A 144,179-nucleotide genomic window follows, 5' to 3' on the forward strand; every position below is an offset into this window, starting at 1 on the left:
GCTGCTCTAGGAGGCCTTGTGACTAGTTTTTAGCGTGTTTTTTGTTTGTTTTTTTTTGCTAGATTTTTTAGAGCGTGTCGTGGAATGGGCCGTATGATAGCTCGAAACGAGCGTATCGGTCAGAGGGTCGTGCCGTGCTTTACAGCCCTCCGTTTGGTCACTCTATGCCCTCGGAATCCCTAAAACTGTCAATTTCCAGTAGGGAACTAGGCCCAAACTAGAAAGTCTAAGGGTGCAAGTGGGAAGAGAAAGGAGGAGAGTGGAGGACTTGTCCCACATGCTCTCATTCTCTCTTGAGGGAGTAGGGTATATATATAAGAGTGAGTCTAGTATATATTATAAGACTGAGGACTGAGGCCTGGGCTTGGGCTTGGGCTTGGGCTTGGGCTTGGGCTTGGGAAAACGATCCCGATCTATCTTTTATACAAACCAACCCGTACGTTTTAAGAGTCGTGTTTTTTATTTTCGTTTTTTTTTTTCGTCGCCCACTCGCTCGCGTTTTTAATTTCCTTTTTTTTTTTTTATAGAATTTTCAGAAAACTTTTTTTTTTTTTTTTTTTTTTATTGATGCAGAAAATACAGGAATTGAAAAACGCAGAAATGCAGAAATTGCAGAAAATTACAGAAATGCAGAAACTTGTAGAAATTGCAGGAAAAAACGCAGAAATTGCAGAAAATTACAGAAATTGCAGGAAAAAAACGCAGAAATTGCGGAAAAATGCAGAAATTGCAGGAAAATTACAGAAATTGAAAACGCCGAACTTGAAATTGCAGAAATTGAAAAACGCAGACAATAGCAGAAATTGAAACTTGACAGCAAATGCAGAAAACGCAAAAAACAAAAACCTTCCACACACTCCTTCCCTGCCTTTCCTATGATAGAAATTGCACCACAAGGAAGCGTAAAGTGCTAACCGAGCTTAGTGTGGGGCATATCCCCGGCAACGGCGCCAAAAATGTGCGCTCCTTGCCGCACTGTCGAAGCAAGGGACTTGCCAATACACCGTATGCGAGCCACAAACGGCTCCAAGCACACAACAAGCCTAAACTAGCAAGCTCAAGAAAACAAAGGGTGTGTCACTCACCGCTCTACGCTCGCCTTCGTGGTGGATTCCTCGCCGCGATGAAGAAGAAGCTGCAGTCGTGCCGCGCTCAACCGCTTCGCCGCCGTCGTGCCTTCGTAATGCTCGATCGCACACACACTCTCCCTCTCTCTCTCTCTCTCACACACACACACAAGGAGGTGAAGAAGAAGAAGAAGATGGAGATGGAGCAAGAGCACTCTTCAATTGCACAAATGAGAGAATGAGTAAAAATTAGGTTTAGTTGGCTTTTATAGGAGCTCACCCCATTCACACTTGGGCGCCCATGCTTAACCAACTAATCCCTTGAATGTCCAAGTTAAAGTGCGCCTCTCATCGACGATCACTCTACCTTTCCCTATTGGTCCGACAAGCCCGGTACCTGACTCTATCGAATACATAATACACGTTCATCGTAGGTGATGGGTGTCCGTGTGCCGTGAGGGTTAACACCCTCTCTCTCTCTCTCTCTCACACACACACACATTGTGTTTTTGAGAGAGAGAGAGAGAGAGAGAGAGAGAGAGAGAGAGAGAGCACAAGCATAAACAAAAAACGCACACACACATGCATAAACAAAGAATGCACACACACACTGAGAGAGGAAAAGAGAGAGAGAGAGAGAGAGAGAGAGAGAGAGAGCATGCATAAACCAAAAACGCGCACACACATGCATAAACAAAGAATGCACACACACATTGAGAGAGGAAAAGAGAGAGAGAGACAGAGAGAAAGAGAAAGATATAAAACAAAGAGAGAGAGAGAGAGAGAGAGAGAGAGAGAGAGAGAGAGAAGAAGAAGAAGAAGAAGAATAAGAGAGTCTTAACATAGTAGGAAACTATCCCAAGAGACCTTAAAGATCTAGTCGACAGGAGTTGAACTCAAGACTTGTTATTCATGAGGGAAATGGCATAACCAATCTATCACACTTTGGTGATAAAAAAGTTATACCATTTTTCTCCTTTTTTTATTGGCGTACACACACACCCACACACACACACACCCGAGAAGAAGAGAGTTTAATTTAATGTCATAGGAAACTAATTAAAAAGACCTAAAGATCCAGCCAACGAGGAGTTGAACTCAAAACCTGTTATTCAAGAGGGAAATGGCATAACTAATCTACCACACTTGGGTGATAGAAAGGTTATACCATTTTTCTCTTTGTATTGGCACACACACACCCACACACCCACACACACACACACACACACAAAAGAAGAAGAGAGTTTTAACATCGTAGGAAACTATCCCAAAAGACGTTAAAGATTATGTTAGATGTAGACTTACGTTAAATTAAATTTAGGTTTATTTAAGTTAAATTAGATTAAATTTAGGTTTATTTTTAGTTAGATTTACGTTTGATTAAATTTATGTTTATTTACGTTAGATTTAGATTTACGTTATATTAGATTATATTTAGGTTTATTTACGTTATTTACCTGTTATTGAAGAGGGAAATGGCATAGCCAATCTACCACACTTGGGTGATAGAAAGGTTATACCATCTTCCTCTTTTTATCGTTTAAGATAAGGTTAGATTTAGATTTACGTTAGATTAGATTTAGGTTTATCTAAGTTAGATTAGATTAGATTTATGTTTATTTTGAGTACACCGAAGGATTATACTGCCCTTTGAAATGATGTACACAGTGCACACAATCTTTTTTCTCTCTCTCTCTCTCTCAATTGTGTGTGGGGGAAGATGAAATCATTCAAAATACATGCTCTTCTTTTCACATCTACACAGCTAGTAGCCCCATTGGTATGTCTTTTACCCTTCAATGGAGCGAATCACAACATGTTCAATTAGGTTAGATTTAAGATAAGATTTTGGATTGATTTTTATATTAGTGTCGAACTTCAAGATTACGGTAAAAAAATTAGAGTTAGACGAATGGTGAAAATATCTACTGTGAAAAGATGTTAAGATACTGTGAAATGCTACAGCTAGAGAAGAGGCAAAGGGGTTTCGTCCACTACATGCACTATCATGTAGACGTGGGTGTGTAGATTTCTTGTACCCACAAATATAGGCATTGACCAATAAAGACGAGATTATAACCGAGTGGTTCTGATCTCGGTGCACTTCTAGACCGAGGTGGGCAGGGATTGGACATGACTAGAGAATGTGAGGTAGTTTACAGTGTGAACACAGAGAGAGAGAGAGAGAGAGAGAGAGAGAGAGAGAGAGAGAGAGAGAGAGAGAGAGAGAGACGAAGAATGCCAATAGAAGATTAAATTTGTTGTCCAGGTTATAAGATTTTTGCCCTCATTATGAGTAGTGACGAGGATGTGGGGCCATCAACGAGGATCTTATGTCCTTGTAATAAATGCAAGCATGATGTGTGACGGACAAGATGCGTTTCTTTGCAGCACGTTCACGAATTTGGCGAGTTCGATTCATCTATTATAGATCGAGTTGTTGTCAATTATAACTCATCGGACTCTGACATTGGCCAACAGACAGCAATCTTGCAACCCAATAGACGTGTTCGCAGGCGCTTTGGTCAAGCAGCATATGTGAGGCCACAAGCCTCTGAAAGCTCGGGGGATGATCATGCAGACCACATTCCCAACGAGGCAATGTTTGAGCCCGAGATTGATGAAATGATCGAGACTATCATGGATTCAGAAAGGCTTATCTATGATGATATGAAAAGTGAAGCCGATATGCCATTGTATAATGGAGCACGTGTTGAAAGTGCTCTTGGTTCTTCTCAACATGCAGGCAAAGTTTGGATGGAGTGACACTAGCGTCACAACGCTTTTCAGGTAATCTATTACAATTAGTTTACTTTAATAAATTCTAAATGTATAATGATCTGATAGATTTTTACACAATTGTACCGTATTTTTATGTTGTGTAAATTGCTCAAAGATCACATACTACCAGCTCATAATGTGATGCCAGATTCCCAAGAGGAAGCAAGAAAGATTTTGTGAAAATTGGGGATGGATTACAATTCGATCCACGCTTGTCCTAATGACTGCATTCTTTTCAGAGGGGAATACATAGACATGGAGAAGTGTCCGAAATGTGATTCCGAGAGATATCGAGTAGATCTCCATGGAACCAAAATTCCGCAAAAGGTTTTGCAACATTTTCCTCTACTTCCTCGCATCAAGCATTTCTTCGAATGTAAGTCCATGGCCGCCCTAGCATCATGGCACGAGGAGAATAAATCTTCGGATGGTGTGCTGCGGATTCCTGCAGATTGTGCACCCTGGAAACATATAGATGGAACATGGTCGGATTTTGTCAGGGAAGCTCAAAATTTGTGCTTAGGCCTGGCTATGGATGGCGTAAATCCATTTGGTCAAAGATCAACATCTTACAGTGTATGGACCGTTGTCATCGTCAACTACAACATTCCCTCGTGGTTGACTACGAAGAAGGGGCACCTATGGCTAATCTTGATTGTGCCGGGGTGATATAAAGTGAAGAATATGGATGTGTATCTTTATCCACTATTGGAAGATCTACAACAATTGTGGATTGGCATAGAAGTGGTGGACATGAGCCGACACACAGGTCGACGAAATGCTTTGATCAGAGGCATTCTAATGTGGACCATGCATGACTATCCCGGACTAACAGAATGCTCAGGTGATCTATTTACACTCCTCACTCAGACACTGTAAATCTTGGTTTTTCTCGAGCTGATCTATTATCATGTGTATACATGCAGGGCTTCAAACAAGCGGATACAGAGCATGTGTCACATGTGGACCTAGACTGAATGCACGTAGGGCGCCCTCATTGAAGAAGCAAATCTATGAAGGTCATCAAGCGTACCTTCTAGAGAATCATGTGTTACACGACGGCTTTTTGGGAAGAGAGACACCGAGGATGTCCGCACAAGCATGGTTAGAGCAGAAGGAGATGTGTGATGACAGATTTCCCCCAGGGATGAAGAGACTATCTCTATGGTACAAGTTACCATACTGGCCCCGACTCATGATCAATCACTTGCTCGATCCAATGCACATATTCAAGAATGTGGGTAATCTACTATGGGACCATCTGACTGGCAAGAAAGATACTTTGGGAGCCAGATTTACCTTAGAAATGTGGATCGTATGGAGCAATATTGGCCGCAAACAGCGTCTGATGGATCGATAAAACTCTCTAAAGCACCATGGATTTTCACAGGAGCCCAAGAATGCAAAGTACAAGAGACCATTCGATCTTTGCGGACCCCCATTGGCGTAATGCACTCACTCCGAACGTGTTTTACTAAAGAAGGAAAGCTTACCGGTTTGAAGTCACACGACTGGCATAAAATGTGTCAGGTATGTTCATAGTGGAATATATCATAGTGGGAATTGTGTAAAAAATTTGTGTGTGGACTTTAATATCATTGTTGCACATGTTTTGCAGTTTATTTTACCGGTTGTAGTTGAGGGATGTTTGTCTCTTGACATCTGTAACACAATCTAAAAACTTGCGAAGTTGGTGCAATGGATCTCACAAAAGGAGATCAATGTAGACTCCATACCATTCGCCAAATTAAATGCTGCGGGGGTTCTGTGCATGTTTGAGAAACATTTTTCTACTACCATGCTAACCATTCAGGTGCATCTTCTTGTTCACATAGTTGATGAGGTGGAAATAGCTGGCACAGTACATTCCAGATGGATATTCTTTTTAGAACGTTTCATGAAAACGCTCAAGGGATATGTGCGTCAGAAGGCACGTCCGGAGGGTAGCATGGAAGAAGGTTGGCTGGTATCAGAGTCCCTAGTGTACATTGGAGAGTGGCTAGATGGATTTGATAAATCCCAGGACACGCTATGGCGAACCATAGATGATGAGCGCATATCTGGGATTGTCATGTGCAATCTCGGTGTTGAGAAGAAGATGATGGAAGATCTAGAGGCTAAAATCAACTGATTTTGCATGCTTCACAATCCAGTCATGCAAAAGTGGATTTCACAATATGAGGATGCAAAGCAACAGCGACAAAGGGCACGAATCGAGTAGAGACGGGGAAGACGACCACCGATGCACTATCCGACGGGTCTGGAGAGCCTACCAACATTCATGAGCTTAAGATGGTTGCACAACCAATTGAAAAGCGCACAACAGTGCGGTGAAGAAGTGACTGAGGAAGAGTGGGAGTACTCTCAGGGTTGCGCGACCAAGGTAAGTTTGCAATGTACGACTAGCTACTTTCTAGATGTTTGAACGGCCACTCATAATCTTTGTTGGTTGTAGTATAAGTCATACATAGCAGCATGGTGTAAAGGTCGATATTTTAGGGTGGAACGGATCGACAAAAAGCATTTTACTCAAGATTGTGGAATCATGGCAAAATTTGAACAGTCTAGTCGATGACGGTTCTCTGATGCAGATCCTGTGGTGGTGGAACTCACTTACTTTGTCACGCCTACAAGAGATTTTGAGGATCGATTATAGAGGATTTTTTATCTACTTGTTTGACGTGCAATGGTTCAAGATAATCATGGAGGGTCGCAACGCTACTGTGCATAGAGGAGAGTCTGGTTTTCTTGAGGTGGATTCAACTAAGAAATGGACTAACCTAAGAGACACTTTCGTACTACCCGAGGATTGTGAACAAGTAAGTATGTAATAGTTAACATCCCATTCTGGAATTTATGTAGCTTGGAAGCTCTCATGTAAGTTATGCGGCTCTAGCAGGTGATATTTCATCCTACAAAGTTTGCATCAAACTGGTGGTACGTCATAGAGGTAGCCCCTCGTAGTGCACGGACGTATGAAGGCTACCATGTGCCAATCACAATGGCATCAATGGAGGAGATCGAAGAATATGCTTAGTCAGAAGCCGTTGAGGTGGTGCCAGACGAACATCAAGCTGCTACTCTCTATGGGGTGCATGCAGAGGATCTACAATATGAAACGGAGGACATCTGTTTAAACGGAGAGCTCCATATAGATATAGGAAGTTATGCTGAGCTATGCGAGGATGAGAGAGAGATCTCGTAAAGCCATAAATATTGTATTTGAAAAATTTTGCTCTGCTTTGTAAAAACTCTCGCTCTCTAAGTACCTTCCATGTTGTATAACGCTCTTTTGATTTTGCGCTCACATCTTGGGGAATCCATGGCCACATGCAGCTCCACCACCTAGTTTTCCGACTGCAAGATTTGATTGTGTGCGCTCTCTCTCTCTCTCTCTCTCTCTCTCTCTCTCTCTCTCTCTCTCTCTCTCTCTCTCTCTCTCTTTCGATTGAAAATTCTGAGTTATCGACATGCCTCTTCCATCACTCAAGTTGAATAGAAGAAGAATGCGTTCTGTTGACTGCTAGCCTTTGAACATTCCAAAGCTACAAGCACCTTCAAGTTCTACGTCAAAAACGAAAGAGATAGTTCGGATTCTTGTACGATTCTCCATTTTGAGAAATTTTGCTCTGTTTTGTAAAAACTCTGACTCTCTAAGTACCTTCCATGTTGTATAACACTCTTTTGATTTTGCACTCACATCCTGGGCAATCCATGGCCACATACAGCTCCACCACCTGGTTTTTTGACTGCAAGATTTGATTGTGTGCGCTCTCTCTCTCTCTCTCTCTCTCTCTCTCTCTCTCTCTCTCTCTCTCTCTCTCTCTCTCTCTCTCTTTCGATTGAAAATTCTGAGTTATCGACTTGCCTCTTCCATCACTCAAGTTAGAAGAATGCGTCATTGCGTCATTGTATTTATATGCGTCATTGCGTCATTGTATTTAATGGGCTTTGCGTCCACTCCAGGTACGTATGCTCTAGGTATGTTCTCACAGGCAGGGACGACGAGCACCTCCTCCTCCTCCTCCTCCTCTCTCTCTCTCTCTCTCTCTCTCTCTCTATCTATCTATCTATCTACTTGTCCATGTTTTCTACTTCATTCATTCAATATTAAGTTTAAATGTTCGTTTGTTTAATGCAAGTATGGATGATGAGGAGTTTTCTTTCTTCTTTGTCACCATAGCAGAGACAGTGGTACGTGGAGCTTCATCGCTCTAGCGCACCATCGTGCGTTCCTACTCCATGGTTCTACTACAGGGTTAAATATGGCAGGGAGGTGGATTTCGGCACAGCACAGGGTAGGGCATTTTGACGCCATCTACAAACATATAAGAACTATTTTATAAAGTTTAGAGACCAACTGTCCGATCATGCACGGTACATTGAAGACGCTCTAATAGCTAGATTTCCAAATGCCCCCGATCAACATTTTTCACAGTAATGGTTGGAGGGCTACATAAAGACATTTCTAAAAAACAAGCAATCCAATGTGCGGCACGCAGTAGCCAACCAGGTCAAAGATCCAGACAAGAGTTATCGCAGTGGCAACATGGCAGACGCGAAGTGGGAGTGGGCAATTCAAGAGAAGAGCGATCAAGCTACAACGGGCTCATCATACAGAGAACAACGCAAGGCTCGCGCAAGACAAACTCCCACGCACTATGGCTCAAGAGACAAGGGAGCTTGGAAGGATAAATATGTAACTTTAATTGAATTATAATGTCATTCGGTGATTTTCACTAGAAGAGTTTGTGTGCTCTTGTGACGCTTTTAGCAAAGGAAATACACTGGGTTTTTATAACCCCCGGCGTCACTAAGAGTGTTGCTACCAGCGTCGATACGAGGACATCGCTATAAGAATTGCTATGCCAGTAGCTATATGCGTCGCTATAAACGTTGCTATATAGCGATGCCTATAACGACGATTATAGCGACGCTACAGAGCCATCTATAGCAATATAGCGACGCTGCAGAGCCTTATATAGCGACGTTCATAGCGACGCCCAATAGGAAATTTTTTGGTGGCACGGCATTGAATGCCCTGCCACCCATCAACCATATTGAATGTTTCATACATATTCTTCACCTTTGAAAAAAAGTGCAAAGGTAGATATAGACCCAAAATAGTCACCCACAAGACAATATAACCATTAACTCCATCATCCACATTATGTATTGTTTGACAAATAAAAGTACAAAGTGACAAGCATGAATTGATGAAAGTAAATCAATGACAATTGTACACATAGGCAAAATTACTTGATTGTTAAACTTTGCAAATGTAACAGTTACAAACCATTGTCATTATTTAAAAAATATACATGGTTTTCAAAAAGACGTATAAAAGTCGTCTCATGATACATAAGCTATGACAAAAAGAAACTAATGCTATCTAGTTATGGCTAAATTGATGTCGTCTAATCAGACGTTTCATCGCGGTCAAGTGGTGTATATGTCAGATTCTGCAAAAAAACCAATAAGACAGCTTTTTGTAAGTATAAACATATAGCGACGTTTATAAAGCAATACAACAAATAGAAAAGAATAAACCCTAATACTAACCATGCCGCTGCGAGAACTCAGAATTTCTATAAGGGCGTTTAAGCCCTTCTTGTCTGCGTACTCACGCTCGTACGGTGTGGGATCACGTCCTGTAAACGACCACTGTCAAAACATACAAAGAATCCATTATGTTAGAATTTAAAAACCCATAAACCCTAAACTATCAAACATAGAGAGCAATGCGAAAACACTTACAAAATCGGCCTCAAATGATGCCCACCCGCCGCTCCCTAAGTGGTACGAGCTACCTGCCTCTACTCATGCTCTGGCTACCTCCTTTTGTTGCTTCCACTTGTCGGGATTCTTGCGCACTGCTTTCTTCGCATTCTTCCAATCTTCTTTGGCCAGCCAATCTGGTCTGTTCCACCCATGCTTGATTGATTTTTGCACTTCGGAATGCTTGTGCTTGCAGTATTTGCGCATTCGAACCTTCATCACGTCTTCATTGAAGCAGTCCGTCCGTGTTGGAACGGGAAACTCGGCATGAAGCATGCTGATGACTCTGTCTTTTAAATCATTCAGTATTTCACTCCAGGTGTTTAGTATGTAGTGTCTAAACACCTGAGAGCAAAGACCGCGTATGCGCGAAATCACCTTCTTGCCTTCATCATCCAAGGTGATGCCGCCACTGAAGTCGACGAAGTAAGGCAAGCCCTCTCGCCGCTGACGCGTGAACCTGGGTGTCCCGGTAGGGGTCTCTTGCGGCGTGTCAATGGGGGTACGGACGTCAGGTGTCTCCACAGGAGTCTGAGCCCCGAAGCAAGGAGTGTCCCCTGGAGTGACTCCTGGTGGAGTAGCTAGTGGTGTGTAGCTCCTAGGAATGGTAGCCAGCCGCGCAAAACCTGGTGTCGATGGCGATGCCGTGGCTTGTGTCGGGACGGGCAAAGAAGGGGAGGGTAAAGAGCCTCATCGAACACGAGGCGGTGTCGAAGCATCGGTGGTGGCACGCACCCCCACAACAACCGCCACCACTAGAGCACCGAAGACTAGACGAGTGTGAAGATCATCTCTTCAACACCAAAGCTTCGGAGCGCGCTGAGGAATCCGGAACAGAGGGAGATGTACAGGTGCTACAATCCTACTACACAAGAATTACGAGTGAGCAGAGATGTAGTCTTTGATGAGATGAGCACCTGGTACAGTAATGCACATGGCACTATTGGGGCTGATGTAAAAGATGATGTGGTTGTACAAAATGTGAGGCCACAGTCACAGGTTTTGAGTGGACCACAAGAGTCATCTTCTCGTGGCTCTGTTGAGAAGCCATGGAATGGTAGACTACGTACGCAGGTTACTCCACCAGCAGGTACAGGGAATGTATCACGAAAAGGAAAGGAAAAGGTAGATGAACCTCCCTTTATTGCTGATGCATCATCAGGGTTTTCACATGTAGACATGGGTTCAGATGGTTCTGAACAAAGTCTTGATGAGGAATTTGGAATTCCGACTGTCAGGACACCTGGTGTAAGGAAAGTACAAGAAGATGCTAGAGGGCAAAGGAGTGACCCAGGACCGCGCAGATCTAACAGAGTCAGAAATCCAGTTCAGAAATTGACTTATGATGGGTATCTAGCGCATCACCAAGCCTATATGGCTAAGGTGATACAGGATGTGGAGCCCACATGTTTTGAGGATGCAGTTGGAAATGTGCATTGGGATGATGAAATGAATGAAGAGATGGCTGCATTGGAAGAAAACGACACATGGGAGTTGGTGCCATTGCCAAGTGGCAAGAAAGCTATTGGCTGTAAATGGGTGTATAAAACTAAGCATAAGGCTGATGGTAACATTGAGAGTCACAAGGCAAGGCTGGTCGCAAAGGGCTATGCACAGACGTATGTCATAGACTATGAGGAGACCTTTGCTCCAGTGGCAAAGATGACGACTGTGAGAGCTGTCATAGCAGTGGCTGCATCTAGAGGATAGATTATGCATCAAATGGATGTAAAGAATGCCTTTTTGAATGGTGAGTTGCAAGAGGAAGTGTATATGGATCAGCCACCTGGTTATGTCGATCCAGGTTACCCAGATTATGTATGCAGACTTGTCAAAGCTTTGTATGGTTTGAAGCAGGGCTCTAGCGCATGGTATGACAGGATTGCCACGTATCTTGTCAGTATTGGTTTTAGGAGAGCTCATGCTGATCATTCACTCTATGTACGTGAGAGTGATGTGGGGATTGTGGTCATTACCATATATGTAGATGACCTTATTATTGTGGGTGACAATGCTATGGAGATTAACCATGTGAAGGGTCTTCTCAAACAGGAGTTTGAAATGAAAGATTTGGGCGAGTTGCGCTACTTTCTTGGCATTGAGGTGATCAGCACTCCAGAGGGTGTATGGCTGTCACAGAGACAGTATGCTTTGGACATGTTGTCAAAGTATGGTATGGCTGATTGTAAGCCAATTTCTATTCCCTTGGATGTGAATGCAAAGCTGAGTGCAGAGAAGGGTGATGTTGTTGAGGATGTCAATATGTACAGGAAGATTGTGGGTAGTCTAATCTACTTGACTATCACGAGGCCAGACTTGAGCTACACAGTAGGCTTGGAGAGTCAGTTCATGCAGCTTCCGAGGAAGCCACATTTGCATGGAGTACGACGCACACTTCGGTATGTGCAAGGGACCCTTGACTACGCATTGTTCTATACAGCAGATGCACCATTAGCATTGTATGGGTATACAGATGCAGATTGGGCAGGTAGCATTGTTGATAGGAGATCTACGAGTGGCTTCATGTTATCTTTTGGGAGTGCTGCTGTTACTTGGAGCAGAAAAAAGCAGCCTACGGTTGCTTTATCGAGCACAGAGGCCGAGTACAGAGGTGCAGCAGTCGCGGCGTGCGAGGTAGCTTGGCTACGCACATTACTTGAGGACTTGGGAGTGCAGGTGGACCAACAGATTGTCATCCATTGTGACAACCTCAGCAGCATGTAGCTAGCTAGGAACCCAGTTTTCCATGCCAGGACCAAGCACATAGAGGTCCATTACCACTACGTTTGAGAGCGAGTGTTGGTGGGCGACATCGACTTGGTCTACGTCAGCACAGAGGAGCAGATAGCGGATATCTTTACCAAGGCTCTCGAAGCTGAGAAGCTTTGAGATTTCTAGACTATGCTTGGACTCTGCGACATGCAGAGATCGAGGGGGAGTGTTGAGATGTCGAGCTCTACATCTTGAGTTGGCATCCACTACGGGTCTTGGCCTCTTACGGCATTTACTCACTAGCGCGTTAGGTGACCGACACGGAGGATCTCTGCTAGTGATTCTACAACTGGACTACACTTATAGTACCAGCCTAGTACGCTTCTAGCGAGTTCACACTTAGTGACCGCATGTACATATGTGCTACTTTTTCAGTTTTAGCACTTAGTCATTTTGTACTCTCTTTTCGGTGAGAAGAAGAAGAAGCTTTCCATCTCTGTGTGCTTTGTGCTTGTCTTGTGTAGCTCTCTTGCATCCTCATTCTTTACACTTTCTCCAAGTCAAGACACAAACACCCTACATGCTCTTACTTCTTGAGTCCGGATCGCTTCCCATTGAGGTCTTGGGCATGCAAAGGGTTGTGGAGTACATGCTTAAGACACAACGTAGCCCTTTGCATCGACTTCCTAGAATCGCATATGAAGCAAGTCAAAAGGTCCAAAAGACATGCAATAGCAAAATACTAAGTTCAGGGTGGATGCTTGACATCAAGAAATGGTTTGGAAGATGGGATTCATGTCACTTGGTCAAGGATGCATCGATCGACTCTCAAGTTAATGAGGCCTTATTACAACACCAAAGTATCACGGCTTGGGAAAAATCCGGAGGTTCTCGCTTCAGCCATTACACCACACACGTTGCCCCAAACTACAAATCTCTCTTCTTCTCCAAACAAGGTAACCGAACCCATCCCTACATACTTGAGCCCATCCCGTTGACTGAGATCCACACCATTGCCTCCATTCATCTTAGCTCCCATTGTCTATGCTGCGAGACAGGACGTTGGGGCACAGGCGAGGAGTCTCATCAACTTTGCACCTTATGCCCTCGTCAAGTGTGAGAGAGTGAGTACCACACACTACTTGAGTGCTCAGCTTTTGACCACATTAGGTCCTCTTTTCCCCATATATTCAGCCATGAGCTCTCCCTACATACTTTCCTCTCCCAATCACGATGTGGACTCTCTATTGCGATGCTCATTTTAGCCATTTTGAGCATCGAGAGTCACTTATGACCTCCACTCACACCACGTGACATGTTCATTTGGTCCCATAGGTCATATTTGACCTCCGAGGACGATAATAGAACTATCTCTCTCTCTCTCTCTCTCTCTCTCTCTCTCTCTCTCTCTCTCTCTATTCCTATCTCTCTCTATTTCTCTCTATTCCTATCCCTCTCTCTTTCTCTTTCTCTCTCTCTCTCTCACTGTCTCTCCCTCTTTCTCTCTCTCTATCCTATTTTAGAGGATAGAATCTATTATAGCCATCCTCTCTAGATCTGAAGAATATTACCCAAGTGAACCCAAAAATTTGTTTAGAGCCAAACTATCCTCCATTGGAAATTAGACTTCGATGTTGTGACCAAATGATCAAATACTTTGACCAAAGTCGGTGTAGATATAGATGAGAGGCTAAAATCTATGATGCCTTGGGTCCTGAAACCACAGAATCTCATATCATAGGAGACCCATGGGATAGACAATATCAAGGCAAAGATAATGGTATCTATAGCTTGACTTGGGGAATAATTTTTCATGTTTCACAGAGATACATAGGAAACTATGCAAAAGGTTTAAAAATTCCAAACATCCACAGTGCTACCCAAAGTTTGCCTTCACAATCCCATACGGTGAGACTAAACCAGAGCCAAATAGTTTTGAACTCTCATAATGGAGCAGGCTATAGTGATCGCCCTAGAAAGGGGGGAGCTGCAAATCCAGCAAGCTCAGCTCTAGTACCAAGAAATGCTACACCAGCTCGAAGCCCAAGAACTTCTAGACAGCAGACCCCTTTAAAGAAAAAACCATTGAAAGATCATATGGTTGTTGGAAGTTCCCAATTGACACAGATTCCAATCAAAATCTGTAGACAAATTCTTCTATGAAGATCATCAAGGACAAAAGTTTCAGTTGATCTCCAAAGTCAAAGCCAAAAGCTGACAGATCTAATAGTGTTTAAGAAATTTCATGTAACCAACCTCACATATGCATATCGAGATACAAACAATAATGATACCAATAGGTTCATGACTTTGTAAAAGACCCTACGGATATTAAAATTGGAGTCAAAGACTATCTGAAGATGATGTAAAGCCTCAAGTTACCATAACAAGTGAAGGATAGGTCAAATTCAATGGAAGCTAAAGTCCAGAAATCTACACAAAGGTCACCACCAAAATCTCCTCTGAAGAGACGAATTCTGTCAGAAAGTAGAGTAGATCTTCTAAGATCAAAAGTTACTCAAATGCAGGTAGAAAATTCTCAACAGTTGCAAAAAGGTGCAGTATTACAACAGAACGAGCCAACATCAATGGAAGCAAGTAGAAAAAGTTCAACCCCCGGACACCTCCACCACAAAATCACTCGATATAGAAAAAGATCCTGAGACGATCAAGTGTAACATTGTTGGTGAGAATGAAGAAAAAATCTCAAGAGAAGTTAGGTTAGATTTTTAGCTAGACAAGAATCTCATGTCTCTTTGCACTTGGAAAAAATATGGCCAACCACAGCTAGCCAATGCTCCTAAATTCATGAGCATATCTAGAAATAAACAAGCAAAATGCTGGGGAATCTTCTCCACCGCCATTCAAATAGGTTCACACATCATCACAGTCCAATTCCATGTGATCACAACAAAAGATCTTACAGATAACATCATAGTGGGACTGCCAATGGCCCTAAAGATGTTAGAGATACGGAGTTCAAACATGACGGGGTCATCACAGACAACAAAAAATGAAGACAATGATTGGTCACTCGTGGATGACATCACAAAGTCCTCAAGCACAATTAAAATGGAGACAGATACCAAAGCAAGCTTATTGAAGATGATTCATCTCCATTGGACTTAACCTCAAAAGAGCTTAAAGCAGATCAAGAATTAAGAAGTGCAGATTAAACAGAGCAAAGCGCAACCACGAAAGCTATTGAGCAGAGAATGCCACCAAGACAAGAAGTAAAGAAGATCAAAATTGCAGACACCCAGGAAGCAATAGTAAGTCCAAAGATCCAGACATTGCTAGCTAAATTAGTTAATGAAAGACAGATTGGAAAGCAGAGTCTCAGGCCACCCTCCATAGAGACACATTTAGATCAAGATGAGACCGTGACAAAAGCAGGACATAAATCTTCAATAGAACCTCCAATTGAGAATAATTGTTGTTCTCAGCAGTACAAAAGGAGCAAGTGTCAGATGCAATGCCTTATTGGATAAAAAAGTAGAGTGAAATCTGATTGCATAGAACATCCAACGGTCCAGCTCACTCCATGCAAACATGATAGCAAAACAATGCTAGATATGCATACATGTCAAAAAGACATGGTTGCTATTCTTCGTATGCAAAACCATGAAGAGTAGGTAAAGTTCTAAATAAATCCTTCAAAAGAAATGCTTGTAGATTTCATCCTTGTACATCAGTGGTTAGACCAATACAAGGCCTATAGAGAAGATACAATGTTGATACTCTCTTTCCCAAGTGTCAGTATAAGAAACAAATACAGATACCATTAATGCTAGATTCAGAGTTGCAAAAGTCATAGGAATCAAAGAATAATCTTGCATACAAAGGTAAAGCTAGAATGGACCTTCCACCAATTAACACAAAAGGTGTGACAACATATGCCTCTACATCAAAGAACCCTCATGGATTATCTTCTTCAAGCAAGTCAGGCTTTCAAAACTTCAAGTCAATTGTTGACCCAACTGAAATCTCTAGAAAGACACCCAGAAAAACAAAGACATTTCAACCAAAGTACTCAAGAAAGCAAAAGATAATCAAGCAAGTGTTTGTTCTGAATATTTTAGTCAAAGTCAATGATCCGGTTTGGATTAAAGACATAAATAAACACATAAAGACAAACACATGGGATGGATAACATCACAATGGAGTTTAAAAGAACAATAGTATTATAGAGGTAATAGACATATATGGATACCAAAATTGCAGGTAAGGGTATATGAAGTAACATCAAGTCCCTCCCAAGAAAGAAGGACCACAAGGTATCAACCTTGACAATATCCTAGGATATGTAAGAAGCAGGTATACAGTAGAACAACATTGAAAGATACTAAAGTCTACCACAACTCTCAAGAGGATACAGAACAAAGACGGATCTCAAAGAATCAAGGATTCTACACAGGTTATACAAAGATTTGGCTATCAGCCAAATCAGTCAACCATAAGCCAACTGCAACTACACCAGACTTGCATGAAGATCTCAAGAACTCAACAAGACCTAGAGCAAAGCAAAGTCAACAAAGGAGATACAAAGGTCATCAAGAGATTTGGATTCCTAAGTCTTCTAATGCTCTTAGTCAATATCCAAATGCCAACAATGAACAAAGGCCTACAACAACATCAAAGACTTCTATCAACATGCCTAATTGGAGAATCAAACAAATAATGGAGTCTTCACAGTCAAAGAAGGACAACCCAACCAACACGAATGCAGATTCGAAGAAGATAAAACAGGTATGGCAAAAGAAACCTTCAATGCCAACTTGGTCCTTCACTAATCCTCTTTTTAAGGATTCAAGCTTACTTTTACCTGAAGAAATGTTTGTAGTAAGCAGAAGAATGTAATAATTCAACTCACTAGTGTGCAAAAAACACTCTTGGGCATAGTTAGAGTCGGCAGGTTGCTGAGCCATAAAATGAGCAAAGCATTAGTCCCAAAGCTTCAAGTCGTAATAAACTCTGTGCTAAGAGTTGTAGTTATTGGGCTTACGCTCAAGTTGGAAGAGTTCAGCATATCTAAGTCATGTCGCTCATGCTAGATGAGATGAGCATAAGAGTCGAAGTCTATTAACTTACAATTGGTAGAGTGTCGTAGAGTCCAACACTCACACACAGTGCATAGTAAGATGAGAGCACATATCCTCAACAACAAAAACTATTCTTAAAGGGGTGCTAGCTTGCAGATCCATGTCATATGCTTTTATAGCTACACCATCTCTTTGAAGAACCCCTCAAAATATTTCTTACACAGCATATCATTTTTCATGCATTTATGTGTATGCATATATAGGAAGACCCACCATTAGACAATATGCATTAGACACTCTTTTTTTCTTCCACCTATGCACCTGGAGTGGATTACAACATGCAAATCAATGTTCCATCATGCTACCCTCTCATATTTGCTACCTTTTTAATTCCATATCTATCAGCAAATAATCCCTTGAGTACTTTATTAATATTTCCCATGGTAATAAGTACTCCAATAATGTGCGTATCCTAAAGACACTTTTTTTCCACTCGGTTTTTTCCCTTTGGTCATCTAGATATTAGACCCTAATTTAGAACCCCATCATTCTACTTCCCTTTTACATACTCTTCATAAATAGCAGCCTCATCATTATGCTATTACAATGGACAAATGCAATATCATCTCTCACATCAAACAACTTTAGACCAATGAAGATGCTGTAGCAAATTGAACCTCTTCAATAAATTCAACGACAAATGAATACAATCAACCCCTCAACAACCAATCAAAAACCTTCCATTGCCTCCACGGACACTTCTCAACAGTGCCCGAGGACAGGCACTAAAATTGGAACGGGGGAATGTTAACTGAGCTGACATCAGCTAACAGGAGCTGCTAAAGATCAAAACCTTATGAATGCAAATCAAAGATGAATATGAAGAAGCAGTGAAGATTGGAGTTACACACTTTTCACATTTTTCCAAAATGGCCATGTATTGTAATTTCCCAATTTATTTAGCCATTTTGATAATTGTAACGTGTTACGGACTCAATAAGAGTTCCAAGATGTAAAGAATAGGTCAGTTAGTGTACCTAAGTTGCAGATACAATAATTTGTGGAGCCTCAAAGGTCTTGGGCACCTGGACATTACATATTTCAAACCTTGGCTAAGGTATAAAAGCCAACTTTGTAAAGATTTTATTAAGTTTTTCGATAAGAAATACATAGTGTGAGCTTATGGTGCTCACTTCTCTCCTTCTCATGCTTCACATCTCCCTTGTCGGTTGTCACATTGCAGTGTCGTTTGTTGCATTGCAACCACAGGTAAGAGCTCTACGTATTAATGTAAACATATCATGGTAAATCATAGCTTTTGACGTCGCCAACCCGCATCCTAATTTCATCAAAAGTAAGAATTTAAGCTAGTAAATCACAAAATAAGCATAGTTGTGTATATGGGCATCATTACTAAGCATTTAGATGCATTCAGGGTCAACAACGACTAGGTCAAAATCTCAATCTGCTATTAATAATTGCATTTTTTGCACTTCATCGAAAGTGAGAATTGAGACCATAAGAAAGTGTGCTTAGGTCTTATATAGTTATCCTAGAAGTTCCATAGCATTCGGATGTTGTTTGATGTTGTAACGATCATGGTTTGCTTGCCGATTAGCGACTAGCTTTTGATGACTAAGGTCATTTGAGTGTAGCTTGTGTAAGATGCGAGTTGCCTATTTTTTTCCAAGAGATTGACACCCTCTTGTAGCCTCCATGCACTAGTCGAGTCGGCTTCGTCCCATAGATTGACAATTATGTTCGTGGTTCTCGCTATGTCTGCAATAAGATAAGAGTGAGGTTAGGAAACATATCCATATTTATTTTTTGAAGTTGGCATGTTCATGGTCATTCATAGAGCCACTACTCTCCTTAATGGATCGTACATTGATTATTTTCTGTGGGTACATATGCATATTGGTGTTGAACTTGTATGAACTTCCTCTTCATGAATCTTAAATAAACTTGCATTTATTTTGTGTGTGACAAGCCCTTTTATAACCCCATTTGATTGAGATCTTAAGCACTTCATTCCAAGTCCATTCCCTCTCTTGATTAGAAAATCATAAATGTCCAATTTATGAGTATTTTATGCTTGATTTTGCCTAGTTTTGCATCAATAATTACTCTCTCATAGAAGAATTTCCCATTGCATTAATAGTGTGTGTGTATTTTTCTCTTCATGGGGATTTTGCAAAAAAATTTGGATTCGGATTTGGAGGTGATTAACACAATTAGTCACTCTCTAATCACATTATCTTATTAAGTGTGTGTATGTGTGTGCATGCTTGAATGTGTTAGTTTATTACTTGGGAGCCATTTATAAATCAAGTAAAAAACAATGGCCAAGTCCCATCTCACCTACCTGCTTGTAGCTCTCAACCACCCCACGTGCTCACCCACAACCACCAATATCTGGCCTCATCACTATTTTGCCACAAATGCATTGAGTAGCCCTTACAACCATTTTTTGTTGAGTTGTATTAGCGGCATTCAAACCTACACATGAACATACTTGAATGTTGTTGTTTTTCTCCCTTTTTCCTTAAGCCCCTTTGCTCATGCGAAGTAGGTTTTCCTTTTGGACAATTCAAGTGGGCTTATTTTGGATAACCTCGCAAATGCTACCTCCAATCTCATCATCAAAAGTGCCAGTGCCTCAATTACTCATGCTACACCATCAGACCCCGTTGCAAACGTATAGTTCATGTGATCATATATAGCTCATTCTCTGCATTTCCCATAGCTATTTATGTTGATAGCACTTGCCTCCTCCCACATGCTCAATTTTGTGTGAATAAACCTACCCCAAAAAGAAGCTAGTTGCTCCCTAGCCCATTGTTTATTGATGTCAGCATGTGCTATGGTAGCTACACGTACAGGTACTCTTAAAATGGGAGCAATAAAGGTCTCCATCACAAAGTTGTGGAGTTTTTGTGCTATCACTCGTGTCTTTACACGTATTACTCTCACTTTTCTATTCATCTCCTAAATCTGATTCTCCTCTTTGTGGCTACAATCAAAGCCACTAATTTGACTTCCAACAACACCACCTGATCATAGCTTTGCATTGATGTAGTCACCACGCTACCAAATTGGGTGGCCCCTTGATATCGCTGCACCTAGGCCTACAACCTTGCATCATCACATAATCATCACACCCATGGACAACTAGAATGCATTTTGTCGTGCCTCTTAACATGCCATCAACATTGGCCTTGCTACCAAGAGCTTACTCTTACATCCAACTCTCCATAAGACTAGAACCCACAAAGCCAAGGCTGCTCCCTTCCCGCGCTTCTAGTTTAAGCCTCAATGGATTAAGCCAAAAAACCCAAAATTATTAGTTTGATTACAAGCTTGTCTCACAAAACCAACTACACAACTGGCACGGCTATTTGGAAGTCTTCAATGGTGGCTATGACCCGACAAGTTCACCGATTATTTTTTTTGTTATTATAGACACCACCAAACATAACAAAATCAATAGAATGTATGCACGCACAAAATGAAGAGATAAGTCTCCATATGCACCACTTCGGCATTACAGATATGTATGCCTATGCCTACCATTGTAAGACAATTAGACATTGTCGCTTTGGCGGCAAGAACTTCCTCATGGGCTAAAAAATGCACCCATGATATGTATGACATGCATATCATCAAGGCTTCAATCTCGCATGCTTTACAACCATCAACCATATGGTCAACAATAAAAACAACCAACAACATGGGGACAACAATTACAACAACAAATTTGCACATCTTTGTGGGAGGTTATTCCTCCAAATCACCAAAATTAACGCCCTATGAATTTCACTTTAAGCACTCTTTGTGAGCCTATCCCTTTGTGTTGTAGGGGAGGATTGTGGATCTTACCTGTGTGTTAAGGAAGATCACTGTGTTCCTTCACCTAATTATGTTCCAAGCGAGTCTTGTGTGTGCCTACCACCTAATGCATGTTAGGGGAGGAATTTGTGTGTCCCACCTTGTGTTTTGGGATTTTGTGTAGTCTTTCCCGATCTATGTTCAAGGGAGGACCATGTTCTATGTATCTACCCCTAGTGTGTTTTGAGGAGAGGTAGTGTGAGTGTTTTTGTGTACACAAAAACCACATGTGTTTTTTGCAGCACCTAATGTGTGTAAGCCCTCTTAAATGTGGATGCATAGTCAACTTATGACATGAAATAAACCATGTGATAAATCCTAATGTGCAACCTACTTGGCGATCCGTGTGACATCATCATTTGTGTATACAAATATGCCTTGATCAAGGCTATAAAGTGAGCTTGTGTATACACTCAATTAACCAACCTAATATAATCAAGTATATTTGTGTCAAGATTATGCTACATTGTATTGAGTAACTAGTGCATAATTAGTTTCTCTAATTACTTTACTTATGTGCTTACCATCAATGCTTCACTAGTCTATCCACCCTAACCTTTCACCTCAAAGAAGACTATGTTTTAGGTTTGTGGCTTCCTTGAGAGATGAGGGTCGTATCGATGTTTTATTGAGTCATTGTGTGCATGTTTTCCTTGGTTGATGGAAACTTCAAAATGACGCTACTGTTGTAACTATTGGGAAACTCTAACATGTTCAAATTAGAGCAATGTCGGATATGATCTTCATTAAGGTGTTCTTCTTTGACATGGATCTCAAAATATCCAGAAGGCTTTTTCTATTTGTTACAAATGGTGAAGCATGCAAACAATCTTGTGTTGACACATGATTCCCATTGGGGGTCCTTAAATCAGTGAATTTTGTAGTGCTTGGTTCAAAAACTGATGGGATGCTAGCAAAAAAGCACTAAGGAGATGATGGCTCTATGATGCTAACTATATAAACACTTAACAAACATTCCTCCAAAAAGTATTCACCTTCTCCAAGATGATTGATTGTATGTTCCAGAGGTACATATATATTTGCTTTGTACCAATATCAATAACAATATTTAGAGAAATAAACTTTGAAGGAGTGATTTGATCAATAAAGAGACTTTCAAATATAATGACTTTTCTATTAGAAAAAGGAAATGATTGATTGAAAGGAGAGAAATTGAGAGTACACGTCGTAAGAGAGATAGTATATAAAAAGAAGTAGCTTAGTATAGATAGAGGGTACTATCTTAAAGTTAAAAGAGATTAAGCTTATATAACAAGTAAAAGTAAGTAGCCGTTCGGATTAACTAAATAGTAGTTTTTTTTTAATAGAAAAAAATGTTGAGTTTTGATTTTTTTAAATATTATTTTTAAAACCTACTCTTTCTCTAATCCACATGCTTCTCTCTCTGCATCCTATCATTCTTCTTCTCCCATGGATGGGTAGCACCTCTGTGACAATCCACTCCCCTCTCTCCCACTACATCCCCTCTCTCTTCAAAAATACCTCTCTTCCTCTTTCTACTCTCTCTCTCTCTCTCTCTCTCCAACTTCCTCTTTAATCCACTCTCTACATTGCCCACCCTCTCTTCCTCTCTCTCTCTCTCTCTCTCTCTCTCTCTCTCTCTCTCTCTCTCACACACACACACACACACACACACACACACACACACACACACACACATACCGATGTCCATTTGAGATGGACGTCGGGGGCAATCCACTTGGATTTCCACATTGACTATCGCATGGTTGGGTAGCACCTGCGTGACACACCACTAGGGTGGCAATCACCGGAAAGGCTCAACATGTCGATACGTGAGTGCCCACATGTCATGCCACACATGAAAAAGCCATTCTTGTGGCATGTCATGTGAGAGAAACTCAATCATGTGGTATTGCACGTGGATTGCCTCGTGGCTTGCAATCCACACAGGTAGTCCTTGTGGACTACGAGCAACCCGTAGTCCATGGGGATAGTCCACGTGGACTTCCCCTAAGGGTCAAACGATCTAATGGGACCATTTGTGAGGGCCACCCCCTATAAAATGAGGTGGAACCCCTCCGTCCACTTTTTGCACTCTTCCTCTCACGCGCTCTCCCTCCCCTCTCTCTCACTTGGCCACCCTCTCCCTCTCTCTCACGCTCTTCCCTCCCTCTCCTCTCTCTCACTCTCTCTCTCTCTACCTCTCTCTCGTGTGCTCTCTCTCCTTCACCCCGGCCCCCTCCCCCTCTCTCCCCTCCCATCCTTTCTCACTCACATATTAGCTACTCATCTAACAAAAGGACATCCTTCTTATTTTTTACCCTCATTGTTTGTATGAAAACTTATTGTATTAATGAGAAATCCCATAAAAGTCCAAAGCCATCGTATTATTATTGACTATTAAAGAGTGTAAAGGGGTTGAGGGATTCCAAATTTGTAACTAAATTGAGTTCCTAAGCCTTGTTATTAAGCCCAAATAGCTAGGACTGCATTCTTTAAAGCTTGGCTAAGGTATAAAAGCCAGTTTTTATAATTTTGAACCGAAGTTTTTGGATAATGAAAGTGAGTGTATGCTGCAGCTAAGTATTCTAAAGTTTTGTGTTACTTTCAATTTCTTGTGTGTCCCTCGTGCGTGTTGTATTGTGAATCTGAGCATACCAATGTGCTCGCATGTGAAAGCTCTCTTGTTCTACGTAAGTTCCTCGCGATGAAGTTGTTTTTTTAGGCGTTTCTTTATATGATCTATTTTCACTCCCTGTGCACAATATAAGCATCTAAAATGATTTTTTATCATAGGGATAGATCACGTCCTAAGGAAGCCATAGAGTGCTTCGGAGGTCGAAATCGACCTGCCCAAAATAGACTGTTTATTTTTTGCATGATTTTTTCCAAGTGGCAGAAATGACATTTGAGCATATGGGGATGCTGGGATACTCTGCACATTCTAGGTAGTAAGTTTCATTTCATTTGGAGCATCGTAGCTATACAAGACCATTGGGTAAAGCTTGCAGTAAGGAGAGTTGATTTTGATTTTTGACACACATCTAAGGCTGGTTTAGGCAGAGCACATATGACTTGGGTTTTTTTTTAGAGATTAGCTATCTCTTGTAGCCTCTACCGGTCATCTATGTCCCACGGATTGAAATTTTAGGTCTGTGGCTCTCGGTTTGCTAGCATCGATTTGTTGAAGCTTGGCAACCGGCCGATAGTTTGGCACCGTTTCCGGAGACGAGGCAACCTAGACTAGGGAAAAACCCAAAGCATTCACTTGAAATTCCATCACTTCCTCTAGCATTGGCTAGAGTAAAACATTTTTTTACTTTATCACGGCTGAAAGGTACTTGAGAGTATGGACACTTGGTAAGGACCTCATGAGATTTAGTTAGTAGGATGGATGGATCCTTGAGACTGGCTAGTGGTCGGCAAGGGTGTCACCTAAGTAGAAAGTAGATATTTGAAAATGAAAGTTGAAATTTCCACTTTCTATACTCTTTTTCAGGTTTAGTAGGACTAGGGTAAGTAAAAAACCATTAGGATTGCATCTGATCCAAGGTGCATTGAAGAAAACCAATTCTTTTGCCAAGTCTATCTTATGATAGATAGGGGTTTTTGGGACTGATACTGATAAATTGAACTGGCAAGGTGGTAGACTAACTTGATTAGACTACTCCCTTTGATTTTGGAAACATTTGGATCACTAAAAGGCATGGTCAAGCCCAAACACACAAAAAAACTACTTATTTCAAAGAAAATTAACAAGGAAAAGTCAATTTTGACAAAAACTTGAGACCGGTGTGGATAAATTCTAAAAGTTGTGGGAAAAATCAATTTATGAAATAAAAATCGAAAAATGTCAAATCTAGTAGAGTTTTATCTTAAGCGTGTTGAATATAGAAGTCCATCCAGAGAGGGTATTTTGCCAAATTTTCAACTCATAGAGTTTCATTAGACCATAATACAGCTCTTGAGCAAGTTTGACCAAATTGGGAGTTGTGTTAGGGTAAAAACACCAAGAAAACTGGAAACCTTGGTCATGAGACCAAAAGGGGTGACAAAACACTGGTAGATTATCCAAACTTTGTGCAACTCATTATACAAGCTTGAAATCACATGTAGAGACCAACGCAAGTTACTTTGGCAAAAAATATACTAAAATAGAGAAGATTTATCGTAGGCATCCCGAAGATAAATTTCTCACCAGGATGGTCATTTTGTGCAATTGAGACCAAGGTTATCTCTGTTAAACTGTGGGGGCCCCATCTATGTGAGAAAAGTTGAATTGTACCTTGTTGGGTAGTTACGCCGCTAGCGGTGGCTATGATAGCGAGAACTCAACCGACAAACAACAATGTCAGACGAGGACGGAGCTTAACCCGCAGGCGCATGGAAACCAATAAGTGAGTGTCAAATCACCTACTCGACCTTCTAATGACAATCACTACCAAGGAAATCAAACCTAAGTTCTCAAATACGCAAATGACTGAAATCCGTACTACAAACAAATGCTATTCGAAACATGATCTAAAGTCATTGAATCAGCCTCAAACTCAAAGGGGGGTCTCTACACTAGGTAAGGACAATACCCTATGAATCTACAATATAATCTCAACCTGAAACCACTCCGTACGGTAAACGCGTATGAAGACAGGCCAAAAAAAAAAATTCAGGTGACCGAATTCCGACTCCGATGGTACTAATGTGTAGCTCTACTCGCTACGGTTCTATCGATATATGGCACGCTCAATTCCGACACACAGGTAGGGAGAAAACTCACATAGAAGCTCGTGGGAGCTCACCTCGCGTAGAAGCTGAATGCGCACAGGCTTGGTATCGGTGCGTAGCTCTCGCCGTTACTAACACAATGGCGGTGTCGCTTCTCCAATGGCGGCTCCATAGCTCGCGTAGCAAGAGGATAATACTCTCTCTCTCTCTCACTCTCTCTCAGACACAGTCACGGCGCTTTAAAACTTATCTTGATTAATGATTCAAAAAACCTCCTCTTAGGTTTACAATAATTGTCTCTTATACTTCATCCTTGGAGGTGTGAACACATCTCTAATCTAATTACATAAGCAGGTGAAACTACTTGGGGAATACAAGCTGGAAACTCAATTGAGTCCCGCTAATTACAATGAATCGGCTCCATCAAAAATGAAATGTCAGAAAGACATTTATTACAATAAGTGTGAGCAAAAATATGAGTGTGAGCAAAAATGTATAGGTGTAATCCTCCGCTCAACACTCCCCCCCTCCGCGTTCATGTCGTCCCTGACATGACATCCTTGCTTTGTCCTTAGTGGAGTCCCGTTGATTTCAGCATCTGAAGATCTGACTCGTATCTCAGGTTTCCAATAGTCAGTGTAGGGTCGAATATCTTACTTTCATGAGTAAAGAAACCAGTATAGAATGCCTCCTCAAAGGCCTGCATATGGAAACTCAGCATAAACATGATTCTCTGATAAAGAGGTGTAATACTTTTGGAGATGGTTGCAAGGCTAAATCATACATCATATCTGTGACTGTGTCGACCATTGACAACATTGTTGAGCTGGTAGCTTTATCCGGCGCCAACACTTCAATGCAAGCCAATAATGTTTTGCAAATCTTTTTGAGCATTTGACACGAAAGGTCAGGAGAGCGAGTAAAGAGCTTAATGGTGCCCGTTAGGATTTTCACCATGTAGGCCTTACTTATTCTCTCTCCCACCTTCGATCCTGGCATCCTGGGGTAATTAAGCCAATTCGGCTTATTTGCTGTGATTCTGTCATGTTCTTGCCAACTCCTGACTCGTGGCACTAGACAGAATGTTGCATCTTCTCTAACTTCCTTGGGTGCCTCCACCAAGTAGATTAGGTAGGTTGTATACTTTGTCAACCACCCTTTCCTCCATCTCGGCTGGGAGTCTACTATCTTCTTTGATTCCTCCTCTTTTGTGATGTCGCCTTCGTATAGCGCGAGATACTGCTCTTCTTCTATCCTTTTCTTTATTTTCAACACTTCAAACTTTAGTAGAGGAAGGGGCAATGTAGGTTGCATCCACTGTTCTTGCAGCACCTTAGTATCCACCACTTGAAGTCCAATGGAGAACAGGAGTCTTCTTTCCCACTCCATGGCCGCCTTTGCACTCTCCTCTGTTGCCTTCTCTATCTGCTCGTGCAATCTTTTTTCCTCATCCTCGGTAAGTCTTGATGTTGCGGTCTCGTCTTGTGAAGGGGCTGGATCTTCACTTGTTGTGGCTTCCCCAGTCTCTGGAAGCTCCACGGCTGCCCCGCCTGTTTCTTCTTGCTGATCCTCTGTATCTTTTATCACTTTGTCTTGCAGATCTTGGATCTGCTTTCGGAGGGCCTCATTCTCCGCTCTCAGTGCTTGGGTCTTTGATGTCAGTCGTTCTTCACCAGCCAATGAGCCCTCCGCAATATGCAATCTCTGCACTTGCTCTAGCCGCAATTCTCTTTGCAAACTCCGGATTTGATCTTCCAGACCGGGGATTATTGCTCTCTCTGGCTCTACTCCTGCTCTGCTAGCTCTTGGTGTGGATCTAAGCCTTAGTATTGTTCTATCCTGCAGCTCCATTCTTTCTTGTAGCTCAATGAGCTCATCCTTTGCAGCTTCCAATTCCTCATTAATTCTTTCTTTGGCTTCTTGTGCACTGGCCACCTCTCTTGAAGCATCAGCAAGTTGGAGGATTAGTCCATCTCTTTCATTTTCTGCTTCCAGGAGAGATGCCTTGAGGTACTCTGATTCTTCTAGTGCACTCTCATATTTTGTTTCCATCTCCTCTTCTGTTTTTTCCACTTCTTCTTTGCTGTCCCTCATTGTCTTTGATCGGGCTTTGATTTGCCGCAACAATTGATGCACTTTCTGGATATCTCTTTCATCCTCATCTTCGAGCTCATCCTCCTCTTCAAGCTCATCCTCTGCCTTCTCAGGTACCAACCTCCGCTCTCTGTCGAATTGATTCTTGGTCCTCGTCTCCTTTCCTCTCTGTTCTTCTTGTGTTAAGGTAATGCCATACACAACTTTGAGGGCCTCTTCTTGAGTATATCATGTGTCTATTAGAACATCATATTGCTCTTTCTTCATTTGAATTGGATCCGTTGTCTTCTCCTCTTGCTATATTTCGGGCTTTTCTGGCATATCCACCTGCACTTCAGTATTCGTTTCTTCCACTATCTTTTCGTCTTATTCATGACTAGACTCTTCTACCTTGCTCTTGCCCTTGTCACCTCCTTTTAATTCAGCTTTAATTTGCTGAACTTCTGCTTCTGTGTATGGCTCTCCTGGCTGCTGCTCCAATATAGGTTTTGATTCTTCATAAGCCTTGATATATTGATCGTACTGATCAATATGGGGTCTGGTTGAGCTGGCTCCGACTTTAGTTGGGTCTGGTACCCACTTTTCCTCAAAATCTCCTTTTAAAGCTCGATCGGCTCTAAACTATTCAATCAGTCTCTCCATTTTGGCGGCTTTTTGGCTCTTAGTTTGCTTGGGAGCGGGTTTCTTCTTGGTCTTCTTCTTCAGGGGCTTGTCTGCTTCTTCTTCTGTCTTGAAAACAATCTCTAGCTTCCGCCTTGCCCTTGTTGACACTCTCTTGGTGACCTCTGGCTGGTCTTCATCTTCATCTATCTCTTTTATCCAGTGGTTTTGTGATGGGATCTTTGGCCATTGGTCCCTTGCTCCAATAGCTTCATAAGCTATCTTAGTCAGCACTTTGGCTCCCCCAATGTACTTTGGATTCTCGTTCTGCATAGCAATTACTTTCTCATGAATGTGCTGAGCATAATTGACTTCCTTCAGGATGTTGCTCTTTATTGCCCAAGTGATGGTTGTGGCAATGGCATGTGGTGGTGTGGTATACTTTTGTGGCCTTTTGCTGCATATGTGTAAGAATTGGTTGTAGAGCCCGCAAAGCTTTGCCGCTCTCGGATCTTCCATGTCTTCATAGGCCCATACACTTCTATATCTTCTCGTCTTTCTCTGACTGAGCTTCCTCTGTTGTGCAGCTTCAGAGCATCTGCAATGAGCTGTGGAGTGATAATCACTTCAACTTTTTCCCCATCCCAGGCTGTGAGTGTAGCCATTCCATCTTTTTGTATGGTGGTTACCAACTCATACACTCTTTGAGCATCTACTCCTGATGGTATGGAAGTAAAAAAACTGTGGAGATTTGCCCTTTCCAGGTATCTGCTTATCTCCTCCGTTCTACTGTAGTCCACCAGTTCTTGGGGGATCATTGGGATATCCACTATTTGTCCCCGTGGGTCTCTAAACATACCTTGGTATATCTTTATCCCCTATTCTTCTAACACCGCTTCTTCTATCCAAGTCTTTGTGGGCTTGAGAGTCTCTAGGGGAATAGAAAATGGCTCGGCTTCTGCTATTGCTTCCTTGAGTGTCGTTCTCTTTCTCTTTGATGACGACTTTCCCGAATCCATGGATCGTGTAACTCCAATTTCAGAAGTTGGCGTCTTTTTCAGTGCTGAAAGCCGAAATTAATCTTCTAACTATCCAAATGACTTAAAAATTGAAACATAAGCTATTCAGGGCCTAAGGATGCAATGCATATGGAAAAATATGACATTTGGATGCAAAATCATGCTGGAGACATCATACGCGTATGATGTCTTTTGTGTCAAAAATGGCTTGATATTGGTTGTGCTTGTAGCTGATAGTGCATACATCCATTCTATATGCTTGGATTTGAATTTGGGTCCCATTTGGTCAAATTATGATCATTTTAGTCATGGTCAGGCTCTTTGCAAGATATTGAGAGGGAATTCGATTCTGTGATCCAAATTGGATGAAACTTGGTGGTCGGCTCTCAAATGGCATGTAGATCACTTCTGTGTGGTGTTTGCAACTTGAAATGCAAAAAAGTAGGGAGACATCATACGCGTATGATGTCTTTTTGGGTAAAATTGAACCATTTTGAATTGTAAGCTTGGATTTGGCTTTATATAGGCTTAGACAATGATTTTATGAAATTTGGGTATAGTTTGGACCAAAATTGGCCTTGGAGACATCATACGCGTATGATGTCTTTTGTGTCATTTTTGCATGAGATTGGTTTTGTGGGCTCCTCATATGATAGTAAAGGACTGTGTGTACTCAAATCTGAACTTGAAGTTGAGTATGATGAATTTTGGCAAGATCAAGCTTTAAACAGAGGATTTTCCGCTAATTGGGCTAATAGAGTGATCCCCTTGACCAAATGGTACCAAACTCCATATGTGGCATGTATTTGATATATATAATGGATATATGATGAAAAATGATCAATTTTGGCTCTATATGTGCAAAGTGACCTCATACGCTTATGATGTCTTTTTGGCCAAAATGATACTTTTTGGTTCCAGATAGCTTGTGCATGTGTTGAACAACGTCCCTACAAGTTTCATTGAGTTTGGAGCTATTTTGGCAAATTTAGGGCCATAAGTCGGTTTTTTGCCCTACTTTGCGTCTTTTTAGTTTCCAATTGATTTTTCAACTCCAAATCTCATGATACTTTGTACATTTTATGTTGTTAGCATGTAGAAAGAGGCTATGCATTCATGTGTTCAAGATGATGTGAAAATCATGCTGTGAGACATCATACGCGTATGATGTCTATTCTTGATAAAAAGTGTTTTTTGTGAAAAACATGGTTTGTGCTAGTGCCCTAAGCCCTGCTAACTAGTTTTCAACCTTAAAAATCATCAGTTTAGTTAAAAGCCCCCTTTGTAGGCATTTCAGTCTCCGAAGTCGTCTTTTGGTGTTGGAGTTGATTTTCCTCGATCTTTCTCCTCGAGAGTTGCATCCCGAGCTCATTTGAGGTGTTGGGAAGTCGTCTATGTAGTTGGACTCGACTTTGGTTCCTTCTTTTCCACCTTTAGCCATTTGATTTCCCGAAAGCGTTTTTTTCACCATTGGTAAGTGAAACGGCTTTCTTTTGGGTTTTGCTTGTACACATGTGTCATTGATGACTATTTGAAGTTGCTTGTGAAGATTCATGACAGTCGGTCGTCAATTTTGGCCGTTATGCCAAAATGACGCTTTGTGTGTCTGCCGCCGAATCGGTTGTTTTGACCCACTTTTGGTGGTCCAAACCTGGAGATACTCCATGGTTGCATTGTCCTCGATGTTGTCAAGCTTCTTGTGAAGTTTGGTGTCGTTTCGACAACTTTTTCCTGTTTGCCACTTGCAGGCTCTCTTGACCTAGGGTTTTTCCAGTTGGTCTTTCTCGTACTTTGAGAGTTAGGAACTCATCTTCTACACTAGAGTAAGCCACCTATTGGTTCTTGCATGGTTTGGTTAGGCGGTTGTGCCTCTACCTAGCATTCTGCCCCTTTCCCGTCTGCTCTTGTTTCTTTGTTTTGGTTAGTTTTCGTGACAAAAGTTAGTGATAAGCATCAAAAGCTTATGGCAACGAGTCTACCTCTCATATCTGGAGTCCTCTGAGCTCTCGTAGTGGTCGTAGAAGGCTGTAGAAGGTCGGATGCTCCTGTGTGCTCTTTGCTCTCTCCAAGTGGGCAATAGTGCAAATGAGCTTGTAAGTGAAGTCAAAAATACTTAACTCTGGACTTCCCGGCTCACTTGTTACCAAATTTGACATGTGCTCCTCGTGAAATGCACTTTAGGATTTGAAATTTCTTAATTTGGACTCCGTTTGACCTGTTTATGAGAAATTTGTCCACTTTGCCAAAATTCTGTCATTTTGGGCTTTCCGCAACTTTTCCCGAATTGTGCCCAATTTTTACCATGGGTTGCTCTTGTCATTAGGATTATCACCGTCTATTCTTTTCTTTTTTCTGATCTCGTTTCACCTGTTTTTTTAATTTTCTTTTACTTTTATTAAGAAAATCCTAAAAAATAAAGGAAAATAGAAAATTGAAACCAAAAAATTCAAAAAATACACCATAATTAGCTGGTAACCCTGTGTATATGTATATACACTTATTTGTGGTTTCTCGGCTTGGATTATTACTTTTTGGCTCCAAAAACACGCATATTTAGTCGTATTTACAAACTTAGAGACTCAAATTCATCATTTGATCTCTTATTATTGCAAAACAAAGTATATATAAGGGCATAAATATTATCAATATCCTCAATCAAACATAAAAAATTCGAAATCATGTAAGACATTGCCCTCGTAATATCATTTTCTTTGTCCTTATTGCTTGTGGTTCCATTTTCTTTGTCCTTATTGCTTGTAGTTCCTGTATACCTGTATACCTCCCCCCCTCCTAGTCTGAGTCCTCCCGGACGACTATGAAGTGTTTGAGGGTGAAGCATTGGAGTGGTTGTGGTCATGCCTGGTGAATTCAATTGTAGAGCGAGAAATAGCAATATTTGCAATAATGCCGCTCTTTGTTTGATTGTCAAGATTTTGGACAATATTTGGGTTGTCTGTAGCACTGGTGTTGTAGAATCAGTACCTGGGTTCTTGTTAACATTTGTGTCCTTTTTTATAATCCAAATCTGCTTCCGATTTTCCTGTGCTTGCCACAAACTCTTTGCTACCCAAATCTGCTTGACTTGAGGTTGTGATGTCTCTGTCCTTGAATACTGAGGATTCTCTGTTGATTGTACTGAAGGGAGTTCCTGTTTACAAATATTTGGAATCCAAATTTCTTTGCTATGGATTTGTGTTGTCATCAACTTCTTTGGAATCCAGATCCATTTCACTCAATTTGGCTGTCTGAAATCACTCTGTTGTCTGGTGTTGAAGACTTTGTTTTCCATTTTTGTTCTCTCTGGCACAACCTTCTTTGGCTTCCATACCAACTTTGAGTCTGTCTTTATCCAAGGTTGAGCTGTGCGTGTATTTTCTATCTTCTCTACCCATATTTGAGATTTTTTCTTTGAGGAGCGTTCCGGTTGTGTAGACGTGGCTTTTGGGTGCCATCGCTCCTTCTTCACCTCTTTAGGTCGTTTACCCTTGTCATTGGATTCTTCAACTTGCACCTGTACGGTTGCTTGAGATAACGGAATGGATTGACTTTCCTCCACATATTTGATGTTAACTGAATTTGAGCTCCAATTAATCATCGCATTGTACTGCTTTTGCCATGGTTGCCCTAGTAACAATGGATGTTGCGTAGCTTTGTCTTCAACCACATAAAACATATGTGGATACACATATTGATTTATCTGTACGTGCAGTATTGTGCATCCGATTGCCTTAATTGAGTGTACCGAATAACTCTTCAACTCTCGTTTGGCAGTTTGCAACTTAGTGTCATGTTTCAATTGTTTGTACAAACTGACTAAAAGCAGGTTAGCTTGTGCTCCTGAATCCAATAGTGCTTTGGCATTAATCTGGTTTGGCCCCACTTTGACCTCGATGATGGACTCTACTTTGTCTTCACTCATCTCTGATACACTGACTGCGTTTATTCATAAGGCTCCTTCATTGCATTGTCGCTGACGCAGTAGTCTTCTTTTCTCCATTCTTTCTTTTGCTTCCGCTTGCGCTTCCTCAATAATCTTTTTCTTTTTCTGAAGTCGCAATTTATCTTGATGTATTTTGAGAAGCATGTCCTGGGTTAGTGGCAAATGATACTTCTTCAATCTGCATCCACTAATCCAATTTGGCATTTCTTCTCCGTCTAATGTAGCAAGCTTGACGGCCCCGCTTGGTGATAGATCTTCAATCACAAATGGTCCCATCCCTTGCTTTTTAAGTTTTTTTGCATGCTGTTTTAGAGTGTATACTAGGACAAAGTCCTAGTATACACTAGGACTGTGTCCCCAATTTTAGAGTGTATACTAGGACAAAGTCCCCAATTTTAAACTCTTTAGTTCGTACATGCTTATCAAAGAACTCTTTTTGTCGCCTTTTCTGAGCGTGGATTGAAGCCACGGCTTTTAAGCGAAGCTCATCTAGCTTTTCAAGGTCGTCTATTCTATCTGAAAGCTCATGTCCTGTCCAGTCTAATTCCTTAGCCACTCTCAGTGTTGGAATTAAAAATTCTATTGGTAAAATAGCATTCAAACCAAAAACCATGTTGTATGGGGTCGTTCCTATCGATGTTTTATATGCTACCCTATACGCCCATAATGTCGAATGCGATCTCTGGTCCCAATCAGTTCTCAACTCAAATACAATCTTTGTAAGAACCGTGCATATGGTTTTGTTCGTCGCCTCAGCTTGTCCATTGGCTTGTGGATGATATGGAGCTGATTTACGATGTATTACAATGAATTCATCTAGAAGGATTTCTATCACTTCATTTATGAAGTGTGTGCCTCGATCACCCACAATTTCTATTGGTAATCCATATCGTACAAAGACATATTCATACAGAAATTGTGCCGTGGTCTTGGCATTGGCTTTTTGAGTTGCTTTTGCCTCAACCCACTTTGTGATAGTCCGTCGCCACAATGATGTATTGTACATGAGTTCTATATGCTGGAGGTGAGATAGGTCCAACATAATCAATCCCCCATTTTGCAAAGGCTCTTTCTCCCATCATTGATCTAAGCGGCATATCATCTCTTTTCAGTGGTACTTTTGTCCCCGCTGACAATCATCACATCGTTTTACGTATTCCTCAGCATCCATGTGTAATGTTGGCCACCATATTCCTGCCGCTAAGACAATTTTTGATGTCTTATCACCTGAGAAATGGCCTCCACCTACTCCTCCATGAGCTTGCTCTAGGATTATCACATACTCTGACTCTGATGCGCATATCCTAAGTTGGTTGTCCTTTCCTCTCTTATAGAGTTGATTTCCTATTAAAGCGTAATCTCGAGCTTCTGTCTGTACCACTCTTTGACGCGCTTTTGAGGTTCCCTCTGGAAAAGTTATGTTTGTGAGATATTCAACAATATAATGACTCCATTCAGGCGCGATCATTATTTGATACAAGGTTGAATACTCAGTTGGCGGTTTTGACAAACATGTAATACATACCGTGACATATTCATGTACACTCTCTTTCATTCTTGGCCAATAGACTCCCAGTTGTAGCAGATTCATGTACGTGTTTCTTCTTTAACAATGAAATGCACATTCGTGAACATGTGCTTCTCACAGATATATGTTATATTCTTCAGGATTGATGCATAACCTTAGAATGTTATCGGTTCCTAAGTGATACAACCTTCTTGCAATCAACTGAAGATTTTTGGATTGCTGAATAATAACTTTTTTCTGGTTGTATCCTTTTCGATCAAACTCTCCTCTATAAGTTAATAGACTAACAACATCCTGAGACCACCTTGGTATCATTTCTATGTTGAATAAGTACGCATTCGGAAGGTCGTCATCTACACCTATAGGGTCTTCTCCATTCATCAACCTGGAAAGGTGATCAGCTCTGAGATGTGTCTTTCCTTTCTTTACTACTACCATGAAGTCGAATTCTAAGAAGATGATGAACCATCTTACTATCCGTCCCATATTGCATGGTTTATTCACTAGGTAGAGAAAGGCTTGATGATCTGTGAAAAACACAAACTTATTGGCTAGAAGATAATGCCGAAATTTCTTCACAGCATAAATCATTCCTAATCCCTCTCCCTCCGTTGTTGTGTAATTCCTCTCAGCATTGTTGAGTTGTCGACTAGCATAGCAGATTGGGAAATCCATGTTTCCTTCTTCTGGCTGAGCTAGAATGCATCCTATTGCATATGCCGAAGCATCTATATGCACATGGAATATCTTCTCCCAATCTTGTGATTTCAACACTGGAGCAGTGATGAGTGTCTCTTTCAGTTTCTTGAAGGATTCCTCACACTCCTCTGTCCATTCGTAATTCACTATTAGCCTGTAAAGTGGTTGGCCTATTATAGCGTACATGTAAATGAATCGTCTATAATATCCACAATGTCCCATAAAGCCTTGCACTTGTTTCGTGTTGGCTGATCTAGGCATATCCACTATTAATTTTATCTTTTCCATATCCGTGGATATTCCATTATGTGAGACAATATATCCCAGAATTCTGCCTTGTCGGACCATAAACACACACTTCTCAGGATTGAGACAAATGCGATATGTCCTACATTTCTTGAATACCTTTCTTAGGTGTTCTAAATGCTCATCTCTCAGAAGAGAGTGTACACACAAATCATCCATGTATATTTCTAGAAACAACTTCAAGTACTCTCTGAAAGCATGAGTTATCAGCCTTTGGAATGTTGCGGGAGCATTAGTTAAACCAAACAGCATAACTCGATACGCATAAATTTCCCACTCCGTTGCAAAAGCTGTTTTGTGTTGATACTCTGGCGCAATGGCAAGCTGATTATATCTTGAAAATCCATCTAGAAAGGAATATGCTCTTTTCCCCGATACATGTTCTAGAACATGATCAGTAATTGGCAAGGGATAATTGTCTCGGATTGTCGCAACATTTACTTTCTTTAGATTGACACACACTCGGAGTTTCCCGTTTTTCTTAAGCACTACCACAATCGGAGATACCCACTCCGTGTGTTCAATCTCATATATGAATTCAGCTTCCATTAGCTTGTCTATTTCCTCTTTGATTCGCTTAGCAAACGTGTCATTATACGTGTACGGTCTCTATCTGCTAGACTTAGCGTCTTGTTTCAAGGGAATTGTATGTTGGCATATTGATGGATCGACTCCTTTCAAGTCCTTGTACGACCATGCAAACACATCCCTGAATTCTCTGAGAAGACTCAAAAGTCTCTCTTCTTCTTTCGGAGACAAATCTGTAGCTATGTATACCAGTTTCGGTTCCTCTCCTGGAGATGCTAAATCAACCTTTTTAGCGTCCTCCGGTCCATCATAGGATTCGTTCTCCTTTCCTTCTCTGATAGGCTGGGTTAATATCACCTTCCTATCCTCTATCGTAAACTTCCTATAGTGAGTGGGAACATCCATGTTTCCCTTGACATTAGCATTTTCGTCCTCACCACTCTCGATTTCAGTCGTGCAAACTTCTTTCAGAGTTTTCTTTAACTCTCTATACTTGTTTCGGCGTTCTAATTTGGACTCTTTGTTTTCCTTGTTTCTAATGTTCTTTTCCGCTTTATCTGTTTCGATTTTCGTTCCACTGGGTTGAACTCGATTTCTTGAGCTTCGTTTGTCTTTCCGTGAGCTCGTTTCCACATTTCCTCTCATTCTTCCGGAAATCTTGTCCTTGACACAATCGTCCGCCTTCACTAGCATTAGGAATTGATTTTTCCCTCTTACCCTAGGCATCAGAGTGTTTCTAACTCCTTTCGTTTTTCTCTTTTCTCCGTAGCGTTTCTAGTGTTTTTCAGTCTGATTTGGGAAGTCGTAGAATCTGACATCCTTTATGGTTTCCTCGTTCTCGCTTGAGTTGTCTGTGGACTCGTTGTCAGCTTCATTTTCCCATTCTGGATGATCGAGAATGTCGTGAAACATCTCCTCTTCATCTCTGTTGTCTTGTGTATCAATCTCCAGCCCCGCTGTCAAGTATTGCCATTGTGTTAACTCCCTGGGATTCAACTAGTAAGGTTGTATTCCCCTCTTCGCCTTCACAATACTCTCCGACCTTGTTCAAAGGTACAGGCTTAGCATTTTTTTGTGGTGTGCTTAGCTCTCGTATGCCCTCTTGCAGTTTTGCAGTTTATCCCGAATTTCTCCAAGCATTTTCCTACATTTTTCCACATGTTTGGTCGTAGTCTCAAAAGCTCAGCTAGGGTGATAGTGCATGTCACTGGTGCTGACAAAATCTCTATCAATCCTTGTGAGTCTATAACTTTTTCTGAAGAGATTCCTCGTGAGGGAAGCGCTCTAATCTCAGATTTTGCTTCATATTCTTCTAAGTATGAAGGTAAGGTTTTCAGCGAATGAGTTTTACTCTCTACTGTTCTAACAGAGCCTCCATCTCCCCAGTAAGAATGCAGATCTAAGTCCACTTGAGATCTTGCCTCAAATTCCTCTATGGGAGGATTCCTGACGTCCTTTTCCCCATTAGTCTGATTAGCTTGACAACTCAGCTCGTTTGCAAAGTTTGCCTCTCTCACTTGTTTCCAAAACTCATTGTAATCCTCATCTCTTCCGTAAGACCTCTGTATCACAGGATGAAGACTCTCTATTTCTTGATCTGTGGTGTTCATAACTATACGTGCATCCCCACGCTTTTTTTCAGGCTTTTGTGCACTGTTAGGCTTTTCAACTACCCGTGAGGGGATAGTCTCTTGATAAATTGGGTTTTCCGCTCCACAATTCATTGGTTCCCTAGGTGGTTCTAACAAGGCTTGTGCAGTCTCGATCATTTTCTGACACATTTCGAGTCTCTGCTTTTCCAATTCCGCGTTTGGATAAGTCAACCACCATTGTTCTTGTGTTTGGTTGCTCTCATCAGTGCATCCAATGGTTCGTGTACTTTGTCGACTAACACTGATCCCCCTGAGCTCACACTCGTTGTCTCTTTGACGCTCTTCAGTTTCGACTTTTCAGAGTCCATTTTCCGTATTCCGTTTTGACTCTCAAGTTTCTCTAATCTGTCTTTTGTTTTTTTTAATTCCTCATCTAGAATCGCCTCATGATGTTCTTTTTTCAGCTTCATGCGTGCTTTCCTAGCTTTCCATGTGTTTCTATGGCTTCGTCGTCCTTGGCTTGCCAATTCCGTCTCTGACTTTCCATTCTCTGGTTCTCTAGTGGTTTTATTTGCTTGAGCTCTTGTCACAACTTGTGTTGATAAACGACCATCAACAATAGTAAGGGGGATAACAAGCTCATGAATCATACACTCCACTCAAGGACTCTTTTTGCAATCTCAAGATCCACTCTCCTCATTGAAGGTAGAACCCCACTAGAAGACCATGAAGTGCCAAGATCTTTGCAGTATCTCCTCAAAAGTGAGCGACCACTTGGGCATGTGCAAAGGTTTTGTGGAAGAGACATGGTCAACTCCACAGTATTGAGGGTGGATAAAAAATCATAGGAAATAATAGTTGGAAACAACTTACTTGTAGGAATGCTACAATGTTCAACACTCTCCATAGGTTGATGTCAAAAGAAATTCATCTTCTCAAAGAATAAATGAGGGTTGGGCGGCTTACGAAACTTGGCCAAGAATTTTTGTTGGAGATTATCAAAGCTAGTCACAAATTGGGCAACGAGTCCATTGAACCATGTAGCTGCTTCTCTCTTCTAGGTGGTGCCCAAATAATTCATGAGATGTCCTGCTTCAAGGATATGTGAGGTATGGCTTGCCATCTTAAAGTTTTTGATATGGTTATTAGGATTTTATGAAGGAAAACCATGAGACTCTAGTAATGGAATCAATGGGGCTTTAGGGCAAGCCAAATTAACAGGTATTAGAAGAGGTGACTGTGGAACAAGAGTTTGAGCCATGATAGGATTGGGTAAAGATAGAAGTAGTACAGACGGTGGGGTAATTAGTCAAAAAGGTGGTTAAAGTCTCTTAGAATTGTTCTTATGATGTTAAAACTCTCCTTTCTATCCCTCTAGAGTGCAATGAGGAAAACTAAATCTCTCTCAATTATCCTCTTTGTTGCTGGCAACCAACATAGAAAATATTTCTCTCTATACCTCTTTTCTTTTACTCTCTCTCTCTCTCTAAAATTATAGGTTCTCTCTCTTTCTACTTTTAGCAACCATGACTCTCTCCCTATTTGAATTGCAATGCAAAGTCTCTCTCTCTCTCTCTCTCTCTCTCTCTCTCTCTCTCTCTCTCACACACACACACACACACACATGCAATCTCTCTCTCTCTCTCTCTCTCTCTCTCTCTCTCTCTCTCTCACACACACACACACACATAATAGTTTCCTACATGTTAAAATTCTCTTCTTCCTGTGTGTGTGTGTGTGTGTGGGTATGAGTGTGTGCTAATAAAAATAGAGAAATGGTATAACCTTTCTATCATTCAAGTGTAGTAGTATGGTTATGCCATTTACCTCTTGAATAATAGGTCTTGAGTTCAACTCTCCTTGTCAGATAAATCTTCAAAGTCTTGGGATAGTTTCCTATGATGTTAAAATTCTCTTCTTCTTGGATGTGTGTGTGTGTGTGTGTGTGTGTGAGCGCGTGCTAATATAAAGAGGAAAATGGTGTATAATGTTTCTATCACCCAAGTATGGTAGATTGGTTATGTCATTTCCTTTTTGAATAACAAGTCTTGAGTTCAACTCTCCTCGTTGGATAGATCTTCAAGTTCTTGGGATAGTTTCCTACGACGTTAAAATTCTCTTCTTCTTGGGTGTGTGTGTGTGTGTGTGTGCCCGCACTAATAAAACGAGGAAAATGGTATAACTTTTCTATCACCCAAGTATGGTAGATTGGCTATGCCATTTCCCATTTGAATAACAGGTCTTGAGTTCAAGTCTCCTCATCGGATAGATCTTCAAGGTCTCTTAGGATAGTTTCCTACGAAGTTAAAATTCTCTTCTTCTTCTTCTTCTTCTTCTCTCTCTCTCTCTCTCTAGAATCATTGGTTTTCTCTCTTTCTACTCTCGACAACCAAGACTCTCTCCCTATTTGAATTGCGGCAGAGAGTCTCTCTCTCTCACACACACAAAAAACACAGTCATTTTTTGACCTAGTAGACAACAATTTACTCTTTTGATCATAACTTCTTGATTTGAACTCACTAACATCCATTTCCAAATCGAATGGTTTTAGAGGATCTACAATAGCTTGTATTGGAGTTGTAGTTAATGCATCCTTGAGCGTATCAAAACTATGTTGTTGAGTGGGTCCCCACTGAAAAGCTTTGCCTTTTCCTTTCAGTTGGTCCGTCATGGGAACAACAATACTAGCATAATTTTTAACGAACCTTTGATTAAAACCTGCAAATCCTTAAAAAATCTGTAAATCTTCCAGATTTCTAGGAGAAGGCCACTGCCGAATGGTATCCACTTTGGATTGATCCATATGTAGCCCAATAGCTAAAATAACATGCCCAAGATATTGAATTTCCTCATTTCAAATATCACACTTAGATTCCTTGGCATATAATTGATTTGTTCGTAACAATTCGAACACCTGCCTTAGATGTTGTAAGTGTTCTTCTTCAGAGGCACTATATACTAGAATGTCATCGAGAAAAACAATGAAAAATTTGCCCAAGTACGGCCTCAAGACACTATCCATAAGTGTCATGAATGTTGCGGGCGCATTGGTTAACCCAAAAGGCATAACCAAAAACTCGTAGCATCCAAACCTTGTTCGAAATGCAGTTTTGGGTATATCAGCAAGGCAAATACGTACTTGGTGATAACCTGACCGCGAGTCTATTTTTGTAAAAATAAGAGCATGAGTGAGCTTGTCAAACAACTCATCCACGCGTGGCAATGGGTACTTGTTCTTAACAGTAACCACATTTAAGCCACGGTAGTCTACGCACATGCGCATACTACCATCTTTTTTCTTCACTAACAGGATAGGAGAAGCCCAAGGTGAAGAACTGGTTTGGATAAACCCTCTGCTAAGATAGTCAGCAAGCTCACGTTCCACCTCAGCAGCTTCAAATTAACTCATGCGGTAGGGTGGTTTACTGATAGGTTTACTGCCTGCAACCACATCGATGCTATGTTGCACCGATCGTGTCGGTGGTAATCCTGATGGAAAATCATTAGGAAAAACATCGTGAAATTCCTGTAATAAATTTTTTAAATCACTAGCAACCTTTGCTTGTTGAGAAGTAGCCATTGGTGGAAGAGATGAGAGAGAAGCATGCGGCGTAGAAGAATGTTCAACAGATTCAATGTTAGAGAGAAAATGAGACAATGAGTAACACAATAAAACTTGATCTATTTCATTATCAGAAACGAGCTGCATAAGCTCAGCTGTACATATCAGTGGTGGTGAAGAAGGTACATCCTTCTCTCCTAACAACAACAATGTGCACCATGGGATTCAAACATCAAGTTTTTGTGCTCATAGCTACGCTTCAGTGATGGTCCTAAGCTATGCAACCATTCCCTACCAAGGACCACGTCTGCCTGCTCCATGTTCATAACCTGAAAACCTAAGGATGTGGAGTAGCCTTTTACTTCCAACGATACAGCTCGGACTTGAGTATCCCAGATTTTGGTGTCATATCCATTCATCATTGCTACCTTGTAGTGGTGGATACTCGGAGTTTGAGGCAATTTGAGTTTTTTCACCAATCCATAATTAATGAAATTGTGAGTAGCACCGTCATCTACCAAGTTGCGCACCTTATGCCCTTATAGAGATCCGTGTATACGTACTAACTCATGTGGTCCGAAGGTTTATTGCCACATGGAAGCTGTGAGACAACATTCATGCACCACCTCGGTGTGTGTTACTTCCACTGTAGAGAATCGTGAGGAAGACTCAAGAGGCAACAGTTGCAACATGTGCACTACTTTCTCCTTGCCATGAGCAGCAGATTTCCCCTTGGGACAATCCTTTTTGCCATGACCGCTTCCCAAGCATTGAAAACATAATTTCTCTTTTTTAGCCTTATCAAAATCCTCAGGAGAGAGAGGACCTCTGGACCCCTTGGGTTTTTTAGCTTCTTCAGAATTGGCTACTATAAATTTTCTTTTATTGTGCCCATACTGTGTGCGTGTATTACCATGTGTATTAGTAGGCACGTGATTATTATGTGATTTCTTTTCATCTGGATCATCATGAATGTGTGCTTTCACTATGGATTCCTCAAGTGTTTTAGGGTCTTGAGTCTTGACGTGCTTCTTAAGCTCTGGCGTCAGACCGCGGATATACCCACGTACTTTCTAAAAGGTGTCTAGTCCTTCCAAATTGAGGATAGCATCCTGATAGTGAGAGATATATTCAAGTAATGATGGGTGTTGGCACATGGAACACATGTCCCAAGCTGTCCAATTCCGATCTGCCTCATTTGTAGGCAAGAATTCTTTGTGAAACATAGCCTCAAAGGTTGCCTAACTCTGTGGTATGATATTCTTCTCCTTGAGCGACATCCACCACTTGTAGGCCTTGCCTTTCAGAGTCAAGCTTGTTTACAGTTCTCTGACTGCGTCCAGAGTACGCCGTAAGGCATGAATTCCATCCCACTTGTTGAGAAAGATATTCACTGCATCCTTATTGCGATCTCGGTCTTCTCCCTTAAAAGTCGGTGGTTTGGTGTTTTTCAACAACTCATCCACCTCCTTTGCAGTGAGAGTGTGCAAAGAATTTGGAGATGGACCCTATCCATGATCAAAAGGGCCTTGCCCCTGAGTAGCAGTTTGCTCATGCATGTGTGTGTCAACAGGGCCCTTGGCCTGTTGCTGCGTAAGTTGTATCACTAATATAGATAATTTAGTGACATTTTCATTTAAAGATGCAAAATTTCCTTCCATGACTAATATGCGTGTCTGAAGTGCACAAAATTCTTGAATATCAAGCAATTCATAAGCGTCGTCACCCATCGTAGCGTCGCAGGCACTCTCTTTGAGAGCATCCGGCCGCGAGCCATCACGGGCAGGATCAAGCATATGATGCTTGAAATCAAAAGTCATATTGATATTTGAACCCATAGCGACACAGTGCAGTGGAAGGAATAGCAAAAAAAAAAACATGAGTCGAGGAAAAAGAATCCCGTAGTCGTAATTGGCACCGCAAATGGTAATTACCCATGCTAATTATGTTGGTTGTCCAAGTTGTAATCAATCCGTAAATCCACCCGTGCAGGTACCCTGCTTGGACACGTCGTAGTCGAATCGGTTGAAATTGTTATTGCTTTAGTGTAATTGGCTCTATGAACACGGTTGCCAATGAATCCCTTAGAAAAATTTACCGACTACACAGGGGATTGTCGACTTGTTGATTGCTGCACGCAGGGTAGTATCGATTCTAATTGCCAGCCCCTTTGCCGATGGTAGCCGAGTATGTGGTCACAATTTGCGACTAACTTGGGCTCTAAGCTGCTGCAATCCCTGTGGATATCTACCCTTAGATGACATTAAGTCCTAAGGCCAAGGGCCTTAGGCGTTTAGATGTGAACTCACAGCTCACAGAAGCTATGGCTATCAAGCCGGCAGCGCGCAAGGCAAGAGAGGGTGAGGCCGAGCGAGGTGATGAAAACGGGGCTCCGCTCTAGTGTCCAGAAATGCTCAGCGCGGTGTAGCGCTCTTGTTGAGCCCTTCCGCGGCCAATTTGTTGCACCTTCACCCGGCGGCTTCTCCTTCCCAAGCCCTCCTACACACGCTCGTCCACTCCGCCTTTCTCCCTTTGCAAGAGAGACTCTCCACGGCATGCAACATGAAAGAGCCTTTTTTGGCTTAGAATCACCAGGCCTTCTTTTCCCAAAAAAACAACTTATCTCTTGATACCAGTGTAAAGCCTAGGGGTGACTAGAGCCTGGAATCCACCTCTCAACCTCCCACTATATAGGGAATGCTCCTATCCCTTTGCCCTAGCTGGATTCCCTTTCCACATTGCCTAGTCCGGCCCTTGGCCCAGTCCATGACTCCCTGACCTTGCCCTTGTCTTGACATTCAAGTTACAAAGTTTGAAGGCAGAGAGCAAGAAACATTAAATTACTAAAGTGTTAGTCAAACAAGACCAATATGAAAGGACTTTCAAGAGAGGCAATGCTCAAAAGAAGTTCCTTGCTTGTACACAACCATTTGGACAAAGGTATTCTAGCATGTATGCGACGACACTCTTTTGTAGGTACAAGGAGCTTAAAAGCCCCTTGAAGCAAATTCATCATAATATGGTATGAAGACACTAGAAACAAAAGCTCCACATTTGAGGATATGTAGAGAGAGAGAGAGAGAGCACATTGTCTTGCATAGGTTACCCCTTATTACATTGAGGATATTAGAGGTAAGGATGGTGTCCTTGTGCGCTATTGCCGTGTAACGGAGGAATGTCCACAATGGGGTAAAGCATGGGATAAACGTGTCAATATTATTCTACATATCCAAGAGAATCATGGCTTTACAATCGACATTCCTCGTAGAGCCATAGGAAGACCCAAGGATAGCCAACGCATCCCATTGGCAACCGAATCATGGTCACATAGACAAGAAAAAACTTGATTGCAAAGCATCAAATCGTGTGTGAAGCTCGCAAGACAAAAGTATCGTAAAGATTTAGAAGATGGGGCAGATAAGAGATGGTTTTTTAGTTCTTTTAGTGGAAAAATACCTTACAAGGATGGAGAGTGCAATATTTGGAAGAAGAAATGGCGGACTGGGAGAAAGGCATGCCGAAGCAGATTGCCAAAATGCAAGAAAGAATTGTGAAAGGATACGATGAAATGGTTTAACACTATTTTGTTTTTTTTTAGTTATTTTTCATCGCATGTCTTGTACTATGTACCTCTAGAACGATGATTTTACTAACTTGGTTGGTCCACAATACCGAAAATAGTCAAGAAAGTACAAAGGTGTTAAACAAGAGCAAGAAGATTATGAAGAGGGGGCTCTAGTGACCAAGAAAAAATCAACGATGGCTCCATGGATTTGGCAGGAGAAAAGGGAGAAATCAATTCGGGCAATGTCATTACTCCGGTATGATGCACATTGTTTTAACAAATGCATCAAATCACGGTGTTTTCTATCAATGATATTGAGATCATTGCATTGTTTTGTTATAGCTGCTATGTATGAGCAACATTTGCTCACCAACAAAGGCTTCACAAAAACTCATGGGTGGTTGTGAGAAGCCACGGAGAGGATGGAAAAGGTAATGCTTGAGCTTGTAATTAACTTTGAAAGCATGCCTTTTTAAAAAAAACTTTAGCGTTCTCAATGGAGGTCAATCTATAGTTAAAAGTTTGAAAGATGGGTGAGAGTAAGATACATATCGATGTTTCTTCTCCGTCGACATCCATGGGAGCTTTCACCCGCAAAAAATACAAGGTATGAAACTAGAATTAATATCAAAATTGATTTGCTATCTTTTTTGGATACGGCTATTAGGAGCATGATACTTGCATATGTCATCTACGAAAAAGATTGTCCATTTACATTGGTCGAGTTGATCTTTTTTACACGAGTGTTTACATTCTTTCATGTTGTTGATAAGTAACTCGTTCTTGAGCAATTCTCCAAGCTTATTTTCGTTCTGGTATTGAGCTTTCTATGCAATGTTATAAAATTCTTATTGCTTCTAGGGATCATTGGACATTACTTTTGTTCTTCAATTGCCACTTGTGCCTGATTAGACATCTACCAAAGGACAAGAGCGCAATTTTCTTCTTTGATTTTCTCTCATTGCGCTCACTCAATCAATACATCTCGTCTGTCAAGAGGTATGATGTGGATGACTTTGTTTTATGCTATTGAGATCATCTTATGTTTATGCAGAGCTTCTCTTAGGTTTTTTTTTTTGCGAGATATAAGAAGACACACAAGGCACAAAAATATGGTGTCAAAAACCCCCAAATCGACCATAGATCGCTTACCCAAATTACCAATTTTTTCAAATTTACAAAAACGTCCGAATTTATTGACGCTGTATCCATCAACAAATTGACACATGACATGTAGTCTTTAAAAGCTCTAAGTCTTTAAGTAGTGATAAATGTGGATATATTATTCTCTTATGTTTTGAAGCTACTTTTACATATTTTTGTCCTACTCCAATTTTCACAGCCGATTTTATTCCGTAAACATTGATGAGCACCGTCATCACCCGAATTTACCAAATTTTTTGAATTTACAAATTGCCGCCGAGCCTTAATCGACGGCCTTGGATAAAAGATCGGACCTAAAACCTCTTCTAGCCATTGATCCCATTTGAAGAGACTCGTGCCAAATAGTGAAGGGGGGGGGGGGGTCATTGCGGTGACACGGGTGGAGGAGCCATTTGTTTGATAAGGGGCACGATGGGCCTGGTTGATGTGGCAACCACTTTTTGAACGAACGTTCTGCTGAATGTCTACATGTGGGCAGCACAAGAGAGGGGTTCTACCTCTTTTAAGGTCATAATCAACGGCTCTTTGAGCACGAACTGTTGAAACAGTATGTGCTAACGATTTTGAAAAAAATCTTTTAGCAAGAATCTAAGAGATACTATGGATAATTTTAGCGGTTGCCTTCACAAACGCATCTTTGCATGCATGCAACAATTCCGTAGTTGGTGGAATCTCTCTCTCTCTCTCTCTCTCTCTCTCTCTCTCTCTCTCTCTCTCTCTCTTTCTCGTTTTCTCTTATTCTCTCTCAATCTGCCTTGGCTCTGTGACAAAGGTGAACCACTTTAGTTGAAGCTAAAGATGGCGTCCTTGCCATGTATGCTGCTAGCCTATAAGGCGGCTTGGTGTTGCAATGCGCTCTGTATGGGGCCAAGAGAAGAAGGGGGGACGTGGAGGGCATGCACATCTTGCTCTTTGCTTTGCTCTCTCTCTCTCTCTCTCTCTCTCTCTCTCACACACACACACACACACACACACACACACAACATACGAGGGCGTGCATGGTGACTCCGTCCTGCCGTCTTGCCTACCATGGGTCCATAACAATGAGAGATGTTGCTTGTTGAGTACTATTGTAGAGTGGAACGACGAGAGCATGTGCCTAGGGGCAGGGCTAGAAAAAAACATTTTTCCTAACCGAAGAAAATAAGGGGAAACCTGAAATTCTCCCGGTTTTTTAGGTCAAAATTTGAAGCTTTTGCCGGTAACCACACTAAAACTTGTGAAAATTTCCCGGTTTTCTTCAAGACAAGCTCAAAACCTAACCGGGATTTTAGGATTTCAACTGGTTAAAATACACAAGACCCCGGTTTTTTTCTAACACTGCCAAGGGGGGAAAGCAACAACGATGGCAACCAACGAGGGTGTCCGCAGGTGGTAGGCCATAGGCTAGGGACTTTGGGGGGGGGGGGGGGGGGGGGGGGGGGGGGGGGGGGGGGGGGGGCTAGGCTGAGGTAGGGATCTTGTTGATAATATGACTTTTTTTTAAAGTAGAGCGAGTAGATAACAGTACACCACATTATGTTAGAAAATGCAAGAGCAAATTATCTCCGTATGAGTATCAGGCATGTCATAGGAAGAAAAAACCAGCATGACAAGGATCAAACGTTACTACCTACATCACAAACGCGAAACCAGCATGTCATAGGAAGAAAAAACCAGCATGACAAGGATCAAACGTTACTACCTGATAGGTGAATATGATACGTCAGAAACGCGCCATGTCCATCTCCAGGGCAGGTTTTGTTCGCAGGGCAGGAGCAGATGGTGCCCTGCTTACCCCTATCAAAGAAGTCTGAAGAGCCTCTTCGTTTCCTGTCAGTCGAGCCATGATCATAACCTTTAATCTCTGAGCTAGTCCCACGCTCGCTACAGCAAAGGCCGCACAGAAGCCAACCCCTGCAAGAGCTAAACAGGTGGCTCCTATGGCCAGTTTCCAATGCTTGCTACTACCCTTGCTATTGACATAGGCAGGTGCATTGAAACCACCATCGATGAATGGCGACTCCTGCTGCTGCTGCTGCTGTTGCTGCGGTTGAGGAAGATCTTGGGTGGGGAGAACCAAGGCTATATCGACGCCCAAAGTGTCGGAGATGCATACATTGGGAGAGGAAACGGGGTCTGCGAAGAAAACAGAGCCATTGGGGGCAAAGAATGCACAGGAGATGGAAGTGGAGGGTGCATCAGAGATGAACAGGGGCAAAGTTGCGGTGACGGAGGGCGAGGAGAAGGAGATGGGCAGTTGAGGCAGGGAAGGGTCGTCGGTGGTGAAGTTGGGCGGGGCATAGGCGATGATGCCCACCACTGGCCCTGCAAAGGAGAAGGAGCTGGAGGAGGGAAGGGAGTAGACGGTGAAGTTGACGATCTTGCGGTAAATGAGCAGAAGAGGAGACGAGGGCGATCCTGAAGAGGAGAAGAGGGCGCCCTGGGGTATGGAGATCTCGTTGAAAGTCAGGCCCTGCTGCTGCAGAGTGATGCCCGACGGCAGGCGCATTGCCTGGGATTCGATTCCTGCTTGCAACAGAGGCGTTAAAGTGACGTTGTACGCCTTTGCGACTTCCTGCTCATGCGGCACTGCTAACAAGGCATACTTCCTCAACGAGCTGTCCACGCCCTCTCGCCTCACAGAGTTTATGGTAGCGAAGTCGGATCCAGCAGCAACCACTTTCCAACGCAGTAGGAACATGAGCAGCAATGCCTGTACTAGTAATGGCCATGCAGCCACACCACCACTTACGCTGCCGCAACTCCAGCCACCCCCCCGAGCTAGCGCTGCTGCTTCTTCCTTCCCACAGAAGGCAACCCCCATTCGCCCCAATGTAGCCGTCGCCCACATTTTCACTTCATGACTCTTTCTTTAATAAACCTTTCACTCTTCTGCATGACTGCTGCGACGCTGAGGAGGAGCGCTCTCTCTCCCTATAAATTGAGTGTGATGAGGGGAAGGCGGTGGCGTGTTGAAGCACCAAGCAGTGAGCGCCCCACCTTGAACAAGAAAAGAATCGTTTGCGTTTTATCAATAAGCACTCCAAAGGGGAAAAGACAGTCGCGACTCCCTACTCATTAGGCTAGGTGACCTCATTGCCCGCATAGCACTAAGCACCAGCTGACCTGCAATTCTGCAAATCTCCTGTTCAGCTATAGAAAATTCCCTTTCATGGCCAGCCCCCTTTTGTTTGGCTTGGAAAAGGGCTAACGACCAAGGTTGAATGCACATCAAAACCCACTCTGTCCAACCCATTTTTGTTGGCACCTTGTCTAGTGTATTCACTTTTTCTATATCTATCTATCTATATCTAAAAGCGGGTCGGAATTCCGGCCCCTTCCCTCAGCCACATGTCAGCAATTACTGAGTCCGACGAGTGTCCCCTGCAGCCTGCGATCACACAAGAACGACAAGAAGAGAGAGAGACATCCAGTACACGCAATGAGCAGTGAGAGAGATGTTAACAAATGCACCATTGGGCAACTTTCGATAGAGAGAGAGAGAGAGAGAGAGAGAGAGAGAGAGAGAGAGAGAGAGATATGTTAGCAAATGCACCATCCAGTGACTTTTGATACGAAAATTTGTTTGCAGAGCCATTTGCTTCTCTTTCTCACTTGCAGGGATGCAATTCTTTTATGATGTAGGGTGTCATAAACAATTTCCACTCCTACCCACATGAACACTATCTTGACCCTAGCCATATGGTTGCACACGGTCCCCAATCCCTATGTGACACCACTACATTGCCACACTACTCGCATTGCTCATAATGGAGGAATAGGTGTTGCAAACATGCTCATTTCACCATTGTAGAGAGAAAGGCAATGGGAAAATAGTGATCTAGCATGCAACAACAATCTGCTTGCATTGACTTGGGGTTCTACTCAAAGAGATGCAAACCTGGAGTAGATGGAGCTTCACCTACAGACGACAAGGGGGATAACAGGGAAGCACCCCATACAATTCTAGGCAATGGAATGCGATTTTTGATAGGCCGCTACTTATTGTTTCTAAAAGCACTGGCTAAGGTTAAGGCTAGTGTGTGGTAGTACTCTTCCGGCCAAACTTCCATCCTCCCAAAACACAAGTCTACCACTATCAAAGAGGTTTGTAACCAAATTTGCGTCACCAATTTAGCCGACTACCCTAATAATTCCACAAGTCCGAGACTCTGTGTGTGTGTGTGTGTGTGTGTGTGTGTGTGTGTGTGTGTGTGTGTGTGTGTGTGTGTGTGTGTGTGTGTGTGTGTGAGAGAGAGAGAGAGAGAGAGAGAGAGAGAGAGAGAGAGAGAGATGGTGAGATGGTAAGGGAAGGCATGACAACCAAGTCCAGCTTCTGTAGTACTAGCATAGTACGGCCTGGAAAACCTCTAGAGCATTAAACAAAGAAACTGCCAACAAGCCACGCCCATGATTAACGAAAACTTAGCAAGTAACAAATTATATCCATCTCTTCTCTTTCATTGCTCTCATGCGTAGCGTTTTTATCCCATTAACTACTACATGTAGTCTGAACAAGCAGATTGATCACAGTTTCAAACCCTTGACAGTTGTAAGCTTACTAGGATAGTGCATCTTTCTCTCTTTCTCTTTGTTTATTTCCCTGCTTACAAGATCAAACTTTTGCTGCTAAGCTCAAGTGCCTTGCTACTGACTTTGAAATAAAGAGCCTTACTTACTCTGCCATTGAGGTCATGGAAAGGATGGGATAGAAGAAGTGCTCATACGCTATAACACAGCAAATTTGACATGCTAACAAACACGAGGGGAGAGGATGCTAGTGCAAATTGATTCATGGCATGGTAATTATCTACATGCTTAAGCTTGGCAATGATAATGTATGTCCTCCCATTAGAAAACAACCCCTCATAGCCTAGTAACTTCTTTTTTTTCAAATTTATGCCATTCATTGCGTTCCAATATTTTCTTCCAAATCCATTGCTCACTTTTGTTCCTTTCTATTTGAAATGATGCAATGGAGAATTTCCTTCTCAAGCTATGCTCATTAAGTGAAATCATAGATGCAAATTGTGCCCTTGTAGTATATTGTTTCATGCTTCCAAAATGTATGTGTGTGTGTGTGAGATAAAATACAATATCTAACTTTATCAAATGATTTTCTCATATTAAATTGATCATTTAATATGGAAAGATCAAAGGGGAACAAGAGTTAGGATATAGATATGTGCTTCTAGATTATCTCAAGAAGGGACCAAAAGGAAAAATGGTTGCATCTCAATAGGGGTCCAAAAGGAGACGGTCTACCAAAGAGCAATGTGCAATAAGTGTTTCTAGAGTTACCTCAGTAAGGGACCAGGAGGAGAGATGGTTACATCTCAATAGGGGTCCAAAAGGAGGTAGTCTATCAAAGAGCAATGTGTATCCAATGGAGCTTAAAATACCTTAAGGTTAGCTTCATTAAAGACCTCCAAAAGTTAGTGTTAAAAAGTCCTTTGACCTTAGGCAAGCTAAAGCTGACCTTGAGGTGGGAATCCTACCCAAGCATGAGGTTGTCGGCTTGCTAACTAGAGTGCTTAGAGTGTTTGTGGGAACCTTGCCCAAAGTTTGAGGTGATTTTTATGCTTATATAACTAAGGTTCTTGAAGTGTTCAATTCAAAGATAAAGTCTCAAGAGGCATAAACTGTTTCCATACTTAAAAGACTAGGTACTTGAAGTGTTCAATTCAAATAAAATGACTTAAGAAGCATAAAAGACACATGTTAAGATTTCCCCCATTTGAGCCCTCATGATGTGCTTGAATCCTATTGGATCGGCTTTAAAGGGGTACAATGAGAATTTAGATGCATAAAAATAAATAACTGAGTTCTTTCTCTTAAAGAGAAAAAAGAGGACACATGTCCAAATGATATGATTAAGTAATACACAAGAGAGAGAGAGAGGTGGAGCAAGCAAGAGAGGGGGTATACTCTCCCACAACCACACACACACACTCTCTCATTGTTTGGAGTGCGAAGTGCAAGAACTCTATCTCCTTCTCCAAGCTTGTTAAGAAGTTGAGAGCCTACACCAACAATCTTGGCTATGGAATGCAAATCCAACCAAGAGCCATGCTTCAATGCTTAAGCTTGTCATCTTCTTCATCTTCATTACTATGCTATTATGCTATGCTAAGCAAGAAGAGTGATGATAAGTGAGGAACTATTTCTTTCTCCTATGAATGATTCTTCTTCCTCTTCCCTACCCTCATTCCCCGCTACCTCTCTCCACCTTCGAAGGCGTTTGAGGCCTTGGGACTGAACCTTGGGATAGTTAATGCTTTTTGCAAAGTTTATGTTATGCTCGTGATGCATGAAGCTTTCCATATTCATAGCATCACCAAGGTCACAAGGAACACACAGATTGTATTTACCAAGTCTCTCTTGATGATGAGAGAATCTATAATACAAATGCCTTTTGGAGGGGGGAACGGCTCCAAGTAAATGCGGTCCTCAACTATGGTCATGTTCTCTAATACTCTTTCTCTTGCAAAGTATTATTCATGCCAAGTTAGTTAAGTACTATGTTCATGTTGTTACCATTAATTAAGTTCACCCTCAATGTTCTCAAAGTAACCTCACAAAAATGGTCACTCTAATTCTCTTAATTCCGTTATTCTCAAAGTTCATAGGCCATTTCCATTACATTGGTATCAGAGCCAGTCAATAAGATGGCTTATTAGTTAAAGTTGCCCAACCATTGGCTCATTCACAATGCTAACCATGAGAGCCTACTCAAGCCTTACAAAGAAGAGACACAAAAAGAACTAATAATGGAGGACCCACCAGAGATCGAAGATTAAGAAGCGATGTTGCAACGCGAATCAATTCTTTGATACGAAGACAAGGTACTAAGAAATGGTAACGTTATCCAATGATATCTTGTTATGTTTAAGAATTATCCTTTTAAAGACGCTAGATGGATGCAAGGAGCCTAACTTATGGATAATATGAACCTTGTCAATGCTTATGATGCTACACTAGAGTAAGCAAATGAAAGTGCATTTTAAATGGACAATGTTTTTGTCTTATAAGAATCATTCTCTTTCTTTTATTGTGCACAAAATTTAAGAAGTATGCATGCTTAGGATCATGTTTGTGGTGACGACGTCTCCCAAACACCAAGTAGAACTTGCCACTCTACTTTAGAAGTATGATATGGACTTAAGAGCAGACATGCTTGCGGCAGCTAAGTCTCCCGAGCACCAAATGGATTAGTCATCCATTCTAGAATGATGTCGTAGGGTAAAAAGGGATCCTCTACCCGCTAATAAACATGGACTAATGACTAGGCTTTATCTTCTCTACCTCATAGTCGAGGACGACTATGATTTCAAAAGAGAGGTAATGTCATAAAATATAACATCTATCTTTACCAAATGATTTTCTCATATTAAACTGATCATTTAATATAGGAAGATGAAAGGGCGGTGGTAATGCGTGTGCTAGTCTCCACCCAACTGTGCTATCTTATAGCCTCCCCCTAGGATACACATTGTTCGACCGTGCCGGTGGCCTTGCCCATAGGACCCTTGTTCTTACATTACCCCCCCTTGGAGAATTGTTTTTGTCCTCGAAAATGAACGTAGGAAAACGTTTCTTAAGTACAGAGACATTCTCCCATGTAGAACCTTCTTCGGGTCTATCTAGCCATTTTGCCAAGACCCGTCGTCTGACATGATGTCTCATGCAAAGCTCATGAGAATCCAAAATCTTTTTGGGCTCATGAGGAATGCTTGGCGGTTCTATAAGGTCAACTAACACACCTGTGTCAATGACATTATCATTCTGTCCTAGGTGTTTTTGTAAACGACCAACATGAAAAACAGGATGAACTCGTGAGTGCTCTGGTAGAGCTAACTTATAGGCCACTTGACCTATACGTTTGAGAATGGTAAACGGTCCACTCTAGCGTGGTGAAAGTTTAGCAACTTTTCCTATCTTCAGACTTTCTGAATACTCCGAAACTTTAAGGAAAACCTTGTTTCCTTCTTCGAAAGTAGCAAGACAACGATGCTCATTTGCGTACTTCTTAGATCGATCTTGATCTTGCTTAACATTCTCTCGAGCAACTCGAAGCATGTCAAAATGATCTTGGAGAAAATCCTTTGCTTGTTGTATCTTCTCCTTAGCCAACCCCACCGTAACGGGTGATCTAAGTTGAAATCCATACAAAAGCATAAATGGACTAAACCCTATAGTCACATGCTTTGAACTATTGTAAGAAAATTCTATTATAGGTAAGTAGTCTTCCCAATTGGTTTGCTTCTTGCTAACGTATGCTCATAGCATATCCTCTAGCACTTGATAAACTATTTCTATTGACCATCCATTTTTGGATGATAAACCATACTTAGGTTAAGTTTAGTTTCCAACTTTTGGAACACAGCTGTCCAGAAGTGAGTATCGAACTTTCAATCTCTGTCACTAATGATACTAGCTGGAAGACCGTAGAGTTTATATATATGCTCTACAAATAGCCGTGTTAATTTCAATGTTTTAACCGTAGTCTTAGTGGGAATGAATCGACCCATCTTTGTGAGATGGTCTACAATTACCCACATGGCATCATGGCCATGATGTGTAGTAGGTAGTCCTACTACAAAATCCATAGAGCTACTCTCCCACTTACCTTGTGGAATCTCTAAAGGATATAAAAGGCCACCTACCTTGAGGCGCTCTGCCTTATTAACTTGGCACTGTTAGCAGTTTAGTACGTACTCTTGAACATCGTCATGTAAGCTCAGCCAATAAAATTACCGTTGAACTAAGGCATACATCTTATGAATACCTGGATGACCAGCACTTGGACTATCGTGACACTCAAATAAGATTTGGTGCCTAGTGTCTGAGTCCTTTGGCACACATACTCTACCCTTGTGAAGTAAGTAGCCATCATCAATGGAAAAATTGTTCCATTGCTTAAGCTCTTCCTGAGTAGGGGTGGAGCTCTGTGAAAGGACATGGGTCCTATGGGCAAGGCCACCGGCACGGCCAGACAGTGTGTACGCTAGGGGGAGTCTATAAGATAGCACGGTTGGGTGGAGACTAGCACACACATTACCATCGCCCTTTCATTGATTTTTGTGTTACTTCTTGTCTCTAAGTCTTGTGAATTCTCAAGAGAAAAGTGCGGTGAATTCTAGTAATGGTATGCAAAGTGCAATGAATTCTAGTAATGGTATGCAAATTGCAATGAATTCTATTGATAAACAAAGTGTTAATAAATCTAACGAGCAAAGTGCTCTCAATTTTAATTCTATAGAGCAACGTGCAACTGTTGTAAAACAAACATTACAGGAATTACAAGATTCTCCATCCCAGCATAACTCTAGTTTACTTTCTCCTTTTGCACGGAAAAATCTGACTCACTTACTCACGGAGTATAGTGATGTGTTCCCAAGTGATTTACCACCGGGTTTACCCCCTACACGTGATGTGAAACCTTTGTGCAGCATGGCATAGATGTCTTGCCAGGCACTAAACCGGTGAGTAAACCACCTTATCGTATGAGTGCTAAAGAAGCCAAGGAGGTTGAGAGTCAGTTGACTGACCGCCTCGCTCGTGGTTTCATTAGACCTAGCACTTCGCCTTAGGCATCACCAAGTCTATTGGTAAAAAAGAAAGATGGTACTATGCGCATGCGCGTAGATTATCACGGATTAAATGCGATAACCATCAAGAACAAGTATCCTCTACCTCGAGTGGATGAGTTATTTGATCAACTCCACGGGGCAAGATACTATACAAAGATAGATCTTCGTTCAGGATACCACCAAGTACGTATCCTACTGCAAGATATCTCCAAAACTGCCTTTAGAACACGGTTCGGGCATTTTGAATTTTTGGTTATGCCTTTTGGTCTAACCAATGCTCCTGCTACATTTATGACACTCATGGATAGTGTCTTACGTCCCTATCTTGGAAAATTTGTTGTGGTTTTCCTTGATGATATTCTCATTTACAGTAAGACTGAAGATGAACACATAGAACACTTACGATTAGTGTTTGAACAGCTACGAGCTCACGCGCTATTTGCTAAGCAAAGCAAGTGCGATTTCTTTAAAACAGAGATACATTACCTCGGTCATGTGATCTCTTATTCTGGCATCAAGATGGACATTGACAAGGTTGCTGCCATTCTTCGATGGCCACATCCCAACACGGTTGAGGAGCTTCAAATATTTTTAGGATGGCTGGATTTTATCGACAGTATATCCGTGACTATGCCAAAATCACTATTCCTATGACGGATCAACTTAAAGAAAAAGGTAAGACCTTTTCTTGGGAAGAAGCCCAAAAATGCAGTTTCGAGCAGCTCAAGGTAGCTATGGCCATTGCTCCCATCCTAGCAATCATCGACCCACTTAAGCCGTTTGTGGTAGAGACTGATGCTAGTGATAAATCCATTGGTGCGGTACTTCTCCAGGAGGGAAGACCTATAGCCTTTGAAAGTAAAAAGTTAGATAGATAGAGCTCAACATAATTATTCTATCTATGAGAGAGATCCCTATAGCCTTTGAAAGTAAAAATTTAGATAGAGCTCAACAGAATTATTCTATCTATGAGAGAGAGCTCTATGCCATAATTCACGCTTTACGAAAGTGGCGACGCTATTTATATGGTGTCGAGTTTGAAGTAGTTTTTGTTACTATATACATGTGGTAGTGATGTGTGTGAACACACTAGGACCGCCAGGGCATTTTTTCCCTCTTTAGGAGGTTTTTTCCCCCGTGCATTGTATATACGCCCATCACTCTAGGGCTATCTATCTTTCCATTGCACACTAAGTAACACACTCTCTATTGTGTGCCTTGAGCTTCCTTCATCTTCTCCAAGCTGTGTGTGTTTCTCTGCAACCCTAATTCCAACAATTGTTATCATAGCAGGTCACGTCCTCCCGGGCTTAGTCGCTAGCTGCTACAGCACACGCCTGCTCACTTTCTCCGATTTCAGTGAGCTTTGGCAAGCGTTCGCAAGTCAACAAATATTTTGGGGGAGGTCGCGGAGCTTGGTCTGCTCAGAATTTTGATTTGGGCTCATTTCGGCCTCCGTTTCCACTATAGGCAGTACTGCACAGGCTATTTCGTCATTTTGTGTAGAATTTTTGTCAGTGCCGTTTTCTGCATAACAGGTGCCTTATAGTTTTCTACGGTTTGTGCTATATAGCACAGGTTGTTCCCGCTCTGTTTCTCCTTATTTTGGGCAGTTTTCACATCAGGTGCAACATTTACCATGGCTGACAACAACAACACAGATGTGTTCAAGATGTTTGCTGTTGCTGCTGAGGACAGGTTGGATGGGGACAACTACCCTATGTGGGCTTATATGATGCAACATGTTCTTGTGTCAAAGGGTGTCTGGAACATTGTGCAGGGCATTGATGTACGTCCTGGTTCTAAGGATGTAGGCGATGTTGAGGATGTTGCAGGTCTTGCTGCAAGGATTGATTGCATTGTCTGTGAAGCGCACCATTGTTCCTCACATCCGTTCATCAAAATCTGCAAAATAGGCTTGGGATATTCTAGCAGGTCTTTATGCAAGCCGCAATGAGGCTAAAATTGCTTTGTTGCGTAAAGAGCTGGAGTCGAAGATTATGCATGAGGAAGATGATATGGACACTTTCCTTGCTAGTGTCAAGGATATCAATGAGCAACTTATTTTTGCAGGTGAAGTTATTTCAGACAGTTCCCTTGTGCAGACTGTTCTTGATGCCTTACCAGATTCTTACCAGACTTTTGCTAGTACTTGGAGACTTATGAACCAAGGAAATCCACAAGTTTGATGCATTATGCACATTGCTGTTGAAGAGTCACTTTCCAGAAAAAACAGGACTAGACAGCGTGTAGTTGAACAGGCTTTTATTGCTTCTCAAAGAAAGGGTGGTAACAGCAATGTAGCCATTTCTTATGGTTCTGCTACGAGTGGCAAAAATTCTATTCCTAATGCTTTTGTTGGAAGCAATTCGTTTGGAAATTCTGGTGATAAGGGCAAAAAGAAGATGCGTTGCCATTATTGTAAAGCCAATGATCACTTGATCAAGTTGTGTCCTAAGTTGAAGGCCAAAGAGGCTAAGAAGAAAGAGGGTGGTTCCACTGCAAATGCTGGTTCCACTACAAATGCAGCCATTGTTGAGTCTTTTATGAAAGGAGACTGTGTTGCTGATGTTGATGCAGAATGGGCTTTTAGCACAAAGTGCACTTACAATCCTGCTGTCCATGATGCATGCTTGTCAGTTGCTGTAGATTCACATGTGTGGTATTTCGACAGTGGTGCTACAAAGCACATTACCTCACATCGTGAATTGTTTACCTCTCTCGAGTCTGTCCCTCATGGGAATTCAGTCACTTGTGCCAACAACGCCTCTTATCTAGTTCAGAGAGTTGGAAAGATTGTGCTCACTGCTGCTAATGGCAGTTCCTTCACACTTGTTGATGCATTTTATGTACCTGGGATCAAGAAGAATCTCTTGTCTGTATCCGCACTTGCTAGACTTGGACTTGTAGTCAAATTTGTGGATAACAGATGTACAGTTCATGATCTCAGTTTTGGTGATGAAATTGTTGCATCTGGGATTTTGTGTCGTGGGCTGTATAAGATCACTTTGTATGACAAGTGTGGACAAAATTTTGCAAATGCTATTGCAGATTCAAGGGCTATTTCAGATGCAAAACTTTGGCATGCACATTTTGGTCATCTGAATTTTGCCAGTTTGCTACGTTTGTAGAAATCTGATATGGTTGCTTCTTTGCCGCCTCTTGAAGCACCTGTCAAACATGTTTGTGAAGGCTGTATTTTGGGTAAGATGCAGCGTTCTAAATTTCCAAAGGATGGTTCAGTTAGGGCCACATGCAGGTTGAAGCTTGTGCAAAGTGATGTTTGTGGGCCCATGCAAACTTCGTCCTTGGGAAATTACATATACTTCGTGACTTTCATTGATGATTACTCAAGGCATGCATGGGTATTTCCGCTTAAAGCGAAGTCCGAAGTTTTTATGTGCTTCAAACAATTTCTGGCTATGGCTGAAAATGTCTCGAAATGTATATGGGCACCCTCCGTTCCGATCGAGGGGGGGAGTATATGTCTCATGAATTTAATGTATTTCTGGCTAGTCATGGGATAAAACACCAATGTACAGTGCCTTATACACCTCAGCAAAATGGTGTTGCTGAGAGGAAAAACAGGTCACTGACGGAAATGGCATGATGTATGGTCAAAAGTCAAGCTTTGTCGCATTCTTTTTGGCTTGAGGCCATCATGTGTGCCACTTATGTACTTAACAGGTGTCCTACGAAAGCTTTGCAGTCTATTACTCCATATGAAGCATGGCATTGTAGAAAGCCTTCTATTGAGCACATGCGTGTTTTTGGCTGTTTGGCATATGCTTTGGTGCCACAAGTATAGCGCAGAAAATTGGATGATAAGGCTGTCAAATGTATTTTTGTTGGTTATAGTGCTGAAAGCAAAGGTTACAGGTTGTATCATCCACAAACAAAACGTATTGTGGTTTCTCGGGATGTGGTGTTTGTGGAAGATTCTATTCAGCCCTTGCTGTCATGTACTAGAGACAGTAATGTAAGCTCACATGACATTTATGACACTTTGTTGCCTCTTTTCAGTGGTGGAAATATGAATGTAAGTTCCAATGAGGCAAATGTACAGCCTATGGCGGTTTTTGAAAATGTTTTAGATCAGCCTATTACTGATGCAGATGTACATGATGTACTTGATGAGGAAAGGGCTGAAAATGAGCAGGCTAGAGGTATGCCAAAATGGCTGGTGCACACTTTGCGAGATAGTAAATTGGATGTACCTTTGTATAGTTGTACTCCTTCAGGCTCTCGCCATGCATCTTATGCATCAGATTGTTATGCTTTGGCTGTGTCTAGCTTACATGATGTTGAGGAACCTCTGTCTTTTGATGAAGCACAAAATTCAAAAAATTGGATGGCTGCCATGCAATCAAAATATGATGCACTTATAGAAAATGACACATGGACTTTATGTGATTTTCCTCCTGGCAAAAAGGCCATTGGTACGAAGTGGGTTTACAAGTTGAAACGCAAGCCGGATGGTGAGATTGATTGCCATAAGGCTCGACTTGTTGCAAAGGGTTATGCACAGCAAAAAGGCATAGATTATGAAGAGACTTTTACTCCCACTTATTGTATGACTACTGTGCGTTTTCTATTTGCATTGGCAGCTCATTTTGGTTGGGATGTACATCAATCAGACATTGTTACTGCTTTCTTGAATGGTGACATATTTGAGGAAGTTTATGTAACGCAGCCTCGCGGTTTTGTCATAAAAGGACAAGAGGACAAAGTGTGCAAATGTAACAAGGCTTTGTATGGGTTGAAGCAATATCCTCGTGCTTGGTATGAGAAAGTTGACACTCATTTGGTCAAACAAGACTTTCGTAAACAGTCCAACAGAAAGCACATTGTATGTAAAGCATGAGGGTGATGTACTTCTCATTGTGGTTCTTTATGTTGATGATTTGCTGATCACTGGACCAAATGAGAGACATATTGCTGAATTTAAGGCTGATTTGAATGCTACTTTCAAAATGAAAGATTTGGGGTTGTTGCATCATTACTTGGGTATACAGTTTAAGCAGTGTGATGGTGGTATTGCCTTGTGTCAGAAAAGTTACATAGAGACATTGCTATGTAAGTTTGGACTTGAGGATTGTAAACCTATTTCCACTCCCATGGAAACAGGTTTAAAGTTGAGTCTACATGATGCTAGCGATGCTGCTGATGTCACTCTTTATCAAACTGCTATTGGCTGCCTCATTTATGTATGCAACACGAGGCCGGATATTCAGTTTGCAGTCTCACAGGTCAGTAGATTTATGCATAGCCCAGGGTCTAAGCATTGGCAGGCTGTCATGAGGATTTTCTGCTACCTTAGTGGCACTTTACATCTTGGATTGTTTTATCCCAAGGGGGGATCATTGCCGCCAGACTTATATGATTTTTCGGACTCAGATTGGGCTGGTTGTTTTGACAGGAGAGTGTCCACAAGTGGTTTTTGTGTCATGCTTGGCAGTTCATGTATATCATGGTTGAGAAAGAAGAAACCTACTATGGCCACTTCGAGTTGTGAGGCTGAGTACAGGGCAGTCTTCACAGCTACGGTTGAGTGTGTATGGCTCAGACACCTTATGGTTGATTTGGGTGTTGGACAGGACACTGCCAACACTATCTACACTGACAGTCAGAGCGCATTAGCAGTTGCGAGGAACCCAGTTTTTCATGCTCGCACAAAGCACATTGAGGTGCATTACCACTATGTCAGGGAGAGGCTCTTAGCAGGAGAGATCATCTTGGCTTATGTGCCAACACAGGACAACCTTGCATATCTTTTCACAAAGGCATTGTCTCGTGAGAAGCTTGAAGCTTTTCTCAAAGCTTTGGGCTTACTCCCCTTTGTGGACTAATCATGTCCTTAGGACATGGCACTTCCCTTTACTCATGTGCCAGCTCTCATTCACCGCATCACTCCAGGGGGGATTTGTTACCATATACATGTGGTAGTGATGTGTGTGAACACACTAGGACCGCCGGGGCATTTTTTCCCTCTTTAGGAGGTTTTTTCCCCCGCGTATTGTATATACGCCCATCACTCTAGGGCTATCTATCTTTCCAATGCACACTAAGTAACACACTCTCTATTGTGTGCCTTGAGCTTCCTTCGTCTTCTCCAAGCTATGTGTGTTTCTCTTCAACCCTAATTCCAACAGTTTTTGACCATGAGAGTATCAAATGGTTTACTACTCAAACAGACTTGAAGGGCCGTAAAGCTAGATGGGCAAAAATCCTTCAAGTTTATGATTGTAAGCTACGATATCGCAAGGGGCGATATAATGTAGTAGTGGATGCACTAAGTCGGATGCCTCATATTAATTCACTTGCTTTCACGGAACTAAAGAGTGTATTTTTGGAGTCATTACGTGGCAAGTGTGCACAAGATCACTCATATGCTAAAGTGTTGAGTGCAGTTTTAAAAAGGGATCCCTCACACTCACATGTCTCTAAACATCCAGATCAACATGTATCTGCACACCCAGATAGAAACTCCAACACACAGAGCTCCACCCCTACTCAGGAAGAGCTTAAGCGATGGAAGAATTTCTCCATTGATGATGGCTACTTACTCCACAAAGGTAGAGTATGTGTGCCAAAGGACTCAGACACTAAGCGCCAAATCTTATTTGAGTGTCACGATAGTCCAAGTGCTGGTCATCCAGGTATCCATAAGAGTATGACTTAGTTCGACGGAAATTTTATTGGGCGGGCTTACATCATGATGGTCAAGAGTACGTACCAAACTTCCAACAGTGCCAAGTTAATAAGGCAAAGAGCCTCAAGGTAGGTGGCCTTTTACATCCTTTAGAGATTCCACAAGGTAAGTGGGAGAGTATCTCTATGGATTTTGTAGTAGGACTACCTACTACAAATCGTGGCCATGATGCCATTTGGGTAGTTGTAGACCGTCTCACAAAGATGGGCCGATTCATTCCCACCAAGACTACGATTAAGATACCGGAATCAGCATGGCTATTTAGAGCATATATATAGACTCTATGGTCTTCCAGCTAGTATCATTAGTGATAGAGATCGAAAGTTCGATAATCACTTCTAGAGAGCTGTGCTCCAAAATTTGGAAACTAAACTTAATCTAAGTACGACTATTCATCTAGAAACGGATGGTCAAATAGAAAGAGTTAATCAAGTGCTAGAGGATATGCTACGAGCATACGTTGGCAAGAAGCAAACCAATTGGGAAGACTACTTACCTATATTGGAATTTGCTTATAATAGTTCAAAGCATGTGACTACAGGGTTTAGTCCATTTATGCTTTTGTATGGATTTCAACCTAGATCACCCGTTACGGTGGGGTTGGTTAAGGAGAAGCTACAACAAGCGAAGGATTTTCTCCAAGACCATTTAGACATGCTTCGAGTTGCTCGACAGAATGTTAAGCAAGCTCAAGATTGATATAAGAAATACACAGATGAGCATCGACGTCTTGCTACTTTTTAAGAAGGAGACAAGGTTTTCCTCAAAGTTCTGGAGCATTCAGAAAGTCTAAAGACGGGAAAAGTTGCTAAACTTTCACCACGCTATTGTGGACCGTTTACCATTCTCAAACGTATAGGTCAAGTGGCCTATAAGTTAGCTCTTCCAGAGCACTCACGAGTTCATCATGTTTTCCATGTTAGCCGTTTACGAAAACAGCTAGGACAGAATGATAATGTCATTGACACAGGTGAGCTGGTTGACCTTATCGAACCGCCAAGCATTCCTCATGAGCCCAAAAACATTTTGGATTCTCATGAGCTTCGCACCAGACATCATGTCAAACGACAGGTGTTGGTAAAATGGCTAGATATACTTGAAGAAGGTTCTACATGGGAGAATGTCTCCGCACTTAAGAAATGTTTTCCTAGTTCGTTTTCGAGGACGAAAACGATTCTCCAACAGGGGGTAATGTAAGGACATGGGTCCTATGGGCAAGGCCACCGGCACGGCCAGACAGTGTGTACACTAGGGGGAGGCTATAAGATAGCACGGTTGGGTGGAGACTAGCACACGCATTACCACCGCCCTTTTACTCTGTGTGTTGGAGTTTTTATCTGCGCATGCAGAGACATGTTGATCTGGTTGTAGAGAGACTTGTGAGTCTGAGGGATCCCTTTTTAAAATTGCACTCCACACTTTAGCATATGATTGATCTTGTGCACACTTGCCACATAATGACTCCAAAAATCCACTCTTTATTTCCGTGAAAGCAAGTCAATTAATCTAAGGCATCCGGCTTAGTGCATCCGCTACTACATTATATCGCCCCTTGCGATATCGTAGTTTACAATCATAATCTTGAAGGCTTTCTGCCCATCTAGCTTTACGGCCCTTCAAGTCCGTTTGAGTAGTAAACCATTTGATACTCTCATGGTCAAAAAATACTTCAAACTGGACACCATATAAATAGTGTCGCCACTTTCGTAAAGCGTGAATTATGGCATAGAGCTCTCTCTCATAGACAGAATAATTATGTTGAGCTCTATCTAACTTTTTACTTTCAAAGTCTATACGTCTTCTCTCCTGGAGAAGTACCGCACCAATTGCTTTATCACTAGCATTAGTCTCTACCACAAACGACTTAAGTGGGTCAACGATTGCTACGATAGGAGCAGTGGCTATAGCTACCTTGAGCTGTTCAAAACTGCATTTTTGGGCTTCTTCCCAAGAAAAGGTCTTATCTGTTTCTTTAAGTTGATCCGTCATAGGAACAATGATTTTGGCATAATCACGGATATACTGTCAATAAAATCCAGCCATATCTAAAAATATTTGTAGCTCTTCAACTGTGTTGGGATGTGGTCATCATAGAATGGCAGCGACCTTGTCAATGTCCATTTTGATGCTAGAATAAGAGATCACATGACCGAGGTAATGTATCTATATTTTAAAGAAATTGCATTTGCTTTGCTTAGCATACAACACGTGAGCTCGTAGCTGTTCGAACACTAATCGTAAGTGTTCTATGTGTTCATCTTTAGTCTTACTGTAAATGAGAATGTCATTAAGGAAAACCAGAACAAACTTTCCAAGATAGGGACATAAGACACTATCCATGAGTTTCATAAATGTAGCTGGAGCATTGGTTAAACCAAAAGGCATAACCAAAAATTCAAAATGCCCAAACCGTGTTCTAAAGGAAGTTTTGGAGATATCTTGCAAAAGGATATGCACTTGGTGGTATCCTGAACGAAGTTCTATCTTTGTATAGTATCTTGCCCCAGGAGTTGATCAAACAACTCATCCACTCTTGGCAGAGGATACTTGTTCTTGATGGTTATGGTGTTTAATCCGCAATAATCTACGCACGTGCGCATAGTACCATCTTTCTTTTTTACCAATAGAATTGGTGATGCCCAAGGCAAAGTGCTAGGTCTAATGAAACCACGGGCAAGGTAGTCAACCAACTGACTCTCAACCTCCTTGGCTTCTTTAGCACTCATATGATAAGGTGGTTTACTCACCGATTTAGTGACTGGCAAGACATCTATGCCATGTTGCACATCACGTGTAGGGGGTAAACCCGACGGTAAATCACTTGAGAATACATCACTATACTTCGTGAGTAAGTGAGTCAACTTTTTCCGTGCAAAAGGAGAAAGTAAACTAGAGTTATGCTGGATGGAGAATCTTGTAATTCCTGTGATGTTTGTTTTACAACAATTGCATGTTTCTCTATAGAATTAAAATTGAGAGCACTTTGCTCGTTACATTTGTTAACACTTTGTTTATCATTAGAATTCACTGCACTGCATACCATTACTAGAATTCACCGCACTTTGCTCTTGAGAATTCATTAGACTTGGAGACAAGCAGTAACACAAAGAGACCTCATCTATTAAATCTGTTTTCTACAAAATAGAAAGCTCGGATGTACATATAAGAGGTGGAGATGGTATATTTTTCTCACCAAGCAAAAGCACATGTTTACCATTGTCCATAAAGGATAAGGAGTTGTGTTCATAACTATTGTGCAATGTGTTTCCTAAACCATGTAGCCACTCCCGTCCTAAAACTACATCAGCACGGTCCATGTGTATAACTTGAAACTCAAGGGGTCATCGTATGATCTTGAACAATAAGCTCAATCCCCTGAACTACCGTGTTCCATACTTATTTATCATTGCCAGACATCTGTTCGACCACATACTTGTGAGAGTAGGGAGTCTGTGTAAGCTTCAATTTTTTGACTACCTTATAGTTCAGAAAGTTATGAGTTACACCATCATCCACTAAAATACGAACACATTGTCCGTTAATAGTGCCATGCATGCGAATCAAATCATGGGGGCCAAAGGTGGGATGCCACATTGAAGCAAGCACACAACACTTGTGCTTTTCTTCCATATAAAGAACCTCTACATCACAATATTTATGAGATGAATCTAATGTGAGACGTTGCACCGTGTGCATGGCCTTTTCTTTGCCTGGAAAAAGAGGACAATCTTTCTTGTTATGTTGGTCCAAAAGACATCTAAAACAAAAATTGTGTTTCTTTGCAAACTCAAAATCAGCAGTGCTGAGAGATCCACGTGGAGTATGTTGTGATTGCTTAGGCTTCTTAGCCTCTTGTGGACATGGAGAGGTAGATTGTCTCTTATTCCTTTTGGAACGTGGAGATCTACCTTGCCATTGACTCTTAGCCACATTGCTCTTAGCAAAATTATTCTTAGAGTAGGGAACATTTTATTTCCTCTCTTGGTCATCATCATATCTTTGGGCATGACTAATGGCTTCTTCCAAAGTTTTTGGATGTTGGGTCTTGACATGAAGACGATAGTCTTTGTCAAGACCCCTATTAAAACCTCGTATCTATTGGAATTCATCTAGATCTTCTAGTTTTAATATGATTTTCTGATACTTCAAAAGGTACTGTGTGAGAGAGAGGCCAGACATGCGGCATGCATCCCATGCTAACCAATTCTTGTCTTCTTCATTGGAGTCCAAAAACTCTTTAGAGAAAGAAGCTTGAAATGCAGCCCAAGATGGAGGACGAGCATCTATTGGAAATGTCATCCACCACTTGTAGGCCTTGCCTTTAAGAGATAGACTTGTTTCCATAGCCGTCTTTATATCCGGGGTGCGTCTCAATCTATGAATATCACTCCATTTGTGTAGGAACGTATTGACCTCATCTACACTCTTCCCCGTGAAACTCGGGAATGGTGATATTCTTAAGTAATGCATTGCTACCTTCTGCATATTCTAAAGCACTTGTCTCTTGGACTCCTTGGGTCGTGCGAGCTTGGTTTCCTTGAACCGTGCCACTTGTGGCTTCTTGAGCCATCTGTGAATTCATAAATTTCACAAGTAACTCCGTAAGATTGGTATCATTTGCATTGAATGCAGAGAGGTTGCGTTCAAGTACGCTTTGGCAATTTTCCAAAGTCTTGAAAGCAGCCATATCTACAAGACTACGATCTCCTATATCATCATCGTCATGCATATTAGTGTCAGCAGCACCCATGGTGCCCTGATTTTGATCTACGTTCTCAGAATCAAACATGTGTGTAGGTGGGATATTCTCACTAGCCATGATAAACACACACTAATGTAAAGAGAGAAAAAAAAATCAACTTGCACCTTGTGAAAGTGAAATCTTTGTGTTTTGTATGCTTTACGATTTGCGTTGCATGCGAACCTCGCCTCGCGAGAATTGTAGCACTTCACGTGTCGTTGGTCGTAAGAATACCTTTGTTGATTCTTCACAAAAACGCGTCGTTTTTGTGAAGGCTTTTGTTCACTTTGAAGCTACCTCCTTGAGAAAAAAAGATTTTTTGGAGGAAAACTTGCCTTCCTCCAAGAAGTGAAAAGGAAGGGTGAAATCACTTCCTTGAAGTTTGAAGCTTTTCGTTTCTTTCTAGTTTTCCTTTCAACACAAGTATGTTATCTTTCCTTGTTATACACAACAAGGGTCAATAGCTTGATGGTAAAGTGTTGGCCTCTTATCATCATGGGGTGGGTTCAACCCTCCTTCATGCAAGGGTTAAGCAGGCCTTCCTACGCGTGCAGCCAACGGTGCCAACGAAAGCCTTCGGGGCCTCGATGTTGTCGAGTTGTCGATCGAGTTTGCCTTGGTCGCCCGCCTTAGTGGGGGGCGTAGGTGGGGCGGCTACGTTCGGTTGTTGTTGTTTGTCTACGCGCACTGCACATATGAAACTGTGTTTGCCTTCTTTTTGCTGCATAGCGAAGGCGTCGCTGTCTACGAAACGTGAGAGAGAAGCAGCACGTCGCATGCACATGCAACTCGCTTTTCCCCTTTTCCAAAAATAGCTCTGATACCAATGAAAGGGTGGTGGTATTGTGTGTGCTAGTCTCCACACAACCGTGCTATCTTATAGCCTTCCCCTAGCGTACACACTGTCCAGCCATGTCGGTGGCCTTGCCCATAGGAACCTTGTCCTTACAGAAGATAAAAGGGGAACAAGAGTTAGGATATAGATATGTGCTTCTAGACCTATCTCAAGAGCGGATCAAAAGGAGAAATAGGTGTATCTCAATAGGGGTCCAAAAGGAGACGGTCTACCAAAGAGCAATGTGCAATAAGTCCTTCTAGTGCTTTTAGATTTACCTCAGCAAGGGACCAAGAGGAGAATGGTTACTTCTCAATAGGGATCCAAAAGGAGGTAGTCTATCAAAGAGCAGCGTGCATCTAATGGAGCTTAAAAGACCTTAGGGTTAGCTTCATTAAAGACCTTCAAAATTTAGTGTTAAAAAGCTCTTTGATCTTAGGCAAGCTAGGACCTTGAGGTTGGAATCCTACCTAAACACGAGGTGCTTGTCGGCTTGCTAACTAAAGTACTTAGTGTTTGTGGGAACCTTGCCCAAAGCTTGAAGTGATTTTTATGCTTAAATGACTAGGGTTCTTGAAGTGTTCAATTCAAAGATAAGCTCTCAAGAGGCATAAATGGTTTCCATGCTTAAAAGACTAGGTGCTTGAAGTGTTCAATTCAAACAAAATGACTTAAGAAGCATAAAAGACACATGTTAAGATTTCCCCCATTTGGGCCCTCATGATGTGTTTGAATGCTATTGTATAGGCTTTAAAGGGGTACAATGAGAATATAGATGCATTAAAAAAAAAAATTTAATTATTTCTCTCAAAGAGGAAACAGAGGACACATGTCCAAATGATATAATTAAATAATAAGAGAGAGAGAGAGAGAGAGAGAGAGAGAGAGAGAGGTGTGGACCAAGCATGAGAATGGGTATACTCTCCCATAACCACACACACAATCTCTCATTGTGTGGAGTGCAAAATGCAAGAGCTCCATCTCCTTCTCCAAGCTTGTTGAGAAGTTGAGAGCCTACACCAATAATTTTGGCTATGGAATGCAAATCCAACCAAGAGCCATGCTTCAATGCTTAAGCTGGCCATATTCTTCATCTTCGGTACTATGCTATTATGCTATGCTAAGCAAGAAGAGTAATGATAAGTGAGTAAATATTTCTTTCTCCTATGAATAATTCTTCTTCCTCTTCCCTACCCTCATTCCTCGCTAGCTCTCTCCACCTTCGAAGGTGTTTGAGGCCTTGGGACTTAGGCTTGAGATAGTTAATGCGATTTGTAAAGTTTATGTTATGTTTATGATGCATGAAGCTTTCCATCTTCATAGCGTCACCAAGGTCACAATGAACATAACTATCATATCGTACCAAGTCTTTCTTGATGGGAGAATTTATAATACAAATGCCTTTTGGAGGGGGCAACGGCTCCAAGTAAATCCGGTCCTCAACTATTGTCATGTTCTCTAATACTCTCTCTCTTGCAAAAGTATTGTTCATGCCAAGGTATTTAAGTATTATGTTCATGTTACTACCATCAATTAAGTTCACCCTCTATGTTCTCAAAGTAACCTCACAAAAATGCTCACTCTAGTTCTCTTAATTTCGCTATCCTCAAAGTTCATAGGCCATTTCCATTACATCGGCATTAGAGCCAGTGAATGAGATGGCTTATTAGTTGAAGTTGCCCAACCATTGGCTCATTCACAATGCTAACCATGAGAGCCTATTCAAGCCTTACAAAGGGAAGCCACAAAAAGAACTAATAATGGAGGACTCGCCAGAGATCGAAGGTCAAGAAGAGGTGCTGCAACCCAAATGGATTCTTTGACACGAAGACAAGGTACTAAGAAACGGTAATGTTATCCAATGTTATCTTGTTATGTTTAAGAATTATCCTTTTAAAGATGCTAGATGTATGCAAGGAACCTAACTTAAGGATAATATGAACCTTGTCAATGCTTACAAATCTACACTAGAGTAAGCAAATGAAAGTGCATTATAAATGAACAACGTTTTTGTGTTTTAAGACCCATTCTCTTTCTTTTATTGTGCATAAAATTTAAGATGTTTGCATGCTTAGGATCATGTTTGTGGTGACGACGTCTCCCAAACACCAAGTAGAGCTTGTCACTCTACTTTGGAAGTATGATATGGACTAAAGAGCAGATATGCTTACGGTAGCTAAGTCTCCCAAGCACCAAATGGATTAGTCATCCATTCTGGAACGATGTCGTAGGGTAAAAAGGGATCCTTTACCCACTAAGAAACATGGACTAATGATGACTAGGATTTATCTTCTCTACCTCATTGTCGAGGACGACTATGATTTCAAGAGGGAGGTAATGTCATAAAATATAATATCGAACTTTACCAAATGATTTTCTCATATTAAACAGATCATTTAATGTAGGAAGATAAAAGGGAAACAAGAGTTAGGATATAGATATGTGCTTTTAGACCTATTTCAACTGGGGACCAAATGGAGAACATTAGGGCCAAAAACGACTCAAAAAGGGCTGTGTAAGGAGTTGGTTAAATTACTAATTAGCAGAGCCGTTTGCGGTCAAAACGGCTCCAAATTTGTCCGTTTTGGTAATTTAAAGCATATCTACGCAATCTAAAGCGTATCTAGGTACATATCTCTAATATTCAAAAAGATATTGTTTTCTTCACGTTCCTTTGTGGCTCACCTCAAAATTTGTTTTCATTTACTTCACTTGACGGCAAATAGTTGTTTCCACTTTTGAATCTCTCTTTTTTCTCTCACCTTTCGCGAGCTTTATCTCTTCTTCTCTGATGCACCTTGTTCCGCTGCTACGTTATTTCCATTATACTTTCTGCTCCTTCATTACTTACAATGACTAATATATCTTCCATTAGTGATAACCACAAGTTTCACTTGAACATATATTAAGCTAAGACAGGAATTGCTACTACGCGGAGTGTCTATCAAAGACCAGTTACAACTGCAAATGAAGCACAACAACTTCGCAACGAGGGAAAGAAACACATTGATATATGGACAGATGGGAGCTTGTATCCACCGGATCTTAGCACTGGAAGGTATCCATCTTTTCACACACCTGATGATTTGATGAGATTTGTTGATGATGGGGTTGATGTATTACTAGGATATAGTTCTAGGTTATCTCATTTACACATTGATCATACACATTACATTCAATATCTCAAAACTGTTTTGTCTTCAAATGCAACAAGAATTTTAGAACTTGAAAACCAAATAGCATCTCTAAAACAAGAAAATCACCAACTTCGGACTTTAAAAGAAACTCCAATAGGATTAAGAGCACGAGTAAAACGAATGAGAGATGTAGTAAACTTAACAGAAGGTTCTGGACAAAGAAAAAAAAGATTAAAGATTACTAGAGAACATGTGACTAGTCTTTTAGGATTTGATATGTCCAATGTTCAAGAAAGGGTGAGATTTTTGAATGAGGTAATGAACAAAAGTGATATTCTTAAACTTTTGAAACTTCCTGAAAATCAAACTCATAAAAAAATTGGTATTTCAAAGTTTACTGAAAGATATGGGTTTACTGGTCCAACCTTCTCAAATGCAAGAAGTTTGTGACACAGTGGGGGTGAGTAGAAGGGATTACAGGGCCATCTCTAAAGCCTCATTTCAGGTTTTAAAGTATTACAAGATTAAAGCTTTTGGGTTGCCTAGGCCTCATGATGTTGGGAAAGTTAGGACTCTATTAAACGAAGAAATACCCGAACATTTTGGAGAGTACTATCATATAGAAGGAACGATGCCATATGAAATACAGAAAAAAAATCTTCTTTTGAGTAATGGTTTAATAACATTTGGATGAGTATAAAAAATGTTCAATCTGCCATGGTGAGATACTATAATATGCAAGAAGTAGATTATGAAGGAAAAATTATATTTGTTCTGAAATTGGATGAAGCTCAAATTCAAAAATGGCAAAAAATGGAAAGAGTATCCATATCCCTTATGAATAGAGCATTGGACTATAGCTAGGGTAAGCTTGATTCCCCATACCACAAAACTCAATCAGAAATGGAACTTTGGTGGATCGGAGCAGCTCAAATACTAGTAGAAAATCACGATACATTGAAATGGTTGTTTTTGCAGATCGATATCCCTTCTGTTATACAGGACCAAAATGCAAGTGAAAAACTCTGTGTAGATGGCATGGGTGACTTTTTTGTAGAATGGCACTTGAGTGCCGACCTAAAAGTATTAAAGTGCATGTTTGGTGTATGTGGAGGTGCCAATACCAAGTATCCATGTCTATATTGCATGGCAAGCACTAGAACAAAAGGATGGCTTGCAAAACACGAGGTTGGAAAAGCACCATCGAGGAATAGTGTTAACGTCATCGAATACCCATCGTCTTCTATGATTTGGGATCCAATTTTGACAATAGATTTAAAAAATGTACATATATGCACAATGCATGCAGAGATTAGAATCTTGGACAAATTGCTTCGATTCCATCTTGACTATGCATATTCTATTAAGCCAACTAAACTTGCAGACGAGTGCATAGAAAAATGCGAGGCTTTGCTCTCTCAAATGGGTTTTCATGGTGGTTAAGTGCATCTAAAAAAAGATCCCACTCTTTCAAAAGGAACCGACGATGTTTTGCAAGATGTTTCAATGGGTGGAGCAAAAGCCAGAAGATTTTTGAGTAACCATGACAACAAACAAGTTGATGCTATGTGGAACTGCTGGAAGGATCTTTGTGTTATAACAACCAATGTCAAAAGTAGACCATATGTAGCCAGCAAACACATGGAAGTGTGGAAGGAGCTAGACAATTTTTTGAAAGTTTTGAGACAACAAGTTAGCTCTGCTACTTATGCAGATGACTTTAAAAAGACAATAAAGCTTTTAATAACTGCTATTACAGATGCTTGGGGAGAAAAAGACATCACATATTACTTGGTGAGTATTCAATTACTTTCTAAAGTCTGGATAGTATTTTACTTTGCATCCTATTGAGTTCAACCAACTTTTTTTTTAATTTTTAGCATATTATGTACCTGCATGGACCATATTTTGCAAAACAAGGACCCCTTGCAACATGAAATACTCAGAGAATGGAAAAATCTCACTATCAAGCGAGGAATTTTTTTTTCAAATGTACGAGAGAGGGAGGTGGACAAAGAAGGAGAAATGTACTAAAGTAATTATTCAATTGGTTCTATAGGAGGCAATTACAAAGGATGAGATCAAACAACCATGCTGCTCAACCACAGATGGAGATTAATGCTTCACTTTTAAACTTTGTACTGAATCTTTCTAAAGAGATCCAAATTCAGAAAAGATATTTTGGTGCAAAAAATTGTCAAATTTACATCAGTTTTTGATTTTTTTAATATCTCTAGGCATGTCACCCCTATATCTCAAAAAATTTCTTCTTTTATAGCCCCCCAAAAGGTTGACATTTGTCTCCTCAGCTACGTCTGTATAGCTAGAGTAGCAAAGAAAGTATCCTACTCTTGAGGCATTGAATCCTGCAGCATATCCAAATATTCGAAGTGCTGCTGCTCTCTCAAGTAGCATGATCTTGTTTGCATTGATTTGAAGGGGAGTGTACCCTAAAAACCGTGACAATATCTTCAGTGCAAACATTGGCAACTCAGGATCTTCAGAATACTGCATGTGGAAAGCACAGAAGGTGGAACTATCCAATGCAGGCATGTAGTGCATGAGAGAGGAGGCATCCCTTCTTGAAGAGCCCTCTATTGCTTTCCCTCTCGAGCCTTTAGCTCTCCCAAGAAAATTGTCTTTGTCAAGGAGTTCAATCTGCAAAACAAGACAATGAGTAATTAAAACAAACTTGAAAAAAAAGAAAGATTTCAGTAGGGAGATCACCTTTTACAACTCATCTTCGGCAATGACTTTTTCTTGAAGGAGATTGCATGATCCGGTCATCTCTCTTATGTCAACTTCCTTTCCAATTTTTTTTAGCTTAAAGTCTCTGCCAAAAGATTGGATGCCAAGCTCAACAAGCCTCTTCTCAAAATCCTCATCTTTGAGGGAAGGTTTTTCCTCTTCCACTCTTCTCATGCATAGAGCAAGTGCATCAGGAGCAGGCAAAAAATCTTTATTGGATGTATGAAGATCAAGTGCCAAAAACTCCTCTTTTGACTCTTCTTCTGTGTCAATAAAATCTTTGGCCACCTTAGAAGCTTCAGAAATGGTTGCAATACAGTAGTCCTCCCTCATATTAAGCAGACACTGGATATGATGGAGAGGGATATACTCTTTCCCATTGATAAAAAATTAGGGAAGGTTTGGAATAGTAAGGGAAGCTTCAGATACCTCTACCTCATCTGTTGGCTCATCAATGACAGTACTAGCTCTAAATTGAGCCACATCAAAATTTGCACTCTCCTGCTCCTTGGATGCAACATCAACTTCCTCCTCTTCTAGAATTTCACTTTTCTCAAGCTGCAAAACTGTGGAAACATTTTTATTTGTTGCCTCATCTGTATCTTTCACTTCATCAGCTTTGCCTTGCATGTCAACTTTAAGGAACAAAAAGAAAAGAAAAGCAACTTCTTTTGGAACAAGGTTACGAGGCTTTAAATGTAATTGACAAGAAATGGTAGGTGGACAAACAAAGGAAGTCTTCTTAGAAAATCTTCCAAACCTCCTTGTTACTTTGCTCTTCTCAATTGAGTTTGTAGTATATTCGGTTAGATGAAAATAAGTCTTGCCATCTAAAACCAAACACTTGCCTTCAATTTCCTCTTCAAACTCTTTGAATTCTTCTGCCAAAAAGTCCTTCAAATGGTCTAACAAAGCTGCAAGATCAAACACAGGGTTGAATATTTCATATGATTTGGTGTACACCTCCATGTGACCACCATCCATCACAACCACCAATAGTTTCTCACTTGGACTCTCCTCCAAAATCTCCTCCCGCCGGCCTTCGTTCATGGTAGAGGAAAAGTCGACAGGTGAAGCTAGGTACAAGGTCGGTAAATACGCCCAAAGCAATATAGAGAGAGGAGGGGGAGGGCTAAACTGAGAACAGAGTGCCCGATATTGGGTCTCAGAACCTCACTATCACGAAGCGATAGGGGTGGGTTCCAAGACTAGCAACTTGCTCGTATCGCGTCGTGTCGGTGCCAATGAGAGGCTGACCCCAACGTTTTCAAATGAGTACCAGTTCCAATGAGAAACCCGAACCACGCGATATGCGATGGACCCCGGTTGTGCCAGTGCCTACCTGCGCGTCTTGTGGGACGAAGCCACACCAAAGCGAACAAGAACCCCGAACGACGCGATAGAGGACGGACCACCGATGTGCAAATGCAAACAGGCGTGTCGTGCGGGACGAGAGGATTAGTACACAAAAACTATTAATTACTCGCGTCATATGGAACAAGTAAACGTGCAACATTAATAACATTCGAGACCAAGCTTTATATAGGATCCGAAATATGATCGTTATTGACACATGCCAGCCATGCATACGTGGCACGTGGCCTACATACAATGGTTGTCGTACGGACGGTCGTATGTACATAAAGCCTTGTCACGTGCTCATTCTTTGATTTCTCCCATACTCCACATTCGCGTCGTGTCGTCCTCAACTACCCGCACTTCGACTCATCCGCACTTTCGACTCTTCCGCGCTGTGCGTAAACGTCCACTAAGCCAAGCTAGGTTGTGCGTTTGTCCACTAAGCCAATCTTCTTCTCAAACGACGCGAACCGGATGTGTCCAAGCATGTGGGTGCACCTTCTATCGCTTCGTGAAGGTCTTATTTCTTGATTTGTTGAAAAAGTCTAAGCATCCCATACGACGCGATACGGGCATGTTGCAAAGTTTGGGTGAGCCCCTTATCGCGTCGTGCAAGTGTTTTTGCTCGGCTTACTAAAAATTTCTAGAGCTCGCATACGACGCGATACGGTGATGTGCTAGGGTGTGGGTGTGTCCTCTATCGCATCGTACAGGACGTTTTGTGAGTTTTCTTTGGAGGTTCCGGTGCTGACATACAATGCGATAAGGACATACTCTAGAGCGTGGGTCACCCTTCTATCGTGTTGTGTTGGTGTCACCCTTCTATCTCTCCCCAATACCATTCTCTTCACACACGGTGCGATAGGAACATCTTGCAGGTTGTGGGTGACGCGTCTATCGCGTGGTGCTGTGTTTTTTTACCCAAATGGTGAGGACTAAGCAGACTACAAGGAAGGTCTACCAAGCCCCAACTGATCCTAAAGAGACGCAGAGAGAGAGAGAGAGAGAGAGAGAGAGAGAGAGAGAGAGAGAGAGAGAGAGAGAGAGAGAGAGAGAGAGAGAGAGAGAGAGATTTCTTTTTCAACGAAAATCTAGTTGTCCATATAGACAATGAGCTAGTTGTGTAAGTATACACCAATTTGGGTGACCATATATGCGACAATAAAGATGATGATATAGAAAATAATCTAATATAGTTAACCATACAAAGAACCATTTACAAGGGCTTGGAGCAATCCTATAAGAAACCATATAGATGACCATATAGAGGATGTTGAGAAAGATGCAGAGAAAGCACCCCCTCCACTACCTCGTCAGAGACCCAATGCTAGAAAAAGATTGAATTATCAGGTGAAATCCCTAAGAGAAATAAGAAAAGCACAAAAGTCTACTTGTCTCTGATTCCAAAGCTCTATTTCATGAGAGTTGTCAAAGAGATATCAAATAGACTTGTAAGCATGATGAATATCAAAACTTTTGTCTCATTAAGGTGGCAATCTCAAGCTGTGATGTGCCTTCAGGAAGCTGCTGAGGATTTTCTCATAGTCTTTATGAATGATAGCTACATTGCAGCTGCATTTGCTCACAGGGTCACACTTATGAGCAAAGATTTTGTGCTTGTGTCAAGGCTAAGGTACAAGTTTTATAAGGCTCTTGAGCTCATTCCTAGTGAGGATCTTAGAGCCTTCCAAATTTTAAACATCCCTCCTTCCAGGCAGCAGAAAGATTCTGGGGTTGTCATTGAGGATGTTACACATGAGTACGAGACAAGAAGGGCCTAGGATATCAAATCAGGAAAGGAAGTTGAGAGGGAGCAAGACATAATATCAGAGGATTCTATCCTTAAAGAGCAAGCTGAAATTTTAAGAGCATCCAACTCTCTTCTTTATGAGAAAGTCACAGGCCAAATGGTGGTGGATGTCTCCTTGTTTGGAGATACTGAGGCGTATTTGGACATATTCCCACAAGACACAAGTATGCTTGTAAATCCCAACATTGAGCTTGGTGACACTATGCTCTATATCTGTCTCAGGTATGTGTTGCTCCTTTGCTGATTATTAGTGCATGTGCAAGGCGTCTAGGCACAAGGGGATTATTGGGGATTGTGTTTTCTTTTCCAGGTGTCTTATGAGGGATCTCTAGCTATGCAAATTTTCATACTTGACCCTCTAGTGACACAGTGCCTTTTTAACAAGCAAGGAACCCTTTCAAGTTTTTTTGATGATTTTAACATGCTGACTTGCAATTACATATTACACCCCTATGTTGAAGGGTAAATCTTAACTCCTTACATGTTATTTTTAACATTTTGTGGTATTCTTAGCTAATTGTTTTTTATTTTGTAGAGGACATTGGAGTCTTATTATCTTCAATCTTTTGGAGAAAGATATTATATTTATGAATTCATTGTCAAGTATCCATTGGAAAAGTAAACTGTAAGTATGAAGCATAATCTATGCTTGATGATGGACCATTGTTTTCTATTAGTAGCTTTTTGATTCAATGTCTTCTTGCAGTGCTGCCAAACTTATTGTTGGTCACCTGAGTACCACAAATAAGGATTACAGTATAGAATCTTTCAAGTACTACAATCAAAAAGTGCCTTTACAGATAGACTCAACATCTTGTGGATGGAGGGTGCTTGCAAATGCATGGATATATCTTGAGTCAAGGTGCCAGATGACTACACTCACTGTAAGTGTGGCTCATGTATTTATTTTGATGTTTTATGTATGTATGTACTCATGTCCTTTAGTTCCTTTTTCTATTTTTTTCAGTTGCATGACTATCCAGAGTCTTGGGTCACGTGGGTGAGAGAGAAGGCTGTTTCTATGGTTTTGGAAAGATCAATAAATCCAAATGATCCAGAATCTCCTTTGCCACCAAAGAAAGGTAGAGCCACCAAAGGTTTGGATGCAAAGAAAATGGATTGAAAGAAGAAAAGTCTTGCAAAGAAGATCCATACAAAGAAAAAGGATCACAAGAAGAGTCCTGCCAAGGGGAAGAGTCCCACGAAGAAGAAGATCCCTGCCAAGGGGAAGATTCCTACCAAAAAGAAGATCCCTGCCAAGGGGAAGAGTCCCACCAAGAAGACTGCCAAGGGGAAGAGTCCCACTAAGAGCCCTGCAAAAAAAAGAGCAGATACAAAGGGCCATCCATTCCACTCACCATTGAAATTCAAGGTTCAAAAGCGTCGTACACTTAAGAACAGTAAGGGGGAGGCACCTAGCTCACCTTTCAAGCTACCATTCATGTTGACAAAGAAGGTTTCCAAATCACCCAAGCCAGCCAGTCCTCAGGAGCCCAAAGCACCAACCCCTGCCAAGTCACCAGTGCCAAGCCCTAAGGGGCCCAAAGCACCAACCCCTACCAAGTCACCACCACCACCCACTCCTGAACTTTCACCCCCTTCTAAACACAAAAAGAAAAGGGTCTCTGAGGATGCAGAATCCTCTCAGGCAAAAAGAAAAGTGGAATTTCATGATTGATTAGTCCACAAAAGCTATGTACACTTTGGTTCATTTTGTCCATATGAACATATATATATACCCTTTGGTGATTCATAATTTTGTACTTCAAATACTTAATACCAACTGTGGATTCTTAAATGTGTATCATGATGTCATGTAAGTTTAAAACAACATAAGTAATGTTCACAACAATAAGGTAGAGAAAAGATAAATATATTTGCAAAATGATTACAATATAGAACTTGTTCTTTCAAGTACTTGCAAGTGGTTCAAATACAACTCTTTTTGGGGGAAGGCATGTGATGCAAGAGGTTGAATTCTCCATCCTTGTGCTCACCACAATTTCATCCACTTTGAATCTATACTCGGGAGATGTTTCATCAAGAAACTCAAGAGATTCTCTAACATCATTTAGTCTCCAATTTGTTGTTACTATCAGGCTTCTATACTCGGTGTGTGGATGGACTGTGACCTTTATTTCAAACTCTGGACAATTTTCCTCAGAGTCGAGAGGAACCCAGCTACCTAATTTGCTTCTCCATCTCCTATAGTCATAGCCCAGAACTAATGATTGAAAACATAGTTGATATGAGATAGACATAAAATTTGGGCTTACTCTACAACTAATATTTTCACCAATATGGATAGTTTCTTTGGTGCTCCATCCGTCTCCAAGAACATTATCCAGTTCAGTCATAGAAAGTCTTCTATTAAGCCACATCGTCTTTGTCCTCTGCAAGTCCATTGTTTTGAAACATGCCACAAAGACATGTTTAGGCAAGAACCATTGAACTTTAATCCTTCTTGATATCCTGCTCGGAGACATAGCTTTAAGGATGTCTTCTTTGATCTTGGATTTGAAGCTTGATATAGTACATGCATCAGGAGATTCCCAGTCAAGTGAACTTATGATGGGAATGTGTAACTGATGTAGTTCTCCATATGCACCTTCTCGTGATGGAACTTTGTATTCTGCAAAATAGACAAACAAATCCATTGTTTTGTAAAAGGAACGTGGCTTGTCAGCATACATAGCATCTGCAATCCCTTTATGCATTGCTTTGAATGTCCCACTTAGACTCTCCACAGGCTGCCATTCCACAGTTATCTGGAATGTAATCAAAAAATGAGAAAAACAATGGGATAATGAAAAAAATTCACTGTATCAAATAGTTCTTTTTGTACTTACAGAAAGAATGCAGTGTGAGATGTTCTTCCCAGTCTAACACCATATCCTTGGCCATGTACACATGTTGAACCTTAGCTAGGCCAGCCATTGTCGGTCACTTTGAAAGCAAGAACACGACCTTTCCAATGGTTTTTTTACTTTATCGTGTTTAGTTCTCTTCACTCTGTGTACACCTTTGCATGAAGGAAGCATTGTCACCCAGTCATTCACACAAAAAGATATGGGCTTCCAAAGACCATCCTCTCTAACGTTATGAAAGTCACAAGAATTTATGTTATGTGAAGGGCGACGTGCAAAAGACGCCATGGAAACTCAGAGATTAGAGAAGAAGAAAGAAAGTATAGACGGAAAGACTTAAAACCTCTCACAAACTAGAGAGCAAGAAAGGTATACATTTGAAAAAAGTAGGTGATTTTTCATTAATGCCCTTGTTTTGAGAGCCTTCTGACATAGATTTCGTATCTTTTGACATGCTTTTGTGAAATATAAAATAGAATAAAAGACGAGACTTCATTCCTTTGAGCCGCAAATTTAATGAGCTCTCTCGCCGAAAGCACCCAAATATAGCAGTTTCAGCCTTATGATCAAGACATTTAGCGGTTCTCCGTCAAAATAGGACCACTAAAACCCACAATAGAGGAGACAAGAGTGCCACAATAAGAATTGCCTAAGGTAGATGATAATTTGATGCATTCAATCAACGCATCCGTCCATAGTCAATTGTCTTGCATATCACTTCTTTCCATAATTTGTGGTCGAAATACTCATTCCTAGACTCGGTATCAGGATCCTCCCATTGGAGGAACAATTGTCAGACATGTTCCTATGTATGGGACATTGCCCACGCCGCCCCCATGGCCCATTTCGGGCAACACGTGCTCTCCATGTGATGATGACTGTGAGGAGTTTGTCCCTTTGTCTCAAGAGGTTAACCTCATGAACACATTCCCCCCCCCGTACCATGGACTTTATGCCCGATGGAGGATCCATAGCTCCTCCTCCTCCACATCCTACTAAAGTTGTTAAGGTCATGATTGAAACACAAGATGTGGACATGACAACTGGGATAGAGCAACCAAGTGGTACTCATATTTAACCACCAATTAAGAGCACTAGCCAAGAGCAACCAAGTGGCAATGTGTCTCAAAAGGCAACTAAGCGGCCTAGGCAAATGTCAGTCACATGGGACGATGACACTACCCGTGCTCTAATAAGAATTTACGACGAACAATGGAATCACATCAACAAGGGAAACTTCCACTTCAAGGACTGGGAGGCTGTGGTTTTGAATCTCAATGCTGAGAGGAGTGTCTCAGCACTAGAGGAGAGTGGTTTTGCACTAGAGGAGCGTCTACTTCGAATCCGCAAGGAGGAAGACACAAAATGGCAACAAATTTACCTCTCCACTGAATTGGAGCTTGCCAAGATTTTAGCCAAAGTCCGGGATTAGTAAGTAGATGAAATATTCTATAGGAAGGCTACAATCCTTTTTAATTATCATCAAGCTCATGAGTGTATGCTTTCTGCTTTTCAAGCTGCAACAAAGTAGCTGGCTTTTTTAGCAGGCTGCAATGAAGTAGCTGGATTTATGATCGCATAAGGTAACACTACTAGCCTCAATTCATTTTAAACTTACTGAATACTTGACTAGAAATTATATGGGTAGTCTTGTCGGTGTAGGATGGAAAGTTTGCATATATTTTGGCTACTACAATCCTTTGCTATATGCATGCAAGATCAACAACTTTGGCGAGGCCGTCCTCTGCCATACGGGAAGCACAAGATACACTTGAAGTCCATGTTGTACTTCATGAACTTCATGATTTGGGGAGTTTTCATGAGTATATTGGAGCCTGATGCATGGCGCTACGGGGCTCAGCAATGGTCGATGTTTCCAAGGCAAGAGGTTTTTTGGACCTCAATTCACTACCGGCTATGGTCAGAAGCCAATCTAAATAACCGGCACAAGTACTTATTTGCATATTGCATGTCTTATGAGTCTTTCAATGCACTCTTAGTCATAGTGGTGCCTTTATTGCCTTGCAGTGGTGATTTATTTGTCCGTGCTCCCATAGCTGGTGATCTAGCACAAGCGTGTGTATTGTGGAGACTAGCACATGGTCATTCTTCCAGATAAATGACTTGTCTTTACCCTATCGGGGAGTCCACTATACGGAAATACACCATGATTATATCGCATTTTAAGCAATGTAGCATGTTGCAACGCTTTCATATTTGCATTCCTGAGGGTGATAGGCTGAAAATCATAATGGATGGATTTGAAGCTATTACAGGGCTTCCACAAGTAGCAGGTGCCATAGATGGAACACATATTAGGCTGCAAAGGAAGCCATCAAAGGATAATTTTCTAGCACAATACATCTGTAGGCATGGGTTCCCTAGCATTCTTCTCCAAGGGATCATAGACTCCCGTAAGATTTTTTGGAGTGTTGTATGTGTTGCCCCCGGCAACACGCACGACTCAACTCACTTTAAGGAATCCAGTCTTTACCAAAAGTTGAAGAGTGGTCGAGCCATCACCCATTCCACAGTTCAACTGCAAGGCGAATGCATCCGACCCTACTTGATCGCAGACTCAGCTTACAAAGCCATAACTTTTTTTGGTGAAGTCCTTTTGATCAAAAGGTGGGAAACACTTAATTCAAAAGCAACACTTTGATAGGCATCTTTCAAAAGGCAGAGTAAAAGTGGAGAATGTGTTTGGTATATTGAAGAATAGATGGCGCATACTTCGCGAGTTGAATGTCGATCTAGCAATAGCACCCACAGTGCTGATAGGCGCTTGCTGCCTCTTGCACAACTTTGTGCAACTACGAGGGGAGGCTGAACCGAATGAGCAGGTTGAACCTCATCCAAATGATGGCGAGCCTCTGCGCGGTGAGCATTACAACTCAGAATCACAAGAGAGAGCTTTGCATGTCAGAGCAGCTTTATTTAGAAACCACGCCTTTCAAAGCATATGACGGCAAGCGAACATGCTAGTAATCAAGGGATCAAGCAATAATGTGAGAAGTTAGTTTCATGTCTCTCTTCTCTCTCTCTCTCTTCTCTCTCTCTCTCTCTCTCTCTCTCTCTCTCTCTCTCATGCTCGTGCTCATGCTCTAACCGCCGCCATCTATCTCTATCTCCCCCTCATACAAAGGCTTCTACCATCAGGTAATAGTGACCTCGGAGGGGAATAGCTCTGAAGAGTCAGGGGGTGCAGTGAATGAAGTATTCACGTGCACACTCTCTAGGAGCATGGGGTCTATGTTGGTCATGAATGGCGAATTTACTTCCCCACCCCCCTCATTTACATCGTTAGCTCCATGTTCGGAGTGAGTGGCTATACTAAAGGTTTCCTTCAAGCGGCTAAGCACGCTCGGTAATGTAAAATAGGACTACAATTGCGTAACATTGTTGTTTTCATTGTCATTTACTAAACAACGATGCATGCTGACATGCTTGGTGAATGTGCAAAGCACTCAGTACAAATTGCAAAGTATGTGAGGATTTTGCGAAGTATTTCTACTTAATTGATGAATCGAGAACTTGCATGGTTGCACAGGGTCAATGTATATAGCAAAAATGGACGCACAGTAGCTCGCATATCTTAATTTGTACTAAATAATGTAAAAGAGTACTACAACAATGGACGTACAATAAACAATTATGCATAGGAATAACTTGAGTGAAAGCTTCCAAAATAGTTATGGTCGAGGTACTGCAGCTAGTAATTTCAAAATAGCCTGCTGTAGGCCGCTTGGTGCAGAGCTGCAGAATTTGCGCAATTAGCATGGCATTATGCGTTGCAGTCAGCACAACGAGCTAGTGTAGCTTACCTTAGCAACTCAATTTTGCTACTGACTTCTATATCAGTAATGTAGTGCAGCGCTGCAGGGGTCGCTATATTGCTAGGGCTCACCAAATGAAGCTCATGCAGATGCGCAGTGCCGAGCAAGGCTCCCTTAGCCTGGGGTGGTTGTAGTACCTCAGCGGTGGGTGCAGTAAGCCTCCATGTTAATGGGCAGTGCATTGCAGCCAGGCGAGGAGACTCCTTATATACAGGCGTGATGGCGAGCAGTATACGTACGCTTACGCATGCAGATTATGCTAATAATAGGCGTTCACCGCTTGGATACCGTTTCAAACGGCTAGGGGAGAGGGCTGGTGTTCCGGTTCCTGCGGTGGAACCACATTCAGGAGGTGATACACTAACTTCCAATTTCGTGGTAGGCCAATGGAGAATCTTCAATAACTGGCGGTAGAAACTGAGCGCATGTGCACACCCTGAGAGAGAGAGAGAGAGAGAGAGAGAGAGAGAGAGAGAGAGAGAGAGAGAGAGAGAGAGAGAGAGAGAGAGAGAGAGAGAGAGAGAGAGAGAGAGAGAGAGAGAGAGAGAGAGAGAGAGAGAGAGAGAGAGAGAGAGAAATAAAACTAACTTCTCACATTATTGCTTGATCCCTTGATTATACAACAGACTCCTTTTATAGATTTCCCATGCCCTTTGGTGCCTCCTCCTAGGCAACCCTTGGATTCTCCCATAGACCTTAGTGTAAATCGAGGGAATAGTGCACTGTATATATTATGGTTTAACAGCCTTGCCGAAGTGCAAGAGGTGGAGCGATATATCATTGCGGCTAGGAAAAAGGAAATTGAGAGCTTACGTAGGGTAGAGCAATAAAGAGAGTTAAATGAAAAAGCCCCTATGTCAACATCCATGCTAGGAGAGCAATCGAGAGCAATCGAGGTCACACCTATCATGTGGGTTGGTTAGATGTCCTACAATCCACAACGGGTGCTACTAGTGTAGAGGATCAACAACAAAGGGTTTATGAGGTCATCAATACCGTTATTGAGCTAGAGAGACAGAACAAGGGGATCTACATGCCCTCAACGGGTCTCATAAGATTCTTGGATATAGGGAAGGCTAAGCAACCAACCTTATCGCAAATGGAGACTCCCTCGGTAAGTCCGATGGATCCTCCATATGTTGTTTCGCCAGGGGTCTCACTACAATTTGAGCCCACAAGCAATAGCTTTACCTTTCCAAGTCTACCTTATCTTTCTCATGATGACACCATGGCTACCATGCCTACCCTAGGGATGGGCATGCCAAGGAACCCGCCATGGACCTCATCTACTAGTAAAGCACCACTACATGGTAGCTCAATGTCGGCAATCGTACCTACAAGTGTGAATCAATCATATGAACCTATAGGTCCTCGTACTCATATAGCTCCTACTCCTCCATTGTTTCAACAACCTATGCTCCACAACCACAACATCCAACCTCTTATTTCAATGGGACCATACCAGTCACTGCGTCTGCTATGCCTAGGGCCACACATATGAACTTTGGGCCACCACATGGCACAACACCGTACCAAACATGGAACCCAAGGGCTTCCTATGCGCCAAGACCAATGCCAATACCTACTCCAGATGTAGTCTTTGGAGCACCTTCACCCACGGTGCCTGCTCACTTAGGGGACTTGGCAACATTTTCTCAAGCTATCAATCGATCTATTGCTGAGAATATGCGTAATACTCCTGATAGGGAGCCTAGAAGTAAGGTAGTACAAATAGCTAAGCCCACACAAAAATTTAGTGGAGATGGGCATGTGAGAAAGCATATCGAAGTGTTTGAACAAATATGCGATTCCCTAGGAGAACACAATGACATGCATAAGAGTAATTCTTTAAGCCTGACCTTAAGTGGAAAGGCTGGGGATTGGTATAGAACCCTAAGGGTGGAAGAAAAAAATGATTTACCCTACTCTTAGGAGAATGTTCTTGAAAGAATACATACGGGAGGGAGTGCTTTGGGGTGTAGCATCTCAGCTCCAAAAATCCCAACAAGAGGAAGGAGAGTCTGTGAGAGACTTTATTAGTCGCTTGAAGTATTTGAATTCTTGTTGTCATCTAAATGAGCGCTTCAATAATAACCAATTTCTTGATAGATTCATCAGGGGATTATGACATGACGATATCTACAATGGCCTAGTCATTAGAGGTATCACCACTTGGAAAGAAGTCACCACCAATGCGATCCAATTGGAGGATAATTTAATGATTCAAGGAGAAAGAGTGTATGTTGAGCCTAAATCTACTAGCTTGCAAGCATCGGGGCATCAATTAATGACCCTAAAGCCTATTGCTAAGGAGCCAAAGACATCTGAGATGACTTTAGCAGATCTCACCAAGGCCATTCAAGAGACTCTTAGAGACAACCGTACTCCACAAAACAATCATATGTATCTAAGAAGGGAGCAACAATGGTGCTCAGTTTTCTATGACCAATGAGTGCCCTACTTTTAGAGTAAAATTTAATGGGAATTGCAATGCATGTGGGAGGTAAGGACATCAAGCTAAGGATTACATAGTATTTAAGTGCGCGATTGCCAATAGACCAACCTTAGCATAGACGACCATACCTCGAGTGCCTGCATAGATGTCGGCACCACCTCTCCAACAAACCTAACAACACCTGGTCCCTAGGGCCCAAAATGTTTCTCAAACAACACCCTTACCACCTCCAGTGCTAGGACCACAACCACCACATCTGAGAATCACTTCTGTGAATCAAGTGGGTTGTGAGTCGTCTATTGTTGGTTTGGAACGCTGTGAGGAAGATATAGACCCTAGTATTGCCTATGGGATTGATGCACTTGAAGAAAGTCCACAATATTACATGGAGGACTATTGGGGACAAGTCAAACCTGTCTATCAAGTAGTTGCTCTGGTAGCAAGAGGCCAAAATATCAATTACACTGCCAAGAGACCACCTCTTCAATGCTATGAGTGTAGGGGGTCCACATTGTGTAGCTGAGTGTCTATTAGGCTACAAAAGAATTCTACAATTATGCAGACCAATCAAGTGAGCACGTCTACAATGCTGATACTCATGTGTAATTGATGTGGCATAGATCATTTTATTGCCCAATGTCATTAGGAAGAGAATGGAGTCGAGGAGGGCCTCTTTATTTGGTAGTTTAAGGGAGTCAAACCTTTAGTATTAAGAAAGCAATCAAATGATAACTTTTGAATTCAAACAGGTAAAACGGCTAGTTTATTTCAATTCAAATTTTCCCCCAAAATGAAATTTAAAATCTAGCGGGCAAAGTATATCAAGTAACATATCTATGGAAAGAGCTCGGCATGTAGATTCTAGATCTACAATCTCCGCTCAAATCGAACATCATATGCAGGAGTTATGAAAGGCCGAAAATCATAGAGTTTTCCTCCCCCTTTTTGGGGGAAAAAATGCATCCTTTGACCACTCTTACACCTCTCTTAAACACCCACCGTTCTTGCACACATGGCATATATCTATTCGTCCAAATGTTAATCACCTTCATAATCCCATGGAAAATAAAGAGGCCCTCCTAGACCCCATCTTCTTCCTAATGCCTAATAATCCAAATGCACCAAAGATAACGCCATAGAATTTAATTGAGGTTGCTGAGGAACCAACACAAAGTACACGTGTGGTACCAATAAATATACTCACACGATCGATGCTCCAAAACCAAAATTATATTCTTGAAGAAAGAGACACAACATCAATTTCCCAATCTCAGAAGAAGAAGAAAACACGAGGAAGAGATTGCAAAAAGCAGCGAAGTCAGACCTAGTTCAAAGACCAACATAGAGACTGGTGAAGACCCCGTATATTTGAATGATGGTTAAGAGGACTCTGATTCAAGTGAAACCATGGAGACTAAAATGACCACTAGGAAAGAAACAAACAAGAAAGATTGTCATGAGCCACAATGGCCAGGACCCAAGAAGAAGATATGAACTTACCCAAACCCTACAGAGGAGATCGAGCGAGTCAAGCAATTAAGGATTTTGGCAGAAGAGACCCCAAGGGATCTAGAGCTAGCACCTAGGCAGATCTAGATTACCGACATAGTGTTCCCTATGCAAAAGCAACCTCACAAATTCCATAGACCACTAGCCATACCTAGTGTCATCCAAGAAGAAATTGACTTAAAGTCATAAGAAAGTGGGCGTACTCACTTCTTGTTGGAGAGAATGCTTACAGAGGGATTACCTAACCCTATCGAAGAAATGGAGATCCCATCTTCTCCACATCAAGTGACTGAAGCCCAAAAGGTGTCGTTAAATATTGCCAAATTGATAGATTTCATGACTTCAGAAGTTAGAACCACCATCATGTCCAAACTATATGGAGACCCCGAGCTATTCTTAGCTCTTCGAGCATTCCTCAATGGAGAACTAAAATTTGGGCTACCACAATTTTCACAGATGGATGGGGCTAGGGAGGTGCCAATAGAGGAGGAACACTTAGATCCACAACCCAACCTAGATGAGAACTCTGTTGTAGAAATACCTGTTAACAAGTTGGGACAGTACTTTGAAGGTGATGAATCCAATGCGACCATACCAATCACTACCAAGGGATTAACTGCAAAGGGAATCGTTAAGTCTATTGGGATGCTAGAAGATCTCAAAACCAAGGTCTTTGGACACAAAATAAGGAATACCTTCATTGTTATGGATTTCTCCAAGCACACTATGCCATCTGAGATTATCTTAGGACATCCTTTCATGAGGAATACCTTCATTGTTATAGATTTTTCCAAGCACACTATGTCATTTGAGATGATATTAGGACGTCCTTTCATGAGGAATACCTTCATTGTTATGGATTTCTCCAAGCACACTATGTCATCTGAAATGATCTTAGGACATCCTTTTTCATGAGGGGGGTGACTGGTCTAAAAACCATGTCTACTTGCAGTTCCAAGACTCTATCATGAAGTGGATCTTGTAACTGGTCGAGCACATCCTCTAGGATATAGATTTATAATTTATCATAGACCTGACGCCACAGTTCACTTGGCCCCATTGCAGTATTGTTATACATGTAAAATGGACACTGATGTTGGGGAAGATTCTCCTTATATGGATGTTCTACCTGGGATGACTGAGTCTGACAATGTGGATTGGGTCCAACTAGCAGCAACCATAGACACTTGCGGCAATAGGGGGACAACCTGGGTAACACCTGGGGGGGATAAAATGCCACAACTCGTAACCTTAAATATGATAGGAGCAATGCATATAGCTTCTGATGACCTTCAAGATGAAGACTTGGCTGACATTGGAACCAGTAACTCCTCACAAGACTATAGCCCACACGATTCAAAGTCAGAATCATCAATTGGAGTTGAATCTGAAGACAAAGAAGCTGAGTTAAACCTTGGTGAAAATGTGGGGACAAACCATTCAAGGCCCAGTGGTACCCTAGATGACAATCTATCCAGGGGAGCAGAAGACACAAGTAACGATTCATCTAGTGACTCTTCACTAGACATCGGCCATAATAAAAAAATAGACAAGAAGAGTCAGAGATATAAGAGGCAAATATTGAGCAAATGTGCATGCTAGAATAAATGAAAATAAATCTACCACAAAATGGCTCAATTATATAGGGGCATGTGATGCTCATCCAAAGTTGGTAGATAACTAGGGTGAATACCTTCAAAGCATTATGTGGTGTATACCCATTGACATTGCACAGGTAGAGGCTATAGAGAAGCCAAAGTTGAGCCGTACCATAAAGAGACGACAAAATTGAGAACTAGCTCAACAAGAAAAGGAAGTGGAAGAGAAATCACAGTCCCTAGAACAACAAGACCCCACAAACTTACATCCTACACAACCTGAACATTTCAAATCCTACACCCCACAGAGGAACGTAAGATTGTGTATACAAGGCACGGAGGACACATATCAATGAAAGTAATGGAGTCTATGATGGTCCAGTGATAGTTAAGGAAATAGAGTTAGAAGACCCAGGTGAGGAGTCCAAACCTGTTATCATTGCACAAGATCTGACAGAGACTGAGGAGTATGTACTTAAAGACCTTCTCAAGGAATTCAAGGATATATTTTCTTGGACATATCATGATATGTAAGGTGTTTCACGTTTTGTGGTGCAACACACGATTCCCATGAATATCATGGTTAAACCAGTCCACCAGCAAAAACAACCCTACCCAATGAATCCTAAGTATGCAAAGATTGTTCAAGAAGAGATTGAAAAGCTTATCAAATGCTGATTCATATACCCTATTGAGCACTTAGAATGGGTGTCTCCAATAGTGATTGTTAAGAAAAAGAATAGGAAACTCAAAGTGTGCGTGGATCTCAAGAAGGTCAATGTCGCCACTAGGAGAGACCATTATCCCTTGCCATATTCTGAACATGTGCTTGAAAAGGTTGAAGGAAAGGAAGCTTATAGCTTTTTAGATGGGTACTTTGGATACAATCAAATCACAATTGCACTAGAGGACCAAGATAAAACTGCTTTTATAACCAAATTTGGAGTGTTCGCATTTCATGTTATGGATTTTGGCTTAACCAATGCTCCTGCTACCTTCCAAAGATGAATAAACACTGCTTTTAGAGAATATTTGAGGGAGTTTTGTGAAGCTTTCTTAGATGAACTTTGTGTTATTCTTCTTGGAAAGAACATCTATCATGTTTACAAAAAGTGTTTGAGAAGTGCAGATTGTATCGCATCTCCTTAAACCCTTTTAAATGTCAATTTTGGGTTAAACATGAGTCATTATAGGGTATATAGTGTCCAAAAATGGGATTTCCACAAATGAGAGCAAAATTAAAGCCATTGTTGATTTGCCACCACCTACAAACTATAAAGGAGTTCAAAAGTTCATGGGCCATGTTGGTTATTACCGGCGGTTTATTTTAAAATTTGTCAAGATAGCTTGTCCTTTGTACAAGCTTCTTATTGAGTTCCACTGGACCGTGGAGTGTGACCATGCTTATGAGTCATTAAAAAATACCTTGACAAGCACTCCCATTCTACGAGTGCCCAATTGGAATGTAATTTTCCATGTGCATATTGATGCATCGAACTTTTCTGTTTGGTGTGCTCTAGCTCAACCAGGAGAACTTCCCCATCATCTTTGCAAATCGTCAATTGAATGATGCTGAGAGAAACTACACCACTACAGAGTGGGAAGGTTTAGCTATGATTTACGCAGTGAAGAAATTTCGCTACTACCTTCTTGCCAACAAGTTTGTTTTCGATGTTGATCATCCGAGCATTTTTATATCTAGTAAATAAACCTTGTTCCACATGAAGAATTTCATGATGGTTGTTTATGCTTCTTGAGTTTGATTTTACCGTTGTGGTGAGACCTGGTAAAAGACATGTCATGGCAGATCATTTGTCTCGCATACCCAAGAACAAGAGTTTAGGACTTTAGAGACATTTTGGTAATTCCAAATCAAAATGGATCCCGTTTGCTCGGGAATTTTGTTAGTTTGGGACTTAGTTCTATCTCCATTTTGTCTTATCAAAAAACCAAAATAAACCTTGCCAACAAGCGCACCTACTCTATGTGGGAGTTTTTTGCTCATGCTATGAGGAGGTTGATGCAAATCACTAATAAAATCTTTCATATGTGGGTGGTGCTTAGAAACACCTTATGAGTTTTGTGATCAAGGTTCCTTGTGCTTCCAACTCATACTTGATTAGAAAAGCTAAAACTTAAATGAAGTATGGTCAAGACTTTGGTCTTTGGTTAGTCTAGAGCCAATGTTCTCAAAATTATGATGCATTTCATACGCTTGAGTGGATATACAATTCATGAAGAGAGAGAGAGAGAGAGAGAGAGAGAGAGAGAGAGAGAGAGAGAGGGAGGATGGTCCATAATATTTCTTTGTGCTATAGCTAATCTACACAATGTTTTTAGCTTGTGATTTTCTGACGGCCCCAAAATTTGGTCACATAGAGAAATATTCATTTGTTATATGTGAGTTAATCCTAGGATTACTCAATAGTATTCTACGTAATGTGTCCAGCTTGTGATTTACCGACGGTCCAAAAATTTGATCACATAGAGAAATGTTCATTTGTTATATCTGAGCTAATCCTAGGACTACTCAATAGTATTCTACTTTGTAGTGTGCCTACTATCTTTTCTAAGATGCTTATGGGGGGGGGGGGGGGGGGGAGAGAGAGAGAGAGAGAGAGAGAGAGAGAGAGAGAGAGAGAGAGAGAGAGAGAGAGAGAGAGAGATCCAAGAGAAGACATTACTTTCTATTTCTTCCCATTATTTAGGATCCTTGATATTACAAATCCAGTATTTCTCCCAACAATTTGAGTAAACATCCACATCCGCTGCATTCAGATGAGTACAAATTGGGCCCATATTGTATAAGGATTATTTTGAAGTTACTTGAATACCTTCCCATGTCTATGTCACCTTGTACAACTCCAAGCCATATGGAATAAATTGATTCTGAGGGTCAGACAAGCACAAAGTATCCGTGTTTTACATCCATCATTGGGTCAAATGCATCCATTGGCAATTTTGATGCAGGACCACAATAATGATCATCCAAGGCGTCTATTCCCTAGAATTCATCTTCCTCATTTCCTTCAGCATACTTCACTGTGTGACATACTAACCATGCCACATTCCCCAATAGGCTTGAAATTTTTTCTCTCCCATTTTGCAAGCCCACCAACCATTTCACTGACCGTGGATGCATGAATTCTTGGAAAGGGCAAGCAAGCAAAAGAGTCACATCAATTATCAATAGACACTAACAAGTTCCCATCTCCAAGTAGTTGACCATGGCATAAAATACTAGGTTCGATTGAATATACTCTCCAATTTGCAACCACCTTGTCTCCAAGGAGGAGGCCCACAAGGTCTCCACTTTGGATAACTTTTGTAAAGACACCTGTAAAAAAATTCACAACAAGAGTAGCCTTACGACTCGACCATGTGGTGCAAACTTGAAGCTCATGTTGAGGATTATTACATAGGACCATGCCAATACTATGGGTTGCAATCATGGAATGTACCACCTCTCACTTATGTTACACTCTATTACTCAACTAATATACGTTGGGATGTACCTTTAGAGTAGACTCAAGATTTGACCATGTGGCAAAAACTTGAGGTCCATGCCAAAGCGTATTAGACATATTAAAGGCCCATGTCAAGGGTAGGGGTAGACACACACACACACACACACACACACACACACACACACACACACACACACACACACACACACACACACACACACACACACACACATGGTCACTGCATCTGACTATGATGAATAGTTCTAGTTACACTAACTCAACCTAGTATTATTGCTACCTAGACTATTTATATAGCTCATGCTGTACCCAACATACTTCTGGTAGTAGACTAATCCTTTTGCTGCATAATTACAAGTAGCCTAATCTTAGCTTAATGTTCTCCATCTTAATACTAAAATTAATAAATTAAGGTTTGAACTCCTTATTGTTGGCTCACTATTCTGACTTGGTAGGCATGGTCTTATGAGTGCCTCATATAAGCTCCTCCTGGCATAAACCAATGCAAAGTTTTTATTCAATATATGTTTCCACACTTGTAAAATACCTCATAAGGTGATTTTAATTAGGTCCTTGATTCCAAATATTACTTACACCGTTGTCTTGGTTAGCATGGTTCAGTATGGACCAATTTTTTGAATATAAGCTCTGTGGGAGCAATCCCTTAAAAAATCTTTTGACCCATAAAGTAGAAAAAAGGGGGGTTAGGTTTCCCTCTGGAGTAAAGAAATTACACTCTGTTGCAACTTTGACTTTGTCCTCCTTCACTCATGATACTTCACGTTTCTCGCTAGACAGTGGGTGGCTTGGCAGGCATTCTTTTGCCTCCATCTCTCGATATGATTCTTGGCGGTGATTTTGGCTTCAAGTTCAAGGCTAGGCTGCTACATCACATCCATAATTAAGGGCGTTTTGACCAACTAAGGATATTGCACACAGTGAAGTGCTTGCAGAGGGCGGCCACACTTGGCCTGATGATTGGGTGACGATTGCGGACATAAACACAACCACTAACCCTATATAAAGGTGAGGGGTTCTTCCCTTCACTTAGACTTGGGTCTACCGGTGGATGCTTGGTTCTACAGTCCGCTACTACTGTGTTGAGGATTAGATGGCTTCCAGTTCAAAGGTTTTTTTCACTGTCCTTAATATGTACTATGTTTGTTTACCACACTGGCTTTTTTCTAGGTTTGACATAGCTGCTGTTACCTTAAGAATTTTGAAAGAACTGTACATTTGGAAATTTTTAATTGTATGGCAGCCTAGGTACTGACATTTTTCCCATCACTAAAAGGTATTTTTTGCTTCTTGCCTGTTACTATTTACATACATACTCACTCTAGGTTTTTCTGACGGCATCAATTTTGACAGATGTATGGTTACTGATGGGGTTTTTCTACTACCTAAATGTGTTATATTATGGTGATATGGGGAAAAATTTTCTGACTATGCTGAACATTGGTTGATATTTTGGATTGTTAAATGATGGTTCTTATTCCTTCAAGTTAGTATTCTGATGGGTTATGCGGTGGTTCATAAGCCAACCGTAAGTTACATTGGGATTTTGGGGAGAAAGGTTTTCAGCTTACAAGCTTTTACAAAACCATGAGAATTGATTTACTCATGGTAGCTGAGCTTGGAAATTGCAGGTTCTAAACTAGCTATGTTACTTACACTTTGCAGATTAAAACCATGAGTATCTATAGTTGACCGGCTTATTCTCTCTAGTGAGAAGGAGATGCTTGTTTGCTTTGACTTACTTACATTCTATTGCTGATTATTGGTTAAGTTATTTTTGGGTCGTGGATTTCCCGCTTAGTCCAAAAGATTGGTTTTCTTCAACTACAGCTAGCTGTTGGGGGGTTACTGCCATAAAATTTAAACTTATACATTCATGAATATTCTAGGATTGATGTTGGGTTAAAATCTCTCGATACGGATATGATTTTTTGTGCTCTACTGCCAAATTATGTCCTAGTCTCTAGGTGAGATCTTACTCTCACAAACTGGCTATATTTATGGTTGGAGATGGCTAGGGTTTGGCTCTTGCTTTGGCTAGTAAATCTTTGGCTCTAGCTAATACTTCTCTGGGTTGTTTCTTAACAAGATCTAGTTTTTACTACTTGAGTATGGTAGGATATTGTGTTATAGGGGAAACTAATTGCTTTGACTAAATAAAAATCTAACCTACAGATGGTGGCTTGGATATCGGGTTTACATCTGACCTTGACATGGAGATAATTACTATGACTAGCTATTGGCATTTGGCTTAATCTCTGTAGTGAGGTGGGGGTGCTTGTCTGCTTTGATTTACCTACAGCCTGTTTATTGATTATTAGCTCGTCTTTTTGGGTCTTGGATTTTTGGCTTAGTCCCGATCCCTTTTTACTATAGCTAGCTCTTGTGAGTGACACACCATTGTCATCTTTGAGCTTACTAGTTTAGGCTTGTTGTGTGCTTGGAGCCATTTGTGGCTCGCACGCGGTGTATCGGCAAGTTCCTTGCATTGATATGTGGGACATACGCACACATTTTTGGTGCCGCTGCCGGGAAATGCCATAGACTAAGCTTGAATGGGACTCTGTGTTTCTTTTGTGGTGCAATTTCTATTGTAGGAAAGGTAAGGAAGGAGGGTGTGTGTGTTGAGAAGAAGGATTTGGTGTTGTACTGTGTATTTTTTTTGTTAATGGAGTTTTCAAAGGTACTATGTTTATTCTCTGTGTATTAAGGTTGTTAGTTTTCTTTGTTAATGGAGTTTTCAAAGGTACTGTGTTTATTTTCTGTGTTTTAAGGTTGTTAGTTTTCTGCGTACAGTAAGTAGGAAGTAGATCTGTGAGAGCTAATAAAGTGTGTTAGTGTGTAACAGTAGGTGTATTAGTTAGAAGTACGTAGATAGAGTGTGTGTGTGCTCTCGTGTAGGCCGCGGCGACCTTATCCTTTCAAAAAAAAATTAAAAAATTTATTTATTTTTTTTTAAAAATTTATTATTATTATTTTAAAAGGTGAGACCGGGATCGGGAATATCTCCCAGACCCAAGCCCAGACCCAAGCCCAAGCTCACGCTCAGGCTTAGACATCTATCGCCCTTTAAAATTACGAATTTTAGCTTCACACGTAGCTAAAAATTGATTTTTGGAGGACCAACGGAACTTCAGATGCCCGAAAATTGTGTTGTAAAGCACACAGCGACCCTCTAAGTGATATGCTCGTTTTGAGCTATCACATACTTTAATTTAAAAAAAATCAAACATTAAAATACATTAAAAAAACATTAAAAACGTAAAAAACACGAGTGAAAACGGACGCTTAAAAAAGTATGCGGTTAACCTTCGAGGTTATTCGCCGAGGCTTGTAGGGTGCCAAAGGCACATGCATCTGCGCTCTGGTCGTGTGCTAGAGACGGAGCAACTAGAGAGAATTTTGACTTACGCGAGTTCTCAATATCCACCTACTTTAGGTTCCGGGCCCTCGGTGGGGACCCAAGGTAGTACAAACCAAGACCCGAACATAGCGGCTAGTGACTCTTCCTCTGACTACGACGTGATGGAGGGTTTCCCAATGCGTAATCCCGATAGCTCAAGCCAAGACATGCATGCCATGGGACCGCGGTCCGGGCCGAGCGTGCTTAGCGGCCTGAAGGAAACATTTAGTAGAGCCACTCGCTCCGAACATGGAGCTAATGATGTAAATGAGGGGGGTGGGGAATTAAATTCTCCATTCATGACCAACATAAACCCTGTACCGTTAGAGAATGTGCACATGGATACTTCATTCACTGCACCTCCTGACTCTTCAGAGTTATTTCCCTCCGAGGTCATATTACCTGATGGTAGAAGCCTTGCCGAAGTGCAAGAGGTTGAGCGATATATCCTTGCAGTGAGGGAAAAGGAAATTGAGAGCTTACGCAAGGCGGAGCAACGAAGAGAGTTAAAATCAAAAGGGACTATGTCAATATCCTTGCTAAGAGAGCAATCGAGTGCTCCTGACTTAGAAACCGCTAAGGGCCAACCCCTAGAAAGCAACATTGCATCTAGCTCAAAGGACACCCCTAGCACCTCAATCCTAGATGGATTGTTCTTAAATGAGAACTGGGAGTACGAATTACAAACAGAGACTCTGACCGAACTATACACAGGTCACACCTATCACGTGGGTTGGTTAGATGTCCTACAATCCACAATGGGTGCTACTAGTGTGGAGGATCAACAACCAAGAGTTTGTGAGGTCATCCATAGGGTTATCGAGTTAGAGAGACAGAACAAGGGGATCAACATGCCTTCAACGGGTCTCATGAGATTCTTGGATACAGGAAAGGCTAAACAACCGACCTTGTCGCAAATGGAGACTCCCTCGGTAAGTCCGATGGATCCTGCATATGTTGTTTTGCCAGGGGTCTCAGTGCAATCTGAGCCCACAAGTGATAGCTTCACCTTTCCAAGTCTAGCTCATCTTTCCCTTGATGACACCACGGCTACCATGCCTACCCCAATGATGGGCATGCCAAGGAACACGCCATGGACCTCATTTGTTAGTAAAGCACCGCTACATGGTACCTACAAGTGCGTATCGATCGTATACACCCATGGGTCCTCGTACTCATGTAGTCCCTACTCCTCCCATTGTTTCAACTACCTATGCTCCACAACCACAACACCCAAGTTCTTATTTCCATGGGACTATACCGGCTAGCATTAGCATGTCACATCCGACAGCTGCTATGCCTAGGGCCACACATATGAACTTTGGGCCACCACATGGCACAACATCGTACCCAACATGGAACCCAAGGGATTCCTATGTGCCAAGCCCAATGCCAATACCTACTCCACATGTAGTCTCTGGAGCACCTCCAGCCACGGTGCTTGCTCACTTAGGTGACTTGGCAACATTTGCTCAAGCTATTGGTCAATCTATTGCTGAGAATATGCGTAACGCGCCTGATAGAGAGCATAGAAGTAAGGCAGTACAAATAGCCAAGCTCACACAGAAATTTAGTGGAGATCGGGATGTGAGAAATCATATCAAAGTGTTTGAACAAATATGCGATTATCTAGGAGAACCGAATGACCTACATAAGAGCAAAGCTTTAAGCCTAACCTTAAGTGGAAAGGCTGGGGATTGGTATAGAACCCTAAGGATGGAAGAAAAAATGATTTACCCTACTCTTAGGAGACTATTCTTGAAAGAGGGAGTACTTTGGGGTGTAGCCTCTAAGCTCCAGAAAGCCCAACGAGAGGAAGGAGAGTCGGTGAGAGACTTTATAAGTCACTTGAAGCATTTGAATTCTCGTTGTAATCCAAATGAACACTTCAACAATAACCAATTGATCGATAGATTCATTCGGGGATTACAACATGAGGATATCTATAATGGCCTAGTCATTAGAGGTATCACCACTTGGGAAGCAGTCACCACCAATGCGATCCAATTGGAGGATAATTTAATGATTCAAGGAGAAAGAGTATCTGTTGAGCCTAAATCTATTAGCTCGCAAGCATCAGGGCATCAGGGAATCAGCCAATGACCTTAAAGCCTATTGCTAAGGAGCCAAAGATATCTGAGATGACTTTAGTAGATCTCACCAAGGCTATTCAAGAGAGTCTTAGAGACAATCGTGCTCCGCAAAACAATCATATGTATCCAAGAAGGGAGCAACAATGGTGCTCAGTATGCTATGGACCACATAGTACCAGTGAATGCCCTACTTTTAGAGTAAAATCCAATGGGAATTGCAATGAATGTGGAAGGTATGGTCATCAAGCTAAGGATTGCATAGTATTTAAGCACGCGATGGCCAATAGACCAACCTTAGCATGGACAGACACACCTCGAGTGCTTGCATTGATGTCGGCCCCACCTCTTGAACAAACATCACAACACATGGTCCCTAGGGCCCAAAATGTTGTTCAAACAACACCCTTACCACCTCCAGTGCTAGGAACGCAACCACCACATCCGAGAATCACTTCTGTGAATCAAGTGGCTTCTGAGTCATCTATTTCTTGTTTGGAAGGCTATGAGGAAGATATAGATCCTAATATCGCCTATGGACTAGATGTACTTGAAGAAAGTCCACAATACTACATGGAGGACTATTGGGGACAAGTCAAACTTGTGTATCAAGTAGCTGCTCTTGCGGCAAGAGGCCAAAATATCAATTACACTGCTAAGAGACCACCTCTTCAATGCTATGAGTGTGGAGGTCCACATCGTGTAGCCGAGTGTCCTATTAGGCTACAAAAGAACGCCACACTAATACAGACCAATCAAGCGAGCACGTCTACAATGCCGATACTCATGTGTAATCGATGTGGCATAGATCATTTGATTGCCCAATGTCCAAATAATTCAAATGCACCAAAGATCATGCCATTAAACTTGATTGAAGTTACCAACGAGCCATCACAAAGTACACCCGTGGTACCAATAAATGTACTCACATGATCAATGCTCCAAAAACAAAATTATATTCTTGAGGAAAGAGACACGACATCAATTTCCCAATCTCAGAAAAAGAAGAAAACACGAAGGAAGAGATCACAAAAAGGAGCGAAGTCAGACCCCAGTTCAAAGACCAACATAGGGACAGGTGACGCCCCATATATATGAACGATGTTGAAGAGGATTCTGATTCAGGAAAAACCGTGGAGACCAAAACGACCACTAAGATAGAAACCAACAAGGAAGATCTTAATGAGCCACAATGGCAAGGATCCAAGAAGAAGATAGGAACTTATCCAAACCCTACAGAGGAGATTGAGCGAGTCAAGCAATTAAGGAGTTTGGTAGAAGATACCCAACGAGATCTAGAACCAGCACCTAGGCAGATCCAGATTACAAACACCGTGTTCCCTACGCAACAACAACCTCACCAAGTCCATAGACCCCTAGCAATACCTAGTGTCATCCAAGAAGAAAGTGACTTAAAGTCATGGGAAAGTGGGCGTACTCACTTCCTAATGGAAAGAATGTTTATAGAGGGACTACTTGATCCTATCGAAGAAATGGAGATCCCATCTTCCCCACGTCAAGGGACTGAAGTCCAAAAGGTGCCGTTAAAAATTGCAAATTGATGGATTTCATGTCTTCAGAAGTTAGAACCACCATCATGTCCAAACTATATAAAGACCCTGAGCTACTCTCAGCTCTTTGAGCCTTAATGGAGAACTGAAGTTTGGGCTACCACAATTTGCACAGATGGATGGAGCTGGGGAGATGCCAACAGAAGAGGAACACTTAGATCCACAACCCAAACTAGATGAGAACCTTGTTATAGAAATACCTGTTAACAAGTTGGGGCAATACTTTGAGGGTGATGAATCCAATGCGGTCGACCATACCAATCACTACTAAGGGATTAACTATGAAGGGAATCCTTGATGGTGGCGCTGGGGTTAGCATTGTGACTAAAAATTGCTGGGAAACTATGGGAGGACCTCACCTTGCGACCATAACCATAGTAGTGAAGATGGCCAATGGGTCTATTGTTAAACCTATTGGGATGCTAGAAGATCTCAAGATCAAGGTCTTTGGACATAAAATAAGGATTACCTTCATTGTTATGGATTTATCCAAACACACTATGGCATCGGAGATGATCTTAGGACGTCCTTTCATGAGGGAAGCAAAAATGGTACATGACTGGTCTAAAAACCATGTCTACCTGCAGTTCCAAGATTCTGTCATTCTGTGACGGGTCGAGCACATCCTCTAGGAAACAGGTTTATAATTGATCATAGATCTTACACCACAGCTCACTCGGCCCCATTGCAGTATTGTTACACGTGTAAAGCGGACACTGATGTTGGGGAAGATTCTCCTTATATGGATGTACTACCTGGGATGACTGAGTCGGACAATGTGGATTGGGTCCACCTATCAACAACCATAGACACTTGGGGAAATAGGGGTACGACCTGGGTAACACCTGAGGGGGATGAAATGCCACCACTCGTACCCTTAAACATGCTAGAAGCAATGCATATATCTTCTGACGACCTACAAGATGAAAGTTTGACTGGCATTGGAACCAGTAGCGCCTCATAAGACTATAGCCCACACAATTTGGGGTCAAAATCATTAGTTGAAATTGACTCTAAGGACGAAGAATCTAAGTTAAATCTTAGTGCAAATGTGGGGACAAACCATTCAGGGCCCAGTGGTAACCTAGATGACAATCTATCCAAGGGAGCAGAAGACACAAGTAGTGATTCATCTAGTGACTCTTCACTAGAGATCGACCGTAATCGAGAATTAAACAAGAAGAGTAAGAGATATAAGAGGCGATGATATCGAGAAAATGTGCGTGCTAGAATAAATGAAAAGAAATCTACCGCAAAATGGCTTAATTATATAGGGACATGTGATGCTCATCAGAAGTTGGTAGATAATTGGGGTGAATACCTTCAAGTCATTATGTGGTGTAGTCCACAACCCATTGACATCTCACAACTAGAGGCTACAGAGAAGCCAAAGTTGAGCCGTACTGTAAGGAGACGACAAAATCGAGAGTTAGCTCAACAACAAAAGGAATCGGAAGTGAAATCACAGTCCACAGAACAACAGGACTCCACAGACTTACACCCACTTGAACATTTCAAATCCTATACCACAGAGGAACGTAAGGTTGTGTATACAAAGGCTCAAAGAAAACCTATCGATGGGAGCAATGGAGTCTATGACAGTCCAGCGATAGTTAAGGAAATAGAGTTAGCAGACCCAGGAGAAGAGTCTAAACCTGTTTTCATTGCCCATGATCTGACCGAGACTGAGGAGTGTGTACTTAAAGAACTTCTCAAGGAATTCAGGGATATATTTGCCTAGACATATCATGATATGAAAGGTGTTCCACCTTTCGTGGTGCAACACACAATCCCCATGAATAGCATGGCTAAACCAGTTCAGCAACGACCCTACCCAATGAATCCTAAATATGCAAAAATCGTTCAAGAAGAGATTGAAAAGCTTGTGGAATGCGGATTTATATACCCTATTGAGCACTCAGAATGGGTGTCTCCACTAGTGATTGTGCCAAAAAAGAATGGGAAACTCAGAGTGTGCGTGGATCTCAAGAAGGTTAATGCCGCCACTAGGAGGGACCATTACCCCTTGCCATATTCAGAACGTGTGCTTGAAAGAGTTGCAGGGAAGGAAGCTTATAGCTTTTTAGATGGGTACTCTGGCTACAATCAAATCACAATTGCACTGGAGGACCAAGCTAAAACAGCCTTTATAACCGAATTTGGAGTGTTTGCATTTCGTGTTATGGCTTTTTGCTTAACCAATGCCCCGGCTACCTTTCAAAGATTAATAAACACTGCTTTTAGAGAATATTTGAGGGAATTTTTTGAAGCTTTCTTAGATGACCTTTGTGTTTATTCCTCTTGGAAAGAACATCTATCATGCTTACAAAAAGTGTTTGAGAAGTGTAGATTGTATCGCATCTCCTTAAACCCTTTAAACTGCCAATTTTGGGTTAAACATGGAGTCATTTTAGGGCATATAGTGTCCAAAAATGGGATTTTCACAGATGAGAGCAAAATTAAAGCCATTGCTGAATTGCCACCACCTACAAACTATAAAGGAGTTCAAAGGTTCATGGGCCATGTTGGTTATTACCGAAGGTTTATTTTAAACTTTGTTGAGATAGCTCGTCCTTTGTACAAGCTTCTTATTGAGTTCCTGTAATTACGTCCCCAACCCGCCAATACCAAGATCGGGATGGGATCCTTGACAGGTCTCTAGGTCTAATAAAAATCAGAGTCTCTAAACAAGAAAAATCCAAGGAATAGACCTTTACCATTGACAATGGCTTGGGTCAATAGCCTTAGAAGAAGACCTAGTCCTGTCTCGCAGTGGAAACAGGACAACGTAGTAAAAGTAAAAAAAACTATTTCGGCCCTATAACTGTCACAATTGGGCTAAGGTATCCTCAACCAACGCTTTTTTCCCCCTAACAGATGTGAGGGCACAGCCGCTTGGTGGACTCCTCTTCCAAGTGAAGAAGTTTTCTAAACGTTTTAGTGCGCAAGGATGGATAGTTACCTGACTAATCAGGTCCACCCGTCCATGATTGACAACCTTAGTCAATCCCCACTTACCACCCTGCACTCACACATGATTCATTTATCTTACTATCACATTGTTTTAAACATTTAAAATAATGGTTTCTTTTAACTTGCCATCACAATAATTCCTTGAAGACAGCATTGAAAGCATTCTTTTAAAAAACAAACATCTTTAAACTTAAGACAGGGTACTGTCAATCAAAACATTGTCCATAATAACCATGAACAGTACTCGTTTTGTCTCAAGACCACCTAAGGGTGAAAAACGACACCCATTTCTTATTCAAATCCGGAGTGGATAAACCCCCACCCAAGGTTCCGGGTGGCCATACACCAAACCAGTTGCCCATACAACCGGGCGGCTCCCCTAGGATAAAAATGGTATCCTAATTTATGTAGAAACATCAAGACATGACACGGAGTAGAAACTCATCGTTCATGGGCGTAACCGACTTAATCGTGGCTAGAAAGCCAATCATTATCATCAATTTATACTAAGGAGTCGGAGGTGTCTTGAGACAAGATATCTTAAGTATGATCAATCATATCTTTCCTAATTCAACCAGTTTTAACCCAAAAAATTCTTTCCTACTTTATAAACAAATGCACGTTGGAAGTTACCTTCCGTTTTCAGCCAGTTTATCCTTCCTAACCTTACGTATGCAATGCTAACTTAAAAATGAACTTTAAAATATTTTAAGTGAACAAAATAGAAATCCACCTGGGACTGCTCGTCCATGTGTTGTGGGGCGGGTGCCCGTAGACTCTCCTCTGTTGGCCTATGGCTAGGCCCAGCCTCATGGTCATTTGTGGCTTTGTTTCGCTTGTTGCTAACATCCTCTTCCTCAGTAAGAGGATTTCCCTTGGTTCTCTTGGGAGCCACTTTGGAAGCCTTATAAAAAGACTTAATCCATTAGAAGCTTAGTTGAATAGTCTTCTTTTTCCTTGTTTACCCAAAAATAAGGATTTTTGGAGCACGTAGGTATTTTTAATAGTCAATTTGATGAGATATTCCTTCTATAACTTATTTATGCTATAAATAAAATTTTCCACTCTTCAATAATGATTTTGGACCTCGGGTATTTGTTCGGCAATTAGATAAATTTATTTACGAATTTCCCTTGTCCATTTTATACAAAAATTGGTTATTTTTATTGAAGATACATACCTAAACTATTTATCTAAGGTTGGGATATTTATGATGGATTCCCCAAGGTGTGTTCTTCCTCTGATATTTATATCAAAGGTTCTTAGGTTAATTTACTATATTCTCCCTTTTATTTTTCTCTAAAAATAATGTAATTTTACTGAGATATTTAGTTAAAATAATTATCTGATTGTAACATAATTATCACGGGTTATCCAAGGTCTAACTAACTTCTGATAAATAACTCAATTAAATTTGAATCTATTTGCTAAGTTCTCCTATTTCAATTGTCCAAAACACAGAGTATTTCTACTAAAGTAATTAGTTAAATTAGTTATTTGAGTTTTTCCTAATTATCACGGGTTTTGGAACATTTAATTAACCTTTGATAAATAGCTCAATTCAATTTGAATCTATTTGTTAATTTCCCCTATTTAAATTGTAAAAAAAAACAGAGTATTTTTGCTAAAGTAATTAGCTAAATTAATTATCTGAGCTTCTCCTAATTATCACGAGTTTCTAACACCTAATTAACCATTGATAAATAACTCATAGCATTTGAAATCAATTTACTAATTTACCCTATTTAATTAGTCCTAAAAATAGAGTATTTCTACTAAAGTAATTAGCTAAAGTAATTATCTAAACTTCTCCTAATTATCACGGGTTATTTAACACCTAGTAAACCACTGATAAATAACTCATAACATTTGAAATCAATTTACTGATTTTGCCTATTTAATTAGTCCTCAAAATATAGTATTTCTACTAAAGTAATTAGCTAAATTAATTTTCTGAGCTTCTCCTAATTATCACGGGTTTCTTAACATCTAATTGACCACTAATAAATAACTCACAACATTTTAAATCAATTTAATAATTTCCCCTATTTAATTAGTCCTAAAAACAGAGTATTTCTGCTAAAGTAATTAGCTAAATGAATTATCTGAGCTTTTACTAATTATCAGGGATTCCTTAACATCTAATTAACCACTGATAAATAACACACAGCATTTGAAATCAATTTTCTAATTTCCTCTATTTAATTAGTCCTAAAAATAGAGTGTTTTTGCAAAAGTAATTAGCTAAATTAATTATCAGAGCTTCTCCTAATTATCACAGGTTTTATAATATCTAATTAACCACTGATAAATAGCTTACGGTATTTGAAATCAATTTATTAATTTCCCCTATTTAATTAGTCCTAAAAACAAAGTATTTCTGTTAAAGTAATTAGATTAATAAATTATCTGAGCTTCTCCTAATTATCACGGGTTCCTTAACACATAATTAACCATTGATAAATAACTCAAAACATTTGGAATCAATTTGATTATTTTCCCCTTTAATTTTCTTTAAAAAACAGTGTAATTATGCCTAATTAATTAGGAAAATTACTCAGAAAATTATAGGATAATTTTCTTAGCTTAATGAATGTCTAATTCAGTTTTGATAATTACCTCAACTTAATCTAAGCTTAATTAATATATTTCCAATTAATTCATGGTTAATTTGGCCAATTTTAGTCCTAATATGATAGGATAATTAATTAGCTTAACATTACCAAGCTTAATTACAACAATCAATAGAGAATAATTAATTAAGAGAGGGTTTATGAGTATACATAGACCTAATCTTTGATTTATTAACAAAATAGCTTAATCGAACCTTGCTAATTAAGAAAGAGTAGACTAATTACCGTTTAGGTTAATCAATTAGAGATTAATCTCTAATGATTTCTGCGTAGTGTTCTCTCTAGATGAGAGAGAGAGTATCAAGTTTCCGAATCTATCCAATTTGTGAAGCAAGGGGTCCTATTTATAGTTTTCTGTCACTCACAAGCTCTCACAGGCTATAAAAGGCAGTTGCTTGCAGTTCAAGTAGTCCCCAACAAATCAAAAAATGCCCCCTGTTGCTAAATGAGTCCTTGGAAGGTCAGTGATGACCCTCCCATTACCTGCCAGCTTTTAAAATGTCAGTTCTGCTATAATTTGACCTATTTTTGCTTAATTGGTAAATATCTTGTAAATATCTAGTAAATATTTGGGAGGCCTTTATTAAATTCTATGCTTAAATGATTATTGCAACCCTTCAATTTTTCTTAATAATTTAATTTACATTGAATCTTCCGGAAGGACTAGCGGAGTCAGTTTTTGTCCGAATTTAAATCTGAAAATTTCTGCCCCGGGGTTTGCTGTGCTTAAGATTCCAAAGATACCAATATTTTCCATGGTCGGACAATTCTACATTGCTTTTTCAATAATCATATCAGTTTGATTAAGCTTTATACAATCTTTAAGGTTTCAGAAACTGGAAACCTTACAGTTCCAATGGACTACGGAGTGTGACCATGCTTATGAGTTATTGAAAAAGACCTTGACTAGTGCTCCTATTCTACGAGTGCCCGATTGGAATGTAATTTTTCATGTGCATATTGATGCATCGAACTTTGCTATTGGGTGTGTTCTAGCTCAACTAGGAGAACATAAACTGGACTACCCCATTAGCTTTGCAAGTCGTCAGTTGAATGATGCTGAAAGAAACTACACCACTACAGATGAGAAGGTTTAGGTATGATTTATGCAATGAAGAAATTTCGCTACTACCTTCTGGCCAACAACTTTGTGTTCTATGTTGATCATCAAGCGTTGTTGTATCTAGTAAATAAACCTTGTTCCACGGGAAGAATTACACGATGGTTGTTAATTCTCCTTGAGTTTGATTTTACCGTTGTGGTGAGACCTGGTAAAAGACATGTCATGGCGGATCATTTGTCTCGCATACCCAATGGTGAAGCCCCTACTAGAGTCGATGATGAGTTGCCCGATACTTCTCTATTCCTAGTTGAAACCATATTTGAATGGAGTGAGAAGATTGTGAACTTTCTAGTTAATGGTTTTCCACCCAAAGAGCTTCGTAAAGACATAGCTCGAAAACTATTAAAAGAATGAGAACCTTACTCTCTCATTGCAGGAACTCTCTACAGGCTAGGGAAGGATGATATTCTTAGACGTTGTGCCCGTGAGGATGAGTATTTATACATACTGCAAGAAGCCCACATGGGTATAGCCGGAGGACATTTCTCAGGGGAACTAACAACTAGAAAGGTGTTGCAATCAGGCTATTGGTGGCCAACCTTATTTAAGGATGCATCACTTTTTGCAAAAGTATGTGATCAATGCCAACGTTACAACATCACACAACGAAAGGATAGGATGCCCTTACATCCTGTTAAAGTGACTCAACCATTTGAAAAATGGGGTTTGGACTTTGTAGGTCCAATTAGTCCAACAACACGTAGCACTCAATCTCGATATATTATCGTTGCCACTGATTATGTGACAAAGTGGGCGGAAGCCAGGGCGACACGCAAGGCTGATGCGAGGTCAACTGCCAAGTTTATCTTTGAGAACATTATTACAAGATTTGGTTGTCCCTTTGAGATTGTGAGTGACAATGGTACTCATTTTATAAATGGAGTAATAAAAGAACTCACTACCAACTTTATGATAGCTCACCATAAGTCCACACCTTATTATCCACAAGCAAACGGCCAAGCTGAGAGCACCAACAAGACCTTAATATCTATCTTGACCAAAACAATGGAAGATCATCGTACAGATTGGGATTTAAAGCTTACATCAGCTCTATGGGCTTATCGTACTGTGTACAAAGTTGCCATTAACTGCACACCATTCAAGATGGTGTATGGCCAAGAAGCAGTTATGCCATGGGAGTTTGTCGTTCCTAGTCTTCGAGTATCTTCTCAAGAAGGTTGGGATGGTAACCCCTTAGTTGAGCGATTACATATCCTTGAAAGTCTAGATGAAGAGAGGAAATTAGCTGTGCAAAATGCACTTGTGGAGAAAGATAGGAGGAAGAAATGGTTTGACCGTCATCTAAAGAACAAAGATATCAAAGTTGGTGATAACGTCCTTATGTATGGAGTGCGTAACAAAAAGAAAAAGTTGAAATATGCGGGAAAAGGACCTGTTGGAATTAGGGTTGCAGAGAAGCGCACACAGCTTGGAGAAGACGAAGGAAGCTCAAGGCACACAATAGAGAGTGTGTTACTTAGTGTGCATGGAAAGATAGATAGCCCTAGAGTGATGGGCGTATATACAATGCACGAGGGAAAAAACCTCCTAAAGAGGGAAAAAATGCCCCGGAGGTCCTAGTGTGTTCACACACATCACTACCACATGTATATGGTAACAAATCCCCCCTGGAGTGATGCGGTGAACGAGAGCTGGCACATGAGTAAAGGGAAGTGCCATGCCCTGAGGACATGATCAGTCCACAAAGGGGAGTAAGCCCAAAGCTTTGCGGAAAGCTTCAAGCTTCTCACGGGCCAAGCTGATCTCTCCTGCTGAGAGCCTCTCGTTGACATAGAGGTAATGCACCTCAATGTGCTTTGTGCAAGCATGAAAAACTGGGTTCCTCGCAACTGCCAATGCGCTCTGACTGTCAGTGTAGATAGTGTTGGCAGTATCCTGTCCAACACCCAAATCAGCCATAAGGCGTCTGAGCCATACACACTCAACCGTAGCTATGAAGACTGCCCTGTACTCAGCCTCACAACTCGAAGTGGCCACAGTAGGTTGCTTCTTGCTCAACCATGATATACATGAACTGCCTGTTACCATATACATGTGGTAGTGATGTGTGTGAACACACTAGGACCGCCGGGGCATTTTTTCCCTCTTTAGGAGGTTTTTTCCCCCGTGCATTGTATATACGCCCATCACTCTAGGGCTATCTATCTTTCCATTGCACACTAAGTAACACACTCTCTATTGTGTGCCTTGAGCTTCCTTCGTCTTCTCCAAGCTGTGTGTGTTTCTCTGCAACCCTAATTCCAACAATTGGTATCAGAGCAGGTCACGTCCTCCCGGGCTTAGTCGCCAGCTGCTCCAGCACACGCCTGCTCACTTTCTCCGATTTCAGTGAGCTTTGGCAAGCGTTCGCAGGTCGACAAATATTTTGGGAAAGCTCGAAGAGCTTGGTCTGCTCAGAATTTTGATTTGGGCTCATTTCGGCCACCGTTTCCACTACGGGCGGTACTGCACAGGTTATTTCGTCATTTTGTGCAGATTTTCTGTCAGTGCCATTTTCTGCATAACAGGTGCCTTATAGTCTTCTACGGTTTGTGCTATATAGCACAAGTTGTTCCCGCTCCATTTCTCCTATTTTCGGGCAGTTTTCACATCAGGTGCAGCATTTACCATGGCTGACAACAACAACACAGATGTGTTCAAGATGTTTGCTGCTGAGGACAGGTTGGATGGGGACAACTACCCTATGTGGGCTTATATGATGCAACACGTTCTTGTGTCAAAAGGTGTCTGGAACATTGTGCAGGGCATTGATGTACGTCCTGGTTCTGAAGATGTAGGCGATATTGAGGATGTTGCAGGTCTTGCTGCAAGGATTGCAGCTGTTAGAGTTGTTTTGCCTACAGCAGAACAAGCTCGTTGGGATGTTAAGGATGCGCAGGCTCATGCATTGATTGCGTTGTCTGTGAAGCGCACCATTATTCCTCACATCCGTTCAGCAAAATCTGCAAAACAGGCTTGGGATATTCTAGCAGGTCTTTATGCAAGCCGCAATGAGGCTAAAATTGCTTTGCTGCGTAAAGAGCTAGAGTCGAAGATTATGCATGAGGAAGATGATATGGACACTTTCCTTGCTAGTGTCAAGGATATCAATGAGCAACTCATTTCTGCAGGTGAAGTCATTTCTGACAGTTCCCTTGTGCAGACTGTTCTTGATGCCTTACCAGATTCCTACCAGACTTTTGCTAGTACTTGGAGACTGATGACCCAAGGAAATCCTGAAGTTGTCAAGTTTGATGCATTATGCACATTGCTGTTGCAAGAGTCACTTTCTAGAAAAAACAGGACTAGGCAGCGTGCAGTTGAACAGGCTTTTATTGCTTCTCAAAGAAAGGGTGGTAACAGTAATGCAGCCACTTTTTATGGTTCTGCTGCGAGTGGCAAAAATTTTGTTCCTAATGCTTCTGCTGGCAGCACTTCGTCTGGCAATTCTGGTGATAAGGGCAAAAAGAAGATGTGTTGCCATTATTGTAAAGCCAATGATCACTTGATCAAGTCGTGTCCTAAGTTGAAGGCCAAAGAGGCTAAGAAGAAAGAGGGTGGTTCCACTGCAAATGCTGGTTCCACTACAAATGCAGCCATTGTTGAGTCTTCTGTGAAAGGAGATTGTGATGCTGATGTTGATGCAGAATGGGCTTTTAGCGCAGAGTGCACTTACAATCCTGCTGTCCATGATGCATGCTTGTCAGTTGCTGCAGATTCACATGTGTGGTATTTCGACAGTGGTGCTACAAAGCACATTACCTCACATCGTGAATTGTTTACCTCTCTCGAGTCTGTCCCTCATGGGAATTCAGTCACTTGTGCCAACAACGCCTCTTATCCAGTTCAGGGAGTTGGAAAGATTGTGCTCACTGCTGCTAATGGCAGTTCCTTCACACTTGTTGATGCACTTTATGTACCTGGGATCAAGAAGAATCTCTTGTCTGTATCCGCACTTGCTAGACTTGGACTTGTAGTCAAATTTGTGGATGACAGATGTACAGTTCATGATCTCAGTTTTGGTGATGAAATTGTTGCATCTGGGCTTTTGTGCCGTGGGCTGTATAAGCTCACTTTGTATGACAAGTGTGGACAAAATTTTGCAAATGCTGTTGCAGATTCAAGGGCTATTTCAGATGCAAAACTTTGGCATGCACGTTTTGGTCATCTGAATTTTGCCAGTTTGCTGCGTTTGCAGAAATCTGATATGGTTGCTTCTTTGCCGCCTCTTGAAGCACCTATGAAACATGTTTGTGAAGGCTGTATTCTGGGTAAAATGCAGCGTTCTAAGTTTCCAAAGGATGGTTCAGTTAGGGCCACATGCAGGTTGCAGCTTGTGCATAGTGACGTTTGTGGGCCCATGCAAACTCCGTCCTTGGGCAATTACCTGTACTTCGTGACTTTCATTGATGATTACTCCAGGCATGCGTGGGTATTTCCGCTTAAAGCGAAGTCCGAAGTTTTTATGTGCTTCAAACAATTTTTGGCTATGGCTGAAAATGTCTCAAAATGTACTATGGGCACCCTCCGTTCCGATCGAGGGGGGGAGTATATGTCTCATGAATTTAATGCATTTCTGGCTAGTCGTGGGATAAAACACCAATGTACAGTGCCTTATACACCTCAGCAAAATGGTGTTGCTGAGAGGAAAAACAGGTCACTAACGGAAATGGCACGATGTATGGTCAAAAGTCAAGCTTTGCCGCATTCTTTTTGGCTTGAGGCCATCATGTGTGCCACTTATGTACTTAACAGGTGTCCTACGAAAGCTTTGCAGTCTATTACTCCATATGAAGCATGGCATGATAGAAAACCTTCTATTGAGCACATGCGTGTTTTTGGCTGTTTGGCATATGCTTTGGTGCCACAAGTGCAGCGCAGAAAATTGGATGATAAGGCTGTCAAATGTATTTTTGTTGGTTATAGTGCTGAAAGCAAAGGTTACAGGTTGTATCATCCGCAAACAAAACGTATTTTGGTTTCACGGGATGTAGTGTTTGTGGAAGATTCTGTTCAACCCTTGCTATCATGTACTAGAGACAGTAATGTAAGCTCACAGGACATTTATGACACTTTGTTGCCTCTTTTCAGTGGTGGAAATACGATTGTAAGTTCCAATGAGGCAAATGTACAGCCTATGGGGGTTTCTGAAAATGTTTTAGAACAGCCTATTACTGATGCAGATGTACATGATGTACTTGATGAGGAAAGGGCTGAAAATGAGCAGGCTAGAGGTATGCCAAAATGGCTGGTGCACACTTTGCGTGACAGTAAATTGGATGCACCTTTATCTAGTCGTACTCGTTCAGGCTCTCGCCATGCATCTTATGCATCAGATTGTTATGCTTTGGCTGTGTCTAGTTTACATGATGTTGAGGAGCCTCTGTCTTTTAATGAAGCACAGAATTCAGAAAATTGGATTGCTGCCATGAAATCAGAATATGATGCACTTATAGAGAATGACACATGGACTTTATGTGATTTGCCTCCTGGCAAAAAGGCCATTGGTACGAAGTGGGTTTACAAGTTGAAACGCAAGCCGGATGGTGAGATCGATCGCCATAAGGCTCGACTTGTTGCAAAGGGTTATGCACAACAAAAAGGCATAGATTATGAAGAGACTTTTGCTCCCACTTGTCGTATGACTACTGTGCGTTTTCTATGTGCATTGGCAGCTCATTTTGGTTGGGATGTACATCAATCAGACATTGTTACTGCTTTCTTGAATGGTGACATATTTGAGGAAGTTTATGTAACGCAGCCTCGCGGTTTTGTCATAAAAGGACAAGAGGACAAAGTGTGCAAATGTAAGAAGGCTTTGTATGGGTTGAAGCAATCTCCTCGTGCTTGGTATGAGAAAGCTGACACTCATTTGGTTAAACGAGGCTTTCGTAACAGTCCAACAGAAAGCACATTTTATGTAAAGCGTGAGGATGATGTATTTCTCATTGTGGTTCTTTATGTTGATGATTTGCTGATCACTGGACCAAATGAGAGACATATTGCTGAATTTAAGGCTGATTTGAATGCTACTTTCAAGATGAAAGATTTGGGGCTGTTGCATCATTACTTGGGTATACAGTTTAAGCAGTGTGATGGTGGTATTGCCTTGTGTCAGAAAAGTTACATAGAGACATTGCTATGTAAGTTTGGACTTGAGGATTGCAAACCTATTGCCACTCCCATGGAAACAGGTTTGAAGTTGAGTCTACATGATGCTGGCGATCCTGCTGATGTCACTCTTTACCAAACTGCTGTTGGCTGCCTCATTTATGTATGCAACACGAGGCCAGATATTCAGTTTGCAGTCTCGCAGGTCAGCAGATTTATGCATAGCCCAGGGTCTAAGCATTGGCAGGCTGTCAAGAGGATTTTCCGCTACCTTAGTGGCACTTTACATCTTGGCTTGTTTTATCCCAAGGGGGGATCATTGCCGCCAGACTTACATGCTTTTTCGGACTCAGATTGGGCTGGTTGTTTTGACACGCGAGTGTCCACAAGTGGTTTTTGTTTCATGCTTGGCAGTTCATGTATATCATGGTTGAGCAAGAAGCAACCTACTGTGGCCACTTCGAGTTGTGAGGCTGAGTACAGGGCAGTCTTCACAGCTACGGTTGAGTGTGTATGGCTCAGACGCCTTATGGCTGACTTGGGTGTTGGACAGGACACTGCCAACACTATCTACACTGACAGTCAGAGCGCATTGGCAGTTGCGAGGAACCCAGTTTTTCATGCTCGCACAAAGCACATTGAGGTGCATTACCACTATGTCAGGGAGAGGCTCTCAGCAGGAGAGATCAGCTTGGCTTATGTGCCAACACAGGACAACCTTGCAGATCTTTTCACAAAGGCATTGTCTCGTGAGAAGCTTGAAGCTTTCCGCAAAGCTTTGGGCTTACTCCCCTTTGTGGACTGATCCTGTCCTCAGGGCATGGCACTTCCCTTTACTCATGTGCCAGCTCTCGTTCACCGCATCACTCCAGGGGGGATTTGTTACCATATACATGTGGTAGTGATGTGTGTGAACACACTAGGACCGCCGGGGCATTTTTTCCCTCTTTAGGAGGTTTTTTCCCCCGTGCATTGTATATACGCCCATCACTCTAGGGCTATCTATCTTTCCATTGCACACTAAGTAACACACTCTCTATTGTGTGCCTTGAGCTTCCTTCGTCTTCTCCAAGCTGTGTGTGTTTCTCTGCAACCCTAATTCCAACACTGCCAAGCATGAAACAAAAACCACTTGTGGACACTCGCTTGTCAAAACAACTAGCCCAATCTGAGTCCGAAAAAGCATGTAAGTCTGGCGGCAATGATCCCCCCTTGGGATAAAACAAGCCAAGATGTAAAGTGCCATCAAGGTAGCGGAAAATCCTCTTGATAGCCTGCCAATACTTAGACCCTAGGCTATGCATAAATCTGCTGACATGTGAGACTGCAAATGAATATCCGGCCTCGTGTTGCATACATAAATGAGGCAGCTAACACTTGTTTGGTAAAGAGTGACATCAGCAGGATCACCAGCATCATGTAGACTCAACTTCAAACCTCTTTCCATGGGAGTGGCAATAGGTTTGCAATCCTCAAGTCCAAACTTACATAGCAATGTTTCTATGTAACTTTTCTGACACAAGGCAATACCACCATCACACTGCTTAAACTGTATACCCAAGTAATGATGCAACAACCCCAAATCTTTCATCTTGAAAGTAGCATTCAAATCAGCCTTAAATTCAGCAATATGTCTCTCATTTAGTCCAATGATCAGCAAATCATCAACATAAAGAACCACAATGAGAAGTACATCACCCTCACACTTTACATACAATGTGCTTTCTCTTGGACTGTTACGAAAGCCTCGTTTAACCAAATGAGTGTCAGCTTTCTCATACCAAGAACGAGGAGATTGCTTCAACCCATACAAAGCCTTCTTACATCTGCACACTTTGTCCTGTTGTCCTTTTATGACAAAACCGCGAGGCTGCGTTACATAAACTTCCTCAAATATGTCACCATTCAAGAAAGCAGTAATGTCTGATTGATGTACATCCCAACCAAAATGAGCTTCCAATGCACATACAAAACGTACAGTAGTAATACGACAAGTGGGAGCAAAAGTCTCTTCATAATCTATGCCTTTTTGCTGTGCATAACCTTTTGCAACAAGTTGAGGCTTATGGAGATCGATCTCACCATCCGGCTTGCGTTTCAACTTGTAAACCCACTTCGTACCAATGGCCTTTTTGCCAGGAGGAAAATCAAATAAAGTCCATGTGTCATTTTCTATAAGTGCATCATATTCTGATTGCATGGCAGCCATCCAATTTTTTGAATTCTGTGCTTCATCAAAAGACAGAGGCTCCTCAAAATCATGTAAGCTAGACACAGCCAAAGCATAACAATTTGATGCATAAGATGCATGGCGAGAGCTTGAACGAGTACGACCAGACAAAGGTGCATCCAATTTACTGTCACGCAAAGTGTGCACCAACCATTTTGGCATACCTCTAGCGTGCTCATTTTTAGCCCTTTCCTCATCAAGTACATCATGTACATCTGCATCAGTAATAGGCTGATCTAAAAATTTTTCAGAAGCCCCCATAGGTTGTACATTTGCCTCATTGGAACTTACATTCATATTTCTGTCAGGCCAAGGGCCAACCAAGGGGTCACGGAGTCGGCCAAGGGCCGGCTGCCAGTGGGAAGGGGTCCGAAAGTGGCTAGGAGCCTATTAAAGGGAGGTTGGGCGGATGGACCAGGACCGAGCAGTCCTGAGGTTTTAGATTGGTATCAGAGCTTCAGGCTATCTTTAGAACTTGGGGCACATTTTTGCTTTTGCTGCATATTGCATGCAACCTCAAAGGAGGAAGAAGAAGAGGCTGAAGCCCGCGCGTGTGCAACAACCCATAGTCGGGGACGAGGGCGTCTGACGACCTGCACCAAATTGGCTGGGGCTAGGCTCAGTTGGAGCGCAAGGCAAAAGCAGGGACTTTTCGTGCTTGGCCCGCCCTCAAAGAGCTGCTGCATAGCGAGCTCCATCACCATCTTCTCAACGCGCTGTCGGCGACATGCAGCAGACAGTTTTACGTTAATTTTTTTTTTTTCCTTCACCTTGGCCAACCCTAATGGCCTAGTTAAGGGGCTCTACCCACGGTACTTGATTTGGCAAGACGAGTTTTGTTCTTTGGCTCAAATCCGTTCATCGTGGGCACACAAAGCACACAACGGCTGTGGATTTATACGAATTTTGCAGTCCAAATCTGCTGCAACTTGGCTTCTATAGTTTTGAAAAGCCCGCGATTAGTGGAAAAATTCCCGGATTTGGCTTCTTGCATACGATGCAAGCCAACTTGGTGGTGAAGGTACCTTGCTTCGTGTTCTCAAGCTTATCATCGGCTGCACCATTTGTCGGAAAATTTCAAGTTCCTCTGGCGTAGTGCATACGATGCAAACCCGCTCATTGGCAACTCCAATGTGATCGATGCTTTCAAGAACATCATCGGCTGCAGACTTGATCATTATTTTCAAGCTACTCTTCGTTTTGGATTGACGTTCGTTTTCGAATTCAGTGTTTTTTCCCATCAAAGGCGTAATTATACGGTTACTTATAGAAACCTGCTACGAGCTCGTTGGAATTCAGGTATTCTTCTTTATTTTCTTGCACAGTACGTCCACAACATGGATTCGGACATAGATATGCATCATGCATTTGATTTCGAGCAGTCCTTACCTGTTTCGTCTGCCGATGCCACGCGGACGGTTCCTCTCACGGAGAGTAATCGTGCCACAACGGCGACAGACGATGCGTATGAGTTGCTGGTCATGGAAAATTTCCGTGCATTGAAAACACGCATGACTGTACTTGAAACGAATTTTGCACAATTAAATCAGAATGTCACAGCATTATCCGATTTGATTAAGTTGCATATGCGGCAGCAGGCCATGGGCCCTGCTAGTCAGCCAACTCAGGAGCACGGCTCCACACCAGGCCAAGGGCCGGCTACTGGGCAAGGCCCTCCTCCGGGACCGCTGCACTCTCTGACCCAAAAAGAGGTGGACGATTTGTTGAAAAATACAAAGCCACCAATTTTTCGGGGAGAAGAGCGTGAGCGAAACAAGGACACGTGAATATTTTTCTCAGTAAGTGGGATGGTATTCATGACCTTAGACGTACCCCGGATGCAGCCAAGGCGCTGCAGACAAGTCTGACTTTGGACGGCAAAGCCTACAAATGGTGGATGTCTCTCAAGGAGAAGGGCATGCTACCACAGACTTGGGTAGCTTTTGAGACTGTCTTCAGGAAGGAATTTCTACCTACCAATGAGAAGGATAGAAATTGGACCGCCTGGGATGAATGTTCTATGCGCCAGCATAAAACATTATTGGAATATATTTCCCATTATCGGGATGTGATCCTCAAGCTGGAAGGGATGGATACCTTTCAGCAAGTGCGTGGGTTCATCCATGGGTTAACTCCCAAGCTTAAGAAGCACGTTAAAACCCAGGATCCACAAACACTTGAGGACGCAATAGTGCAAGCTCACATCCATGATGATCCCGATGATCAGGCATTGCAGAGTTCGCATGTGCATGGCACTACACCTGTTTCAATACGTCCACATCATGTGCATCATAAAAGAAAAAATGTCTCTACTGCATCAGAGACCTCCAAAAAAACCAAGGGGTCTAGAGGTCCTCTCTCAACGGAAGAGTTTGAGAAAGCCAAAAAATAAAAGTTGTGCTTTAAATGTTTGGGAACTGGACATAGCAAAAAGGATTGTCCCAAGGGGAAATCTGCCGCTGAAGACAAGGGGAAGGAAAAAGCAGTGCACATGGTGCAGCTTTTACCTATTGAATCCTCTTCCCAGCTTGCTAATGTGGAAGTAACATACACCGAGGCGGTGCATGAGTGCTGTATCACGGCCTCCATGTGGCAGCAGACTTTCAGACCACATGAGTTGGTGCGTATGCATGGCTCTATCCAAGGGCACAGGGTGCGGATCTTGGTAGACGATGGTGCGTCGCACAATTTCATCAATTATAAATTGGTGAAACGACTCAAATTGCCCCAAACCCCGAGTTCCCATCGCTACAAGGTAGCAATGATTAACGGCCATGATGCTGAGATATGGGAAACTCAGGTTAAAGATGTACCTCTGGAAATTCAAGGATACCGTAGCTCTTTGGACTTCCAAGTCATGAATATGGAGAGGGCAGATGTGGTTCTTAGTCGTGAATGGTTTCATAGTTTAGGATCATCCCTTAGACGTAGCTATGAGCATAATAGTCTAATGTTCGAATCCAATGGTGTGCACGTGCTGGTGTTGGGGGAGAAGGATGTACCTTCCTCACCACTTATTTGTACAGCTGAGCTTATGAAGCTCGCTTCTGATGATGCAATAGAAGAACTCTTTTTGTGTTACTCACTGTGCCATTTTATTTCTAATGTGGATGATGTTTTTAATGATGATAAAGTTTTGAATAAAACTTCCTCAATGCCGCATTCTTCTCTCTCTCCTCTTCCAGCTATGCCTACTAATTCAAAACAAGCAAATGTTGCTAATGCATTAAAGGAACTTTTAAGGGAATTCACGGATGTGTTCCCAGATGATTTGCCACCAGGGCTACCGCCGACACGTTCTGTGCAACATGGCATAGACGTGGTTGCAGGCAGTAAGCCAGTGAGTAAACCGCCTTACCGAATGAGTCATTCTGAGGCTGCTGAGGTGGAACGTCAGCTTGCTGACTATCTCAGTAGAGGGTTTATTCAACCAAGTTATTCACCATGGGCCTCTCCCATTCTCTTGGTGAAGAAAAAGGATGGTAGTATGTGCATGTGCGTAGATTACCGTGGATTAAATGCGGTTACTGTTAAGAACAAGTACCCATTGCCACGAGTGGATGAGCTGTTTGATAAGCTCACCCATGCTCGTATATTTTCAAAGATTAATTTAAGATCTGGGTATCATCAAGTACGCATCAGGCTTGCGGATATACCCAAAACAGCGTTCCGAACAAGGTTTGGACATTATGAGTTTTTGGTGATGCCCTTTGGGTTAACCAATGCTCCAGCTACGTTCATGACACTCATGGATAGTGTCTTGAGACCATACTTGGAAAAGTTTGTTATCGTTTTTCTCGATGACATTCTTGTCTATAGTGCCACTGAGGAAGAGCACTTAGCACATTTGAAACAAGTGTTTCATTTGTTACGCCAAAATCAGTTATATGCCAAGGAATCCAAATGTGATTTTCTCAAGGAGGAAATTCACTACTTGGGGCATGTTATTTCGGCTGCAGGGTTACACATGGATCAATCCAAGGTGGAAGCCATTCGGAGGTGGCCCTCTCCCAAAAATTTGGAAGAGCTCCAGATTTTTTAAGGCTTTGTAGGTTTTTATCGTCGATTCGTTAAAAAACTATGCCCATATTGCTGTTCCCATGACAGATCAACTGAAAGCCAAGGGCAAAACCTTTTAGTGGGGATTAGCACAATAGCAAAGTTTTGACAAACTTAAGGACACATTAGCCACAGCTCCTGTTTTGGCTATTGTGGATCCCTTAAAGCCATTCATTTTGGAAATGGATGCTAGTAATCGTGCGATTGGAGCAATCCTTTTGCAGGAGGGAAGGCCAATTGCATTTGAAAGCAAGAAGCTGGATTCAGCACAGTAGAATTACTCTGCTTACGAACGAGAGCTCTATGCAATAGTGTCTGCTTTAAAGACATGGCGACATTATTTGTATGGTGCAAATTTTGAGATTGTGTTTGACCATGAAAGCATCAAGTGGTTCACACAACAAAGTGATTTGAAGGGTCGCAAGGCCAGGTGGGCTGAGATTCTTCACGACTATGATGCCAAGCTACGATATCGCAAAGGGCGGTACAATGTAGTGGCTGATGCTCTCAGCCGAATGCCAGAGATCAACTCTCTCCTTTTCACGGAATTGCGGAGTGAGTTTTTGGAATCTCTCAAAGGTAAGTGCGAGCATGATACTGCATACTCCAAGGTGTGGAGCTATGTTAGAAAGAGGGATCCTTCTCACTCCAATGTTGGTAGTGGTTTTGTTTCCTCCACACCCAGTTCTCCTCTTTCGAGTAATGAACTGCAGAGATGGAAGAATTTTTCCATAGATGATGGGTACCTACTCCACAAGGGGAGAGTGTGTGTACCGCCGGAGTGCAAATTCAGCGCCAAATTATTTATGAATGTCACGATAGTCCAAGTGCAGGGCACCCGGGAATTAAGAAAACTTATGCACTCGTAAGACGACAGTTTTACTGGCCAGGTTTGCATGGGTATGTTCAAGACTATGTCTTGCATTGCCAAAAATGTCAAGTTAATAAAGAAGAGCGCCTGAAAGCGGGAGGACTCTTATATCCTTTAGAGATTCCCAATGGTAAATGGGAAAGTATCTCCATGGATTTTATTGTGGGTTTACCAACCACTATTCGAGGACATGACTCGGTATGGGTGGTCGTAGACCGGTTGACTAAACTTTGTCGGTTTATTCCAACCAAGTCAACCATTAAGACTCCAGAATTAGCGAAGTTATTTGTGGACAATCTTTACAGGTTGTATGGATTGCCAAGTAACATTGTGAGTGACCGTGATCCCAAGTTTAACAGTCATTTTTGGAGGGATGTTTTTAAACGATTGGGTATACAACTTAATTTAAGTACGGCTGATCACCCTGAAACAGATGGTCAGACGGAACGAGTCAACCAAGTGCTAGAGGATATGCTATGAGCATACGTTAGCAAGAAGCAATCCGATTGGAAAGATTATCTTCCTATTCTTGAGTTTGCATATAATAGTGCTAAGCATGTTACAACTGGTTTTAGTTCATTCATGCTTATGTATGGTTTTCAACCTAGATCACCAGTGACGATGGGGTTGGCAACCGAAAAGCTCCAACAGGTCAAGGAGTTCCTCCAAGATCATATGGAAATGCTAAGACTTGCTCGTCAAAATGTTCGATAAGCACAGGATTGGTATAAGAAGTATGCTCATGAGAAACGTCGGCAAGTTACCTTCACGGAAGGGGAAGAGGTATTTTTGCGTGTGCAAGAGCATTCAGAAAGTCTGAAGACTGGGCCTACACCCAAATTATCTCCATGTTATTGTGGGCCATTCAAGATACTCAAGAGAGTTGGAGATAGGGCCTACAAACTTGAGTTACCTACGCACTCTCGTGTCCATCCGGTATTTCATGTAAGTCGTTTACGTAAACGCTTGCATGGGGATGACAATGTTATCAGCCAACAGATATTGGTTGATTTCATTGAACCTCCCATTCCACCGCATGAACCTGAACGCATTTTAGATTTTCATGAACTCCGTACTCGTCATCATGTACGTAGTCAAGCTTTAGTCAAGTGGAAAGATCGCCTTGAAGAGGGTGCCACTTGGGAAAACATTAGTGTTCTTAAGAAGAAATTCCCCACTTTTGTTTTCGAGGACGAAAACGCTTCTCCAATGGGGGAGTAATGTAAGGCCAAGGGCCAACCAAGGGGTCACGGACTCGGCCAAGGGCCGGCTGCCAGTGGGAAGGGGTCCGAAAGTGGCTAGGAGCCTATTAAAGGGAGGTTGGGCGGATGGACCAGGACCGGGCAGTCCTGAGGTTTTAGAATTTCCACCACTGAAAAGAGGCAACAAAGTGTCATAAATGTCCTGTGAGCTTACATTACTGTCTCTAGTACATGACAACAAGGGCTGAACAAAATCTTCCACAAATACTACATCCCGAGAAACCAGAATACGTTTTGTTTGCGGATGATACAACCTGTAACCTTTGATTTCAACACTATAACCAACAACAATACATTTGACAGCCTTATCATCCAATTTTCTGCGCTGCACTTGTGGCACCAAAGCATATGCCAAACAACCAAAAACACGCATGTGCTCAATAGAAGGCTTTTCTATCATGCCATGCTTCATATGGAGTAATAGACTGCAAATATTTTGTAGGACACATGTTAAGTACATAAGTGGCACACATGATGTCCTCAAGCCAAAAAGAATGCGACAAAGCTTGACTTTTGACCATACATCGTGCCATTTCCGTCAGTGACCTGTTTTTCCTCTCAGCAACACCATTTTGCTGTGGTGTATAAGGCACTGTACATTGGTGTTTTATCCCACGACTAGCCAGAAATGCATTAAATTCATGAGACATATTCTCCCCCCCTCGATCGGAACGGAGGGTGCCCATAGTACATTTCGAGAAATTTTCAGCCATAGCCAGAAATTGTTTGAAGCACATAAAAACTTCGGACTACGCTTTAAGCAGAAAATACCCATGCATGCCTGGAGTAATCATCAATGAAAGTCACGAAGTACAGGTAATTTCCCAAGGACGGAGCTTGCATGGGCCCACAAACATCACTATGCACAAGCTGCAACCTGCATGCGGCCCGAACTGAACCATCCTTTGGAAATTTAGAACGCTGCATCTTACCCAAAATACAGCCTTCACAAACATGTTTGACAGGTGCTTCAAGAGGCGGCAAAGAAGCAACCATATCAGACTTCTGCAAACATAGCAAACTCGCAAAATTCAGATGACCAAAACGTGCATGCCAAAGTTTTGCATCTGAAATAGCCCTTGAGTTTGCAACAACATTTGCAAAATTTTGTCCACACTTGTCATACAAAGTGAGCTTATACAGCCCACAGCACAAAAGCCCAGATGCAACAATTTCATCACCAAAACTGAGATCATGAACTGTACATCTGTGATCCACAAATTTGACTACAAGTCCAAGTCTAGCAAGAGTGGATACAGACAAGAGATTCTTCTTCATCCCAGGTACATAAAGTGCATCAACAAGTGTGAAGGAACTGCCATTAGTAGCAGTGAGCACAATCTTTCCAACTCCCTGAACTGGATAAGAGGCGTTGTTGGCACAAGTCACTGAATTCCCATGAGGGACAGACTCGAGAGAGGTAAACAATTCATGATGTGAGGTAATGTGCTTTGTAGCACCACTGTCGAAATACCACACATGTGAATCTGCAGCAAGCATGCATCATGGACAGCAGGATTGTAAGTGCACTCTGTGCTAAAAGCCCATTCTGCATCAACATCTGCAACACAGTCTCCTTTCACACAAGACTCAAGAATGGTTGCATTTGTACTGGAACCAGCATTTGCAGTGGAACCACCCTCTTTCTTCTTCGCCTCTTTGGCCTGCAACTTAGGACATGACTTGATCAAGTGATCATTGGCTTTACAATAATGGAAACGCATCTTCTTTTTGCACTTATCACCAGAATTTCCAGACAAATTACTGCCAACAGAAGCATTAGGAACATAATTTTTTCCACTCGCAGCAGAACCATAAGAAGTGGCTGCATTGCTGTTACCACCCTTTCCTTGAGAAGCAATAAAAGCCTGTTCAACTGCACGCTGTCTAGTCCTGTTTTTTCTGGAAAGTGACTCTTGCAACAGCAATGTGCATAATGCATCAAACTTGACAACTTCTGGATTTCCTTGGGTCATAAGTCTCCAAGTACTAGCAAAAGTCTGGTAAGAATCTGGTAAGGCATCAAGAACAGTTTGCACAAGGGAAGTGTCTGAAATATTTTTCTCACTGATATCCTTGACACTAGCAAGGATAGTGTCAATATCATCTTCCTCATGCATAATCTTCGACTCCAGCTCTTTACGCAGCAAAGAAATTTTAGCCTCATTGCAGCTTGCATAAAGACCTGCTAGAATATCCCAAGCCTGTTTTGCAGATTTTACTGAACAGATGTGAGGAACAATGGTGCGCTTCACAGACAACACAATTAATGCATGAGCCTGCACATCCTTAACATCCCAACGAGCTTGCTCTACCGTAGGCAAACCAACTCTAAGAGCTGCATCCTTATATTGTAGCAAGACCTGCAACATCCTCAACATCGCCTACATCCTCAGAACCAAGACGTACATCAATGCCCTGCACAATGTTCCAGACACCCTTTGACACAAGAACATGTTGCATCATATAAGCCCACATAGGGTAGTTGTCCCCATCCAACCTGTCCTCAGCAGCAAACATCTTGAACAGATCTGTGTTGTTGTTGTCAGCCATGGTAAATGCTACACCTGATGTGAATACTGCCCGAAAATAGGAGAAACGGAGCAGGAACAACCTGTGCTATATAGCACAAAACGTAGAAGACTATAAGGGACCTGTTATGCAGAAAATGGCAATGACAGAAATTCTGCACAAAATGACGAAATAGCCTGTGTAGTACTGCTTATAGTGGTAACAGAGGCCGAAATGAGCCCAAATCAAAATTCTGAGCAGACCGAGGTCTACGAGCTTACCCAAAATATTTGTCGTCCTGCGAACCTTTTCCAAAGCTCACTGAAATCGGAGAAAGTGAGCAGTCGTGTGCTGGAGCAGCTGGCGACTAAGCCCGAGAGGACGTGACCTGCTCTGATACCAATTGTTGGAATTAGGGTTGCAGAGAAACTCACACAGCTTGGAGAAGACAAAGGAAGCTCAAGGCACACAATAGAGAGTGTGTTACTTAGTGTGCAATGGAAAGATAGATAGCCCTAGAGTGATGGGCGTACATACAATGCACGGGGGAAAAAACCTCCTAAAGAGGGAAAAAATGCCCCGACGATCCTAGTGTGTTCACACACATCACTACCACATGTATATGGTAACAAGACCATATAGAGTATGTGAGATCACCCCACAAGGAACCATTTGTGTGGAGACTCTTGATGGATTTGAAACTATTGGATTCCTCAATGGGAGCACATTGAAAAGATTCTATGATCCTTTAAGCCAAGAGGAGGTACGTGCCATCCATACGAAAAAGGCAACCAAGGCACAAACAGAATTGAAGAAGATACAAGCTCAAGCTGAGGCTAAGGAGCGGAACGCATAAGACGAAAACGAGAGGCTAACCTTGGAGTCACACATACATTCCATGTTGAAACCGATGAGGATTGGTTGGACTCTGTCACACCTCTATGATACCCTATTGAGCGAAAAAACACTTATGGAAAAGTGCTATATAACGCCTTATTGGACACGGGTGCTAAATATAATCTGCTATCATATGGGGTGTGGTGTCAGTTAAGGAAGCCACCTCTATCTGAGAGTATTATCCAAGTCAAGGGTGTCAAAACAAGAAAAAAACTCCGGTTTTTGGAATCTGGCACACTTCTGTCAGTTATGACAATGGGGTTGTAGCTCAAGACTTTTTGGTCATGCCTGCCGGAACTATGGAGGGTAATATAAATCTAGGACGCACGTGGATGATAGCCACCAAATGCACTATTGATTGGGGGATAGGGGGTGTCACAACACAGAAACCAACTCTTAGCCCTGCCACTCAAGCCATACTCCCAGAGATATTGCCTCTTAAGGAAATAAACACCAAAAATCACGGAATGTTACACACCCGCTCTAGAGCTAGTTTGGGTACCAAAGAAAGAACGATTTTCTCCACCTAGCTTAGGAACAGGGAAATCAAATGGAGATTCTTGCTCTTCATGTAGTTCCTATACGGAAATAGAAGCTTCGACACAACCTCCACCTGCCATTGTACATATCTATACAAGCAAGAAAGAGTTTGAACCTCTCGTTGTAAGTTCACCACCTACAACAATGTTGCAAATAAAATCATAGGAGAGTACCTTACCACCCTTGCAACTAGATGAAACGCATAGGGCGGTCGAAAACTATTGGTTAAAACCTTCACCTATAACAACTTGGAACAACTGGTTTGAAAGGGTGACGACATCATTTCAAACGGTATGATCTACCCAAGGAAGGAGGGAGTGTTTGATAACATCCATCATTCACTTGCTTCCCCCTCAACCTTCCTCCCAGACCTCTTAATCTCCAATCTTAGGGAATGTATATATAAATCCTTATACTCACAAAAACAAGATAAAAAAGTAAAAGAGCAAGAGCCATAACACAAAATCATAAAAACACATTATGCACAAGAACAAGACCCTTGTAATATTTGCACTCTAACCATCATCTATTTGCATGTACAAATATGGCTAGTACGCTAGAGTCATCCAATCCTGCCTTGGGTGAGAGGTACCCTCGTTACTTTTCACAAATGTTTCACATGGTCTTTCCGGTGCTTGCATGTGAATGGGATTTGGTAAGTACGCTACCATGTGAGAGGAATTTTGAGGAGTTAGAATGGCTGATACGTCTCTTGACCATGTCTAATCCATACTTAGTAGAGAGAGTTTCTCCCATTGCACAAGCCTACCCTTTTGACCAAGATGACTATAGGCGTCTAGTGACCTTCTTAGTAAACATGGGTACCTATGATGAAGAAGAAGATTTACATGACTACACGGATGGCACATATGGTCTCATGGATGATGACTTTGTTTATCTCGACGATGAGGATAGGGGTTTAGCCTTAGGGGTTTCCCCCCAATCTCTACAATATCCTATTCCCTTGACTCTCTAGGGGGAGTGCAAATAATTAGGCTAGGGTTCCTTATGTTTTTTTTGTTGTGTTCAATAAGTGTTGGTACCTTTTCCCACTGATGTGCCTCCTGGAGGTATTCCTTGTGTTTCCTAGTGTGTATAGGAGCGTGTTGCTGTTGTTAGGATTTGAACCTTCATGGAATCTTTATCTCGACCCACTCTTCAAATCAAGCACGACCATCAACACAAACAGGTTTTTCTTGTCCATTAGCATTGCCTCTTATCTTTTTTGCATATATGTTTGTCTGCTTTGATTGTGATTGGTAGCATAATATTTAGTGCCTTTGTTTAGTACCAAACATTAAATTCAATGTAATTTTTTGTCATAATCACTTTTCTAGGTTTAAAAATCAAGCGGTCTGACTAAGCTAGTTTGACCAAGCTAGGTGTTAGAGATCTTCTCTTAATACCATGGGGAATCCCTTCCTAATTATCAATGGTTACTTAGGTTCTTAATCCGATTTAAGCAGCATTGTGTGAAATGTTCTAGGGCTTTCTAGTGGGCTTAGTCCCTATTGACCTTTAGCTTATGTATTATAAAGGGAGTTTACTAGTGTGATGAGCCTGGGGAGGGTAACGGTGTTATATGACCCCCCAAAGTGACAAAAATATGTTGAAAAAAAAATAAAAATAAAAAAATCAAAGTACCACAATGTAAAATCTTAAGTTGGAAGAGAAACCTCAGCTTGATTGGGTACTTCACTCACATGTATCGCCTATGGTACTAGAGTCCTAGAGGTTCCCAGTGTGGGCGCTTTTCCTTGAAAAGAAAAAAACCCAAGGCATACAAAATAAGCACACACATCAAAATTGAATCACTGTGAAAAGACTTTGGGGGGTCAAAGAAAAGGTAATCAGTCAGGCGATGATTTCATGAGAAATTCCTTTTATCGTAGCTTAACTACAAGGTCTTCTAGGTATAGCCTCTAGTCAACCCTCGAACATGAAATACTTGGCTCTCGCGATTAAACAGCTTAATTGACCAGAGAAAATTAAGAAGCTTACCCATGGTATTAATAGTCGATCTTTAGTGCCTTTCGATCGTTAAATTAGCGACCCCAGACTTGTTTAATTTTTTACCTTTACAGTTGTTTATGCATTTGATTGGTTTAAAATTCTGTTACCAATCAAATTGTCTGCCTACAATTGCATATGCTTTTTAATTGCTTATGAGAATGCAATTACTGTGCCAATGTTGTTTGATTTTGCAGTGACTGAAGGAGGCTAAGGACATTCATCTCAGATGCTCTTCCACCTCGATGATCGAACTTCAACTCAATAGCTTTCGAGGACGGAATCTACATCAGGAAGGGGGGCATGTTAACCCTCATGCACATTCCTATCACCTACAACGGACGTTGTATTATTTACTTGGTAGAGTTAGGTAACGGGCTTGTCGGTCCAATAGGAAAAGGGTAAGAGTGATCGCTGATGAGAGGCGCACTCTAACTGGAACATTCAAGGGATTAGTTGGCTAAGCATGGGCACCCAAGTGTGAATGGGGTGAGCTCATATAAAATTCAACTAAACCTAAAATTCACTCATTCTCTCATTTGTGCAATTGAAGAGTGCTCTTGCTCCATCTCCATCTTCTTCTTCTTCATCTCCTTGTGTGTGTGTGTGTGTGCGTGTGTGTGTGTGTGTGTGTGTGTGTGTGTGTGTGTGTGTGAGAGAGAGAGAGAGAGAGAGAGAGAGAGAGAGAGAGAGAGAGAGAGAGAGAGAGAGAGAGAGAGAGTGCGATCGAGCATTGCGGCGACACGACGGCGGAGAGGCGGTTGAGCGCGGTGTAGCGGCGTCTCCCTCTTCTTCGCGGCGAGGAATCCTCCACGAAGCAAGTGTAGAGCGGTGAGTGACACACCATTGTCATCTTTGAGCTTACTAGTTTAGGCTTGTTGTGTGCTTGGAGCCATTTGTGGCTCGCACGCGGTGTATCAGCAAGTTCCTTGCATTGACACGTGCGACATACGCGCACAGAGCTATTTTTTTGCATGATCCTTTCACTTCTATTTTATTGACCTTGCTGGACCTTGTCTTGCTTAACCTGACTGAAAAGGAATAAGAAATCCTAACATACAACATGATACTCATTACTAGATTAATGCCTTTAACCTGGTCTAGGTTTGAAAATATGGTATGAAGTGATGCCAGGTTTATCATTGGATATTTCCTTGGCTTTAAGTAAACTTAGACTTAGTTTGATGTGCTGATGATACTTAGGTTGTTTATGATACATATCATTGCAGAAATTACAATAATCTCTATGTTGAGGTGGGGGTACTGGTTTGATTTGATTTACCTACACCTTGACTATTGATTACTAGTTGGCCTTTTGGGTTGTGGATATCTGGCTTAGTCCCGAAAAGTTTTACAGCTATCTCATTTTTTTGGGTGGTACTTTACAACCTGGTTTTGGTGCACTGAGTAGTTGAAGTTTTACTTGAAATGTAGGGGAAAATATAGTTTTTAATCTAAGCTAATGTGCTCACTTGGTCTCTATGGTTTAACAGAATTATTGAAATTTGGCTCCAGCACAAAATAGGCTGGATTTCTTCGGACCAAATATGGCTTAAAACTAGATAATTGTACTTCGGGCCTGCTCACTAAGCTTGGGAAAAAATATCTAAAAACTTTTGTTGTTTTTTCATACAATGTTTAGCTAAAGAAAAACTTTGAATGATATAGACAACTTCTTCTCACAGTAAATTGTTGTTATAAAATAGAACTGTTATTAACATGTGAAGCAATTTTGGTAGGATTACTTTGTATGCAGGAAAACCTTGGATAATATCTACTTTAATGTATAGGACAGTAGCTAGTCTGATATTTTTAAGTTTGACATGGATAACAACTAATAGGTTCTTTGAAGACTGCCATACATAGACGAGTCTAACATATTTGTTGTCTTGACTATATGGATGTAGGTGAGAACTCTATCTTCGCTTAAAAAGGTTTAGCTTGTTGTAGTTTGACTTTGAAAACACTTTATGATTCAACTGGGATAGTTCTAATACCTTTGTATAAACTCATTCAAAATGATACTTCATTCTTAATATGCTATACAATTATTAATCAAAGACTGAGTTGTTTCTATACTAATCTTTGCCTAGACATATTTAGCCAGTTATCTCTTGAAGGTCTTGTTCCTTGGTGTGTATTTATAAAAAGTAAAATATCTAAACACACACCTAAACACTGAGCCCTCCCAGGCAGCTGGGTGGACCAGGACGCTGGCTTTGGATACTTCTTGTCTATAGGCTTGGATTGATGCACTGTCTATAAATCCTTGACTGGTTGACAGGTGTTAGGTGGTCTCTCCTTGACTTTAGACTGGATTCCTACTCACAACTACTATAGTCTTTTTGGCTCAATCAGTTTTAAGTAGCAGGTTAATCCAATTCTACTCACCTATACTTAAGCAAATTGTATTTTGACAATTACAGGCACATGCTACCTATTACACATATGATAATGTTTTGGAACAAGAGGACAAGCTTGGTGTATACCATCCAAAGGTTATTGACAACCATACTTTTTCAAACTGGCTGACAAAGCCTTAAAACGCCTACAAAAGTAATGTCTTCCTTGAGGATGATATGTGATATTGTATTAGTACAAACAATTCTACCCTTTTCAGGGACACTCCAACTTGGCACTTCTATGCTAAAGACTTTTGTTTAACTCATCTTATGATGAGGTAATAGGCCCATACACAATGGGCCTACTGCCGAAACCCATTGTGTATGGTGCCTGGGTTAGGGCGGGTACACACACACACACACACACACACACACACACACACATGGTCACTGCATCTGACGATGATGGCTAGTTCTAGTTACACTAACTCAACCTAGTAGTATTGCTACCCAGACTATGTAGACTAATCCTTTTGCTATATAATCACATGTAGCCTACTCTTATCATAAGGTTCTCCACCGTAAGATTGAAATTACTAAATTAAAGTTTAAACTCCTTGATGTTGGCTCACTATGCTGACTTGGTGAGCATGGTCTTATGAGTGCCTCGCATAAGCTCCTCCTGGCGTAAACCAATGCAAAGTTTTTATTCAATATCTGTTGCCACACTTGTAAACTACCTCATAAGGTGATTTTGATTAGGTCCTTGATTTCCAATATTACTTACACCGGTGTCATGGTTAGCATGGTTCAGTATGGACAATTGTTTGAATATAAGCTCTGTGGGAGCAATCGCTTAAAAAATCCTTTAACCCATAAATTAAAAGAAGGGGGGGTTAGTTTTACCTCTGGCGTAAAGAAATTACACTCTGTCACTGGACTCTCGCCCCCCTCAAATCATGATACTTCCTTCTTTACTCATGATACGTCACGTTTGTCGTTGGATAGTGGGTGGCTTGGAAGAGATTCTTTTGCCTCCATCTCTCGATATGATTCTTGACGGTGATTCTAGCTTCAAGTTCAAGGCTAGGCTGCTACGTCATATCCATAATTAAGGGTATTTTGACCGACTAAGGAGATTGCACACAGCGGAGGGCTTGCAGAGGGCGGCCATACCTGGCATGATGATTGGGTGATGATTGCGGACATAAACACAACCACTAACCCTATATAAAGGTGAGGGGTTCTTCCCTTCACTTAGACTTGGGTCTACCGGTGGATGCTTGGTTCTGCAGTTCGCTACTAGTGCGTCGATGATTAGATGGCTTCCACTTCAAAGGTTTTTTTCACTGTACTTAACATGTACTATGTTTGTTTACCACACTGGAATTTTTCTAGGTTTGACACAGCTGCGGTTACCTTAAGAATTTTGAAAGAACTGTACATTTGGAATTTTTAAAATTATATTGTAGCCTAGGTACTGACATTTTTCTCATCACTAAAAGGGATTTTTTTTTTCTTGCCTGTTACTGTTTACATGCATACTCACGCTAGTTTTTTCTGTTTGCATCAATTTTGACAGATGTATGGTTACTGATGGGGTTTTTCTACTACCTAAATTTGTTATATTATGGTGATATGGGGAAAACTTTTCTGACTGTGCTGAACACTGGTTGATATTTTGGATTGTTAAATGATGGTTCTTATTCCTTCAAGTTAGCATTCTGACGGGTTATGTGGTGGTTCATAAGCCAACAGTAAGTTACATTGGGATTTTGGGGAGAAAGGTTTTCAGCTTACATGCTTTTACAAAACCATGAGATTTGATTTACTCATGGTAGCTGAGCTTGGAAATTGCAGGTTCTAAACTAGTTATGTTACTTACACTTTGCAGATTAAAACCATGAGTATCTATAGTTGACTGTCTTAATCTCTCTATTGAGAAGGAGACGCTTGTTTGCTTTGACTTACTTGCATCCTATTGCCGATTAGTTAAGTTCTTTTTGGGTCGTGGATTTCCCGCTTAGTCCAAAAAATTGGTTTTTTTCAACTACAGCTAGCTGCTGGGGGGTTACTGCCATAAAATTTAAACTTATACATTCATGCATATTCTAGGAGTGATGCTTGGGTTAAAATCTATGGATACGAATCTATTTTTTATGCTCTACTACCAAATTATGTCATGGTATCTGGGTGAGATCTTACTCTCACAAACTAGCTATATTTATGGTTGGAGATGGCTAGGGTCTGATGGCTAGGGTCTGGCTGTGGCTTTAGTTAGTACATCTTTGGCTCTAGTTGATACTTCTTTGGGTTGTTTTTTAACAAGATCTGGTTTTTACTACCCGAGTATGGTAGGATATTGTGTTATAGGGGAAACTAATTGCTTTTCATACAATGTTTAGCTAAAGAAAAACTTTGAATGTTATAGACGTGTCATAATAATCAATATCTAATTTATGGGTGAAACAAAGAAGACTCTCTCTCCTTCTCAAGATTTAATGGAAAGCTTACCACCTACTCCAAGCTTGTGAGAAGGGAGGCCTACACCAACAACTCTTGGCTTTGTGATGAAAATCCAACCAAGAGCGAAGCTTCAATGCATGCTCATCTCCTCTACCATGCTAATTACTAAGCTAAGCTATGCTAATATGAGTGATTATGTGAGGATATGTACATCTTTCTTGTAAGAATACTTCTTCTTCCTGTCAATCTACTCTCATACCATGCTAGCTCTCACCATCTTCGAAGGTGTGTGAGGTCTTGGGTCTGAGATCGTGAGGGAATTGATGTTGTGTTTGATAAGTGTTTTGCTTAGTGCATGAATTTTCCATCATCATTGCACTAGCTAGTATTGAAGGAACACATAGAATTGTATTGTAAAATGTCTCTCTTGATTGGAGAAACCATAATACAAAGCCTTTTGGAGGGGGGACCGGCTCCATGAAAATCCGGTCCTCAATTGTTGTCAATTGCTTAATTTCTCTCATGCTATCTAACTAGGTGTTATGTTTTTTGTTGCTCTCTCCACCCAAGCACTCTTGTTAATCTTATTAGGAATCTATTCTAATGAGATTCTCACTATGTTCATGCTATTTTCCACTACACACAAGTTACTAGTATGCTATTGATCCCAATTTTAGAGATGTGATTTCAGCCCTTGCACTACAGAAGAAAGAGGAACCATTTACTTTACAAGATGGTTATCTTCTCTACGGCAATAGACTATGCGTTAGTAGCTCACTACGTGAGAAAGTAAAGTATGAATTTCATGCTCCTCATGCAAGGCATAGAGGGATTCAGTCTACCTTAAATGGGATTGAAACATATTTCTATTGGCCTACCATGAAAGAAAACATACAAGAGTATGTTTCTAAATGTGTGGTATGCCAAAAGACGAAGTTTGATAGAGGGAAGCAACCTAGATTGCTTCAACCTTTGCCAATCCCTAATTCACCAAGGGAGAGCATATCCATGGATTTTATCTTTGGATTGCCTAAGTTTATCCATTGGGAATACGGGAATATGGACGATAGTAGACAGGTTCAGTAAACAAGCTCATTTTATGCTTGTCAAAAAGACTATCAAAGCCCATCAATTGGCAACCCTCTTCATTTCACAAATCTTCAAGTACCATGGCTTGCCAATGTCCATACTGTCGGATAGAGATCCTAGAATGACCAGTAATTTTTGGAAGGGTCTCTTTGTGAATTTGGGAACAAGGCTAAACTTCTCTTTGGCCTATCACCCGCAAACGGACGGCCAAAGCGAAATAGCTAACCTAACAATTTTCGATCTACTAAAGCCTATGTAACGGAAGTAGATCAAATATCCCAATGGAGAAGTACTTACCCTTAGTGGAGTATGTCTACAATAACACTATACATACTTCCACGAAAAAAGCACCTTTTGAGGTAATTGAGGGAAGATCAAAAAGTCCCTTGCTACTTAAGGTACACGGGAAGATCTTCGCTGCAAATGAGTATAGCCGAGACCTACAAGAATATTTTCAAAAGATTAAGGATGCTATCTCTATCTCACAGCAAAGGCAAAAGGCTGCTGCTGACAAGCACAGAGGAGTCCAAACCTTTAAAGAAAATGATTGGGTCTTACTCAAATTTCCCAAGACTCGATTAAGGCACACCATGGGCAAGAATCCTACGGGACATTAAAAGTAGTATGCTAAGTTAGCAAAAAGGTACTATGGTCCCTTCCAGATTCTTAGGCCAATCAATGAGATGGTCTATCAACTCAAGTTGCCCAGTCAATGGCTCATACACAATGTTTTCCATGTGAGCCTATTAAAGCCTTACAAAGAAGAGCCACCTCAAAAACCAACTATTGAAGACCCACCGGAGATCAAGGACCAAGAAGAGGTGGTGCAGCCTGAGTCCATTCTCCGACATGAAGACAAGGTACTAAGAGGCGGTAAGACTATCTGACGATATCGTATCAAGTTTAAAAATTATCCTTTTGAAGATGTTAGATGGATGCAAGGCATACAATTAAAGGATAACCTAAACCTTGTCAATGCTTACAATGCTTCCCTAGAGTAAGAAAATGTACAAATATTGAAAATGAACAAAGTTTTTTGTCTTATAAGACTCTCTTTTTCTTTATTGTGCACAAAAATGAGGTATTATGCATGATTAGATCAAGTTTGTGGAGACGACGTCTCCCAAACACCAAGTAGACCTTGTCACTCTACTATGGAAGATTGATAAGACTAATGTGCAGACATGCTTGCGGCAGCTTAGGCTCTCAAGCACCGAATGGACTAGTCATCCATTCTGGAACGATGTCGTAGGGTAACATAGAGATCCTCTACCTGTTAGGAAAAAGGACTAATGAATAGGCTTTATCTTCTCTACCCCATAATCGAGGATGACTATGATTTCAAGAGAGAGGTAATGTCATAATAATCAATATCTAATTCTCCTAAATGATTTCTCATGTTAAACTGATCATTTAATATGGGGAAGTGGGATCCAAAGGGGGGAAAATAGGGATCCAAAGGGGGGGGCCATCTGCAAAAGAGAAATGTGCAACAATGCGCTTAAAAGACTCTAAGGTTCAGCCCATTAAGACTTCCAAAATGCTAAGTTCCAAAATTCAAAGGTTGTGTCCAAAGGTCAAACATTAGGGGAATTGGATGATTTGTGTGTGTCACAAAAAGTCTTCATAATCCCTACATAGGAGGGGGCAAGCCTTGCAAGTAGGGTATGAGAGAGAAACTCACACACACACACACACACACACACACACACACACACACACAAGCTTCATTTGTACACAAGGGGAAAAAGGGACACATGTCAGCTCCCTAGACCAGATGCCCACAAGGTGTACTCAAATCCTATTGGATGGCCTTGGAGGTGGACCAATGAGAATTAAACTAGAGTAAATATAGTTTAATTAATTTAAAAACACTTAATAAAAGAACCAATAGGAATTAAGCTCTCTAGAAGACTATTGGACAGTCTCCCAACGGGACCAATGAGCATTCAGCAGCACAATGGCTTGCCTTATTCCTATTGGAGAGGAGGCAAAGGGGTCCAATGAGAGTTTAGTTAAATTAAATAATTACCTAAAGCTCTCACAAATGGGGAAATGCGGACACATGTCAGAAGGCTATCACCTATGCTGCTTAATTTCCATTGGCTGAGGTTGGGGGGGTCCAATAGGACTCTAGCATGAGTAATTAGCAAGGGGGGTCGACCAAGAGAGAGAGGGGGCTGATTTTTGCAAGGCATTATAACACACACTCACACAATCTCATGGGTGAAGCAAAGAAGACTCTCTCTCCTTCTCAAGCTTTGATGGAAAGCTTACCACCTACTCCAAGCTTGTGAGAAGGGAGGCCTACACCAACAACTCTTGGCTTTGTGATGCAAATCCAACCAAGAGTTAAGCTTCAATGCATGCTCATCACCTCTACCATGCTAATTACTAAGCTAAGCTTTGCTAATATGAGTGATTATGTGAGGATATGTACATCTTTCTCGTAAGAATACTCCTTCCTCTCAATCTACTCTCATACCCCGCTAGCTCTCACCGTGAGGGAATTGATGTTGTGTTTGATAAGTGTTTTGATTAGTTCATGAAGTTTCCATCTTCATTGCACTAGCTAGTATTGAAGGAACACAAAGAATTGTATTGCAAAATGTGTCTCTTGATGGGAGAAACCATAGTACAAAGCCTTTTGGAGGGGGGGGGGGGGGGGGGGGGGGGTGTCGGCTCCATGCAAATCTGGTCCTCAAATGTTGTCAATTGCTTAATTTCTCTCTCTTTTGAAGTATTGTTCATGCTATCTAACTAGGTGTTATGCTTTTTGTTGCTCTCTCCACCCAAGCACTCTTGTTAATCTCATTAGGAATATACTCTAATGAAATGCTCACTATGTTCATGCTATTTTTCGCTACACACAAGTTACTAGGCCATTAAATGTTACATAGACGACTTCTTCTCACAGTAAATGGGTGTTATAAAGAAGAACTGTTATTAACATGTGAAGCAATTCTGGTAGGACTACTTTGTATCTAGAAAAACCTTGAGCTATTATCTACTTTAATGTATAGGACAATAGCTAGTCTAATAATTTTTAAGTTTAACAAGTATAACAATTGATAGGTTCTTTGAAGCCTTCCATACTAGCCAAGTCTAGCATATTTTTTGTCTTGACTATATGGATGCAGGTGTGAACTCTATCTGGGCTTAAAAAGGTTAAGCTTGCTATAGTCCAACTTTGGAAACACTTGATGATTCAACTGTGATAGTTCTGATACCTTTGTATAAACTCATTTGGAATGATACTTCATTCTTATTATGTTGTACAGTTATGAACCAAAGACTAAGTTGTTTTTGTACTAATCTTTGCCTAGACATCTTTAGCCAATCGTCTCTTGAACGTCTTGTTCCTTGGTGTGTATTTATAAAAAGTAAACCAACTACACACACACACCTAAACACCAAGCCCTCCTAGGCAACTGGGTGGACCGGACACTGGCTTTGGATACTTCTTTTCTGTAGGCTTGGATTCACCCACTGTCTATAAGTCCTTGACTGGTTGACAGGCGTTAGGTGGTCTCTCCTTGACTTTAGACTGGATTTCTACTCATGACTATTGTAGTCTTTCTGGCTCAGTTGGTTTTAAGTAGCAGGTTAATCCATTCTACTCACCTATGCTTAAGAAAATTGTATTTTGACAATTATAGGAACATGCCACCTATGACACATATGATAATGTTTTGGAACAAGAGGACCAACTTGGTGTATATCATCCAAAGGCTACTCAATGATAACCATGCTTTTTCAAACTAGCTGAAAAAGCCTTAAAACTTCTACAGGAGTAATTTCTTCCTTGAGGATGATATCTGATATTGTATTAGTACATACAATTCTACCCTTTTCAGGGACACTTCAACTTGGTACTTCTATGCTAAAGAATTTTGTTTAACTCATCTTATGATGAGGCAGTAGGCCCATACACAATGGGCCTACTACCAAAACCCATTGTGTATGGTGCCTGGGTTAGGGCAGGTACACACACACACAAAAACACACATGGTCACTGCATCTGACTATGATGGCTAGTTACACTAACTCAACCTAGTAGTATTGCTACCCAGACTATGTATATAGCACGCTGTACCCAACATACTTTTGGCAGTAGACTAATCCTTTTTCTGCATAATTTCATGTAGCCCACTCTTAGCATAAGGTTATCCACCGTAAGATTGAAATTACTAAGTTAAGGTTTGAACTCCTTGTTGTTGGCTCACTATGATAACTTGGTGAGCATGGTCTTTTTAGTGCCTCGTATAATCTCCTCCTGGTGTAAACCAATGCAAAGTTTTTATTCAATATTTGTTGCCACACTTGTAAACTACCTCATAAGGTAATTTTGATTAGGTCCTTGATTTTGAATATTACTTACACCGTTGTCTTGGTTAGCATGGTTCAATATGGACCAATTGTTTGAATATAAGCTCTGTGGGAGCAATCCCTTAAAAAAGCCTTTAACCCATAAAGTATAAAAGGGGGGGTTAGGTTTCCCTTTGGCGTAAAGAAATTATACTTTGTCGTGACTCGACTCTCTGCCGCCTCACTCATGATACTTCACGCTTTACTCATGATACTTTACGTTTGTCGCTGGATAGTGGGTGGCTTGGCAGGGATTCTTTTGCCTCCATCTCTCGATATGATTCTTGGCGGTGATTTTGGCTTCAAGTTCAAGGCTAGGCTACTGCGTCACATCCATAATTGAGGTGTTTTGACCGACTAAGGAGATTGCGCACAACGGAGGGCTTGCAAGGTGCGGCCCTACGTGGCATGATGATTGGGTGACAATTGCGGACATAAACACAACCACTAACCCTATATAAAGGTGAGGGGTTCTTCCCTTCACTTAGACTTGGGTCTACCATTGGATTCTTGGTTCTGTAGTTTGATTTTACTGTGTTGATGATTAGATGTTTGTTTACCACACTCGCTTTTTTCTAGGTTTGACACATCTGCTGTTACCTGAAGACTTTTCAAAGAACTGTACATTTGGAAAATTTTAATGGTATTTTAACCTAGGTACTTAAATTTTTCTCATCTTTTGCTTCTTGCATGTTACTGTTTACATACATACTCACTCTAGTTGCATCAATTTTGACAGATGTATGGTTACTGATGGGGTTTTTCTACTACCTAAATTTGTTATAGTATGGTGATATGGGGAAAACTTTCCTGACTGTGTTGAAAGATCTGGTTGTTAACAAGATCTGATGGGCTATTTTTTTAACAAGATCTGGTTTTTACTACCTGATTATGGTAGGATATTGTGTTATAGGGGAAACTAATTGCTTTGACTAAATAAAAAATCTAGCCTACAGATGGTGGCTTGGATGTCTGGTTTTGACATGCAGATAATTACCATGACTATCTATTGGAATTTCGCTTAGTCTCTCTAGTGAGGTGGGGGTGCTTGTCTAGTTTGATTTACCTACAGCCTGTTTACTGATTACTAGGTGGATTTTTTGGGTCTTGGATTTTTGGCTTAGTACTGATCCCTTTTTACTACAGCTAGCTCTTGTGGTTACTGCCATAAATGTTTTTGTCCTGCTCTGACTTTGGCTCTGGCTCTGTGGCTGGCACTTCTCTGCCTTTGACTATAACTTCTCTGAGCTACTTTTTTGCCTGATCCTTTCACTTCATTTTTCCTAACCTTGCTGGACCTTGTCTTGCTTGACCTGACTGGAAAGAAGTAAACAAAATATAACATACAACATGCTACTGGTTACTAGATTAATGCCTTTAACCTAGTCCAGGTTTGAATATCTGGTATAAGGTGATGCCAGGTTCATCATTGGATATTTCCTTGGCTTTAAGTAAACTTGAACTTAGTTTGATTTGCTGATGAAATCTGAGGTAGTTTATGATACATATTCGTTTCAAAAATTACAATAATCTCTATGCTAAGGTGGGGGTACTGGTTTGCTTTGATTTACCTACACCTTGACTGTTGAACACTAGTTGGCCTTTTGGGTTGTGGACATTTGGCTTAGTCTCAAAAAGTTTTACAGCTAGCTCTTTTTTTTGGTGATACTTTACTACCTGGATTCGGTGCACTGAGTAGTTGAAGTTTTACTTGAAATGTCGGAGAAAATATCGTTTATAATCTTAGCTTATCTGCTCACTTGGTCTCTATGGATTAAAGAAATATTGAATTTTGGATTCAACACAAAATAGGTTGGATTTCTTCAGACCAAATATGGCTTAAAGCTAGATAATTGTACTTCGGGCCTTCTCACTAAGCTTGGGAAAAACTATCTAAAAACTTTTGTTGTTTTTTCATACAATGTTTAGCTAAAGAAAAACTTTTGAAAGATATAGACGACTTCTTCTCACACTAAATGGTTGTTATAAAGAAGAATTGTTATTAACATGTAAAGCAATTCTGGTAGGACTACTTTGTATGCAGAAAAACCTTGAGATATTATCTAATTTAATGTATAGGACAATAGCTAGTCTTATAATTTTTAAGTTTAACATTGATAACAACTAATAGGTTCTTTGAAGCCTTCCATACTAGCCATGTCTAGCATATTTGTTTTCTTTACTATATGGATGCAGGTGAGAACTCTATCTTGGCTTAAAAAGGTTTAGCTTGCTGCACTCCGACTTTGAAAACACTTGATGATTCAATTGGGATAGTTCTGATACCTTTGTATAAACTCTTTTGGAATGATACTTCATTCTTATATGTTGTACAATTATGAACCAAAGACTGAGTTGTTTCTGTACTAATCTTTGCCTACACATCTTTAGCCAATCGTCTCTTGAACGTCTTGTTCCTTGGTGTGCATTTATAAAAAGTACAAAAACTACACACACACACCTAAACACCACGCCCTCCTAGGCAACTGGGTGGACAGGGACGCTGGCTTTGGATCCTTCTTGTCTATAGGCTTGGATTCACACACTGTCTATAATTCCTTGAATGGTTGACAGGTGTTAGGTGGTCTCTCCTTGACTTTAGACCGGATTCCTACTCACGACTATTGTAGTCTTTCTAGCTCAGTCGGTTTTAAGTAGCAGGTTAATCCAATTCTACTCACCTATGCTTAAGCAAATTGTATTTTGATAATTATAGAAATATGCTACCTATGACACATATGATAATGTTTTGGAACAAGAGGACAAGCTTGGCGTATATCATCCAAAGGCTACTCAATGACAACCATGCTTTTTCAAATTGGTTGACAAAGCCTTAAAACTTCTAGAGGAGTAATTTCTTGCTTCAAGATGATATCTGATATTGTATCAGTACAAACAATTCTACCCTTTTAAGGGACACTCCAACTTGGTACTTCTATGCTAAAGAGCTTTGTTTAACTCATCTTATGATGAGGTAGTAGGCCATACACAATGGGCCTACTGTGAAAACCCATTGTGTATGGTGCTTGGGTTAGGGCGGGTACACACACACACACACACACACACACACACACACACACACACACACACACACACACACACACACACACACACACACACACACACACACACACACACACACACATGGTGCTTGGGTTAGGTCCGGTACACACACACACATGGTCACTGTATCTGACTATGATGGAAAGTTCTAGTTACGCTAACTCAACCTAGTAGTATTTTTGCCCAGACTATGTATATAGCTCATGCTGTACCCAACATACTTCTGGCAGTAGACTAATCCGTTTGCTGCATAATTACATGTAGCCTACTCTTAGCATAAGGTTCTCTACCGTAATATTGAAATCACTAAATTAAGGTTTGAACTCCTTGTTGTTGGCTCACTATGCTGACTTCGTGAGCATGGTCTTATTAGTGCCTCGTATAACTCCTCTGGCATAAACCAATGCAAATTTTTTATCAAATATCAATTGCCACACTTGTAAACTAGCTCATAAGGTGGTTTTGATTAGGTCCTTGATTTTGAATATTACTTACATCGCTGTCTTGGTTAGCATGGTTCAGTATGGACCAATTGTTTGAATATAAGCTCTGTGGGAGCAATCCCTTAAAAAATCCTTTAACCCATAAAGTAAAAAAAGGGGGGGTAAGGTTTCCCTCTTGCATACAGAAATTACACTCTCTCGTGACTGGACTCTCTCCCACCTCACTCATGATACTTCCCGCTTTACTTGTGATACTTCACATTTGTCGCTGGATAGTGGGTGGCTTGGCAGGGATTCTTTTGTCTCCATCTCTCGATATGATTCTTGGCGGTGATTCTGGCTTCAATTTTAATGCTAGGGTGCTGCATCACATCCATAATTAAGGGCGTTTTGACAGACTAAGGAGATTGCACACAACGGAGGGCGGCCATACCTGGCATGATGATTGGATGACGATTGCGGACATAAAACTAACCCTATATAAAGGTGAGGGGTTCTTCCCTTCACTTAGACTTGGGTCTACCGGTGGATTCTTGGTTCTGAACTCTGCTACTACTATTGTGTTGATGATTAGATGGTTTTCACTTCAAAGGTTGTTTTCACTGTGCTTAACATGTACTATGTTTGTTTACCACACTGGCTTTTTTCTAGGTTTGACACAGCTGCTGGTACCATGAGAGTTTTGAAAGAATTGGACATTTGGAAAATTTTTATGGTATTGTAACCTAGGTACTGACATTTTTCTCATCACTAAAAGGGATTTTTTGCTTCCTGCCTGTTATTGTTTACATACATACTCACTTTAGTTTTTTCTGCTGGCATCAATTTTGACAGATGTATGGTTACTGATGGGGTTTTTCTACTACCTAAATTTGTTATAGTATGGCGACATGGGGAAAACGTTTCTGGCTGTGCTGAACACTGGTTGGTATTCTAGATTGTTAAATGATGGTTCTTATTCCTTCAAGTTAGCATTCTGACGGGTTATGTGGTGGTTCATAAGCCAACAGTAAGTTACATTGGGATTTTGGGGAGAAAGGTTTTCAGCTTACATGCTTTTACAAAACCATGAGATTTGATTTACTCATGGTAGTTGAGCTTGGAAATTTCAGGTTCTAAACTAGTTATGTTACTTACACTTTGCAGATTAAAACCATGAGTATCTAAAGTTGACTGTCTTAATCTTTCTATTGAGAAGGAGACGCTTGTTTGCTTTGACTTACTTACATCCTATTGCTGAGTATTGGTTAAGTTCTTTTTGGGTCGTGGATTTCCCGCTTAGTCCAAAAAATTGGTTTTTTTCAACTATAGCTAGCTCGTGGGGGGTTACTGCCATAAAATTTAAACTTATACATTCATGCATATTCTAGGATTGATGCTTGGGCTAAAATCTATGGATATAAATCTGATTTTTTGTGCTCTACTACCAAATTATGTCCTGGTCTCTGGGTGAGATGTTACTCTCACTAACTCGCTATATTTATGGTTGGAGATGGCTAGGGTCTGCTGGCTGTGGCTTTAGCTAGTACATTTGTGGCTCTAGCTAATACTTCTGTGGGCTGCTTTTTAACAAGATCTGGTTTTTACCACTTGAGTATGGTAGGATATTGTGTTATAGGGGAAACTAATTGCTTTGACTAAATAAAAATCTAGCCTACAGATGGTGGCTTGGATTTTTGGTTTTGACATGCAGATAATTACCATGACTATCTATTGGCATTTGGCTTAATCTCTCTAGTGAGGTGGGGGTGCTTGTCTACTTTGATTTACCTACAGAGTGTTTACTGATTATTAGCTCGCTTTTTTTGGGTCTTGGATTTTTGGCATACTCCTGATCCCTTTTTACTACAGCTAGCTCTTGTGGTTACTGCCATAAATGTTTTTGGCCTGCTCTGACTCTGGCTCTGACTGGCACTTCTCTGAATATGGCTATAACTTCTCTGAGCTGCTTTTTTGCATGATCCTTTCACTTCATTTTTGTTGACCTTGCTGGACCTTGTCTGCTTGACCTGACCAAAAAGGAATAAACAAAATCTAACATACAACATGCTACTGATTACTAGATTAATGCCTTTAACTTGGTCCAAGTTTGAATATCTGGTATGAAGTGATGCCAGGTTAATCATTGGATATTTCCTTAGCTTTAAGTAAACTTGGACCTAGTTTGATGTGCTGATGAAATCTGAGGTTGTTTATGATACATATTCGTTGCAAAAATTACAATAATCTCCATGCTGAGGTGGAGGTACTAGTTTGCTTTGATTTACCTACACCTTGACTGCTGAACACTGGTTGGCCTTTTGGGTTGTATATATCTGGCTTAGTCCCAAAGTTTTATAGCTAGCTCTTTTTTTTTGTGGTACTTTACTACCTTGTTTTGGTGCACTGAGTGGTTGAAGTTTTACTTGAAATGTTGGAGAAAATATCGTTTATAATCTAAGCTGATCTACTCACTTGGTCTCTATGGTTTAACAAAAATATTGAAATTTGGCTTCAACACAAAATAGGTTGGATTTCTTCGGACCAAATATGACTTAAAACTGGATAATTGTACTTTGGGCTTGCTCACTAAGCTTGAAGAAACTATCTAAAAACTTTTGTTGTTTTTTCATACAATGTTTAGCTAAAAAAAAACTTTGAATGATATAGACAACTTCTTCTCACACTAAATGGTTGTTATAAAGAAGAAATGTTATTAACTTGTGAAGAAATTTTGGTAGGACTACTTTGTATGCAGAAAAATCTTGAGATATTATCTACTTTAATGTATAGGACAATAGCTAGTCTGATGATTTTTTAGTTTAACATGGATAATAGCTGATAGGTTCTTTGAAGCCTGCCATACGTAGCCAAGTCTAGCATATTTGTAG

The 144,179-nt window shown here is 41.3% G+C and overlaps 1 protein-coding gene across 3 annotated transcripts; it reads right to left on the reverse strand.

Annotated features, from left to right (window-relative positions):
- Positions 1–9,094: 9,094 nt before the first annotated feature.
- LOC147436709 (uncharacterized) lies at positions 9,095–49,729 on the reverse strand. 3 transcript variants are annotated; one of them, XR_015184700.1, is made up of 3 exons: positions 48,254–49,728; positions 9,411–9,512; positions 9,095–9,310 (listed from the first exon to the last, which is right to left on the reverse strand). XR_015184700.1 is itself a non-coding variant. In XM_086485766.1 (2 exons), exon 1 carries the CDS (start codon positions 49,400–49,402, stop codon positions 48,275–48,277), a length of 1,128 nt encoding a protein of 375 aa, XP_086341892.1. In that variant the 5' UTR covers positions 49,403–49,729; the 3' UTR covers positions 18,303–18,719; positions 48,254–48,274. The 3 variants fall into 3 exon arrangements, 2 of the variants coding, with proteins under 2 accessions (XP_086341892.1, XP_086341891.1); XM_086485766.1 differs by lacking the exons at positions 9,095–9,310; positions 9,411–9,512 and adding an exon at positions 18,303–18,719 and having other exon boundaries at positions 48,254–49,729; XM_086485765.1 differs by lacking the exons at positions 9,095–9,310; positions 9,411–9,512 and adding an exon at positions 18,847–19,159 and having other exon boundaries at positions 48,254–49,725.
- Positions 49,730–144,179: the final 94,450 nt, after the last annotated feature.

The sequence above is a fragment of the Adiantum capillus-veneris genome, chromosome 17 (genome assembly GCF_014529385.1).
Source record: "Adiantum capillus-veneris isolate H3 chromosome 17, ASM1452938v2, whole genome shotgun sequence".
Taxonomy (NCBI): Eukaryota; Viridiplantae; Streptophyta; class Polypodiopsida; order Polypodiales; family Pteridaceae; genus Adiantum; species Adiantum capillus-veneris.

Bases quoted from the DNA above. Each gene is read 5' to 3' on its own strand.
- LOC147436709 (XM_086485766.1), bottom strand. From the start codon at position 49,402: ATGTGGGCGACGGCTACATTGGGGCGAATGGGGGTTGCCTTCTGTGGG.